The 144,179-nt window shown below is 44.5% G+C and overlaps 1 protein-coding gene across 2 annotated transcripts; it reads left to right on the top strand.

The window, feature by feature from the left end:
* The first annotated feature begins 41,403 nt into the window (after positions 1–41,403).
* Positions 41,404–134,023, top strand: LOC124037698 (zinc finger protein ZFPM1-like). Of its 2 annotated transcripts, XM_046352671.1 has the most exons (9): positions 41,404–41,818; positions 85,498–85,635; positions 90,323–90,445; positions 111,202–111,335; positions 123,745–123,847; positions 124,114–124,338; positions 125,360–125,590; positions 127,993–128,235; positions 130,139–134,023. In XM_046352671.1, exons 1-9 carry the CDS (start codon positions 41,779–41,781, stop codon positions 132,526–132,528), a joined length of 3,627 nt encoding a protein of 1,208 aa, XP_046208627.1. In that variant the 5' UTR covers positions 41,404–41,778; the 3' UTR covers positions 132,529–134,023. The 2 variants fall into 2 exon arrangements, with proteins under 2 accessions (XP_046208627.1, XP_046208636.1); XM_046352680.1 differs by lacking the exons at positions 41,404–41,818; positions 85,498–85,635 and adding an exon at positions 87,412–87,540.
* Positions 134,024–144,179: the final 10,156 nt, after the last annotated feature.

Raw genomic sequence — 144,179 nt, 5'->3', positions numbered from 1 at the left:
CTAGACTCGGCTGGGGTGAAAGTCCCAGCCGCGCTGGTCGTAAGGCCGTAGAGTGTGTGTGTGTGTATGGTTCAATTGTTATGCTTGCATACCAGTATGGTAGGTTCTTAAATTAAGAATAGGTCCCGAGTGGAGGTGTCTTGTCTTTGGCATCATTAAACTGAAGATGAATCTTTATCAAATGACTCTGTAATTATTTTTACGCGATTAAACTGATCAATCATGTAACTGTAATTAACTAGGAAGTCAGGGCACCAAGGAAAATATTCAGATTACAAAGTTATAATTTTCCTAATATAATTTTTCAGATATTTTCATATCTGATCAATAGTCTTCTGATTAATGAATTATTCGTTACCTCACGTTAGTCTCATTCCAAACGTCGTAAATTGTTGGTTATCTGCACAAACCCAGTCTTCACTATGAGTCATCCATACATCAATTGTCTTAAATCCTTTATTTACTAACTAAGTAATTCACAGAAATGCATAAACAAACAGTAGATAGTTACAAGGAAATGATAACAGAGTTTCCCTAGTGGGATAAACCGGCATTGCGGCTTGGTGGACAAAAAGGGAAGTGGGGTTCAACTGAGATGAGACACTACAAGGTTGATAATTATTACAATTGAAATGCTAATCCTTTGCACATGAACGCTCACTCATTCGGAAATCATTGCAATCAATATATATATTTTTACGCTCAGTGTGTCGTGGGGATCTCTGTTGAAAGTTAGTTTCTGTTGGAGAGTCTGTCCTCTCTCTCTCTTGGTTAGAATGGATAGTTCAGAGTGACATTCATTCATGTCGTTATAGATAGATGTTTCGGCGGTTTTCGGTCTTCGCGTTCAATGATACCGAATTCCTAGCTGCAGACTAGTAATTAATATCAAAGACTTGTTCTTATTCTGTCAGTATCGATAGTCTAAGAGTTTAACCATGTGGGATGGTTAAAAGATTCAGAAGTGCGGTCTCAAACCTTGGCCCTCTCGTTATCGAGGTAAGCTGGTCTGGAACCTTTGTCCTCTCGTAATTGAGAGAAACATGGTCTGTTGAGAAATTCTCAAGGTGGGGTTTTTATTTGGAAGAGCAGAAAAAGGCTGTCTCATGACGCCACGTCCTGGCTGTGTTCATGGGGGCGTGCCAGTGACTTAAGTGAAACTTTACACAGAAATACACATCTCTCACATTACATCATTACATAGCATCCCATCATTTCACAAATAGTTTAATCTTTCCTCATTCATCCTGTACAACAATTAGATGTAAGCCTCATATCTGAGGCTATTGTAACACTATTATGGTAATGTGGCCGTACGGTCTCCTATGAATTTGACGAAATTGTACCAAATGGACCGGTTTGTAGCTTGATTCTTCACCGATCTTTTATACCTACTCCAGAACATAAATGTTGTTCGGTTCTCCAGTTCTGTGAGGTGGAAGAAATTCCTTTGTTCTCTCTATGAAACTTTACTCTCTCTATATACTGTGGCCTTGAGGAGATAATCTCCTCCAGGAATTTACGACCTCTCTGACCACAGCAGCCTGGGTATAGGACACAGGGGGGTAGGGGGATGGTGCATAGAAAAGGGCTGGTGCAGAGGGAGGGGTGCTCGCTGTACCCAAAGAGGGCAACGTCATGACATTCCCCCATGGTGGTTTGGATCTTGTTTGTCCTACAAGTCACAAATCAACATAAAATCATGACCATGTAATGTCCGGTTGGTGATCGCCGTTGCGATCCCCTCTAGCGTTTTACCTTGGTAGGTTCCCTGGAAGCTGCAAAGTACCCCAGGAAGAGCCATGTCCTGGTTTGTGATAGCCGTTGCAGTCCCCCCCTCTGGTGGTTTACCTTGGTAGGCTCTCTGACAGCAGGGCATGCCGCCACAAGGATGGGCCGTGGGTGTCCGGATTTCGGGTCGCCGTTCCGGACCCATCGTCTGGTTGTCGTCCAGACTGGAACATCTGGGCAGTAACTTAGGCAGATGTTAACAACGCACACACACTCATGAAATATATATAATTACATTCATTCCCCAATGAGCGTCGTTGTGGCACTAAGTGATGGTTGTATGGGGACTTTGTTTATGGCTCTTTCACTTCCTAAGTGTCAAAGGAACTGAACCGAAATGGAATGAAACCATAAACAAAAGATATACAAAATATAGTTCTCACACAAAAATCATCTAATTGGACTGTATTCTATATACGTCCAATGTTCTGGCAAAATTACTATCATGGCATTGTCTCTAATGCCATATCTAGGGTTTTCCTACTTGGTGTGTTGCTTAGGCACATTCCTAAGTTGATAACTGTATGATAAGTCTACAGCTGTAAGGCACTAGTTTTGGGCAGTCTGCTTGGACCCTTATGTGATCCTAGCATAAATCCTACTTGGATGTTCCGTTGTGCATGTGTGTTTATGCTTACACAAGCGTGCATGTAAAGGGAAGAAAACCAAGTATCCTGGCAGATTACAACTTGTTCAGACTGAGTCTGACGTAGTCAGGTAATTTTCAGGTCAATGCCTGTAAGTCAGTCAGAATTGGTGTCTAGGGAGTCTGTAGTAATTTTTACTACAGGTCACAGTGTCTTCCACTATTGAAGTGGTGATAGGTATGAAGTCTATTTCATAGCTATGTTATCCACGGAGGAGCTAACCTCACGACGGAAGTACTCTTTAAGTATTGGACCAGTCGTACGTGGTGTGATCATGGTTCATGACTTTTAATCATTTTCCTCCTGAATGGAGGATTCTATTTATTAGTGACATGTGTGTTAACCATTGGAAGAGTGCACTGGAGATTCCCTTCCACCTGTTGAACTCTGAGTGACTCCGATGTCGCTGTTGTCAAGGGTAATTTGATTGGTTAGGTCTCTAACCTTCTTACTGACTGTAGCTGGACTGACTGTTGCTGGTATTGGTAATATTTTGAAATATTATACTACCAGAACACATGATTGGAGCATTTTACTAGTTGTATTGTAGTTGAACCTACACATAATATAATATAATATAATATAATATAATAATAATATAATAATAATATAATAATATCGCAAGGAACGATTATTGTTGCCATTTGTTTTGGAGGTGGACAAGTCCACTGGACTTCCTTTACAACCAGTGTGGTACACCTCAAAACTATCTTAGATGTGTTCTAAGATAATCCCCGTTTAGGGGCCTGTCTGCTCCTCACTGTTCTCAAAGGGGTGTTTACAAGTAGATTTGATTTATGCTCCGGCGGCCTCGTACGGTGTTGTCTGTAGTTTCGACCCCCCCACCGGCCTTGATAAGGCTCATCATGGGTCTGGGCTATTATTCCCCCCCTTTGTGTCTCGGGACCCCCCCACCAGTGGGTGGTGTTGGTATCCAAGGCGCAAACGAAAAGTTCGGACCCTATGTACGAGTTGTCAGTGGCCGCATTATTATGAGAATGGCTGTTACCTTTCAACCAAATATCCTGGTGTTTGTGTTTCAACACCCTCAGTGGCTGTCGAGGTCTGTCAGTCACCACCTCTTCTGCGTGTGGCAACCTCTTCAGTACCTGCAAACTGAGACGAGGCTTTCGGTCTGTGATATCGCAAAGTGTTTCACCAGTGGGAGTCATCGGGTCAGTTGCTGGACTGACGTCATTAGTGTCATTGTAAGGGTTGACAGTCCCCCACAAAGCGGAAGGTGTATCATCGGAAGCAGTGTGTACTCTGCGCATCAATGTTTTTCTTGCTGAGATGGCTGCAGTACTTGCGGAAGTGTCCGAAGGACAGGAAAAGTTCATCTCACCTACCGTATTGCACGACTACAAGGAGGAGGGAAGTTGCTTATTAACAGAGAAAGCTGGCTCGAAATCATGAAAATAATTGTCATTCAGGTTGGCTGATGGAATGTGTTGCGATATCGTAATATCTCCCTGGATTGGATTCTGCACCCCTTGGGAAACGTCTTTTTCCCAAGGGGTGCTTTCGACAGATACCCTCGTCACTGATTGCGTTGCAGATAGCGTTAGGGGTAGACAGTGTGGTCGGTGGAGAAGGCACTGTGGCCTGTGACCATACCTGGTTGGTTTTCCAATCCATCAATGGGAGTAACTGATCCATCAAGTCTGCTCCAAGTAGCAGGGGTACATTTTCCTGGCTGGTAACAGCGATACGTCCTGGAAGTGTAGTTTCAGCATGACTCTCAATGTGAGAGGCGAGGTAGCCTGAGTGACCCCTCGAAGTTTAGTGTCACATCTTCCCACTTTTAACCAACGTTTAGTTGGCTTCAAATCCCTTTTGAGATCATCAAACAATGTTTGAATCATATTTTCGCACCCGAATCATTTAGCGCATGACAAGTGAAGCAGTCCCACAGGACTGTTTCCAGGTATGGCCGTTAAGATTCGTGGTTAGTGGACATATTCCCCACAAAGTGGAGTGGTCGTTAGTAACGACGTGATGTGCCATTTCTGTTCAAGGTTGAAACAAGGTGACTTTTCCGACTTTGAGTGGGCTTGGCTTTAACGTTTTACCTTCTTCTTCGCAGCCTTTGCATCAGAGTCTATAGACAAAGCCCGGGGGCTTGTTTCTTGATCAAGCGGGCCCTGGATAGGGTCTTGAATGAGAGCGGAGAAATTTGAACTTTAACGTCCTTGCTATGGGTGTTAAATCCTTGCGGACCTGGTGTACTGTAATTCCCCGTCTAGTCTTTGCGTCTTATCTTTTGCCCTTTTCGCAAATTGTTCTTGCTTTAGTTCTTCCCGTAGTGGAACTTCTGGAGAACATCGGTCTACATTTTGATCGTCCTTCAAACCTTTGTTACCCTTGTCCTCTGACACTTTTGTGGGTTGGGTGCAGGAACATAGCAAACAGGTCGATTGTAGAGGAGGTCATGTTGATGGCGACATACTTTACAGTTATTTAGACCGCTGAGGATATTGGAATCATGGTTTCGTGGTAGAAACTGTTGATGTGCGTCATCTCTCAACGCTCCAATACCTGATAATGCACCCTGTAACTGGAATGAGTGCTCCTGGTCAAACTTCAAAACCGAGTGCTCAGGGCTCTTAGCGTTGTGAACTTTTGATGCTTCAAAAGCTGTGCAAGCTCTCTGAGTTGTAAGATAGGCAAGCCAACGTGGGCGGCAGGGCACAAGTAGGTAATGAAGGTGGGATACATGTTCGACAGGAACATTTGTTTAAATGGTAACAGGTCTTCCATGACTGTTTCAGTGAGTAGGCCAAAGTAAGCTGAACGAAGCCTATGATAGTATCCCCTCTAGTGGCGGGTGTTCCGAGCTTGTCAGCTTGTCCGAGCTATCGTGTTTGCGAGTCGCAGAACCACTGAATTTCAAAGCTGTGGCAAGTTTAGCGTAGTCATTTAGCACGTTGTAAACGAATGAACCTTGCCACGTGTCTATTCGACGTTCGCTTCAACAGGTAAACCCTGTCAGATCCTGTAGCGTTCGGATAGCCGTCCAACGCGTCCTCTATGTCAGCTAGGAACATCCCAGTATCGTTTGGCTGACCTGGAACGGGGTCATGGGTGGGGAAATTCTTGACGAGTTTGTCAAGGTATTCCGCGCCAAGCGGGCGGAGAGGGTTGGCTTCGTGGAGAGATTGGGGCCGAAAGGCCAAGAGGAGAAGCCAAGCCCTGTTGTTGTTGGCCAAGAGGCGCAATATTACCAAATGGCCAAGAGGAGAAGACTGAGGGACACATGAGGGAGGCAAGGTCTGAAACCTATCGTCTTTACTCCTGTGAGTACAGTGCTCCGGTTGCTTGGATTGGTAGTCACGCTGTAGAGAATGACCATTCTGGACTTCGTCCAGATGGTACCAGATGGTACCAAATGCAGACACAGGAGGCAGATGGTTGAGATCTGATATTTATTATAACAAAAAGGGCAGGCAAAAGTCAGGTCAGAGACAGGCGAGAGTTCATAAACCAAACAGTCCAAACAGTACTTCTTACAAAATTAACAACATATAATATCTGAATGTCATGTTTTGTCATATATTGTCTTGTCATTATGCTTTCCCTTCTGTTCGTTTCCCCCTGCTGGTCTTATTAGGTTCGTTCCCTTTTTCTATCCCTCTCTCTCCCCCTCCCTCTCTCTCCTCTCTCTATCGTTCCGTTCCTGCTCCCAGCTGTTCCTCATTCTCCTAACTCACTCATTTAGTCTTTTCACACCTGTCCCCTATTTTGTCCTCTGATTAGAGTCCCTATTTCTCCCCTTGTTTTCCGCTTCTGTCCTTGTCGGATCCTTGTATGATGTTCGCTGTGCTGTGTCATTGTCTCGCCCTGTCGTGTCTTGTCTCCTTCAGATGCTGCGTGTGAGCAGGTGTCTTAGTCTGCTACGGTCGGTGCCTTCCCGAGGCAACCTGCAGTCAATGGTCGAGTCTCCAGTCTGTCCTCGTCACTACGAGTGGATTTAAGTTTTTTCATGTTTTGTTTTCTTCTTAAATTGTCCAGGAGTATTACTTTTGCCATTTACTGGAATAAAGACTCTGTTTTCGCTAAGTCGCTTTTGGGTCCTCATTCACCTGCATAACACTGAAACTGTAGCTAGATCCTTACCTGTATACATGAATGAAAGTGTCACCACAGACTGAAACCCCTTTAATTAAATATGACGTCCTGTTCCGTTTAGCTTGCACAGCTTGTTCGTCTGATTCATTTTCAGAGTCAGAGAGAGTCAGCATGGCACGATCGTCCTCCAGAAAATAGTATTTTTTCCCCCGCTGACCTTTGTTGATAATGCCTGATAAATTCAGGGCAGCAATGTTATTGAGAGCAGTAGCAACATATTTGCAGTTCTCCATGGCTAACGTTATATCTTTCGAAAAAACTGCAGTAGAAAGGATTATCTACGCATAACGAGCAGCTCATTTTATAGACAGAAGATGCTACACCAATCTGAAACTCATCTCTCGGCATGTCCAGCCCACTCATTATCTCAGCCAATCATGGCTAGCGGAAAGGTTCCTGACCTTTTCTTTGGTTAAACCAACTAGGCTTGTAATATTACAGACTGCATAAAAGTTTGTTATTAAGGCACAGGAAAGTTCACATATTCGAGAAGGCATGTTTTTATGTTCAAACAGCTCTCCTGTGATGTCTTGACTTGCGACATACGCCTAGTTTCCTAAATCGGGTCACATATATGGTGTTGGGTAGGTTCAATAAGCGTAGGTCCCAAGAACCATGTGTGACATTACAGTGTAGAGTAGGTTCTGTATAGGATAGGTCCATAGTGGGGGTATTCCCCTGCAAGATCTGCCACGGTGGCAGTGAGTGTCTGTGGATAGTGATAAAAGGTTGCCTATAAGTTCTGGAGGAGAGCCTCATCCATGGTTAGAAAATAAAAAAGATATTCAAACGTTGTTTGAACACGATTCAAGTGAATTAGCAGTAGGAATAAGGGGAGAGGTTGATTAATGCCCTATTGGTGCAGGGAACTGTGACAGGTTATGTGTAAATAGGAAGACAACAGTGAATAATTTTGGTTGTGTGTGTTGTCAACAAAATTGATATTTGAGCCGTAACACTGGAATAAGACATTAAGTCACCCGTATTCTCCAGTAATACATTTGCAGACGCTTTAGTATTGGATCTAATACAAGGTATCAAGTGCCGTGACCAATTAATAGGCACAAATAACTTAACTTCTCTCCCGGGAAGTGGGTATCGCAACCTTGGAAAATAGTTAATAGAAGGTGTGCATTAGAGTCGGAAGAGAGGAAATCTAAATACTCTGGACACCATTGGGAGAGGCTTCAGAATAATAACTATTGAAACGACGACCAGCAGCCCCGATTCCCACTATAAAGCGGGAGGAAGAAGAAGAGGAAGAAAAGTTTAATAAAGCCATAGAGGCGCTGAAAGAGGCACACGAGCATTCTACCAAATCGGCTCTAATATGGATGAAATAGAGCAGGATGCTTTGAGAGTGGAATCTAACTCCGCTTACTTCACAGTCGTTCAAGGGGTTAATACAGCCACAGAAATAGTCATAAAAGTGGTTTCAATGACCAAGGTAAGACAAAGAAACAGGGAGGGAAACGTAGTGAAAAAACATCAAAGCGTAGGTTGATAGATCTCTGTTTTAGATGTGGGAGGCTACGTCTCACACAACTTTCTAATAGATGCCTGGGATCAATTATCGCTGATTCCTTATGATGAGAAACATGCTAAATTTACGACAGGGAAATGTTTACATTTAGCAAGGTACTAGGGGCAGCATCAAAAGCGATACGATTACTACCCGTCTTTAACCATAGAACCAGTAACAAGACCCAGATCATTTTACATGGGAGGAAGTGGAGCCAATTTTGGGGTTGGATAATCCTTGCGAGAATGAAAGACAATGGAGTCTAAAAAAGGTAACAAAATTATCAGGCCAAACACTCCTTGCAAACTCCGAAAATCTTAGGGGGTTTTAATCTTGTGAGACATTTTATGTCGTTTTATGATTAAACAGATTTATAGAATGGACGAAAGGGAGGAGGGGTCACGAGAAATTAGAGCTTGGGTTACCAAACCTAAAGTAAACTTTTAAAATGTGGATTAAGATGTAGCATAGTGAATGCTAATACCATGTACACTTTCTCTTCCAGGAGAGGATGGGGTGTCAGTATCTCTATTTGAAATGTTTCACGAGACTGTTGTCTTGGGAGAGCAGTTAGTGAAATTCTGCAGTTTTGTAAGTATTAAGGTATCCAGATTCGGCCGTAAAGGGAGCTCCCAGATAAGTAAGGCCTGGCCATATTTGTGTTTTTGAACTACGGTTTACCACATACACCAGCACTCACACACAACTCACTGGTTATGAATATTTGTTAATGGTGTTGAATTACCGGTGTCTTGACTTTCTGGTGAGGCCTGATCAACCTCACTAGAAATTATCAAGACATTAGGTGAGATTTAAGTATAATATGAATGAGGGACAGCTGTCTCTACAATTATTTCCTGATGGAGTTATCAAGAGTTGTAATTCTAATTTGATTTGTAATTCTAATTTAGTAATATTTTATTGAGTGTTGTTATTTGTTTTTGAATCACGATGTGAATCATGTGTTCAAAGGGGAAAATACCAGTTCCATGGGGCCCTGGCCCTTTGGTAAATATGCAAATGTTTTTGTTCAGTCTGCATATAAAAGGATAAATATATGTTAATAATGATTGCCAGTTACTTCAAATGGATTCTCATATGTGTTGTGCTGTTGTTTTTATCTTGTTTTGTCTTTGTTTTCATATAAATCTCACCAGATTGGATCTGCTGTATTGTCTGGATTCCCCCTAAGGGTTAGCGCTTAACTCCCTGACCTGGTAACTCTACGGTGAGGTTGCCAGCATAAGGGAGTATAAGCCAAAAATGGTTTCAACAGTGTGTTGTTGTGCTCTTTGACATTTGTCTTTGAGATTTTGGTATTAATAAAATTGGGAATGTAATAATTTCTCATATTATGATAGATGGTCTGTATTTCCAGAATCAGAAATGTCTTAAACTGTTGTTTTGCTCTGTCCTCTCGAGTTATGGCAAAGATGGTGTCTTGATGCATGGAAGGGATCATTTGACCGAGAACAGTGTGTACATCTCAAAACCCCCCTAACCAGCCGAAGAATAGCGACAAAGGCGTTCACTATGACTATCTGTGACCTGATTACAAGCCATCAACTTGTAAAAGAGCGGCAGGGGTGCAGCATGAGTCCTGAGACCACGCATGTGGAGTGAGCATGGATTGAGATCACATTCAAACTCCTTTCATATTGCTGGTGGGAAAAAGGACCAGACAGAATGGACAGTACAGAACGGTGGTGAAGGCTCAGGTGAAAGACTTGTGTACTTGGAGAAAAACAGATGAATTTCCATCAGATATTGAAATCGGGACATTATTATGGTCCATCAACTGTGACAGGCATGAGTTACATATGTGCCTTTGGGAAGATGAACTGTAACGCTATCTGAAGAAGAACCAATGAAGATACCCACAAGACGAGTGCCGAGAGAAAGGGGTGGAGGTCAACCGTGCCTGTAATTTTTTAGTAGGGGTATCAGTGTAACACTTGTCGTCTGGGGAAGGAGAGGAGGACCAAGGTGCAGCGTGGTAGGTGTTCATATTTTAATGAACACTGAAAACCAAACAATAAACGAACAGTCCTGTAAGGTACAACACTAAACAGAAAATAACCACCCACAAAACACAATGGAAAACAGGCTACCTAAATATGGTTCTCAATCAGGGACAACGATTGACAGCTGCCTCTGATTGAGAAACATACTGGGCCAAACACAGAAATAGAAAATCATAGACAAACTAACATAGACAACCCAACCAACTCACGCCCTGACCATACTAAAACAAAAGACAAAACAAAGGAACTAAGGAACTAACGTGACAATCAGGTTGATTGTGGAGGTCTGCACACTGTGAAATCTATAGTAATTTAGACTAAGAATGCATTGAGATACCAATCTGTATTTACCATGACACTCACGACAGTGGAACAGCGACAAATGTGGGTTGTAATGACAAAAGTTAATTCCGGTAATATGTGGTCCCGTTTGTAAATGTACATATTAACAGTGATGATGTGTGCGAGGTTGAGGGGCTTTCATTTGAGTGATGGACTCAATGTAAAGCACTAAGAACTGTCATTCTAAATGTAGGTTGGATAATTGATCAAATGTTTTAATTATGATCCGGAAAGGAGATACGAGAGAACACTACACCCAGCTGTGAGGAGAGCTCAATGTGAGGGGAGGGTGCGCTGCTCGAATTTACTGGGTCTAGGGAGGGTTTTTCTCCCTAGAAACCTTATCTTTTAGAGTTCTCCAAGAAGGAGAGCCCACTATATGACAGCTTGGGTCAACCACGAAAGGGCTTTGTGTTACCATGTCATCAAAATCCTAATGTTAAAGCATATCAATACATATGGATTGCTGGATGATACAGTACAATTCATTACATACAAGGCTCATAGTCTGTGTCTTGCGTTAACACCCAAGGATGAGGTTAAAGGAGATTGGCATGAAGACTATCATCCCATGGGCATAGAACAGAACAGCTGGACGGTTCTTTCCCCAGTCGTAGTCGCATCAAGGGTGGTGTGAAATTACTAAACATGTATTTTCTCTCTTCCCTGTTCAAGTCAATATGTTTTTAGGTGTCGTGGGACATAAGTGATCATTGTTCCAGAGGAGGGATGGGTGGAAATTAACTAATTGATTTGAGAATGTTTTAGTACAGTATGTTTAAAACTATAGTAGTGAATAATGTGTTCTGGGTTAGATGGAAGGATTTATTGTAATGAAGTTTGTCTGCTGTTTGAAGAGAGTCAGACCGAAATGCAGCGTGTAGGTTACTCCTGACTTTTAATGAAGAATAATGCGGTACATGAAATAACTGAAAATACAAAAACAACAAACGAGTGAAACTAATACAGCCTATCTGGTGACTAACACTAAGACAGGTACAATCACCCACGAAATACAACGCGCACTCAGGCTGCCTAAATACGGTTCCCAATCCGAGACAACGAGAATCAGCTGACTCCAATTAGGAATCGCCTCAGGCAGCCAAGCCTAACTAGACACACCCCTACTAATACACACTCCTAATTAATACAAACCCCAATACGAAATACAACATATAAACCCATGTCACACCCTGGCCTACCCAAACATATAACAAAAACACAAGATACAATGACCAAGGCGTGACAGAACCCCCCCCCCTAAGGTGCGGACTCCGGGACGCACCTCAAGAGCATAGGGAGGGTCCGGGTGGGTGTCTGTCCATGGTGGCGGTTCTGGCTCGGGACGTGGACCCGACTCCATAAATGTCCTAGTTCCTCCCCTTCGCGTCCTAGGATAATCCACCTTCTCCGCCGACCATGGCCTAATAGTCCTCACCCTGATCCCCACATAACTGAGGGGCAGCTCGGGACCGAGGGGCAGCTCGGGACCGAGGGGCAGCTCGGGACCGAGGGGCAGCTCGGGACAGAGGGGCAGCTCGGGACAGAGGGGCAGCTCGGGACAGAGGGGCAGCTCTGGACAGAGGGGCAGCTCGGGACAGAGGGGCAGCTCGGGACAGAGGGGCAACTCGGGACAGCGGGGCAGCCCGGGACAGAGGGGCAGCCCGGGACAGAGGGGCAGCCCGGGACAGAGGGGCAGCCCGGGACCGAAGCAGCCCGGTACTGAGGGGAAGCCCGGTACTGAGGGGAAGCCCGGTACTGAGAGGGAGCCCAGTACTGAGAGGAAGCTCGGTACAGAGAGGAAGCTCGGTACAGAGAGGGAGCCCAGTACAGAGAGGGAGCCTAGTACTGAGAGGAAGCTCAGTACTGAGAGGAAGCTCAGGCAGGTAGTAGGCTCCGGTAAATCCTGGCTGGCTGGTGGACCTGGATGATTAAGGTTGTCTGGCCGGGGTGGCCGGGGTGGTGTCAGCGGGGTGGTGGCACCGGGATCCTCATCTCTCCCAAGTGGTCATTCTCTCTTTCTCCCCTTACCCATCTGTCTATCGCCTCCTTTGAATTCCATGCTGTCACAGTTACTAGCCCTTTCAAGCTTAACATCCTTATCATTTATCGCCCTCCAGGTTCCCTCGGAGAGTTCATCAATCAGCTTGATGCCTTGATAAGCTCCTTTCCTGAGGACGGCTCACCTCTCACAGTTCTGGGCGACTTTAACCTCCCCACGTCTACCTTTGACTCTTTCCTCTCTGCCTCCTTCTTTCCACTCCTCTCCTCTTTTGACCTCACCCTCTCACCTTCCCCCCCTACTCACAAGGCAGGCAATACGCTCGACCTCATCTTTACTAGATGCTGTTCTTCCACTAACCTCATTGCAACTCCCCTCCAAGTCTCCGACCACTGCCTTGTATCCTTTTCCCTCTCGCTCTCATCCAACACCTCCCACACTGCCCCTACTCGGATGGTATCGCGCCGTCCCAACCTTCGCTCTCTCTCCCCCGCTACTCTCTCCTCTTCCATCCTATCATCTCTTCCCTCCGCTCAAACCTTCTCCCACCTATCTCCTGATTCTGCATCCTCAACCCTCCTCTCCTCCCCCTCTGCATCCCTTGACTCTCTATGTCCCCTATCCTCCAGGCCGGCTCGGTCCTCCCCTCCCGCTCCGTGGCTCGATGACTCATTGCGAGCTCACAGAACAGGGCTCCGGGCAGCCGAGCGGAAATGGAGGAAAACTCGCCTCCCTGCGGACCTGGCATCCTTTCACTCCCTCCTCTCTACATTTTCCTCCTCTGTCTCTGCTGCTAAAGCCACTTTCTACCACGCTAAATTCCAAGCATCTGCCTCTAACCCTAGGAAGCTCTTTGCCACCTTCTCCTCCCTCCTGAATCCTCCGCCCCCTCAACCCCCCTCATCCCTCTCTGCAGATGACTTCGTCAACCATTTTGAAAAGAAGGTCGACGACATCCGATCCTCGTTTGCTAAGTCAAACGACACCGCTGGTTCTGCTCACACTGCCCTACCCTGTGCTCTGACCTCTTTCTCCCCTCTCTCTCCAGATGAAATCTCGCGTCTTGTGACGGCCGGCCGCCCAACAACCTGCCCGCTTGACCCTATCCCCTCCTCTCTTCTCCAGACCATTTCCGGAGACCTTCTCCCTTACCTCACCTCGCTCATCAACTCATCCCTGACCGTTGGCTACGTCCCTTCCGTCTTCAAGAGAGCGAGAGTTGCACCCCTTCTGAAAAAACCTACACTCGATCCCTCCGATGTCAACAATTACAGACCAGTATCCCTTCTTTCTTTTCTCTCCAAAACTCTTGAACGTGCCGTCCTTGGCCAGCTCTCCCGCTATCTCTCTCTGAATGACCTTCTTGATCCAAATCAGTCAGGTTTCAAGACTAGTCATTCAACTGAGACTGCTCTCCTCTGTATCACGGAGGCGCTCCGCACTGCTAAAGCTAACTCTCTCTCCTCTGCTCTCATCCTTCTAGATCTATCGGCTGCCTTCGATACTGTGAACCATCAGATCCTCCTCTCCACCCTCTCCGAGTTGGGCATCTCCGGCGCGGCCCACGCTTGGATTGCGTCCTACCTGACAGGTCGCTCCTACCAGGTGGCGTGGCGAGAATCTGTCTCCTCACCACGCGCTCTCACCACTGGTGTCCCCAGGGCTCTGTTCTTGGCCCTCTCCTATTCTCGCTATACACCAAGTCACTTGGCTCTGTCATAACCTCACATGGTCTCTCTTATCATTGCTATGCAGACGACACACAATTAATCTTCTCCTTTCCCCCTTCTGATGACCAGGTGGCGAATCGCATCTCTGCATGTCTGGCAGACATATCAGTGTGGATGACGGATCACCACCTCAAGCTGAACCTCGGCAAGACGGAGCTGCTCTTCCTCCCGGGAAGGACTGCCCGTTCCATGATCTCGCCATCACGGTTGACAACTCCATTGTGTCCTCCTCCCAGAGCGCCAAGAACCTTGGCGTGATCCTGGACAACACCCTGTCGTTCTCAACTAACATCAAGGCGGTGGCCCGTTCCTGTAGGTTCATGCTCTACAACATCCGCAGAGTACGACCCTGCCTCACACAGGAAGCGGCGCAGGTCCTAATCCAGGCACTTGTCATCTCCCGTCTGGATTACTGCAACTCGCTGTTGGCTGGGCTCCCTGCCTGTGCCATTAAACCCCTTCAACTCATCCAGAACGCCGCAGCCCGTCTGGTGTTCAACCTTCCCAAGTTCTCTCACGTCACCCCGCTCCTCCGTTCTCTCCACTGGCTTCCAGTTGAAGCTCGCATCCTCTACAAGACCATGGTGCTTGCCTACGGAGCTGTGAGGGGAACGGCACCTCAGTACCTCCAGGCTCTGATCAGGCCCTACACCCAAACAATGGCACTGCGTTCATCCACCTCTGGCCTGCTCGCCTCCCTACCACTGAGGAAGTACAGCTCCCGCTCAGCCCAGTCAAAACTGTTCGCTGCCCTGGCCCCCCCAATGGTGGAACAAACTCCCTCACGACGCCAGGACAGCGGAGTCAATCACCACCTTCCGGAGACACCTGAAACCCCACCTCTTTAAGGAATACCTAGGATAGGTTAAGTAATCCCTCTCACCCCACCCCCCTAAGTTTTAGATGCACTATTGTTAAGTGACTGTCCCACTGGATGTCATAAGGTGAATGCACCAATTTGTAAGTCGCTCTGGATAAGAGCGTCTGCTAAATGACTTAAATGTAATGTAAATGTAAAATCTTGGCAGACTGGCACTTCTGGCGGATCCTGGCAGACTGGCACTTCTGGTGGATCCTGGCAGACTGGTGACGCTGGGCCGACTGGCGGAGCTGGGCAGACAGGAGACTCCAACAGTGCAGGAGAGGAGAAAAGCTCTGGTTGCGCTGAACAGGCGAGGCGCACTGGACGCGCTGGGCCGACTGGTAGCACTGGTGGCACTGGACAGACAGGAGACTCCGGCAGCGCAAGAGAGGAGAAAGGCTCTGGCTGCGCTAAACAGGCGGGAGACTCCGATAGCGCAGGAGAAGAGAACAGCTCTGGTTGCGCTAAACAAGCGGGAGACTCCGGCAGCGCAGGAGGGGGAGAAAAGCACTGGCTGCGCTGAACAGGCGAGGCGCACTGGAGGCCTGGTGCGTGGTGCTGGAACTGGTGGTACTGGCGCGAGGACACGCACAGGAAGCCTGGTGCGGGGAGCTGCTATCGGAGGACTGGTGTGTAGAGGTGGCTCTGGATAGACCGGACCGTGCAGGCGCACTGGAGCTCTAGAGCACCGAGCCTGCCCAAGCTTACCTGGCTCGATGCCCACTCTAGCCCGGCCAATAGGAAGGGCTGGTATGTGTCGCAGCTGGCTCTGCACCCGCACTGGAAACACCGTGCGCTCCATAGCATAACACGGTGCCTGCCCAGTCTCTCTAGCCCAACGGTGAGCACAGGGAGTATGCACAGGTTTCCTACCTGGCATAACTATTCTCCCTTTTAGCCCCCCCCAATAAATTTTTTGGGGTGACTTTCCGGTTTCCAACCGCGTCGCAGTGCTGCCTCCTCATACTCGCGCCTCTCCGCTTTAGCTACTTCTATTTCCTCCTTGGGACGGCGATATTCTCCCGGCTGCGCCCAGGGTCCTTTTCCGTCTAATATCATCTCCCAAGACCAGAAGTCCTCATATTGCTGCTCCTCACAATTAACAGGGAGAGTAGGCTCAGGTCTGACTCCTGACTCTGCCACTCTCTCTCTGCGCTTACCCCCCTTACCTATGGTTTTCGCTCTGTATAGCCGTGCTTTCCTTTCCGATTCCATCCGTGTATAGCCCTCTTCGCATTGCTGTAGGGAATCCCAGGCGGGCTCCTGCACTCGCTCTGGGTCGGCCGCCCACCTGTCGATTTCTTCCCACGTCGTATAATCCCTGCTTCTGCCGTCCATATCGTCCTCCTTTAGCTCCTGCCAGTTCACACGCTGCTCGGTCTGTGAATGGTGGGTGATTCTGTAATGAAGTTCGTCTGCTGTTTGAAGAGAGTCAGACCGAAATGCAGCGTGTAGGTTACTCATGACTTTTAATGAAGAATAATGCGGTACATGAAATTGAAAATACAAAAACAACAAACGAGTGAAACTAATACAGCCTATCTGGTGACTAACACTAAGACAGGTACAATCACCCACGAAATACAACGCGCACTCAGGCTGCCTAAATACGGTTCCCAATCCGAGACAACGAGAATCAGCTGACTCCAATTAGGAATCGCCTCAGGCAGCCAAGCCTAACTAGACACACCCCTACTAATACACACTCCTAATTAATACAAACCCCAATACGAAATACAACATATAAACCCATGTCACACCCTGGCCTACCCAAACATATAACAAAAACACAAGATACAATGACCAAGGCGTGACATTTATGGGTTGTGGAGTCCCAAAACCAAGGCAATAATGTTATAGGGAATTGGGACAGCGGGATGGAATGTGACTGGGGTGGAGATCTGTGGGGCTCATAAATTAAGGAATGGGTGATAGTCTCTGGGGAATAATAACACTCCTCTATGTATACTGGTACAGGAGATAACTAGTATGAGAGGGAGGACAGCTAACTGTGCACAATATAGAGACTACTATGAAGTTAAACTAAATGTTACACATACCCAGATCATAGTCAGAGAAGCAGACGTAGTGGTGTCATTTCAGCCACTGTTGTCAAATTTCAGTGATGGGTTTGTCAAAGAAGGTATAACACTTGAAAGAATAGCCACAGATCCCTGTATACATGAGGCCACATCACCTGAAGGGAAGTTCGCTGTAATAATAGCATCACATCTCCTGCAGAGTGTGATGAAAAAACATGTGACTCAGAGTTTTGCTAGATTGGATTCTCTTCCGACGGCGCTAATCTCTTCCCCATTTCTAACAGCTAGCAAACACTTGACATATCTCCCAGAAGATTGGGACCGAGTGACGGTACACGGAAAGTGTCAGAAGGTGGCTTCTTATCAACTGTTGGGACACAAAGTTTACAGTATAATGAGGGTGTTCACAAAGGGGTGGGAGGTAGATCGGCCTTGGGATGAGAGATGTGTACACAAATTGAGCACAGGAAAGTATTACCCACAGACACCGACTGTAAAAGAACACAGGGGGTCATTGGAGATGTTGATGGCTGGGGGATCGGGTATGAGTTGGGAGACAGGTAGGGAGTATCTCAAAGGGTCAGTCTATCAGATCTATCAGTGAACCACAAAAACAATAGAAGAGCAGGAGACAGATTCCATGCAGTAGTTATTCTCACGGCAGTAGCTGTAGGGACGGACAGTAACTGAAGAGTAACTGAAGGATGCTATAGTAAAAGCATGGAATCTGACTATGGAGCAAATTCAAGATTTTGAGGTATGCATCATGGGCAGTGTTAGTAGTACTTTGGCAGCATTGTTGGGATATCATCTTCTGAGGGCATTGATGTTGAAACGGATGTACAGTGCTGAGTTACCTCAAGATGAGGTAAAGTTGACTAAGGCCAACGCACGGGTATACCGGGTGGCTACGGAGGAAGATGAGGAGCGAAGTGAAAATGACATAGCTTGGGAACACCTTTTGGAGCCTGTGTTCTGAAAGAGGAAGACTGGGGGAAAGCATGAGTTTTTTTTAGGTAATTTATTTTTGTGGAACCCAGCAGAAAGGGTGTTAGGTGGGTGTTAGGTGTTAAATGGTGTTATTTAATGGAAACCTCTCCAACATAATCCAGTTAGAATCAGGAATTCCCATTTACATTTACATTTAAGTCATTTAGCAGACGCTCTTATCCAGAGCGACTTACAAATTGGTGCATTCACCTTATGACATCCAGTGGAACAGTCACTTTCAATAGTGCATCTAAATCTTAAAGGGGGGGGGGGTGAGAGGGAATACTTATCCTATCCTAGGTATTCCTTAAAGAGGTGGGGTTTCAGGTGTCTCCGGAAGGTGGTGATTGACTCCGCTGTCCTGGCGTCGTGAGGGAGTTTGTTCCACCATTGGGGGGGCCAGAGCAGCGAACAGTTTTGACTGGGCTGAGCGGGAACTGTACTTCCTCAGTGGTAGGGAGGCGAGCAGGCCAGAGGTGGATGAACGCAGTGCCCTTGTTTGGGTGTAGGGCCTGATCAGAGCCTGGAGGTACTGAGGTGCCGTTCCCCTCACAGCTCCAGGGCAGCCCTTACTTTTTTCAATCTTTACTAACAACATGCCACTGGCTTTAAGTAAAACCAGTGTGTCTTTGTATGTGTATGACTCAACACTATACACATCAGCTACTACAGCGAGTGAAATGACAACAACAAAGAGCTGAAGTTAGATTCAGAATGTGTGGCAAGGAATAAGTTAGTCCTAAATATTTCAAAAACTAAAAGCAATGTATTTGGGACAAATTATTCTTGAAACCCTAAACCTCAAATACATTATGTATTGAACAATGTGGAAACTGAGGAGGTTCTGGTGAATAAACTGCTTGGAGTAACACTGGATTGTAAACTGTCATGGTCAAAATGCATCAATACAACAGTAGCAAAGATGGGGTGAAGTCTGTCCATAATAAAGTGCTGCTCTTCCTTCTTAACAGCACTATCAACAAGGCAGGTCCGACAGGCCTTAGTTTTGTCCCACCTTGACTACTGTTCAGTCATGTGGTCAGGTGCCACAAAGAGAGACTTAGGGATGGCTGGCCCTTGGATGTACACAGAGAGCTAACATTAATAATATGCATGTCAATCTCTCCTGGCTCAAAGTGGAGGAGAGATTGACTTCATCACTGCTTGCATTGGTGAGAGGTATTGACATGTTGAATGCACTATGGGAGGCTCACAGTACTACATAGAGCCATGACTACATGGAACTCTATTCCACATTAAGTAACTCATGCAAGCATTGAAATTAGATTTTAAAAATGCACCTCATGGAACAGCAGGGAATGTGAAGAGACACAAACACAGGCACAGACACATGCATACACACTATACACACATGTACACATGGATTGTGTGTTGTAGATACGTGGTAGTAGATTAGTGACCTGAGGGCACACACATAATGTGGTGTGAAATCTGTTGTGAATGTATTATAATGTTTTTAAAATTGTATAACTGCCTTAATGTTTCTGGAACCCAGGAAGAGCACATGTTGCCTTGGCAGCAGCTAATGGGGATCCATAAGCAATACATATACAAATCCCAGAACCTATTCCAGTCAGTGCTAGCAAAATAGCTCTGTTGCTTGGCGTATAGGTACTTTCTGTTTTAGTTTTGCTTGTAAACAGGAATTAGGAGAATAGAGTTATGGTTAGAGAGTTTAGGGCGAGGGGGAGCTTTGTATGCATTTCTGTGGGTGGAGTAAAGGTGATCTAGTTTTTTCACCTCTAGTTGCGCAGATGACATGCTGGTAGAAATGAGGTAAGATGGATTTCAGTTTTCCTGCATTAAAATCACTGGCCACCAGGAGTGCTGCCTCTGGATGTGCATTTTCTTGTTTTCTTATGGCCCTAAACAGCTTGTTGAGTGCGGTCTTAGTGCCAGCATCGGCTTGTGGCGGTAAATAAACAGCTACAAAAAACTAGATGAAAACTCTCTTGGTAAATAGTATGGTCTACAAGTTATCATGAGGTATTCTAACTCAGGCGAGTAGAACCTTGAAACTTCCTTAATATTAGAGATTATGCACCAGATGTTAACAAAGAAACACACACCTCCCCACATGACGTGACTACACAGCTAGCTGTGACCAAACATTATGGATATACTGACAAGTTACATACAATTCTCTTCGCCCAAACAATTGGAGTTGTTGACCACAAAGCGGCACGGCCGGCTGTCTAGCTCCCGCCTATATCCTTTCTTTGTAATACTTCTAAAAATATTTGATGAAGTTTGTTGACATCAACCGCCTGTATTCCATGGAGAGCGATGCTATGCTACTAACTTGATGGCATGAATATGCATAGCCATCTTGAGACAACTCTGATATAAAGTATTTTTTCTCAATTTTGCCTGGATATCCTATCCTAATTATATCAGTACTCTCTTAACAACTTATATTCAATCAAATGTTGCAAATAAGCCATACTTTTTTAGTTGACCAAATTCAACACTCTCTCACTGAGTAGTTTACATGCACAGGAATAATTCTATATTAAACTGATTATGGCAGTAGGCACATTATACAATAGTCATGTAAACACCTTACTCTGCTTATCTTAATCAGTGTAAGTGTAACGGATGTGAAACAGCTAGCTTAGTTAGCGGTGGTGCGCACTAAATAGAGTTTCAATCGGTGACGTCACTTGCTCTGAGACCTTGAAGTAGTAGTTCCTCTTGCTCTGCAAGAGCCGTGGCTTTTATGGAGCGATGGGTAACGTTGCTTCGTGGGTGACTGTTGTTGATGTGTGCAGAGGGTCCCTGGTTCGCGCCCGGGTATGGGCGAGGGGACGGTCTAAAGTTATACTGTTACATTGATGCTGTTGACCCGGATCAATGGTTGCTGCGGAAAAGGAGGAGGTCAAAAGGGGCGTGAGTGTAACGGATGTGAAACAGCTAGCTTAGTTAGCGGTGGTGCGCACTAAATAGAGTTTCAATTGGTGACGTCACTTGCTCTGAGACCTTGAAGTAGTAGTTCCCCTTGCTCTGCAAGAGCCGTGGCTTTTATGGAGCGATGGGTAACGTTGCTTCGTGGGTGACTGTTGTTGATGTGTGCAGAGGGTCCCTGGTTCGCGCCCGGGTATGGGCGAGGGGACGTTCTAAAGTTATACTGTTACATAAGGTCAAAATCTAAGTAAGTATATGCCGATTAAAACACCTGGATTTCCTAGTAATCTTTCAAATGATTAGGACATGTAAACAGCTTAATAGGCGTGTGTATTTGATCTGTGCATGTGCCAGCACTGGCAACGCAAGCCTCCCTCTTTTGTGCATATGAAGTGATTTCGGAACAACGGAATGTATGCGTTTTATAGTTTTCACTTACAAACTTTATATGTCCGAACTCAAATCAAATATACTTTCCAAAAATAACATGGTTGTTAATATAGAACATTTATTGACGATTTTCTGTATTTATCAACGTGCCATCAGGTAGCCTGATTTCAGATGTGTCCATGTAAACAGAATTATTAGGGAAACTGTTCTTCTTGCAAAGCATGTATGCATTTAAATAAATAAAATGTATTTCACCTTTATTTAACCAGGTAGGCCAGTTGAGAACAAGTTCTCATTTATAACTGCGACCTGGCCAAGATAAAGCAAAGCAGTGCGATAAAAACAATGACACAGAGTTACACATGGGATAAACAAACGTACAGTCAATAACGCAATGGAAAAATCTGTATACAGTGTGTGCAAATGAAGTAAGGAGGTAAGGCAATAAGTCGGCCAATTGTGGCGAAGAAATGACAATTTAGTGATTTACACTGGAGTGATATATGTGCAGATGAGGATGCGCAAGTACAAATACTAGTGTGCAAAAGAGCAGAAAAACAAAAACAAATATAGGGATGAGGTAGGTAGTTGGTTGGATGGGCTATTTACAGATGGGCTGTGTACAGCTGCAGCGATCAGTAAACTGCTCTGGCAGCTGCGCTTAAAGTTAGTGAGGGACATATAAGTCTCCAACTTCAGTGATTTTTGCCATTTGTTCCAGTCATTGGCAGCAGAGAACTGGAAGGAAAGGCAGCCAAAGTAGGTGTTGGCTTTGGGGATGACCAGTGAAATATACCTGCTAGAGCGCGTGCTACGGATGGGTTTTGCTATGGTGACCAGTGAGCTGAGATAAGGCGGAGCTATACCTAGCAAAGACTTATAGATGACCTGGAGCCAGTGGGTTTGGCGACGAATATGTAGAGAGGACCAGCCAACAAGAGCATACAGGTCGCAGTGGTGGGTAGTATATGGGGCTTTGGTGACAAAACAGATGGCACTGTGATAGACTGCATCCAATTTGCTGAGTATAGTGTTGGAGGCTATTTTGTGAATGACATCGCCAAAGTCAAGGATCGGTAGGATAGTCAGTTTTACGAGGGTAAGTTTGGCAGCATGAGTGAAGGTTGCTTTGTTGTGAAATAGGAAGCCCATTCGAGATTTAACTTTGGATTGGAGATGCTTAATGTGAGTCTGGAAGGAGAGTTTACAGTCTAGCCAGACACCTAGGTATTTGAAGTTGTCCACATATACTAATTCAGAACCTTCCAGAGTAGTGATGCTAGTCGGGCGGGCGGGTGCGGGCAGCGATCGGTTGAAGAGCATGCATTTAGTTTTACTTGTATTTAAGAGCAATTGGAGGCCACGGAAGGAGAGTTGTATGGCATTGAAGCTTGCCTGGAGGGTTGTTAACACAGTGTCCAAAGAAGGGCCAGTTGTACACAGAATGGTGTCATCTGCATAGAGGTGCATAAAAGAATCACCCACAGCAAGAGTGACATCATTGATATATACAGAGAAAAGAGTCAGCCCAAGAATTTAACCCTGTGGCACCCCCATAGAGACTGCCAGAGGTCCAAACAACAGGCCCTCCGATTTGACACACTTAACTCTATCTGAGAAGTAGTTAGTGAACCAGGCGAGGCAGTCATTAGAGAAACCAAGGCTGTTGAGTCTGCAGATAAGAACACGGTGATTGACAGAGTCAAAAGCCTTGGCCAGGTCGATGAAGACGGCTGGTCGATGAAGACCGATAGCAGTTATGATATCATTTAGGACCTTGAGCATGGCTGAGGTGCACCCGCCACCAGCTCGGAAACCAGATTGCATAGCGGAGAAGGTACAGAGGGATTGGAAATGGTCTGTGATCTCTTTGTTCACTTGGCTTCCGAAGACTTTAGAAAGGCAGGGCAGGATAGACATAGGTCTGTAACAGTGTTGGTCAAGGGCAGTCAAGTCTGGAATGAACCAAGGGCTATATCTGTTCTTAGTTCAACATTTTTGAAAGGAGCATACTTATTTAAGTTGGTGAGGAAGGCATTTCAAATAAATAACCAGGCATCCTCTACTGACAGGATGAGGTCAATACCCTTCCAGGATACCCGGACCAGATCGATTAGAAAGGCCTGCCCGCAGAAGTGTTTTAGGGAGCATTTGACAGTAATTGTCATGTTTGTCATTTATTATCATGTCTTGTCCCTGTGCTCCCCATTCTATTCGTTTCCCTCTGCTGGTCTTATTTGGTTCTTTCCCTCTTTCTATCCCTCTCTCTCCCCCTCCCTCTCTCACTCTCTCGCTCTCTCTTCTCTCTATCGTTCCGTTCCTGCTCCCAGCTGTTCCTATTCCCCTAATCATCATTTAGTCTTCCCACACCTGTTCCCGATCCTTTCCCCTGATTAGAGTCCCTATTTATTCCTTTGTGTTCCGTTCCTGTCCCGTCGGTTCCTTGTTTAGTATTCACCATGCTGTGATTGCGTTTCGCCCTGTCCTGTCGTGTTTTTGCTGTGATTGTGTATCGCCCTGTCCTGTCGTGTTTTTTGCCTTCATCAGATGCTGCGTGTGAGCAGGTGTCTCTGTCAACTACGGCCTGCGCCTACCCGAAGCGACCTGCAGTCTGTGGCCGCTTCTCCTGTTATTCCCCTCTACAGACTAGAGGATTTCTGTTATTCCCTGTTTGGACTTGAATAAACTCTGTTTCTGTTAAGTCGCTTTTGGGTCCTCTTTCACCTGCATGACAGAAGGAACCGACCAAGGAATGGACCCAGCGACTTCAGACGCTCGTTACACTGCCGTCGAGATCCAAGGAGCCATGCTCGGCAGACACGAGCAGGAATTGTCTGCTGCTCGCCATGCCGTGGAGAACCTGGCCGCTCAGGTTTCCGACCTCTCTGGACAGTTCCAGAGTCTCGTCTCGTGCCACCTGTTACTTCCTGGCCTGCCGAGCCTCCAGAACCTAGGGTTAATAACCCACCTTGCTACTCCGGGCAGCCCACTGAGTGCCGCTCCTTTCTCACGCAGTGTGAGATTGTGTTCTCTCTCCAACCCAACACATACTCTAGAGAGAGCTCGGGTTGCTTACGTCATTTCACTCCTTACTGGCCGGGCTCGAGAATGGGGCACAGCTATCTGGGAGGCAAGGGCTGATTGCTCTAACAAGTTCCAGAACTTTAAGAGGAGATGATTCGGGTTTTTGACCGTTCAGTTTTTGGTGGGGAGGCTTCTAGGGCCCTGGCTTCCTTATGCCAAGGTGAACGGTCCATAACGGATTATTCTATTGAGTTTCGCACTCTTGCTGCCTCTAGTGAGTGGAACGAGCCGGCGCTGCTCGCTCGTTTTCTGGAGGGACTCCACGCAGTGGTTAAGGATGAGATTCTCTCCCGGGAGGTTCCTTCAGATGTGGACTCTTTGATTGCTCTCGCCATCCGCATAGAACGACGGGTAGATCTTCGTCACCGGGCTCGTGGAAGAGAGCTCGCATCAACGGTGTTTCCCTGCTCCGCATCGCAACCATCTCCCTCCTCTGGCTTTGAGACTGAGCCCATGCAGCTGGGAGGGATTCGCATCTCGACTAAGGAGAGGGAACGGAGGATCACCAACCGCCTGTGCCTCTATTGCGGAGTTGCTGGACATTTTGTTAATTCATGTCCAGTAAAAGCCAGAGCTCATCTGTAAGCGGAGGGCTACAGGTGAGCGCAACTACTCAAGTCTCTCCATCAAAATCCTGTACTACTTTGTCGGTCCATCTACGCTGGACCGGTTCGGGTGCTACATGTAGTGCCTTGATAGACTCTGGGGCTGAGGGTTGTTTCATGGACGAAGCATGGGTTCGGAAACATGACATTCCTTTCAGAGAGTTAGAGAAGCCTACGCCCATGTTCGCCTTAGATGGTAGTCATCTTCCCAGTATCAGATTTGAGACACTACCTTTAACCCTCACAGTATCTGGTAACCACAGTGAGACTATTTCTTTTTTGATTTTCCGTTCACCGTTTACACCTGTTGTTTTGGGTCATCCCTGGCTAGTATGTCATAATCCTTCTATTAATTGGTCTAGTAATTCTATCCTATCCTGGAACGTTTCTTGTCATGTGAAGTGTTTAATGTCTGCCATCCCTCCCGTTTCTTCTGTCCCTACTTCTCAGGAGGAACCTGGCGATTTGACAGGAGTGCCGGAGGAATATCATGATCTGCGCACGGTCTTCAGTCGGTCCCGAGCCAACTCCCTTCCTCCTCACCGGTCGTATGATTGTAGTATTGATCTCCTTCCGGGGACCACTCCTCCTCGAGGTAGACTATACTCTCTGTCGGCTCCCGAACGTAAGGCTCTCGAGGATTATTTGTCTGTGTCTCTTGACGCCGGTACCATAGTGCCTTCTTCTTCTCCGGCCGGGGCGGGGTTCTTTTTGTTAAGAAGAAGGACGGTACTCTGCGCCCCTGCGTGGATTATCGAGGGCTGAATGACATAACGGTTAAGAATCGTTATCCGCTTCCCCTTATGTCATCAGCCTTCGAGATTCTGCAGGGAGCCAGGTGCTTTACTAAGTTGGACCTTCGTAACGCTTACCATCTCGTGCGCATCAGAGAGGGGACGATTGGAAAACGGCGTTTAACACTCCGTTAGGGCATTTTGAGTACCGGGTTCTGCCGTTCGGTCTCGCCAATGCGCCAGCTGTTTTTCAGGCATTAGTTAATGATGTTCTGAGAGACATGCTGAACATTTTTGTTTTTGTCTATCTTGACGATATCCTGATTTTTCTCCGTCACTCGAGATTCATGTTCAGCACGTTCGACGTGTTCTACAGCGCCTTTTAGAGAATTGTCTCTACGTAAAGGCTGAGAAGTGCTCTTTTCATGTCTCCTCCGTTACTTTTCTCGGTTCCGTTATTTCCGCTGAAGGCATTCAGATGGATTCCGCTAAGGTCCAAGCTGTCAGTGATTGGCCCGTTCCAAGGTCACGTGTCGAGTTGCAGCGCTTTTTAGGTTTCGCTAATTTCTATCGGCGTTTCATTCGTAATTTCGGTCAAGTTGCTGCCCCTCTCACAGCTCTTACTTCTGTCAAGACGTGTTTTAAGTGGTCCGGTTCCGCCCAGGGAGCTTTTGATCTTCTAAAAGAACGTTTACGTCCGCTCCTATCCTCGTTACTCCTGACGTCACTAGACAATTCATTGTCGAGGTTGGCCCTTCAGAGGTAGGCGTGGGAGCCATTCTATCCCAGCGCTTCCAGTCTGACGATAAGGTTCATCCTTGCGCTTATTTTCTCATCGCCTGTCGCCATCTGAGCGCAACTATGATGTGGGTAACCGTGAACTGCTCGCCATCCGCTTAGCCCTAGGCGAATGGCGACAGTGGTTGGAGGGCGACCGTTCCTTTTGTCGTTTGGACAGACCATAAGAACCTTGAGTACATCCGTTCTGCCAAACGACTTAATGCCCGTCAAGCTCGTTGGGCGTTGTTTTTCGCTCGTTTCGAGTTTGTGATTTCTTACCGTCCGGGTAGCAAGAACACCAAGCCTGATGCCTTATCCCGTCTGTTTAGTTCTTCTGTGGCTTCTACTGATCCCGAGGGGATTCTTCCTTATGGGCGTGTTGTCGGGTTAACAGTCTGGGGAATTGAAAGACAGGTTAAGCAAGCACTCACGCACACTGCGTCGCCGCGCTTGTCCTAGTAACCTCCTTTTCGTTCCTGTTTCCACTCGTCTGGCTGTTCTTCAGTGGGCTCACTCTGCCAAGTTAGCTGGTCATCCCGGTGTTCGAGGCACTCTTGCGTCTATTCGCCAGCGCTTTTGGTGGCCGACTCAGGAGCGTGACACGCGCCGTTTCGTGGCTGCTTGTTCGGACTGCGCGCAGACTAAGTCGGGTAACTCTCCTCCTGCCGGTCGTCTCAGACCGCTCCCCATTCCTTCTCGACCATGGTCTCACATTGCCTTAGACTTCATTACCGGTCTGCCTTTGTCTGCGGGAAGACTGTGATTCTGACGGTTGTCGATAGGTTCTCTAAGGCGGCACATTTCATTCCCCTCGCTAAACTTCCTTCCGCTAAGGAGACGGCACAAATCATTATTGAGAATGTATTCAGAATTCATGGCCTCCCGTTAGACGCCGTTTCAGACAGAGGCCCGCAATTCACGTCACAGTTTTGGAGGGAGTTCTGTCGTTTGATTGGTGCGTCCGTCAGTCTCTCTTCCGGGTTTCATCCCCAGTCTAACGGTCAAGCAGAGGGCCAATCAGACGATTGGTCGCATACTACGCAGCCTTTCTTTCAGAAACCCTGCGTCTTGGGCAGAACAGCTCCCCTGGGCAGAATACGCTCACAATTCGCTTCCTTCGTCTGCTACCGGGTTATCTCCGTTTCAGAGTAGTCTGGGTTACCAGCCTCCTCTGTTCTCATCCCAGCTTGCCGAGTCCAGCGTTCCCTCCGCTCAAGCGTTTGTCCAACGTTGTGAGCGCACCTGGAGGAGGGTGAGGTCTGCACTTTGCCGTTACAGGGCACAGACGGTGAGAGCCGCCAATAAACGCAGGATTAAGAGTCCAAGGTATTGTTGCGGCCAGAGAGTGTGGCTTTCCACTCGCAACCTTCCTCTTACGACAGCTTCTCGTAAGTTGACTCCGCGGTTCATTGGTCCGTTCCGTGTCTCCCAGGTCGTCAATCCTGTCGCTGTGCGACTGCTTCTTCCGCGACATCTTCGTCGCGTCCATCCTGTCTTCCATGTCTCCTGTGTTAAGCCCTTTCTTCGCACCCCCGTTCGTCTTCCCTCCCCCCTCCCGTCCTTGTCGAGAGCGCACCTATTTACAAGGTACATAAGATCATGGACATGCGTTCCGGGGGACGGGGTCACCAATACTTAGTGGATTGGGAGGGTTACGGTCCTGAGGAGAGGAGTTGGGTTCCGTCTCGGGACGTGCTGGACCGTTCACTCATCGATGATTTCCTCCGTTGCCGCCAGGATTCCTCCTCGAGTGCGCCAGGAGGCGCTCGGTGAGTGGGGGGTACTGTCATGTTTGTCATTTATTATCATGTCTTGTCCCTGTGCTCCCCATTCTATTCGTTTCCCTCTGCTGGTCTTATTTGGTTCTTTCCCTCTTTCTATCCCTCTCTCTCCCCCTCCCTCTCTCACTCTCTCGCTCTCTCTTCTCTCTATCGTTCCGTTCCTGCTCCCAGCTGTTCCTATTCCCCTAATCATCATTTAGTCTTCCCACACCTGTTCCCGATCCTTTCCCCTGATTAGAGTCCCTATTTATTCCTTTGTGTTCCGTTCCTGTCCCGTCGGTTCCTTGTTTAGTATTCACCATGCTGTGATTGCGTTTCGCCCTGTCCTGTCGTGTTTTTGCTGTGATTGTGTATCGCCCTGTCCTGTCGTGTTTTTTTGCCTTCATCAGATGCTGCGTGTGAGCAGGTGTCTCTGTCAACTACGGCCTGCGCCTACCCGAAGCGACCTGCAGTCTGTGGCCGCTTCTCCTGTTATTCCCCTCTACAGACTAGAGGATTTCTGTTATTCCCTGTTTGGACTTGAATAAACTCTGTTTCTGTTAAGTCGCTTTTGGGTCCTCTTTCACCTGCATGACAGTAATGAGGGGTGGTTGTTTGACCGCGGACTCATAACAGATGCAGGCAATAAGGTAGTGATCGCTGAGATCCTGGTTGAAAACAGCAGAGGTGTATTTAGAGGGCAAGTTCGTCAGGATGATATCTATGAAGGTGCCATGTTTACAGATTTGGGGTTATACCTGATAGGTACTTTGATCATTTATGTGTGATTGAGGGCATCTAGCTTGGATTGTAGGACAGCCAGGGTGTTAAGCATATCCCAATTTAGGTCACCTAGCAGTATGAACTCTGACGATAGATGGGGGGGCAATCAATTCACATATGATATCCAGGGCACAGCTGGGAGCTGAGGGGGTCTATAACAAGCGGCAACAGTGAGGGACTTATTTCTGGAGAAATGGACCTTTAAGAGTAGAAGCTTGAATTGTTTGGGCATAGACCTGGATAATATGACAGAACTCTGCAGATTAACTGTATAGTAGATTGCATTTCCGCCCCCATTAGCAGTCCAGTCTTGACGGAAAATGTTGTAATTAGGGATGGAAATTTCAGGATTTTTGGAGGTCTTCCTAAACCAGGATTCAGACATGGCTAGGACATCAGGGTTGGCGGAGTGTGCTAAAGCAGTGAATAAAGCAAACTTAGGGATGTTAACAATCCTGAACCCAAGGCTTTTACGGTTGCAGAAGTCAGCAAATGAGAGTGCCTGTGGACACACAGGGCCTGGGATAACCTCTACATCACCAGAGGAACAGAGGAGGAGTAGGATAAGGGTTCGGCTATAAGGCTATAAGAACTGGTTTGGGAACAGAGAATTAAAGGTGCAGATTCCTAGGCATGGTAGGATAGTCTCAGGGCATAGTGCACTGTAAATTTCGGTGTTCGTCAAGGTTCCGTTTTAGGACCACTATTGTTTTCACTATATATTTTACCTCTTGGGGATGTCATTCGAAAACATAATGTTAACTTTCACTGCCATGCGGAAGACACAGAGCTGTCCATTTCAATGAAACGTGGGGAAGCCCCAAAATTGCCCTCGTTGGATGCCTGTGTTTCAGACATGAGGAAGTGGATGGCTGCAAACGTTCTACTTTTAAAATCAGACAAAACAGAGATGCTTGTCCTAGGTCCCAAGAAACAAAGAGATCTTCTGTTGAATCTGACAATTAATCTTGATGGTTGTACAGTCGTCTCAAATAAAACTGGCGTTACTCTAGACCCTGATCTCTCTTTTGACGAACATATCAAGATTGTTTCAAGGACAGCTTTTTTCCATCTGCGTAACATTGCAAAGATCAGACATTTTCTGTCCAAAATTGATGCAGAAAAATGTATCCATGCTTTTGTTACTTCTAGGTTAGACTACTGCAATGCTCTACTTTCCGGCTACCCGGATAAAGCAACAAATAAACTTCAGTTAGTGCTAAATACGGCTGCTAGAATCCTGACTAGAACCAAAGAAATGGATCATATTACTCCAGTATTAGCCTCCCTACACTGGCTTCCTGTTAAGGCAAGGGCTGATTTCAAGGTTTTACTGCTGACCTACTAGGCATTAAATGGGCTTGCACCTATCTTTCTAATTTAGTCCTGCCATACATACCGACACGTACGCTACGGTCACAAGACGCAGGCCTCCTAATTGTCCCTAGAATTTCTAAGCAAACAGCTGGAGGCAGGGCTTTCTCCTTTAGAGCTCCATTTTTTTGGAATGGTCTACCAATGTGAGAGATGCAGACTCGGTCTCAACCTTTAAGTCGTTATTGAAGACTCATCTCTTCAGTGGGTCATATGATTGAGTGTAGTCTGGCGCAGCAGTGTGAAGGTGAATGGAAAGGCATTGGAGCAACGAACCGCCCTTGCTGTCTCTGCCTAGCCGGTTCCCCTCTCTCCGCTGGGATTCTCTGCCTCTAACCCTATTACAGGGGCTCTGAGTCACTGGCTTACTGGTGCTCTTCCATGCCGTCCCTAGGAGGGGTGCGTAACTTGAGTGGGTTGAGTCACTGACGTGCTCTTCCTGTCTGGGTTGGCACCCCCCTTGGGTTGTGCCATGGCGGAGATGTTTGTGGGCTATACTGGGCCTTGTCTCAGGATAGTAAGTTGGTGGTTGAAGATATCCCTCTAGTGGTGTGGGGGCTGTGCTTTGGCAAAGTGGGTGGGGTTATATCCTTCCTGTTTGGCCCTGTCTGGAAGTATCATCGGATGAGGCCACAGTGTCTCCTGACCCCTCCTGTCAGTATTTATGCTGCAGTAGTTTATGTGTCGGGGGGCTAGGGTCAGTCTGTTGTATCTGGAGTATTTCTCCAGTGTCTTATGTGAATTTAAGTATGCTCTCTCTAATTCTCTCTGTCTTTCTTTCTCTCTCTCGGGGGACCTGAGCCCTAGGACCATGCCTCAGGACTACCTGGCATGATGACTTCTTGCTGTCCCCAGTCCACCTTGCCGTGCTGCTGCTCCAGTTTCAACTGTTCTGCCTGCGGCTATGGAACCCTGACCTGTTCACCGGATGTGCTACCTGTCCCAGACCTGCTGTTTTCAACTCTCTAGAGACAGCAGGAGCGGTAGAGATACTCTCAATGATCGGCTATGAAAAGGCAACTGACATTTACTCCTGAGGTGCTGACCTGTTGCACCCTCGACAACTACTGTGATTATTATTATTTGACCATGCTGGTCATTTATGAACATTTGAACATCTTGGCCATGTTCCTTTATAATCTCCACCCGGCACAGCCAGAAGAGGACTGGCCACCCCTCATAGCCTGGTTCATCTCTAGGTTTCTACCTAGGTTTTGGCCTTTCAAGGGAGTTTTTCCTAGCCACCATGCTTCCACACCTGTCTTGCTTGCTGTTTGGGGTTTTAGGCTTGGTTTCTGTACAACACTTTAAGATATCAGCTGATGTAAGAAGGGCTATATAAATACATTGATTTGATTTGTACAGACATGTGTATGGTAGGGTGCGAGTACAGTGGGGGTACACCTAGGGATTAAGTGACAATGAGAGAGTTTGCATCTCTGGAGGCGCTAGTTAAGCTAGGTGCGGTCTCCGCATGTGTGGGGGGTGGGACAAGGGGACTCTCTGAGGCAGGACTAGGGGCTCCTCAGTAACATAAAACAATGAGATCTGCCCTAAACAACAGTATACAAGGCATATTGACATTAGAGCGAGGCATAAAGCAATCACAGGTGTTGATTGGAAGAGCTAAGACAACAACGGGTGAGACAACAACGGGTAAACAACTAAGACAACAACAACGAGTAAATGGCGATAAATGGGCAGAGTGGGTCCGTTAGCAACACACATGGCCTGAGTTCGAGGCTGGGGTCGACAGATAAACAAAATGAAGTACCGTGTTAATGTACAGTCCAGCAGGCATCAGCTGTGTGGCCGAGTGATTATAGGGTCCAATGAGCAACAATAGATGAAACAGGGAGCATTCGGTAATCAATTACCATGCTAGGCGAGAGGGAGAAGCTAGTGGGCTGGCGCTAGCAGATGGATCTTCAGCACATCCACGCAGCTGAGGCCGGTTGAGAGCATATCCGCCAAATTATGTCAGCAGATCAGCAGTGTCGACAAAGGGTACAGGCCAAATTGGCAAGAGAGGTATTGTAGTTGGTGTACTTCGTTTGCTAGCCGGGAGATGGGCCTAGCTCAAGGCTAGCTTGAGGCTAACTGGTGCATGCTTCTGGACAAGGGCATTAGCCACAATAGCCACTCGGTAGCAGCTAGCTAGCTGTGAAGAATCGGTGTAATGGTCCAGATTTTGCGGCAGTGGGAAAAAAAGCAGTCCAACATGCCCAGGGCTGATATCGCACTGTGCAGACTGGCAGGTATTATCCGGCATATCTGGGCTAAAGTGACTGGTGTCCGTGCTCAAGGAAAAGATCGCTAGTAGTGGCTAACAATGACTAAATAGCTAGTAGCTAGTTTGCTGGCTAGCTTCTGATGGAGGTTCCAGTTTTAAGGTCTAAAAAATAGCAGATCTATACCACATTGGGTGAGACAGGTTGCAGGAAGGTGTATTTAATTTGAAAATGGAAAAAAGAGTGAAATATAATGAGATGTATACAAAAAACAACAAAAAAGACTGAATATTTATATGGGACAAAAACAATTACGTCTTACTGCTGCGCCATCTTGGAAATCAAACTATTATATTAATATGACTATTCACAATAATCGCATTAATGTGTGCATGTAACTGTACTCATTGACCTCCATACAAAAACTAATTGCCTTCTTCCTCTCTGATGTGACTCACTGGTCTGGTATCTCTGGCCAATGGGCCAGTCCAGCTTTTCTCAAATGAACATAAAAAGTGGATTTTTTTCTTCATTTTAGCTAACCCTAATGCAGTTCAAAACAACTGGGAACTCGGGAAAAATATGAGGTCAAATCATGACGTCAGAGATCTTTAGGTTGATCTTTAGTGATCTTTAGGTTGATCTTTAGGTTGATCTTTAGTGATCTTTAGGTTGATCTTTAGTGATCTTTAGGTTGATCTTTAGGTCGGCCTGAATTCCGGAGTTGGAATTGCGAGTTGGATGACCGTTCAAATCGATTTTTCTCAGTCAGAGTTCCCACTTGATTTGAACGCATTGAAGTCAGAAGTTAGAGATTTCCGAGTTCCCAGTTGTATTGAACGCAGCAGGTTAGGAGAATTAACGTAACAGGATAGGAAAATTAGGTTAAGGTTAGGAAAAGGGTTAGGATTAGCTAAAACGCAAAAATATATATGACTTTTGACTTTAATTTGACAAAAATGTGATCCCTTCTAGCCATGACCACATATCAGGCTTGTAAACTTGAAGGTTGTGGGCCTCCTGAGTGGCGCAGCGGTCTAAGGCACTGCATCGCATGACTAGAGGCATCACTACAGACCTGGGTTCAATCCCAGTCTGTGTTGCAACCAGTATACCCATGAGCTAACACATAAAAAATTGTAAAAGACTCGAGACACCCAAGTCATACACTGTTCTCTCTGATACCGCACGGCAAGCAATACCAGAGTGGCAAGTCTAGGACCAAAAGGCTCCTTAATAGCTTCTACCCCCAAGCCATAAGACTGCGGAAAAATTAATCAAATGGCCACCTGGTCTATTTACATTGACTCTCCCCCATTTTGTTTTTACACTGATGCTACTCGCTGATTATTATCTATGCATTCACTTTACAAATGACCTCGGCTAACCTGTACCCTGCACATTTACTCAGTACCGGTACCCCATGCATATAGCCTAATTATTGTCATGTAATTTTCTTGTGTTACTTTTAGATTTTTGTTTTGTTTAACATTAGTTTATTTGGTAAATATTTTCTTAACTCTATTTCTTGAACTGCATTGTTGGTTAAGGGCTTGTAAGTAAGCATTTCACAGTAAGGTCTATACATGATGTATTTAGTGCATGTGACAAATAACATCAAATTGGATTTGTTTCTATAATTGGCCCAGTGTTGTCCAGGTTAGGGGAGGGTTTGGCCTGCTGGGATGTCCTTGTCCCGTCGCGCTCTAGCGAATCTTTGTTGCGGGCCTGGCGCTTGTGAAGAAACCTGGCATTTGGGGGCTATGCATGGTTGTCCGAGCTGTGTGCTAGCAGTTTAAATAGACACCTCGGTTCATTCAGCATGTCAACACTTACAAAAACAAAGTCCTCCACTTTGAGCCATGAGAGATTTACATACATATTATGCATATTATTCATGTTAGCTCTCCATGTACATTTAAGGGCCAGCCGTGCTGCCATGTTCTGAGCCAATTGTAATTTTTCAAGGTCCCTCTTTGTGGCACCTGACCACATGACTGAATCTAGGTGCGATTAAACTAGAGTCTGTAGGAACTGCCTTGTTGATAGTGTTGTTAAAAAGTCAGAGCAATGCTTTATTATGGACAGACTTCTCCCCATCTTAGCTACTGTTGTATCAACATGTTTTGACCATGACAGTTTACAATCCAGGGTTACTCCAAGCAGTTTAGTCACCTCAACTTGCTGAATTTCCACATGATTCATTACAAGATTTAGATGAGGTTTAGGGTTTAGTGAATGATTTGTCCCAAATACAATTGTGTTTCGTTTTTGCCACCCATTCTGAAACTAACTGCAGCTCTTTCATAAGTGTTGCAGTGATTTAACTTTCTGTAGTAGCTTATGTGTAGTGTTGAGTCATCCGGATACATAGACACACTGGCTTTATTCAAGGCCAGTGGCATGTCATTAGTAAAGATTGAAAAATGTAAGGGGCCTAGACAGCTGCCCTGGGGAATTCCGAATTCTACCTGGATTATGTTGGAGATGCTTCCATTAAAGAACACACTATGTGTTCTGTTAGACAGGTAACTCTATATCCAGAATATAGCAGGGGGTGTAAAGCCATAACACATATGTTTTTCCATCAGCAGACTATGATCGATAATGTCAAAAGCTGTGCTGAAGTCTAACAAAAGAGCTCCCACAATTTTTTTATCATCAATTTCTCTCAGTTAATCATCAGTTATTTGTGTAAGTGCTGTGCTTGTTGAATGTCCTTCCCTATAAGCGTGCTGAAAGTCTGGTGTCTATTTGTTTATAGTAAAATAGCATTGTATCTGGTCAAACACAATTTTTTCAAAAAGTTTACGTAGAGTTTGTAACCGCCTGATTGGTCGGCTATTTATCGTCATCCAGGTTAGGGAGGGTTTGGCCGGTAGGGATATCCTTGTCTCAGCACGGTGTTTCCTCCGACACATTGGTGCGGCTGGCTTCCGGGTTGGAAGCGCACTGTGTTAAGAAGCAGTGTGGCTTGGTTGGGTTGTGTTTTGGAGGACACATGGCTTTCGACCTTCGTCTCTCCCGAGCTCGTACATTGTAGCGATGAGACAAGATAGTACTAACAATTGGATACCACGAAAAGGGGGTAAAATTAAATAAAAAAATTAATAATGATAAAAAATGCCTATGTACCTTGTTCCATCTGACTGCCAATCCACTGTCTCATCAGCCCAGCCAGGGAATTTATAAATTTGATTTCCACTATAAAAACATTTAGACATTATTTCACATTTCTTTTAGACTAACATTTCGTTTTCAACAGCGGATATTTTAATAAACCTTGCTGTCTGTCTCTCCGACATTTCCAACATTGTTTCAATATTCAAATTCGATCTCCAGCTATAACATATTGAGAGTCGGGATGAGACAGACAGGCAAGAAGCTTTTCTCAGCAAGTCAAAATCATGAATCCACATAATGGTTATGGATATACAAAGAAATATCAATAGAAAACAGGTCAAATGAAACAAAGTGCAGCTAGTTTCAGTATTTCCATGTTCAGTTTGAAGTGATTGTGTTAACTGTGTTGTTGGCTATAAGATGGGAAAGTATTCTTATAACCTGTGTTTGCATGCTCATTGAAATGTGTGTATTGATTATATATAGCATACAGTACATGATGAATGCTGATCACTGCAATCAACAGCTGCAGTGTTGCTGATTGGATTACCCCATACCATAGAATAGGCTATGTGAAAGGTTACGAAGACAGAAGGCAGACACATGGAATTATTTGATTTGGCTGGATCATGGATGGTTGGCATGACAGAAAAGTAGGCAGATATTTTTTAATCTAAAATGTGGGTGAATCTTTGCTTCAGTATAGGCTATATTTCTCGAGCTCATTATTGTGTTTTTTCACGCACGGGACTCAAGCCTGGATGGATATTGCATATTGCACACTATATTACAAAATTCTAAAAAAATACACCAGCGACATCATTTAGGAGATAAAGGTTGTGAGCACAGTTTTTCTGATCAGATTGACAATTATTTTCTAATATATTTGTGTGGCAATACCATGCTATCTTTAGAGCATATTCCGCTTTGTTTCCAGAGCGAAAGAGAAATTAGGCTACTAGGCTACTATCGGTAACAACCAAAATAAGATGGTCATACCATGTAACCCAATTGGTTTCGACGCTACAGACAAAAGTTTGCACATCAGCGTTTCCAATTTCACCAAGTCCACCATCAAACGGAGAAGACCATTGTGTTCGTGAGAGTCCCCCCCTTTCCATAGAGTAGTCATAACAGACGTTTTCGTGAGAACGGTTTTCTTTCGAGATGCCTCCTGGTGCAGATGTGGAAGGTCGATGTAGGCAAATGCGGTGGATTAAGACTCAGCCCATGCAAAAAAAGATATCTCTAGTTTAAACTGACGAATATTAACTCAGCCCATGCAAAAAAAAAAGATATCTCTAGTTTAAACTGACGAATATTAACGGGGATTTTTTTATTATGTTACTTACGCATGTGTGCGTCAATAGACTCTTTAAAAGTGTTTAATCCTTATAAGTACTAAACACATACTATCATTAGCAAAGCTGATGCCACACCCACCTGTGTATTTCTATCATACTCACACACAAACAAACACACACATGCATACACACACACAAACACACAAAACAGGAGTAACGTTATTACACAGTAATTAACATATGATATGACAAGATAACATTGTTTCAATAACAGCATTACTACACAAGTAGAAGAGCAATGTAATGTGAAGTGTTACCGACCGGTCTTGCCAGTACCATAAGGAATCAACAGATTCTCATGACTGTGGTAAATCCAAAAGGTAATGTTTGATCTTGTGTGTTCTGTATCTGTGAAAAACAATGACAAGATATTTAAAGATTAGCATGATTAGTGAGTATCAGATTATCTGATGTAACACTAGTCTCAATTTCTGTACATCATCAAGACAAACTCACATGTTGATACAACATAACAGCTATCCTGCTGTTAGACACCAGACTTTTTCTACTTGACAAGATTTTCACATTGTCACTAGATGGCAGCAGTGAATACGGCTTAAAAACTTGTCTTGAAAGCTATTGTTTTGGTTGTTGATTTGTACCCTCAATTTATGCCTTCTGGAGAAGTATTTTGTTACATATTCCTGAATGGTTTGTCAAATGTAAAACTCGGAGTGTGGTGTCAGGAAAATAACCTCACACTCAACGTCAACAAAACTAAGGAGATGATTGTGGACTTCAGGAAACAGCAGAGGAAACACCCCCCTATCCACATCGATGGAACAGTAGTGGAAAGGGTAGTAAGTTTTAAGTTCTTCGGCGTACACATCACAGATAAACTGAATTGGTCCACCCACACAGACAGCATCGTGAAGAAGGCGCAGCAGCGCCTCTTCAACCTCAGGAGGTTGAAGAAATTTGGCTTGTCACCAAAAGCACTCACAAACTTCTACAGATGCATCCTGTCGGGCTGTATCACCGCCTGGTATGGCAACTGCTCCGCCCGCAACCGTAAGGCTCTCCAGAGGGTAGTGAGGTCTGCACAACGCATTACCAGGGGCAAACTACCTGCCCTCCAGGACACCTACACCACCCGATGTCACAGGAAGGCCATAAAGATCATCAAGGACAACAACCACCCGAGGCACTGCCTGTTCACCCCGCAATCATCCAGAAGGCGAGGTCAGTACAGGTGCATCAAAGCTGGGACCGAGAGACTGAAAAACAGCTTCTATCTCAAGGCCATCAGACTGTTAAACAGCCACCACTAACATTGAGTGGCTGCTGCCAACACACTGACTCAACTCCAGCCACTTTAATAATGGGAATTGATGGGAAATGATGTAAAATATATCACTAGCCACTTTAAACAATGCTACCTAATAAAATGTTTACATACCCTACATTATTCATATCATATGTATATACTGTACTCTATATCATCTACTGCATCTTTATGTAATACATGTATCACTAGCCACTTTAACTATGCCACTTTGTTTACATGCTCATCTCATATGTATATACTGCACTCAATACCATCTACTGTATCTTGCCCATGCCGCTCTGTACCATCACTCATTCATATATCTTTATGTACATATTCTTTATCCCCTTACACTTGTGTCTATAAGGTAGTAGTTTTGGAATTGTTAGCTAGATTACTCGTTGGTTATTACTGCATTGTCGGAACTAGAAGCACAAGCATTTCGCTACACTCGCATTAACATCTGCTAACCATGTGTATGTGACAAATACAATTTGATTTGATTTAATTGGATTTGATTTAGAAAAACAGATAAAATCCATACAAACTGCCTTTTTAAGTATTGAGAATACATATTGCACACTTGAGACTTTATGTTGCTAACAATATATCACTTGGTTTTTACTTTGGTAGCATAAAAAGCGATGGGACTATTAAAGCCACACTCCTTAACATGTGCAAACCCTCAAAGAGTATGCAACAAAAATGTAAACAATGGAGAAAATGCATCCCATGACATTTTCACATACAAATAGTACTTGATATATATGATACGTCTGCAGTTCTCAATGAATGGTTTTTCAGGATCGAGCCACATACATTATTTGTAGCTAATAATTCCTTATTTGAAATTATACAGTGGCTTTATTCAGATATTTCCATGTAAAGCATGGAAAATCCTCTAAGAATTACATGAAAACTACAGCATGCTTGGCACCCATCAGTTACCTAAAAAGAAATAAATACATTTGTCTTGAATTGCTTAAGTTTGTAGTAAAAATGTGGTGTTCCACATCACCTATGACATTGCATTTACATTGCACTAAACACATGGTAAGCAAAATGCTTGTGCTTCTAGTTCTGACAGTGCTGTAATATCTAACAAGTAATCTAACAATTTCACAACAACTACCTAATACACACAAGTCTTGAGGCGTGAAAAATAATGTACACATAAATATATGGATGAGTGATGACTGAGCAGCATAGGCAAGATGCAATAGATGGTATAAAATGTACTGTACTGACCTCGCCTTCTGGATGTTAACAGGGTGAACAGGCAGTGGCTCGGATGGTTGTTGTCCTTGATGATCTTTTTGGCCTTCCTGTGAAATCGGGTGCTGTAGGAGTCCTGGAGGGCAGGTAGTTTTCCACTAGTTATGCGTTGTGCAGACCTCACTACCCTCTGGAGAGCCTTGCGGTTGAGGGCGGTGCAGTTGCCGTACCAGGCGGTGATACACCCTGCCAGGATGCTCTCAATTGTGCATCTGTAAAAGTTGCATCTATGAGGGGTTCAGGTGAAAAGCCAAAATTCTTCTGCCTCCTGAGGTTGAAGAGGTGTGTACATTTGTGATGTGTACGCAGAGGAAATTAAAACATTCCACCTTCTCCACTACTGTCCCGTCGATGTGGATAGGGGGGTGCTCCCTCTGCTGTTTCTTGAAGTTCACGATCATCTCCTTTGTTTTTGTTTTTACATTGAGTGAGAGGTTGTTTTCCTGACATCACACTGCCCTGTCTTGTCGTTGTTGGTAATCAAGCCCACTACTGTTGTGTCACCTGCAAACTTGATTGAGTTGGAGACCTGTATGGCCACGTAGTCATGGGTGAACAGGGAGTACAGGAGGGGGCTGAGCATGCACCCTTGTGGGGCCCCAGTGTTGAGCATCAGCGAAGTGGAGATGTTGTTTCCTATCTTCACCACCTGGAGGCGGCCCGATCAGAAAGTCCAGGACCCAAATGCACAGGGCGGGGTTGAGACCCAGGGCCTCAAGCTTAATGATGAGCTTGAAGGGTACTATGGTGTTGAATGCTGAGCTGTAGTCAATGAACAGCATTCTTACATAGGTATTCCTCTTGTCCAGATGGGATAGGGCAGTGTGCAGTGTGATGGCAATTGCATCGTCTGTGTACATGTTGGGGTGGTATGCAAACTGAAGTGGGTCTAAGGTGGCAGGTCGTGGAAGTGGAGGTGATACGATCCTTGACTAGTTTCTCAAAGAACTTTATGATGACAGAAGTGAGCTTTACGGGGTGATAGTAATTTAGTTCAGTTATCTTTGCCTTCTTGGGTACAGGAACAATGGTGGAAGCACGTGGGGACAGCAGACTGGGATAGGTAGAGATTGAATATGCTCGTAAACACACCAACCAGCGGGTCTGCTCATGTTCTGAGTACGAAACTAGGGACGCCGTCTGGGCCAGCAGCCTTGCGAGGGTCAACACGTTTAAATGTCTTACTCAGGTAGGCCTAAAATACTTTCCTTATGCAAGGTTTCCCATGTCTTCCTTTCTCATCAACTTCAATATTATCATAACTGACTTTTATCTTGTAGGCAAATTACAAGGGATGGACTATTAGCCTTTTAGTTTGTACATTATAAAGATAGGCTACAGATTTGCAGTGAATCATAGGCTACTATTGCCAGATTATGCAATTATAAATGCCAGAATAATTTCAGTTTTTGATAAAACTTCCAGATAAACCTAGATAAGTTTTGATAAACAGTCAAAATAAACGTAATAAATGGATAAAATCTAAGTAGGTATACAATCAAGGATTTGGGGGCCAACTGTTGACGCCCATCATCGAGACGCTATATCTACGTCAGACGCAGGTGGCGTTAGAGGGGTGTGTCATGTCTCCATATCAGCTGTACTGTTTAGTGTCATGCTCGCGCTCCATTGATACTGGCTGCCTGTACTAGAGCGTGGAACGGACTAGAGAAAAATATAAAGGAAAAACGAAAACAATCAAGCGGCAACATTTAATACAATAATGATAGCGACACAACTGCAGGCACTGGCATCCCTTCGGTGACAGTCAAGACATCACAAGGAAGAGGAGGAAGAGCTAGGAGAAGACCGCACATCTGGGAAGACATGTAAAAGTAACTAAAGCTTACTTGACCACAGGTAGTTATCGCGCGTCAAAGAATATCAAAGTGCAGGTCATGCGGATATCTCCGGGTGGAGATCGAGCTGTGTTTCATTGCTAGTAGAGTTCTTCTTGGGAAGAAGATCACTTCTTTTCAGCTGAACAAGAACAGGATAAAGCCATGTCCCGAAGAAAGCAGAGCAAACCCCGGCAGATCAAACGTAAGAACAAATAAGTTCACATTTATCTTTAAAGCGGCAATCAGCTGTTGAAACAATAACAAAGCGAGATCCCCGCTACTGTTTCGCTAAACAACAGGGATGGGGCTGGATAAATGTAACCACTCTCAAAGAGCTATGGATGCAAGGAGGGATCATTAGAGTTGTAACCATGTTTTGAGGCTATACAGCATTTGTTTACAAGTACTTTGTTTACAAACATTGGAATATCTCAAAACCATCTTATATTTTGGGTTCTGATCAAATCAAATTTTATTTGTCACATACACATGGTTAGCAGCTGTTCATGCCAGTGTGGCGAAATGCTTGTGTTTCTAGTTCCGACAATGATGTGATAACCAACGAGTAATCTAACATAACAATTTCACAACAACTACCTTATACACACAAGTGTAAAGGGATGAAGAATATGTACATAACGATATATGAATGAATGATGGTACAGAACGGCATAGGCAAGATGCAGTAGACGGTATAGAGTACAGTATATACATATGAGATGAGTAATGTAGGGTATGTAAACATATACAAGTGGCTAGAGATACATGTATTACATAAAGATGGCAAGATGCAGTAGATGGTATCGAGTATAGTATATACATATGAGATGAGTAATGTAGGGTATGTACAGTGATGGTATGTACAGTGATGGGGTACAAGAGTTGAACTAATCTCATGAGGCATGTATAAGTTATATTCTTCAAGAATCAATGGGTAAATATAGATTTTTAAGTCAACAAAATGTATGTAGCTACTGCAGATTTCCCCTTTAAGTGTCATTGTGCAGTTGTGAGTGTGAAATATACACTTTGACAGGTGTTGACAGGTTTGTGAAATTCAGCAGTGACCAAAATAATATTTCTAGCATTTACCTGCAAACCTAATTTTAAAATGTTATTATGTAACAATATATTTTTTAAGGATTTTGTGAAAATGTGCTTATTTTTTTTCCATTTTGTGTAGGGTAGCCAACAGTTTTACTGATAGCCTAGGCTACTGACACAAACCAATTTAAAATATAGTCAGCTAGCATAACATTGAGCTCGTAGGCTAGCCTACTATTATAAATGCTAAATAGGCGCTACTATAGCATATATATTCAAAATGATTTCAAAATAATGTCATGTTTTATTTTAAATGTGATGTAAAGCACATCTCACTCAGTGGCAAGCAACATCTGCAGGCTCTCCAGCTCAACTCTCCACAGTGAGTGTGCAATAAATTATTAAACAATGTGAAACATCATAGAGGGAAAGCTATTATTCATTTAGATCTAGGCAAGGTTACATTTGAAAAATGGTTAATGAGGTCTATCGCAGGAGGTTTAAACGTTGTTACCTAATTAGTTAGGACCATTTAGCCTAACTTGCAGTCTCTCTTTACTTTATTTACAGTTGCTATAGGCTTAATAAAAAGTTGAATTTGCTCTTTTAAAAACTTTTTGTCCATTGGCAACTGAACTGATACAGTGGTTTCCTGTTTAATTCTGTTGTGGAAACGTCACTGTTCTCTGAAAAAGGCGATGTGAACACAGATATACAGCGATCCGATCTCAGACGAGATAAAGATTAAAATTGGATCTTTTTTTATTTGTTTTCTGTCTGAGGTTGCACTGAGGCTGACGTTGCATTTTCCCCAGGCTTTACTGTTCTTTTTCCAGAGATGGGACACCAGATAGCACGCCTAGCTGATCTTGCCTATTGATAGTGGGTTACAATAGGATATTTTTTCATCTATCCTTTTAACTCCATAATGCATAGGCTTCCATTTAAAATGGTTTTTATTTTGGTCTGGTGCTTGGTCTCCTTGCTTGACAAGTTCTTCCTGTTTACAAATTGTGTGAAGGTTTGCATGATTATGCAGTTAATGAAAATATTAATAATATTTACTCTCTCTCTCACACACACCCTCACTTACTGACTACTGCTGAGAATTTGTTTTGCTCTGTTGCCATGCGCTGTTTCAGTTCTTCATCCAGAAGAGATGCCTTGGTCTGATAAACACAGTAGCAATATCTTGGAGGTTGAGTTTGGAAGGGCTGCTCAAAAATAAAGCAGAAAGCGACTCTTGAAAAGGAAAGAGAAATCACATAAGGTAACATTAGTATATGTTAGGAACTGTGTTTAAAGTGCTCATAAAAAAGCTTATAGTAAAAGGCACACCATTGGGTGTTCATGCCAATGGCCCAAATCTACTCCAAATAGGATCTGCAACATGCCATCATCAAAGCAGCCACTGGAAAAGGCTACATGATAGTGAGAGGTTTTAAAGTCTTTGACTATAAGTCAAATCCTCTTCATGTTATGTTGTTGATGTTCTGTAGGCTAGCTAGTTGTAATTTAAATAATACAAAAAAAACTATTTGTTATTTCCTTTTCAAAGTGGTCTATCAATAGTGTTCTATCAACTGATCACACCAGTCTCGCGTGGAATGTGGATATAGTCCAGACCCTGGAAAGGATGTATGCGTCTCAGGGTTGTCATAGACTTTGTCTTTATCAGTTCTTACACCATCATGCTTCCCCGGCCTCTTGATGGTGCACAGAGAAACAAGTCCCGTGATTCTCTTGTGCCTTGGCAGACATTCTAATGGAGGAGGAGTGGTGATAAAGACTTGGGGTTGGATTACGTCCACAATATTGTTCCATAAGCATCACAAGCTTGCTTCTTCGTACCAGCCTGTATTTTATGATATGGTTAAAGCACATTTGCTGGAATGATGCTAACAGCATTTGGAATGATGGTCCAACAACAAATGTTGTGTCCAGCATTACGGAAGCTGAAAGCCTAAATTCAGGTTAGATATTTGTCTGCTTCTTTTGTGTGTCATTTTCCCAACGGTGAAGATCTCTCAAACTGATTATCCATCCCTCCTTGATGGAAAGATATGCATGCAACCCACTGCATCCGGATCCCAGGGGTTTTATTTTGGCGGTTGAGATGGGAGACAGGATAAGCAGGGCGGCGATCGCTCTCCGATATTATGAGCATGAGACAGATCAAGGCGATTGGGATGGAGCTTGCATTATAATTACATTCGGCTGCTGCATTCTCATCTTTGTTGTGTTTGTGTTGTTGTTTGGGACTAGCTGGGTGTATCTCTAGATACTTTAAAAAGTGGGAGAAGAGGATAAGACCAGAAACAGGGATGGCAGGGCTGATAAGGCAACAACAAAAAGAGTCTGGAATACAGACATGGTAGATGGATATATTGTAGGTTTAAAAGCAGGCAGCTTCCCCTCTGAGATGTGCAGGGCTGATAAGGCCGCCTGCTGATCACTGGTAGATAAGCTCAGGCAGATCCACAGATCACAAATTTGATTTGATTTGAGATACAGCTGCAACTCTTTCTGCAGCTCTGCCCTCATGACATCACGGATAAAGCTCAGAGGTCACCATGAATAATGCATGGCCTCCTATAGAAACCATGATGTCATGTCTATAGGTTCAGCCACCTCTGAATTACCCATTGACCTTACCTCTTCAGACCATGGAAGTTTATTTATGCATCAATTTTGTAATTTAGATTTTATATTTGTATGGATGATTGTAACCCTTTTCTATATTATCTGACATATACTTTTAATTTTCTGGTTCACATGACAGTTTCATAGTTATACAATTGAAACATTGATCCAATCTTCCCAAGCCAGTACCAAAGAAAACCACTGTGTCAGACAAACACACACACTCATAAACCCATATGCCCATATATACACACAGCGCCTTGGTGGCTTTCTCTTGTGTGTTTTTCCTTATTTGTTCTGCTTTTAGCTCGATGTGAACTTTTGATAAGCCCTGGGGGCCGATCTCCGGTGCAGATAGAGATTGCCAAGTATGATTAGAGTTGTTATCAGCACAGAGCAGGCAGGAGCTAAGACTCCACTGCAATAGCAAAGCGACACATAGGAGCAGCAAGGCCTGGACCCTGGCAATCAGTTCCACCGTTAATGTGATTAATGTTGTTGTATAATTAGATGATAGGTGTGAATGCATTTCTCTCCCTCCCTCTTTCAGCCCCATCTTTTTCCCCGCCCCATTTTTTCCTAACAAGCATTGTAGTTGATTAATTTAATTAAAACTAATACCACATATTACTCAGTGTAGATTCCATGTAAGATACCATTGAGATGCAGGGAAATTTGTGTTCATTGATGATTATCTTGAATGTGTTTTTTTGGGGGCGAAAAATGAAGAGCATAACTTGATACTGCTAAAAGAGTGGGGGGGGGGGGGGGGGGGGGGGGGAGGAATGAGTGAAAAGTACAGCATCAGCATAATGCTTAAAGTGGTTGATTTTTCTACATATTAGATGACAGATTAAGTTGGAATTGAGATGGTTTTAAATAGTCTTCAGTTTGAGAACATTATATTTAGGGATTTGCTCATTTTGTTGGTGGAGTGTTGTGTGTATCAGTTTATTTTTGCACTTACGTTATGGTCTATAGAGCTGATGACTGTGAACAGTGTTATTGGAATGGGTGAGTGGCCTGTTAGTGGAGGGAAGTTGGCAGGGTTACAGAGGAAATGTTGCCTGTTTGGTGTGTGGATGAGTTATTACACCTTCCTGCTATTTACTCTGGGGACCGTGTAGCATGAATTGTGATGCTCTGCTCTTTGGCCCCCCTGGAGCCATTGTAAACGGTTTCACCTCTGACCTCTGAGGCAAGAACCGCCTATAAAGAGAGAATACTTACTTAAAGGCCCAGTGCAGTCAAAAACTAGATTTTTCTGTGTTTTTATATAAAATATATATATATATTACATACAGTACCAGTCAAAGGTTTGGACACACCTACTCATTCAAGGGTTTTTCTTTATTTGTACTATTTTCTACATTGTAAAATAACAGTAAAGACATCAAAACTATGAAATAACACATATGGAATCATGTAGTAACCAGAAAAGTGTTAAATTAATGAAAATATATTTTTGATTCTTTAAGGTACCCACCATTTGCCTTGATGATAGCTTTGCACACTCTTGGCATTCTTTAAACCAGCTTCATGAGGTAGTCATCTGGAATGCATTTTAATTAACAGCTTTCTTGAAAAGTTAATTTGTGGAATTTCTTTCCTCCTTAATGCGATTGAGCCAATCAATTGTGTTGTGACAAAGTAGGGGTGGAATACAGAAGATGGTCTTTTACCAGATAAGGCTAAGTCCATATTATGGTTAGAACAGCTCAAAAAAGCAAAGAGAAGCGACAGTCCTTCATTACTTTAAGACATGAAGATCAGGCAATCAGGAAAACCATCCCAAACCATCTCAATTGGGTTGAGCTCGTCCAGGTCATCTGATGCAGCACTACATCACTCTCCTTCTTGTTCAAATAGCCCTTACACAGTCTGGAGGTGTGTTGTGTCATTGTCCTGTTGAAAAACAAAAGATAGTCCCGCTAAGCGCAAACCAAATGGGATGGCGTATCGCTGAAGAATGCTGTGGTTGTGATGCACGATATATCGGTGAACATATGGGAATCAAATGATTATTAGCTAAAAATGCCAACATCGGTATCGGCCCGATGTCTAGTTTAATGCCGATGTCAAAACTGACGTGCATACCTATATAATGTAGATACATGACGTAATGACTCCACATAAAATTTTGCGCTACACGTGCAACACAGCATTCCTAACCTAGCCCACAATATCTTCTGTGTGGATCGAGCAGTGAGCAGTCATTTGAAAGAGTAAGAACATTTCAGTGAGACAATTCAACATCCATTAAAGCAAAGATAATAGAATTCATTGCCCTTGACAATCAACCTTTCTGTCGTGGGTGATGTTGGCTTTCGCCGACTGGTCAAGCACCGGTACAGACTACCAAGTGCGCTGTTTTTCAGATGTTGCCCTACCAGAGTTACTGCTATTAGCTTCACGACATGCATACTATAGAACGCCATTTGGGTCTTTGCGTTTCCAAAAATATACAGTAGCACTGTCAAAGCTGTACAAAAAGTTAGCAAACACCGGCCACGAATGATGTGTTTACAATACCGCATTGGTAATAAAGCATCATTTGTTCGACCGCAACTTCTGGGGTAGCTAGCTTTAGCTTCGTACCTAGCTAGCACCAATACAACCAGCCTGTAAACAGTAGAAACTGCAGTAATTTGAATTAATCCTCGCAATGATTTAGGAATCCTTGTGAGTAAGTATTAGCTAGGTTGCCAATTGAAATTAAACGTCAGATCATGAAAATAAATAGCTATCCAGCTAATTAACCCTGTTTCCCAAAGCTAACGTTATAAACAGCCAGCTAGCTTCAGCTGGCTAGTGAGGCTCGACCGGACCGGGTTATATGTTGTGAAGCAAGCAGTTTGCCTTCAAAATAAAAGTATGTAATTGACAGTGATGCAAATGAATACAAATAGTAGAATTATGCCAGACTTTTATTTTGAAGGCTAACCGCAAAGCCCACTATTATGGCTAATCCTTATTATGGCTAGCTTCACATAGATGGGTCCGACCACCATTAATTAAATAAGAACTGTCTTATAAATTAAGGTTATTTTAGACGATGACACCTAGCTATATAGTTGGCTAGCTAACTAGAGCTACTGAAACAGATTGTCATTTTGCTATGTTTTTGGGGAAGAACATTGTTTGCATCCATGAGCTCGCTAACTAGCTTTTTTTATGACCAACACTGTAGGTGCGCGAGACAACTTTACCAGCATCATAGCATACATATCGATTGATTGTTGTGACATATGAAATAGGAGTGATTGTGTAATAACTACGTAAAAAAAATGTGTGAATGCGTTAAATTATTGTGAGTCATATTTTGATCCTGATTGGTCAACAAGCTTATTTGACACGTCAAATAGTATTACTTGACGCATATATTTTTTGACACGCAAAGACCCAAGCGGTGTTCCATAGAAATCCTGGTTGAGAATGAAACGACTGAAGAAATTAACAATGAAACCGCATAGCAAGTAAGCGAAATAAATAGTTTTTGATTATGTTTTACTGTTAATGGGGACATAAGTAAATGCCAACCAAATTTTTTTTTGGGGGGGGGGGGTGTGTGTGTGTGTGTGTGTGTGTGTGTGTGTGTGTGTGTGTGTGTGTGTGAACTTTATTTAACTAGGCAAGTCCGTTGAGAACAAATTCTTATTTACAATTACGGCCTACCCCGGCCAAACCCAGACGACGCTGAGCCAATTGTGCGCCAATCACTGCCAGATGTGAGACAGCCTGGATTTGAACCAGGGACTGTAGTGAAACCTCTGCACTGAGATGCGGTGCCTTAGACCACTGTGTCCATGTGTGTTGATTATTTAACTGTACTAGAATGCTTCAAAGGCCACTAATATTTTCAACATTGCTTATCGGTATCGGTGTCTTTTTTTTGGCAAGGAAAATATCAAGTATCGGCCAAAAATGTCATATCGGTGCATCACTTGAGATGTCTGTTACAACAGTAACAGCATTTATTTGGGCCGCAATTTCTGAGGCTGGTAACTCTAATGAACTTATCTTCTGCAGCAGAGGTAACTCTTTGTCTTCCTTTCCTGTGGCGGTTCTCATGATAGCCAGTTTCAATTTATTTGCAAATTATGGTGGAAAATAAGTATTTGGTCAATAACAAAAGTTTATCTCAATACTTTGTTATATACCCTTTGTTGGCAATGACAGAGGTCAAACGTTTTCTATAAGTCTTCACAAGGTTTTCACACACTGTTGCTGGTATTTTGGCCCGTTCCTTCATGCAGATCTTCTCTAGAGCAGTGATGTTTTGGGGCTGTTGCTGGGCAACACGGACTTTCAACTCCCTCCAAAGATTTTCTATGGGGTTGAGATCTGGAGACTGGCTAGGCCACTCCAGGACCTTGAAATGCTTCTTACGAAGCCACTCCTTCGTTGTCCGGCGGTGTGTTTGGGATCATTGTCATGCTGAAAGACCCAGCCACGTTTTATCTTCAATGCCCTTGCTGATGGAAGGTTTTCACTCAAAATCTCACGATACATGGCCCCATTCATTCTTTCCTTTACACGGATCAGTTGTCCTGGTTCCTTTGCACCCCCATACTTCACAGTAGGTATGGTGTTCTTTGGATACAACTCAGCATTCTTTGTCCTCCAAACACGACGAGTTGAGTTTTTACCAAAAAGTTATATTTTGGTTTCATCTGACCATATGACATTCTCCCAAAGTTCTTCTGGATCATCCAAATGCTATCTAGCAAACTTCAGACGGGCCTGGACATGTACTGGCTTAAGCAGGGGGACACGTCTGGCACTGCAGGATTTGAGTCCCTGGCGGCGTAGTGTGTTACTGATGGTAGGCTTTGTTACTTTGGTCCCAGCATTCACTAGGACCCCCCCGCGTGGTTCTGGGATTTTTGCTCACCGTTCTTGTGATCATTTTGACTCCACGGGGTGAGATCTTGCGTGGAGCCCCAGATCGAGGGAGATTATCAGTGGTCTTGTATGTCTTCCATTTCCTAATAATTGCTCCCACAGTTGATTTATTCAAACCAAGCTGCTTACCTATTGCAGATTCAGTCTTCCCAGGCTGGTGCAGGTCTACAATTTTTTTTTCTGGTGTCCTTTGACAGCTCTTTGGTCTTGGCCATAGTGGAGTTTCGAGTGTGACTGTTTGATGTTGTGGACAGGTGTCTTTTATACTGATAACAAGTTCAAACAGGTGCCATTAATACAGGTAACAAGTGGAGGACAGAGGAGCCTCTTAAAGAAGAAGTTACAGGTCTGTGAGAGCCAGAAATCTTGCTTGTTTGTAGATGACCAAATACTTATTCTCCACCATAATTTGCAAATAAATTCATTAAAATTCATACAATGTGATTTTCTGGATTTCTTTTCTCATTTTGTCTGTCATAGTTGAAGTGTACCTATGATGATGGCCTCTCATCTTTTTAAATGGGAGAACTTGAACAATTGGTGGCTGACTAAATAATTTTTTGCCCAACTGTGTATATATGTATATATGTATATATATATATATATATGAGTTAAAGTTTTGAGCAATTACATTTCTTACACATTTGAGAGAGACAACCTTAGAGATTAATGCTATTTATGTTACACTGCAGCTCTTCCAAGTAAAAGTAAGCTTTCGGTTTTATTAAATTATTGCCACCGGTGTAAATGCTAAACTTGTTGCTGTACACTGTACTGTGTGATTATACACATGGATTGTCGGTTTACTTACTCCCTTTTAATTCTAGTAGCTATCTTGACTATGGCATTGGCTAATATGGTTTCAATGATGTAAGCTGTGTAGTGGTTAATGTTTGCAGTTATGGTATGAAGGTTTGGCTTGGAGAGGTTATCAGGGGTGTATGAATTCCGCCGATTCTGTTGCAAAACTTTTTTTTAAACGGAATGAAACGGGGATGGACCTACCTGAATTTGTCCTATAGAAACTGTAGTTTTTGTTCAATTTTGCAACTGTTTGGACTAATAACTACACCCGATATCACCTTGATGCAGCAAGAGTGTGCAAGCCAGCAGCATACCACCCTGCATCCCACTGCTGGCTTACTTCTGAAGCTAAGCAGGGTTGGTCCTGGTCAGTCCCTAGATGGGAGAACAGATGCTGCTGGAAGTGATGTTGGAGAGACAGTAAGAGGCACCCTTTCCTCAAATTATATCCCAATGCTTCAGGGCAGAGATTGGAGACGTTGCCCTCTAGGGTGCCGTCTTTCAGATGGGACGTTAATCGGGTGTCCTGACTCTCTGTGGTCACTAAAGATCCCATGGCACTTATCGTAAGAATAGGGCTGTTAACCCTGTTGTCCTGGCTAAATTCCCAATCATGGCCACCTAATCATCCCCAACTTACAATTGGCTCATTCACCCCCCTCCTCCTGTCTCCTGTAACTATTCCCCAGGTCGTTGCTGTAAATGAGAATGTGTTCTCAGTCAAATTACCTGGTAAATGCATTATTGAATGTGTCGCTATCCATGTTTCCATCCAACATGCGGATGAATTACCTCTTGCATGTAAAAAGTCAAGACCGGGTTGATGGAAATATGAAATGCCAGCAGACAATTTGTTGGTTCAACATTGTGGGATCTTTTTATGTCGGTAAAATGAATTATGTGAGAAATGGTTAGGTGATTGATTGAAGTACTATGTACATGAAGTTAAGGGGTGAAAAGCAGAAAGTCCAGGTAGCTGTTTAATTAACTGTTAAGAAGTCTTATGGCTTTGGGGTAGAAGCTGGTCTCAGACTTGGTGGTCCGGTACTGCTTGTCATGTGGTAGCAGAGACAATAGACTGACTTGGGTGGTTGGAGTCTGACAATTCTTAGGGCCTTCCTCTGATATGGCCTGGTATAGAGGTCCTGAATGGCAGGGAGCTTGGCCCCAGTGATGTACTGAGCCGTATGCAAGATGTTCTCAATGGTGCAACTGTATAACTTTTTGAGGATCTGAGGGCCCATGCCAAATCATTGTTGAGCCCTCTTCACAACTGTGTTGGTGTGTTTGGACCATGATAGGTCCTTAGTGATTGGACACTGAGGAACTTGAACCTCCCGACCGTCTCCACAAAAGCCCCCTCAATATGAATGGGGGCGTGCGCCACAATCAGCTCCTTTGTCTTGCCTACTTTGAGGGAGAGGTTGTCCTGGCAATGCACTGCCAGGTCTCTGACCTCCTCGCTGTAGGCTCTCTCCTCGTCGTCGGTGATCAGGCCTTCCACCATTGTGTTGTGAGCTAACTTAATGATGTTGTTGGAGTCGTGTGCAGCAACGCAGTCGTGGAGGAACAGGCAGTACAGGAGGGGGCTAAGCACAGACCCCTGAGGGGCTCCTGTGTTGAGGGTCAGCGTGGCAGACGTGTTGTTGTCTACCCTCACAACCTGGGGGCGTCCCATCAAAGTCCAGTATACAATTGCAGAGGGAGGTGTTTAATCCCAGGGTCCTTAATTTAGTGATGAGCTTGGAGGGCAGTATGGTGTTGAACGCTGAGCTGTAGTCAACAGCATTCTCACGCAGGTGTTCCTTTTGTCCAGGTGGGAAAGGGCAATGTGGTGCGCAATAGAGATTGCGTGATCTGTTGGAGTTGGTCCAGGGTGTCGGAATGATGGTGTTGATGTGAGCCATTGTGAGCCTTTCAAAGCATTTCATGGCTACAGATGTGAGTGATAAAATAGTCATTTAGAAAGGTTACCTTGTCGTTCTTGGGCACAGGGTGTTCTGCTTGAAACTTGGGTATTACAGACAGGGTCAGGAAGAGGTTAATGTCAGTGAAGACACTTGCTAACTGGTAAGCGCATGCTCCGAGTACGCATCCTGGTATTTCGTCTGGCCCTGCGTCCTTGTGAATGTTGCCCTGTTTAAAGTTCTTACTCGCATCAGCTACCGAGAGCGTGATCACACCGTCGTCCGGTACAGCTGGTGCTCTCATGCATACTTCGGTGTTGCTAGCCTCGAAGCGAGCATAGAAGGTGTTATGTAGCTTGTCTGGTAGGCTCGCGCCACTGGACAGCTCGGCTGGGTTTTCCTTTGTATTCCGTGATAGTTTGCAAGTTCTGCAACATTTGACGACCGTCAGTGCCAGTGTAGTAGCATTCAATTTAGGTCCTGTCTTGACACTTTGCCTGTTTGATGGTTCATTGGAGGGTGTAGCGGTATTTCTTAAAACGTCACACACGCATACATTTACATTCCTTCACACTCTTCACATAAGCTGCTGCTACTCTGTTTATCTATGCATAGTCACTTTACCTCTACCTGCATGTTAATAATACCTAAATTACCTCGACTAACCTGTACCCCGGCACATTGACTCTGTACCCCTTGTATATAGCCTCTTTATTTACATTTTATTGTGTTACTGTTTTTCTTTAGTTTATTTAGCACATTTCTTACTTACATTTTAAAACACTGTGTTGTTGGTCAACTTCTTCGGGATTGATGTCCCATCCAGCATCTTCACAAGGTACTTTGCTGTTGTTCTGGGATTGATTTGCACTTTTCGCACCAAAGTACGTTAATCTCTAGGAAATAGAACGCGTCTCCTTCCTAAGCGGTATGACAGCTGCGTGGTCCCATGGTGTTTATACTTGTGTACTATTGTTTGTACAGATGAATGTGGTACCTTCAGGCATTTGGAAATTGCTCCCAAGGATGAAGCACACTTGTGGAAGTCTACAATTTTTTTCTGAGGTCTTGGCTGATTTCTTTAGATTTTTCCCATGATGTCAAGCAAAGAGGCACTGAGTTTGAAGGTGAGCCTTGAAATACATCCACAGGTACACCTCCAATTGACTCAAATTATGTCAATTAGCCTATCAGAAGCTTCTAAAGCCATGACATCCCTTTTCTGGAATTTTTCAAGATGTTTAAAGGCACAGTCAACTTAGTGTATGTAAACTTCTGACCCACTGGAATTGTGATACAGTGAATTATAAGTAATCTGTCTGTAAACAGTTGTTGGACAAATGACTTGTGTCATGCACAAAGTAGATGTAACCGACTTGCCAAACCTATAGTTTGTAAACAAGAAATTTGTGGAGTGGTTGAAAAACGAGTTTTAATGACTCCAACCTAAGTGTATGTAAACTTCCGACTTCAACTGTATATCCACAGTAAAACGAGTCCTATATCGACATAACCTGAAAGGCCTCCCAGCAAGGAAGAAGCCACTGCTCCAAAACTGCCATAGAAAAGCCAGACTACGGTTTGCAACTGCACATGGGGACAAGGATCGTATGTTTTGGAGAAATGTCATCTGGTCTGATGAAACAAAATAGAATCGTTATGTTTGGAGAACAAAGGGGGAGGCTTGTAAGCCGAAGAACACCATCTCAATCGTGGAGCACGGCGGTGGCTGCATCATGTTGTGGGGGTGGTTTGCTGCAAGATGGACTGGTGTACTTCACAAAATAGATGGCATCATGAGGTAGGAAAATTATGTGTAATTAAAATTACAACTCAAGATTTTTTTTTTTTTTTTTAACTAGGCAAGTCAGTTAAGAACAAATTCTTATTTTCAATGATGGCCTAGGAACAGTGGGTTAACTGCCTGTTCAGGGGCAGAACGATAGATTTGTACCTTGTCAGCTCGGGGATTTGAACTTGCAACCTTCCGGTTACTAGTCCAACGCTCTAACCACTAGGCTACCCTGCCGCCATCCTGACATTAGTCAGGAAGTTAAAGCTTGGTCGCAAATGGGCCTTTCAAATGGACAATGACCCCAAGCATACTTCCAAAGTTGTGGTAAAATGGCTTACGGACACCAAAGTCAATGTATTTGAGTGGCCATCACAAAGCCCTGACCTCATCCTATTTGTGGGCAGAACTGAAAAGCGTGTGGGAGCAAGGAGGCCTACAAACCTGACTCAGTTACACCAGCCCTGTCAGGAGGAATGGGCCAAAATTCACCCAACTTATTGTGGGTGAATTTACCCAAAAAGTTTGACTGAAGTTAAACAATTGAAAGGCAATGCTACCAAATACTAATTGAGTGTATGTACACTTCTGACCCACTGGGAATGTAATGAAAGAAATAAAAGCTGAAATAAATCATTCTCTCCTATTATTCTGACATTTAACATTCTTAAAATAAAGTGGTGATCCTAACTGACCAAAGACAGTGGATTTTCACTTGGATTAAATGTCAGTAATTGTGAAAAACTGAGTTTTTAAATGTATTTGGCTAAGGTGTATGTACAATTCCGACTTCAACTGTATATGTTGACTCGGAGAGCGAGATTGTAAGGAAGCGTATAGGAAATGTTGTACCCACTGTGACTTACAACCTTCCCTAACCAGAAACCATGGATTGATGGCAGCATTCGTGCATTCGTCAACTGTGAAAAACTGACCTTAAATGTATTTGGCTAATGTGTATGTAAACTTACGACTTCAACTGTCACTGTGGGGACTACGTCATCAATGCTCTTATTAATGAAGCCATTGACTGAAGTGGTAAACTCCTCAATGCCATCGGATGAATGCCGCAACATACAGGGCATTCGGAAAGTATTCGAAGCCCTTGACTTTTTTCACATTTTGTTACAGCCTTATTCTAAAATGTATTAAAAATATATATCTCTCATCAATCTACACACAATTCCCCATAAGTTTCTAGAAATTTTTGCTAATTTATAAAAAATGTTTTTGTTGTTGAAATATCACATTTACTTAAGTATTCAGACCCTGTACTCAGTACTTTGTTGAAGCACCATCGGCAGTGGTTACAGCCTCAAGTCTGCATTGGTATGAAGCTACAAGCTTGGCACACCTGTATTTGGGGGGTTTCTTCCATTCTCTGCAGATCCTCTGAAGCTCTGTCAGGTTGGATGGGGCGCGTCACTGCACAGCTATTTTCAGGCCTCCAGAGATGTTCGATTGGGTTCAAGTCCGGGCTCTGGCTGGTCCACTCAAGGACATTCAGAGACTTTTTCCGAAGACACTCCTGCGTTGTCTTGGCTGTGTGTTTAGGGTCAATTGTCCTGTTGGAAGGTGAACCTTCGCCCCATTCTGAGGTCTGCTTAGCATCCGCTTCATCGCATCCGTACGTCCTGTTGGAGTTTTTCTTGAAAGCAGGAATTAAGAGGATGGAATTATGGTCAGATTTGCTAAATAGATGGCGAGTGTTGTATGCGTAGAGGTGATCTAGAGTTTGATTTTTTTTGCCTCTATTTGCACAGGAGACATGTTGGTAGAAATTAGGTTGCCCTGCGTTAAAACCCTCAGCCATTAGGAGCGCCGCATCTAGTTGAGCATTTTCTTGTTTGCTGATGGCCTTTTACAGCTTGTTGAGTGTGGTCTTAGTGCGAGCATCAGTTTGTGGTGGTAAATAGACGGCTACAAAGAATGTTGATGGAAAGTCTCTTGGTAGATAGTGTGGTCTACACCAGGCCATTCTATTTTCGGTGTGCAGATCCTTGAGGCTTCCTTAATATTCATGATCATCGTAGTGAGGAGACCAAAGCACAGCGTGATGTGAATACATATTTTTATTGTAAGACGAATGAACACGAAGTACACTAAACAAACGAACAAACAAAATAACAAAACAAATGTGACCACTATCAACACTGAGTGCAAACATGCAACATCGCATAGACAATCACCCAGAAATTACCCAAGGAATATGGCTGCCTAAATATGGTTCCCAATCAGAAACAACGATAAACAGCTGCCTCTAATTGAAAACCAATCGAGGCAACCATAGACATACAAAACACCTAGACTAGTAACAACCCCATAAACATACAAAAACCCTAGACAGGACAAAAACACAACAAACCACCCCAGACAGGACAAAAACACAACAAACCACCCCTTGTCACACCCTGACCTAACCAAAATAATAAAGAAAACAAAGATAACTAAGGTCAGGGCGTGATATTAATATTACAGATTGTGCACCAATTGTTGTCGACCAAGTGACACACCACCTCTCCTCAGATTATCGGACGCAGCTGTTCTGTCCTGACAATTTATAGAAAATATATTGTATTTTCCATGTCATTGTTCAGCCACAACTCAGTGAAACAGAGTATATTGCAGTTCTTCTGATCACGTTGACAGGATAGTCTTGAACGGAGCTCATCCAGTTTATTTTCCAGTGCATGCATGTTTCTCAATACAACGGAGAGTAATGGCCACTTATGTACTCGCCGTCGCAGTCTTGTTACATATCTCTCATGCCGACTTCTATAGCTCCGCCTCCCCCGAGTGACAGGGATTTGGGCCTGGTCTGGGATGAGCATTATGTCCTTAGCCTTCAATTTGTTGAAGTAGAAGTCCTCATCCAACTCAAGGTCAGTAATGGCTGTTTTGATGTCCAGAAGCTCTTTTCGGTCATATGAAACGATGGCCAAAACATTATGTACAGCATTGGTTTTGGATCAGAGCACAAAAAAAACACACAATATAGCACAATTGGTCAGGAGGTCGTAAAATGGCGCCCATCCTCTCCGGCGCCACTATTTCCAATTATATCCATAATCATTTCATGTAGGTAGCCTACACGCACTGTATCTGTGAGCTCTTGGCTAGATTGCCAATGCCTAGGCCAGAGTGGGCACATTTGTTGTATACCGCAACAGTTTTTGTGACAAAACCATCAGTAGGGTTGAAAATGCAATGGAAACCTATTTAACCTGTGTTTTTCATTCTGTACATGGGAATTCAGTGGCAAAATATATTTTTTATGTGCACTACGTCATCACGCACAGCCTTTTATCTGCAAAATGTCAGTTTGATGTAAACACACCTCTGGTGGGAAAATGTGCATAATGTTTTATTCAGATTTTAGAATATTCACATGAAAATCTGTTGCAAATTAAATGGAAACCTGGCTACTGTCTGTCACCTTGATTACACCAATTAGCAACCTCATGATGGGTATAGAGCAAATATGTGTATAATGTAGTAGCCTAAACCTATTTATGTTACATTGAGCTGAGTGAATGGAATATGAATGACAGTCATCCAATATGCTGTAATGGAAATAAAGCCATGCCATAAACCTAAACGGCACCGACCACCACTGATTACCACACTATGAGGTTGGAATAATACTATGACATTGTGAAAGGGATGGTAATGCTGATTGAAAATACGAGCTGAAATGTTATCCTTTTTCATTGGGATGGAGTTTTGGCCTGCCTGGTGACATCACTAAGTGGTAAATTAGTTAATAGACCAATAAGAAAGAGTTCCAAACTTCTCTGCTAAAACATAGTGTCTTAATAGGGTGTTAGGCCACCATGAGCAAGAACAGCTTCAATGTATCTTGGCATAGATTCTCCAAGGGTCTGGAACTCTATTGGAGGGATGCAACACCATTCTTCTAAGAGAAATTCCATAATTTGGTGTTTTGTTGAAGGTGGTGGGAAATGCTGTCTCAGACACTGCTCCCATAATTGTTCAATTGGGTTGAGATCTGGTGACTGAGACTGCTATGGCATATGGTTTATTGTTTTCACGCTCATCAAAGCATTCAGTGACCACTCGTGCCCTGTGGATTGGGGCATTGCCAGGAGGTGTAGCCAAAATAAAGGCCTGCGCAGCATTTTTATACATGACCCTATTCACAATATAATGTTAATTGCTTAATTAACTCAGGAAACACATGGAACCACACCTGTGTGGAAGCACCTGCTTTCAATATACTTTATATCCCTCATTTACCCAAGTGTTTCCATTATTTTGGCAGTTACCTGTACTTACAGTAGCCTAATCTTTGTCAAACTATTTACTTTTGCAGTAACTGCTGCTGTGTTTTGTCTTCGGTGTGGTCATATGCCTTCCTGTAGTACAGGTGGACTTTTACCTCCACAACATTAAAGCAAAGAGCCCTTTCCTCAAGTACATAACAGCTGTGTCCCACCTTCCATTCTAAACACTGCTGGTGCTGCTGTTTGTTGTAAGGACTTTTTAATAATGTGTACCTAAACTGTAATTACACTGTACCTGCCTATGTAACAACCAAATTAATACATAGGCGTTAGGGACACATTGCAAAATGAGACCAACAATTCTTTAGTTTTGTGTCCGTTATTCAGTTGATGAGTGATATTTATGTGGGGTATGGTTTGATGCGATGACACATTTTATTCAGGATATGATTGATGGAGTAAGTTTTTGTGGGTGTTGTATGTTAGATCTTTACATTGATATATTGCCTTGATGCAGAGGTCTGGATAGAGATGGTGTTTCTATGTGTGTCCTGGGTAGCCGTTGGCCACATGGCCATACTCAGGCTGAGTCGGCAGGCAGGCCGCTGGCTGGGGGGTAGTGTGTGACGCTGTTATGACAAGTTCCCCCTAGCGAAGACGATAAGAGAGGCCATTTACTCCTACTGTGTTCAGCGCTCTTTTCGATTCCGGGGTATAAAAATGCTTGGGCAAACAATCCAGCCTGACCTGCTTTTTATAGCTGGCAGGCAGGTGGAGGGATCGGAGTACAACAGGAACACAACGGTCCTGCCCCCAACCGCTACTGTGATACGGGATGTACACAGAAGTGTGTCTTCTTGACCTGTAGAATATGATATATGTACAGTATGTTGCATGGACTTATGACTCTGCACCCCCACTCAGATCACCCATAACGATCTATATTACACACACACACACACACACACACACACACACACACACACACACACACACACACACACACACACACACACACACACACACACACACAGTGTGTGTATGAGGAGGAAAATAGACGATAAGAACTGCAGGGCGTCAGGGACAAAGGCCAAGAAAGAGGAGATGCTAGACTGCCCCAGGGACCCACCTTAACAGAGGTGGTCTAGACCAGCGGCTCCTCTCACTGTCTGCTCTCATACACTACACTATGGCCAGATAGGATGTGTCCCATATGGCACCCTTTCCCTGTATAGTGCTCTAGTGGTCAAAAGTAGTGCATTATGTAGGGAAATGGATGCTGTTTGGGATGCAGATACACCACACTCCCTGGCCAGTAACTCTCCCTGTCCAGTTGAACTGAGGCAGGAACCAGGGATCAGTAACTCTTCTCTCTCTCATGTGTACAGTATGACTCATTCAGGCCAACCCTGTTATTTGTGAGTGGTCTTAGCCTGGTTTGCTTTGCTCTCGTGTAAACCATGTGTGTTCTTGCTCTGTGGCTGATAAGTAACCTGTCAGTCAAAGACAGTTCTCTCGGCGGAGGGGATTTAGATAGTTGCGGGGCCACAGGTAGTATATCACACGTCATTAAGGAGTACTTTTCACTGTACAGTATGAAATGGGGATGGTTAATTGACCTAAGATATGCTCTGGAGTACTCAGTAAAACCATAGGGGAATAGGGATCCAATCAGACCCATATATGGGTTAGGTGGTGTCTTTGTCCGCCCCACTTACTACTAGCCCTCTCCAAGTCCAGTGACTCTTCACCCCTTCACATTTAGAAGTCTGTCTGTTGTGAGGAGAGATGACGTAGTCCAGACATCATGTTACTAACCACTCCCTTTGTTTTCTTCCAATGCCATGCCAAACTATATCTTATATTTTCCCTTTCTTAGTATCTTATTGATACGTGCACGTAATTAAATACCTTATTGTGCTCAGACGAGATGACGGAATAACATGGCAGATTGAGTCAGACAGTATGACCACAGCTGAAACTCATTTCCTTTATATAGTGTGTAAATGAAGAAGTTGCCTTCTTGACCATCAATGAACAACAAGAGAGTAAAAATGGGGAAGAGGAAGAGCAATCGGTTGGTTTAACGACTTCCGTTGGCAATCAGATGCCGAACATCATTTTCATCCTTTTAGTACGTGAACCCACCTACAGTGTCTGTTCGTAGCCAGTGCAACCTGTGTAGACTATATTGATAAGCTAGGGGATTAGGATTGTGCACTTTATCTCATGGTTATGTTTCTACTTGTTTTTCCTGGTATATACAAGGACATTTTGTGATGCCAGTGGGTACTTTCTAAAATAATTTAAAACAATTGGAAAAGGTGCCTAGTGGTTCTTTGTTTTATTGAATCCCAAATAAACAAACACACTTAATTATTAATAGATTATTGTTGTGGAATTACCATGTAAAATACTAAGTAAATACCTGGTTGTTACTGTAAATTTATGATAATTATTATAATTCCTGTAATTAGTGTGACCTTGGGCTCCCGAGTGGTACAGCGGTCTAAGGCATTGCATCTCAGTCACTACAGACCCTGATTCGATTCCAGGCTTGCCTAGTTAAATAAAAATGATCTATCTGTTTTCCAAAACCCTTTATTCTCCTCATTGCTCTCTTTTTCTTCTCTATCTACCAGTCCTACTTTTTTATTCACTCTATCTTTATCCTTCATTCTCTTGCAGAAGTCTCTCTCTCTCTCTAGTCAGACCTATAGCCTCACTGAACCAGGTCTTGGCGGTATGATAATGTGGAAAGTTGAACTGGCCCCATTACAGCTTGGCTGATGGCAGTGCCGATAAGGCTGTTGATAATGGGTGCAGATAGGGCTGACACAGCGGTCCAATAGCCAGCCCTCTCTCCCCCATTATCATTCCTGCCCACCGATGGGCTCCCAGAGCGCTATCTGCTCTCCATTTCCACTCCTGCGACAGATAAGAATGGAAATACTGACTTCATAGCTGACTGATTAAAGTGTCTGCCTTTCTTGATAATACACAGATAAATTATGATTTTTTTTCTCTCTTTCTCTTCCTCCCTATCACTCTCTCTCTCTCTCTCTCTCTCTTTCTCCCTCTATCTAGAAAGGATGGGGTGCGTCAGGGTGAAAAACCTCTCTTTTTAATTTCTCTTTCTTTGTAGGCCTTTTGGAGAGGGAGCAGGGTCGTAGGGAGAGGGGAGGTATAGGGATGGAGTGTATGATGGTAGAATAATTGGGAAAGTTTGAGGGTAGTGTAGTGTGGAGGTCTATTATACATCTAGGTTGCATATGTATACATAATAGGGTCGTGCTGTTTTGGTTGTCTGTGCCATCTATTAGCAGCGAGGCCAGAGGAAACAGTACAGAGCGTGGGCAGCAGCCCTATCTACAGCCCAATGAACTCCCATCGGAGTTACAGGCTTTTCCAGGTTGACTTTTTATCACTGATTGCACCAGTGAGATACCAGGATGATCAGTGATGGATAGACTCCAGCATCCAAATCCTGTAACCCATTTGCTTTTTATCCACATTCCCTATCTTTCCTCTTATTCTTCTCTCTCCCCTTACTCTCTTTCCATCGTTACTCCTGTCGTCTCTCCTCCACTCACCCCTCTCTCCTCTCCTCTGCTCTCCTTCCCTCTATTTAATAGTGTTCCATTAGGAGTGGAATTCCTCCATGCCTCCTCTTCCCATATTGTAATATGATGTCACTCTTCCTGTCTACTGTCTCTTTGTTGTATGTCATAGCTTTGAGTCAGATGAGCTGTTCACATAGCCTGTAGCACACATAGACACGAGCTAGACAAGAGCTGATTGCTCATGGCAACAACTCACTGGCCTATCCCAGTAGTAAAATGTCCCACCCCTCTCTCTCTCACAGTGGAATCTGTCCCCACAAGCTTGGGCCCTGTTAGAGCCTCGGAACAGGAAGTGGGTGGTTGTCCCCTTTAGAGGTGCAGAGGAACACCTCCCCAAAAGGCCCCCTCCTGACAGAGACAGACCTGTAGCCATTGTGAGAACAGCGGCCTGTAACAACGTGCTGTTTGTTCGGGGCACAGTAACTGACCTTGATACACTACAGATGTTTTTTTTTTCTGTGAGTGAGATAAATGATAAGTCTCGTCTGAAATATTTTTTTACTCTTCTTTGAAACATGACTTTAGGATAGGGTGAGTCTGTGTCTGCTTCCAAGTGTGTGCTACTCTCCCACTGGTTCAAATGAACTGTCTTTGACTTTTTCCCATACTCCCCTGTGACCATTTCACCACAGATATCCCTGCTGCTGAATTATACACATTAACAGGCCTGTTAAAATGTGTACATAAGGTTAATTTGATACTAAAACCTGACTTCATTTTTAAGGGTAATAGTCCTTCTTTCAGGCCATAAAGAATAGAGAGTGGAAGCAGGGTGGGGGGAGGGGGGATGTGATAAAAAGCCTAGATAAGGGAATGACTGTGTTGTGTAGGAGTTGATATCAATGTTATCTATCTCTCTTTTTCACTCTCCTAGCCCTTCTGTTGTTTTTTTACCCCTTATCTCGCTCCACCAAAATGCCAGGAACAAAAAGGGAGAAAGAAAGAAATTACCGCATGGATTATTCATGGGGAGGCTGATAAAATGTTGACGCAAAAATTAAGAATATATGTTTTTCTTCCTCTCAGTTATTTTGTGTTTTTTAAAAACGTTTTAAAATAAAGGGTTAGTGTTGTGTGGTTGTTTTTGTGTTAGGAGATTGGACCTTGTTTAACCCTTTTCCCCCGCTACGTCTTTCTGCTCAGACCAAAGCCCCCGTCCTCATGATCCACACAGACACATAGAGCGCTGCTTGGCTTAGATAAGGCAGACCTCAATCTGACACTAATAGAGAGGCAGGAACACAGTGGACAGGCCTGTGTTGTCGTAGATGACAGCAGGTCTGGTTATTGTTAGGTTTCTGCTGAGGAGCTCTCCCCTCACAACGAAGAGGGGCAGGCCGTCCCTTTGACCCTGCTTTACATCCTAATCATTAATTGCACCTGTTCTAATACAATAGCTTTAATTCTCAGTACTCTGGTATTTAACTAGTCTACTCTGGTTTCCCTTCTGGTCTCAAAATGGCACCATGTAATACTGATGCAAACCTGAAAAATCTGGTAAGATCCATCCAGAAGGGGAATAAATAAATATACTGCACAAAAATATAAACACAACATTTAAAGTGTTGGTTCCATGTTTCATAAGCTGCATAAAAGATCCTAGAAATATTAGATAGGCACGAAAAGCTTATTTTTCTCAAATTTTGTGCACAAATTTTTTGCATCCCTGTTAGTGAGCGTTTCTCCTTTGCTGAGATAATCCATCCACCTGACAGGTGTGGCACATCAAGAAGCTGATTAAACAGCAGGATAATTACACAGGTGCACCTTGTGCTGGGGACAATAAATGGCCTCTGAAATGTGCCGTTTTGTCACACAATACAATTTTAAGGGAGCATGCAATTGACATGCTGACTGCAGGAATGTCCACCAGAGCTGTTGCCAAAGAATTGAATGTTAATTTCTCTACCATAAGCCACCTCCAACGTCGTTTTAGAGAATTTGGTATTCTGTCCAACTGGCCTCACAACCGCAGACCACGTGTAATGACGGCGGCCCGTGACCTCCACATCCAGCTTCTTCACCTGCGGGCTCGTCTGAGACCAGCCTCCCGGACAGCTGATGAAACTGTGGGTTTGCACAACCGAAGAATTTCTGCCCAATCTGTCAGAAACGGTCCCAAGGAAACTTGCTTGTCGTCCTCACCAGGTTCTTGACCTGACTGCAGTTTGGCGTCGTAACTGATTTCAGTAGGCAAATGCTCACCTTCTATGGGCACTGGCACGCTGGAGAAGTTTGCTCTTCACGGATTCCCAGTTTCAACTGTACGGGTTGGATGGCAGACAGCATGTATGGTGTTGTGTGGGCAAGCGATTTGCTGAAGTCAATGTTGTGAACAGAATCCCCCATGGTGACCGCGAGATTATGGTATGGGCAGGCATAAGCTACAGACAACGAACACAATTGCATGTTATCGATGGCAATTTGAATGCGCAGAGATACCATGACGAGATCTTGAGGCTCATTGTATTACCATTAATCTGTCGCCATCACCTCATGTTTCAGCATGATAATGCACGGCCCCATGTCACAAGGATCTCTACACAACTCCTGGAAGCTGAAAATGTCCCAGTTCTTCCATGGCCTGCATACTTACCAGACATGCCACCAATTGAGCATGTTTGGGATGCTCTGGATCAGCGTGTATTACTGTATGTTCCATTCCCTGCCAATATCCAGCAACTTCGCACAGCCAAAGAGGAGTGGGACACCATTCCACAGGCCACAATCAGCAGCCTGATCAACTCTATGCGAAGCAGATGTGTCGCGCTGCCTGAGGCAAATGGTGGTCACACCAGACACTGACTGTTTTTCTGACCCACGCCTATACTTTATTTTTTTAAAGGTATCTGTGACCGACCAATGCATATCTGTCATGTGAAATCCATAGATTAGGGCCAAATGAATTTATTTAAATTGACTGATTTCCTTACATGAACTCTAACTCAGTAGTATTGCATGTTGTGTTTTAGATTTTTGTTCAGTGTAGAAAAATGTCAAATGAATTTCAACAGATAACTAAATGGAAGAGCTGTCTCTATCTTGGCTTATCTCAATCTGTTCTCTCTGGTTTGTTATAGAGTGCTACTGTAGCGAGAAACTAGTCTTTGTGTGGTGTCCTTGTGCATCACACTTGACCCTGTTTTAAACCGGAGGTCACCTGACGCGCCATCCCCTGCAGGGTAAGGTTTCCGCTGCTCTTTGTGCCTCTGGTCCGTGTGTGGCTGTGTGTGTGCGCATCTGTGCATCAGTGTGAGTCCTGGGGTAGAGGGGCTCTGTTTCAGGCCTAGTCGGGGAGGCAGGAGGTGGGGTGGAGGTGCCCTCTGTCCCTGGCTCCTGATGCATGCTAGAGATTAGCTGCAATGGACCAGGAGAACAAGGTAACAGTGGATGGATGGTTGTCGCCATCCCAGCAATGAGATCTAGCTAATGTCCTCTAGTCAACCATCCGCTCTCTACTTTCCCCTCATCCTTTCTCGTCTTTTATCTCTTGTACCTATTCGTTCATGGAATGAGATATTTCAGGGTAAGATACACTTCCTTATTCCTTGCCTTTTTCTTTCTTTCTTTCTCCATCATCAATACAAAGAACGTCACACAGACACGGACGGACAGACACACACTTTCCCTTTCTCCAACTAATTTAGTGTCTTTTCCCTTTCCTCTTTGTGCTCTTGCCCCTCCTCCCCTCACCAGTGAGTCTTGTCAAATTATTAGTATTAGCAGCAGCAGTGTCCCCTGAAGTAAAACAATCAGCTGTAATCTATCAGTGTGTTATCAGGCCTATCTGAGAGCTGAGAAAGCCGGGGCCGTGTCCGTGGCGCCGAGCTCCGGAGCTGATAAAGTTTCAGAGTTCAGCGATGATGAATGTTAAGAAACTACGCCCTCGTTAGAGAGGATGTGGACTTGGCAGAGGGAGTAAAGGGCCTGGGCTGAAAAACAAAAAGCCTCGGCACCAGCCACGGGTCGTGGGTCAAGCCCTTGTTTTTACAGACACACTCTCTGTCCTGACCCTCTACCTCATTTACTAACTGTTTTTTTTACACAGGGTTCACTTTCCCCTCCCTCCCTCCCTCCTTAAATCTCTCCTTTGACCTTTGGGCCTGTTGCCTAGTGTTCTTATTCTGTTGCATCTGTATCAAAGTTCTCATCTCATGTGTCTCAGACTTGTTTTTACCCTCTATCCCCTGATCCCTTTGTCCTCTCTGTCCACCTGAGCTCATCAGAAGCTTCTATCTATCACCTGAGCCATCGCGTCATGCATCAAAGTCCCCCGATTACGATGCAATTGATAAGGAGGCTGGAGACTCAAAAGTGCACAGTACAAATTTCCGATAAAGCATTAGTTCCTTTATAGATATTAGCTTCTGGGTATTCAAATGGTTCCTATTCTTTAACTTTGAATTCCAAGAGCTGTGATGTTTGATAAGGATATGTGTGGAACCAGCACAATTGGTGTCCCCTCAGTCTTCTGACATGTTGTTCTCTGATGGTTCGAAGACATCTTTTTACCTTCATCTGCCTATAACAAGTGGCACAAAAAGAGAAGTGGTTGGAGTTGTTAAGAGCATAAAAGAGGGAACCATTATGATTTTGACAAAGTTCATGAGTGTATAATAGCAGTTAATGCAATGCAAGGCGCAGGCAGCTTTGTTCGCCAAAGTGTTGAGCGTTTAATAGAATCTGATAGACACGAGTCCTCGGGCCCAGAGGACGAAGGGGGGACTATGTGCTCATCAAGGAACTCTGTGCTCATCAAGGGAGCCGGGTGCGCTCTAAAGGAATCATTTGTCAATAATTGGCCGTGTCAGTCTCGTTAGACGTTTGATAATGCTGCGGTTCTTTGGGGCCGGCCCGTGAATATCTCAAATGAAACCGCCAGGCAGCGTGTGGCAGCAGATCTGGGCTCTCGATAGCACCATTAAGTGCCTTAGAAGTATTTTTGCTGAATTCACACAAAGCAAAAATAGATAAATAAATAATGAAAAAGAAAGTGGAACATCAACTGTCAGGGAAGTGATACAGACTATAAGAAATCATTTGTGAGGGTCTCCTCAGCCATCACTGTGGTTAATTCGCTTACTCAAGCAATCGTGCGGACATGCCCTGTGTGTGTGTGTGTGTGTGTGTGTGTGTGTGTGTGTGTGTGTGTGTGTGTGTGTGTGTGTGTGTGTGTGTGTGTGTGTGTGTGTGTGTGTGTGTGTGTGTGTGTGTGTGTGTGTGTGTGTGTATGCGTGTGTGTCCAACAGCCCCTTGGCCTTGTAAGTGCTACTCTAAGTGCTTATCCCAGCACTGTGTTATCCGAAAAAATGGTTTTCAAAATGGTGTGTGTAGACTGTTCAGTAGGTGTGTCTCTGATCCCCTCTGTGAGCACATCACTCAGCACTATGAGATTCATTATCTCTTCCACTGAAAGGCCTGGAATGGTTCTAGAGATATTGTGGAATGGTTTATCTCAGAAATATCTCAGAATGGCTGACGTTTATCTGATTGGCTAAATCCTTCATGGCACCACATTCCACTGACCCTCCTTCCCAATTTCCCAAAAGCTGCAAAATGGAGACTACACGAAATGTGCATATTCTCAAACACTACTGTATATCAAAGTACACTGTGGTGTGGACCAAGGTTACAGCACCAAGCTTACGGCTCTTTAGTTGTGCCTTACCTACATTCTGAGTAATAAGGGCGCAATATAAAACCCCAGTAGAGATGCATGGAGATCTCCCCTTAGTTTAGGGAAAGATTCTCTCCTTGTATCAGCGCAGCGATCTAACCGATTAACACTGTCAGGGCCCAGGCTTGTTTGTCCTCATGCTGTACAAAGCCACTGTGACCTTTCAGTCAACTGGTCAGACTTTGCATTTATTCCTGCTATTTCCTTTTTATGCAAATGCAGACTGATCTGTTCCAGGGAGTGGGATTTTGGGCCTCACTGGTATTAATAAAGGGAGATTTTGGGGCCCAGGTGAAGATTATGGGAGTTTGGTCTGGTTAGTGATATTAGAGGATGGGGCTGGTTAATATTTCAGATGTACTGGGCTGGCTGTGGAGGGGTCATTATATTACATCTCTGGGTTACTTTTAATCTTCAGTCCTGTTTAGATGAAATCCTTCTCGACTATATGGCACATGCAGGAAGGTCCATGTATAAGAAGACTCTCCATGACTATACTCTTGGGGCTGTATCCTGGTTGAAACAGTGTAATAGCAGTATGAATGGTTACATTTATAAGCAAGCTTCACCATCTGAATTTCCAGCAGCTTCTCTGAGTAAGGTATTTTTCCACACTCTAAAACCACACGGTTTAAGTGAGTGTAATACTGGAATCCAGCATTTATTATTAATCTAAAGATAACACTTCCAGTGCTGAACCTCAAGAGTGGTGGGCAATGGGCTAGGCTGAGAGGGGGAAGGGGGAGGTAACGTTAATATTCCCTTTCCTCTGAGAGTGCCTCTCAAAAAGGAGACATCTATCGCTCTCATCCCCCTGCTTTTATTTCCCTTTCAGCTCATCTTAAATTTCCATTATTCACCACAAAAAGCCTACCCGAGCCTATTCATATGGCTCTGTGACACTGACGGCCCTTCTACACACTCATACACACACACACTTCAACCAACACTGTTATTAATCATCCCTATCAGTTTCTCACATCTCCCTGCTATTGGCTGTTTAATCACTAAATCACTAAAATAATATAGGGGGTAGAGTGCCTGTTGCCATGGCGACCAAAATTTAAAAGGTCAGGGTGAGTTTATCTTATCAGTGATAGAGAATGGTTACTAATTACAGATAGGTACTACCAGCTTTCAGTCCACTGGGCCCTGCCTTAAAACACTATCAGCAATCCACACCGGCCTGATATTAAAATTATCTACAGTCATCCACACAGACACACCTCGCCCTGGCACTGCACACCACGGCAGACCAGACAAGACAGGACCAGACTTTATCAGAGCTAACTAATACTCCAAACTAATGAAACAACCCTGTTTTAATGAGAGCTGTGGTATGTACTCAGCTCAGCTAGTGACTGATGAATTGTGGCTTTTATCTAGGTTATTCCCTCAGCTAAGGGTGATGTATATCCTACTAAAATGTATAAGTATATTTATGACTAATTGCAACTATAGAGGAACCATAGTGCTCATAGTTAATGATGAGACCTAGCTTTCGTGAAAGATCACCAATCATATGGCTTTATTAGGAAGTGATTTATATAGACAACATAACACTGTAATAATATTTTTGTTGAAGTTATAAACTAATACCTAACCTGTCGTATTATTTTAAAATATGTAATATAATTGATATCAGTGAAATCGCTATAGCTAATTGGTAGGTCTACCATTACTTGTTACTTAGAGGGAGAGATTACAAAATATGTGATTTGTTTGTAACCAAATTACAAGGCAATATTTCTTAAACTTACAGAAGGTAATCAATTTCACCAAAATGAAATGTACGTTAACATGTATTGTGTTCTGATGTATTTCTAATACCTTTTAAAGACTTTTTCTGGTAGATGTTTTCTAAGACCTTTTCCATCTGTTTATCCAGAAATCAAAGCCATGCCTCATTTTTAAGATGGAATATGGTTGAAAAATGGTATCTAGGCCTTAATTTCCCCAAAATATAGGTTCTTAGTTTTCATTTGACACCCAATTTGATATGCTCCAATGCTCACATATTGGTGCTCTTTTCTTTTTGTTTTCAATGGAAATACCCAGCATTTAGCTTTATTGCATTTTGTACCAATAATAACTATGTTTGTAATCAAGACATTTTTGTTTTAATAATCGTGTGTGGGAACTACAAGGTTTGAGCCTATTATACAGCTACTTTTTACAACTAGTTATCCATTGTGGTTATTTTAGTAAATCATATACCATATATTCAAATGGTATGTGTTTCTGTGTTTATGTATGTATGTGCATTCAATTGTGTGTGTGTGTGTGTGTGGGTGTGTACTGTGTATGTTCACTTGTTTCTCTACACTCTTACAGTTATCATCTTTGACATTTGGCTGTACTCCCCCGTATCGTCCCATCATCTGAGAAGAACACATTTTTCCCATCAGAAATCCCGTTGTGACTTTTTGCGTTCGAGGGGTGCTGATACTTCCTTTTGCAACCAGGGAAGATGCATAGATGTGAGTGCATCTTTTCTGGGCTGCGTTCCCTCTCCCCCTTCTGGATGTTATCAGAGCAGTGAGGGCTACAGTGATGCCCTGCCTCTTGAAAATACCCCCTTTCTTTGCTGCTGCCAGCCATGCAGTGGGTTATATTTAACAAGCTAACCCCATGCTATCTCCTCTACATCCCCTCTACATGCTCCACAGAGTTATCACACTCACATTCCCAGGATCTTTATTTTTATTTTTTAAAGCCATGTGACAGGAGGGACAGATAACATTTCAACTGCCATCCGCTCCTCTGCCCCTTTTATTTATTTTTACTCTCCGTGTCCCTTTTTTCCGCTCTCTGCCCACTTTTTTTTTTGGCCTTTCAATTTCTTTTTCTTGATCTCTAAATCTGAAATTTGTTGTTAGACCGATATAAACTGACATGGTCCTATGGTCATATGATCATGCAATGCCTCGGTAAGTTACAGTTGGATGTAGTGATGTGGAAGACTAGTGTTATTGTATATCCTGGCTCTGTGCAGCTCCTCCTAATCCAGGGTTTCTCTTCAGGGGGTAGTAGCAGTAACCACTGTGTTGAGTGTTTTTATGTTCTTTTAGGATGTATAATTAAGTCATAACAATTACTGGAGAGCCATAAAATAGTATTGTGGTTTAACAGGTTATGTGCAGATATTACACATCTTAGAAATGCACAGTTGTGACTTCCACAGGGCAGCCGGTATACTGAGTGGTTTAAAGAGCAGGTGCGGTGCGTACTCACTAAGCAGTACTAAGAGAACAGTAGGCTATGATACTGCCGTTCTTAGTAAGCAAATACATTGTGTAGTTAACACCATTTTAAAGGTACTCAAACACTAGATACAAGCCAGAACAATTTGGATATCAAAGCATAGAGAGATCACAGTGATCCAATAGCTTGCATAAAGCAGCGTTAAGCGGATAAAAGCAGCTAGGCCATGAGTCGAGGCCTCTAATAGTCTCCTATCAGGGCTATATCAGTCTAGTCTAAACCCTAACCCCCAACACGTTCACTGGGGGTCACTTTCGCTACAGCTTCCCAGCAGCCTCTGCACTTTGAGCACTGTTTTGTTGATCCAAATCTGGGCAGTTTTTTTATTCTTCTCTGGCTCTGGGATGTGTTTAGTCTCTCGTGCAAGCAGAAACACCTGTGTAAGTGTTTGTCTGTTGGAGCAGTGGCAACGGTTGTAGGCCCCTCTGGTTGGAGAGTTAAGCTAAGGCCTCAGGGTCAACACTCAGATAAGACGGCCAACCGAAGGCCGCGGCACTTCAGACAAAAAGAGAGGAGGAGATAGAACAAGGCTCAGGAGGAGGAGGTGCTTAGATCTCCTGCTGGTTTCTGTCAGCGCTTTGAGAGCGTTAGTGGAGGAGAAATGGCAGTGGGTTGAGGCTTCTCTCTTCTTCTTCTCTCCTCTGCATACCATCATAATCATTCCCCCTCCCATCTTCATTCAGGGTTAAGATCAAGGAGGAGAGCGGTGGAGGGATTGCAATCATCCTCCTCTTATGAGATCTCTTACATATTCCCTCCCACATAAGTAATTACCAAGATTCTAACTTGACTCACTCAGATGTCTTTCTTTATTTGCACGTCCAGTTCCATTCTTGTAGTGGTGTTGCTCTGAAAATGGATGGCACAGAGAAAAACTGGCACCAAACTAAAAGTTAGGATATGAACTACTCAGACCTGTGTAGATTTACTTAAGCGTGCGTGTAATTGGCGTAAAAGGCCATGTTAGGATCCAAGCCAAGTTATGAGTTTGGCCCTAAGTTCTTACACACACTTGACACAAAATTACCTAAATTCTATGAGAATGTGTGGAAATTCTCATCGGTGCTCAAGGACACTTCCTATATAGCATGTGAGAGTCTGATAAAGAATATGCAACAATATCACTGTTATTTATCCTTCCAGACTAGAGTGTGGAGAGATTGTTCTACTGTGGTTTCTGTTTGGGAAAATAACAGTCAAACTTAAGATCGTGTGTGTGTGTGTGTGTGTGTGTGTGTGTGTGTGTGTGTGTGTGTGTGTGTGTGTGTGTGTGTGTGTGTGTGTGTGTGTGTGTGTGTGTGTGTGTGTGTGTGTGTGTGTGTGTGTGTGTGTGTGTGTGTGTGTGTGTGTGTGGAAGGGGGGGTATAGTGACCCCTTTACGACCCCCTAGTGATGCGTATAATATTGCCCATTTTGATTCTAATAGGTGCATCTCTTTTCAATTTGCTCAGCAAGCTATTTACTTGGTTTCAGTGAACAGACCCACAGCTGGACGCTATAGTCCCCAGAATCACTACCTATTTATGGCTCCTATACTAAGGAGAAGGATACATTTTCAAACCTCTTGTACCTTATTTGTGTATTTTGGAAGTCCAGGGCATTAGATTTATGTGAAATGGGTATGTATTAGGATCAAAAGATGGAGGAAGATGTTATTGCAAAAGGTCCCTCTATCCAGTTTCCATACACAGACACGCACACACTAGTCAAAAATTTGAATTGGAGGGGTGTGTGTCTGAGTGCGTCAGTATACCCACTCAGTGGCCTTGCTGGTTGTTCAGGATAGATAGGGAGCAGTGCAATAAGTAGTTGTTTCAAACCCCCCCCTACCCCCCGCCCCTCTCCCCATGGATCTTGGGAACGGTGGGAAAGTTAAAATCTGCTGCTATTTTCAATCTTTTATCAGGGCGCTTATCGCCTGGCTCTTGTCTGCATGCCTGGCTTCAATAGTCCAGGGTCTCGGCTCAAGCCGCCTGGCAACTCAACTCCCCCTGGTTCTCCCCTCGTGCTCTGCTCTCGCTGTACTCTCTGCCCAAGAGCAAATATGACCATGGAGATGGGATCGAGTAGGACAGTGTCGTTTTTTCTTATTTAGGGAAATTTTTTGTCAATGTTTTTCATGGTGGTTGTTTTTGTGTCTGTGTGTGTCTTGTTTTTGGAGGTTGTGTCTGTGTGTGAGTGAGAAATGTATTCATAATAACCCTCCTACGTACAGGCAGCGTGATGCAAAACCTTATCTTAAAATGAAATTACATTTTAAACACAAGAAAACGGGTGCACATACAGTACACCATTTTCCCTTTAGACAACACAACACACACATCCTTACGCACAGTACATCCTATAATGAGTGGATCGTAGGTCCTGCCCTCCTATATAACCTCTGTGGGATAGTATCATGGTCTTGATAATAATGACCATCTTTCACCGGGAGAGTGTTTGATGAGGTGCCAAGTAGGAACCGTTGTGATGTGTGTCTAGGGAGGGAGGGGACATCATTCCACATACTGTATCCTAGAGAGGGAACATATACCACACTGGTCATATAAGAACCTCATTATGATTATAAAGTGTCATATATATATATATATATATATATATATATATATATATATATATATATATATATATATATATATACACATTTTAAACCTGTTGAACATTACTGTTAGATGTTACTATTTTGCTAACTGTTAATGCTTTAACAGTTGCTGTAATTACAAGTAGATGAACAAGGACAGTGACGTTTATAGTCAAATAACTAAAATGGTTGAGAGGTCACCAGGTCACTAGGTCACACAGCTAGACGTTGCTGTGCTCTTGAATGTTCCATACCAGAAGCCTGTTGATTTTTAAGCTGTGTGAAATGTATTGACAAATGCAAATTCGCTGATAATAATCTGTATTCTGCACCCAAACAAAGGTGATGAAATCTTGTAAAATGTCCTTGCAATTACAGATATTGTTTTATACGTCACCATTCACCATGTACCTTGGTGCACACAATGCTGATGCCATTGATGTGGGGAATATACTGTATCTCAAGGTATAAGGTGTGGTTGGTATAACGAGTGTCTTAAACAACCTGCATTCCCACCCTGCTGCCCATGAAGTGTCACAGAATCTGGACTCATCTGAAAATTCTGTGTTAGTAGGTATTGTAGCTAGTGGAGTTAGATGAAAAAGTAAGAATGCCATTGTGAATGTAATGCTGTTAGTGTGTATGAGGCTCAAAGACGCTTGGACCCTATCAGGGGCTAAAAACACCATGTTCCAACATGGAAAACAAGAGGAAGATTTATTTTAGCCCAGCAGAAATGTCCTCTTGAGAGGTGGTGCTATCTGATAGATTGGTGTGAAGAGGTTTGTTGATCTCCCCTTGCAGGGGTAGTTTTTCTCTCATTGGGGCATGAAGTATACCCCTGTACTGGACAATCCATCACTGGCGATGCTGGGCAGTGGGTAACCTTGGTGCTATCTACCATCACACCTGCCCTCTCAGGGCCCACAGAGTGATATCCAGGCAGAAGGAAGCTGGTTTCCCTCCATGTTACTAACTCCTTCCTGTTTTCCTTCCCTAGTCCCGTTCTCTTTCTGTGGGTTCATTCACCCCGTCGTCTCCCCTGGACCATTATCAGGGAGAAGAGCTCCTGCTCATTAAGGAGTTAATTTTCTCCTTCCTATCTCTGATTTGTATAGTGAACCTAAAGCACTGTGAATTCTTTAAATGTATTTCGTGTTATCAAAAGGAGAAAAAGGGGAAATGGGGGATATTTAATCGTTTAAGTAGTCTTCCTGGGGAACTATGCTTTTTTTCCTCTCTCTTCCCAGCAATGTAAAGAAATCCTGCTGAAGCTGCCCAGCTCAGTAATTCAGTTTTTAAAGCAATGAAGAAGAAAAAATAGAACGACTTGATGAAATTCCACTATCAGCTCCGAACCAATATGCAAAATATCTCGCTGGAAATCAAATAGCTATTATGTTTTCATTTCCACGTCGGCGTATTTGCTTAATGAAGAGGAGACAGATCAGACCAGCAGAGAGAGTCTGCAGGAGCCGATAACCGAGAACGGCTCCCAGCTATCCGCACAGAGTGACGCTCCCAGTCACAGTGTTTTTTTCTGAGCGCGAGGGAGGGGTGGTGGGGGGTAGAGAGGAAGAAAGCAGGAGAGCAAGAATATAAAAGAGAGATGGCAGGGTGGAAAGGGGAGAAATGGGGGGGGTGATTATATACTGTAGGATGGAGTGAGGGATGTAGTAAAGGGAAAAGAGAGATTTAATTTGGGGAGATGTAACGGAAAGGGGGGGGGTGTTTGTCAAAGCTTCTGTACCTCAGTGCTCTGTCCGGGGATTTAACTGTTTGATGTTTGACGTCCTGCTGTCACGTGGTCCACATTCGGGATCAGGCGGGCCCTGTTTGAAGTGCTCCAATGCCCTGTGCACATGAATATCATTGCCACACATTATCATCATATTATAATCACACTCATTATCATAAGTATTATAATCAGTCATTCGTATGATTTCACTGATGGCGTTGAGACATTTTATGCAGATATATTTTTCTATTCAGTTACAGGCTATAGCTCTCACATATTTTCTGACTGTGTTTAGTCTGGCTGCGGTTTGACAGACAGTTCTGCTCACAGGAATGCTACTTATATATAAAGTGATGGAATGACATGAGATGCAGCCACTAAAATATGGAAGACTTATTTTCTCTTCCACAACCCCAACATTCTACATACAACCTGTGTTTTATGGGAAGAAAAGTATGTAGTGTACCAACTATACTAATTTCCCTTTCATCCCCATATACAGGCATTATAGTGTGTGTGACTGCCCTCTCTATAGCCTCTATGTGGGCCTGGGTCTTCACTGAGGGCTGGTGAGGCAGCTAGGGAGTGGTATGGTAATTCTAAACCCAGGTAGATAGGTGTGACGGGCCCCAGCCTGTTTCAGAGCCTCCATCTCCCTGACTCTACACCTGTCTGTCTGCAGTCGGTCCAGAGTGAGTCCCTGCCACTCGTCTGCTGTCAGGGCAGTAAGAGCGCAGAGCAGTGTAGCCCAGAGGCCCTCGGGCTTATCTGCGATGTCAGGGATTGTGGTCACCTGTGGCACCCATCACCCTACTGCACTCTGGTCCTTCATCTGTCTGCTGAGTACTCAACCATCATCGCAGGAGATTTGGAGGTCTTTAGAGCGATCAATGTCACCAAGATTTCATATCAAATCAAATGTTTTTAGTCACATGCGCCGAATACAACAGCCTTACAGTGAAATACTTACTTACGAGCTCTTAACCAACAATGCAGTTTAAAAAATAAGAAATTAAAAGTAACAAGTAATTAAAGAGCTGCAGTAAAATAACAATAGCGAGACTATACAGGGAGTTACCGGTATAGAGTCAATGTGCGGGGGCACTGGTTAGTCGGTAATTGAGGTAATATGTACATGTACACTTCCTTTCAAAAGTTCGGGGTCACTTAGGCATTTCCTTGTTTTTTAAAAAGAAAATCACATTTTTTTGTCCATTAAAATAACATCAAATTTATCAGAAATACAGTGTAAACATTGTTAATGTTGTAAATGACTATTGTAGCTAGAAACGTCTGTTTAATTGTTTTTGAATATCTACATAGGCGTACAGAGGCCCATTATCGCAAAACACCAGTCTCAACGGCAACAGTGAAGAGGCAACTTTGTGATGCTGGCCTTCTAGGCAGAGGGGCAAAGAAAAAGCCATATCTCAGACTGGCCAATAAAAATAAAAGTTTAAGATGGGCAAAAGAATACAGTCACTGGACAGAGGAACTCTGCACCCCGGAGTCGCCTGTTCACTGTTGACGTTGAGACTGGTGTTTTGCGGGTACTATTTAATGAATCTACCAGTTGAGGACTTGTGAGGTGTCTGTTTGTCAAACTAGACACTCTAATGTACTTGTCCTCTTGCAGTGTTGTGCACCGGGGCCTCCCACTCCTCTTTGTATTCTGGTTAGAGCCAGTTTGCGATGTTCTGTGAAGGGAGTAGTACAGAGCGTTGTACTAGATCTTCAGTTTCTTGATATTTCTCGCATGGAATAGCCTTAATTTCTGAGAACAAGAATAGCCTGTAGTCGAACCCACAAATGCTGATGCTTCAGATACTCAACTAGTCAAAAGAAGTCCAGTTTTATTGCTTCTTTAATCAGGACAACAGTTTTCAGCTGTGCTAACATTGCAAAAGGGTTTTCTAATGATCAATTAGCCTTTTAAAATTATAAACTTGGATTAGCTAAAACAAAGTGCCATTGGAACACAGGAGTGATGGTTGCTGATTATGGGCCTATATACGCCTATGTAGATATTCCATTAAAAGTCAGATGTTTCAGTTACAACATTAACAATGTCTGATCAATGTGATGTTATTTTAGTAGCCAAAAAATGTGCTTTTCTTTCAAAAACAAGGACATTTCTAAGTGACCCTAATTTTTTTTGCATAGATGATAACAACAGAGAAGAGCAGCAGTGTAAAAGAAGGGTGGAGCGGGGCGGGGCAATGCAAATAGTCTGGGTAGCCATTACATGTTCAGGAGTCTTATGGCTTGGGGGTAGAAGCTGTTTAGAAGCCTCTTGGACCTAGACTTGGTGCTCCGGTACTGCTTGCTGTGCAGTAGCAGAGAGAACAATCTATGACTAGGATGGCTGGAGTCTTTGATACATTTTTAGGGCCTTCCTCTGACACCGCCTGGTATAAAAGGATGGCATGAAGCTTGGCCCCAGTGATGTACTGGGCCGTACGCACTACCCTCTGTAGTGCCTTGCGGTCAGAGGCCGAGCAGTTGCCATACCAGGAAGTGATGCAACCAGGGTACTCTCGATGGTGCAGCTGTAGAACGTTTTGAGGATTTGAGGACCCATGCCAAATCTTTTCAGTCTCCTGAGGGGGAATAGGTTTTGTCATGCCCTCTTCATGACTGTCTTGGTGTGCTTGGACCATGTTAGTTTGTTGGTGATGTGGACAGCAAGGAACTTGAAACTCTCAACTTGCTCCACTACAGCCCTGTCGATGAGAATGGGGGCGTGCTCGGTCCTCTTTTTCATTTGTATTGATCACGTTGAGGGAGAGGTTGTTGTCCTGGTACCACACGGCCAGGTCTCTGACCTCCTCCCTCTAGGCTGTCTCGTCATTGTTAGTAATCAGGCCTACCACTGTTGTGTCATCGGCAAACTTAATGATTGTGTTGTAGTCGTGCCTGACCGTGCAGTCATGAGTGAACAGGGAGTACAGGAGGGGACTGAGCATGCATCCCTGAGGGGCCCCTGTGTTGAGGATTGGTGTGGCGGATGTGTTGTTACCTACCCTTACCACCTGGGGGCGGCCCATCAGGAAGTCCAGGTTCCAGTTGCAGAGGGAGGTGCTTAGTCCCAGGGTCCTTAGCTTAGTGATGAGCTTTGAGGGAATTATGGTGTTGAACGCTGAGCTGTAGTCAATGAATAGCATTCTTTTTTCCTTTTGTCCAGGTGGGAAAGGGCAGTGTGGACTGCAATAGAGATTGCATCCTCTGTGGATCTGTCAGGGCGGTATGAAAATTGGGGTTGATCTTGGGTTTCTGGGATAATGGTGTTGATGTGAGCCTTGACCAGCCTTTGAAAGTACATCATGGTTACAGACATGAGTGCTACGGGTCGGTAGTCATTTAGGCAGGTTACTTTAGTGTTCTTGGGCACAGGCACTGTGGTGGTCTGTTTAAAACATGTTGGTATTACAGACTCGGACAGGGAGAGGTTGAAAATGTTGGTGAAGACACTTGCCAGTTGGTCAGCGCATGCCCGCAGTACACATCCTGGTAATCCGTCTGGCCCTGCGGCCTTGTGAATTTTGACCTGTTTAAAGGTCTTACTCACATGGGCTGCAGAAAGCATGATCACACAGTCTTCCAGAACAGCTGGTGCTCTCATGCATGTTTCAGTGTTATTTGCCTCGAAGCGAGCATAGAAGTAGTTTTGCTCGTCTGGTAGGCTTGTCAGTGAGCAGCTTGTGGCTGTGCTTCCCTTTAGTTTGTAATGGTTTGCAAGCCTTACCACATCCAACTAGCGTCAGAGCCAGTGTAGTGCGATTTGATCTTAGTCCTGTATTGATGCTTTGCCTGTTCGAGGTTAGAGTCCTGCTCCCTGAAAGCAGCTCTAGCATTTAGCTCAGTGAGGATGTTGTCTGTAGACCATGGCTCCTGGTTTGGGAATGTACGTTCGGTCGCTGTGGGGACGATGTCATCGATGCACTTATTGATGAACCAATTACTGTGGTGTACTCCTCAATGACATTGGAAGAATCCTGGAACATATTCCAGTCTGTGCTAGCAAAACAGTCCTGTAGCTTAGCATCTGCTTCATCTGACCACTTTTTTTTAGCAGGAGGCACCTGCTTCTTGCTTTAATTTTTGCTTGTAAGCAAGAATCAGGAGGATAGAATTATGGTCAGATTTGCCAAATGGAGGGCGAGGGAGAGTTTTGTATGCGTCTCTGTGTTTGGAGTAAATGTGGTCCACAGTTTTTTTTTCTCTGGTTGCAGAGGAAGGTGTGTAATATGCTGATGGAAATTAAGTTAGACAGATTTAAATTTCCCTGTAATAAAGTCCCTCGGCCACTAGGAGCGCTGCCTCTGGCCGAGCTTTTTCCTGTTTGCTTATGGCGGAATACAGCTCATTGAGTGCAAGCATTTGTCTGTGGTGGTATGTAGACTGCTATGAAAAATACAGATAAACTCTTTAGGTATGTAGTGTGGTCTACAGCTTATCATGAGACACTCTACCTCAGGCAAGCAAAACCTTGAGACTTCCTTAGATATTGTGCACCAGCTGTTATTTACAAAAATACATAGTTCGCCACCCCTTGTCTTACCAGATGCCGCTGTTCTATCCCACCGATACAGTGTATAACCAGCCAGCTGTCGTTGTTCAGCCACGACTCCGTGAAGCATAAGATTTTACAGTTTTTAATGTCCCGTTTGTAGTTTAGTCTTCCGCGTAGGTCATCGATTTTATTTTCCAAAGATTGTACGTTTGCAAGCAGAACGGAAGGCAGTGGGGGTTTAATCGATCGCCTACGAATTCTCAGAAGGCAGCCCACCCTCCGGACCCTTTTTCTCCGCCTTCTCTTCATGCAAATGACGGGGATTTTGGCCTGTTCCCGGGAAAGCAGTATGTCATTCACGTCGGACTCGTCAGACTCGTTAAAAGAAAAATACACTGCTCAAAAAAATAAAGGGAACACTTAAACAACACAATGTCCAAGTCAATCACACATCTGTGAAATCAAACTGTCCACTTAGGAAGCAACACTGATTGACAATAAATGTCACATGCTGTTGTGCAAATGGAATAGACAACAGGTGGAAATTATAGGCAATTAGCAAGAGCCCCCAATAAAGGAGTGATTGTGCAGGTGGTGACCACAGACCACTTCTCAGTTCCTATGCTTCCTGGCTGATGTTTTGGTCACTTTTGAATGCTGGCGGTGCTTGCACTCTAGTGGTAGCATGAGACGGAGTCTACAACCCACACAAGTGGCTCAGGTAGTGCAGCTCATCCAGGATGGCACATCAATGCGAGCTGTGGCAAGAAGGTTTGCTGTGTCTGTCAGCGTAGTGTCCAGAGCATGGAGGCGCTACCAGGAGACAGGCCAGTACATCAGGAGACGTGGAGGAGGCCGTAGGAGGGCAACAACCCAGCAGCAGGACCGCTACCTCCGCCTTTGTGCAAGGAGGAGCAGGAGGAGCACTGCCAGAGCCCTGCAAAATGACCTCCAGCAGGCCACAAATGTGCATGTGTCTGCTCAAACGGTCAGAAACAGACTCCATGAGGGTGGTATGAGGGCCCGATGTCCACAGGTGGGGGTTGTGCTTACAGCCCAACACCGTGCAGGACGTTTGGCATTTGCCAGAGAACACCAAGATTGGAAAATTCGCCACTGGCGCCCTGTGCTCTTCACAGATGAAAGCAGGTTCACACTGAGCACGTGACAGACATGACAGAGTCTGGAGACGCCGTGGAGAACGTTCTGCTGCCTGCAACATCCTCCAGCATGACCGGTTTGGCAGTGGGCCAGTCATGGTGTCGGGTGGCATTTCTTTGGGGGGCCACACAGCCCTCCATGTGCTTGCCAGAGGTAGCCTGACTGCCATTAGGTACCAAGATGAGATCCTCAGACCCCTTGTGAGACCATATGCTGGTGCGGGTGGCCCTGGGTTCCTCCTAATGCAAGACAATGCTAGACCTCATGTGGCTGGAGTGTGTCAGCAGTTCCTACAAGAGGAGAGCATTGATGCAATTGATCCAATTGAGCACATCTGGGACATCATGTCTCGCTCCATCCACCAACGCCACGTTGCACCACAGACACGTTGCATCCAGGAGTTGGCGGATGCTTTAGTCCAGGTCTGGGAAGAGATCCCTCAGGAGACCATCCGCCACCTCATCAGGAGCATGCCCAGGCGTTGTAGGGAGGTCATACAGACACGTGGAGGCCACACACACTACTGAGCCTCATTTTGACTTGTTTTAAGGACATTACATCAAAGTTGGATCAGCCTGTAGTGTGGTTTTTCACTTTAATTTTGAGTGTGACTCCAAATCCAGACCTTCATGGGTTGATAAATTTGATTTCCATTGATAACTTTTGTGTGATTTTGTTGTCAGCACATTCAACTATGTAAAGAAAAAAATATTTCATAAGAATATTTCATTCATTCAGATCTAGGATGTGTTATTTTAGTGTTCCTTTTATTTTTTTGAGCAGTGTAGTTTTCTGCCAGTTCGTGGTGAGTAATCGCTGTTCTGATGTCCAGAAGTTATTTTCGGTCATAAGAGACGGTAGCAGCAATATTATGTACAAAATACGTTTTTTTTAAAAAGTTACAAATAATGCAAAGAAACAAACTAAAATCTATTAAAATTCAAATCTATACATTTTGCTAGATTTGTTTAATTTACGGCGTAATCAATGAAGTCATTCATCATTACTTTCCTCGGATCAAATGAAATATATGTTTTATTTCACCTAGATATCAAATTAGAGAAATCATTCCGATCGCATGGACTACATTTTTTGCAAAGTATAACAAAAGCTTAATTCTGATAATTGAAGTGGGCTTTAAACCCTCTTGGGGGTTCAAGCTTGAAAGACCTGATAGAACTGAAGTTAAAATAATATTTACTCAATCCTTCGTCATTCCTTTAAGTCTGAACAATAAGAGGCTCCTCTTCAGCATGTGACTCTGTCAGGTAACCCAGTTCCCTCTTCAAGAGTACATACGAAGGGGCCTCTCTCACTTTCTCTAAATATCCTCCTCTTAAGATTTTCTTCTTTCTCACAAGTGTCTGATTGTCTGATACAAGTAGCGCTTCTCTTCTTGTTCTGCTGTTTTGTAAGATGAGTATTAGTGTAAGAGCTGGCCAGGCGTCGGTAACTGTTTAATCAGTCTTGTTGAGCATGCAGGTTTGATGTGTTGTCTCTGTGTTTAATCACCGCTGCTGAGCACACAGGTTTGATGTGTTGTCTCTGTGTTTAATCACCGCTGCTGAGCACACAGGTTTGATGTGTTGTCTCTGTGTTTAATCCCCGCTGCTGAGCACACAGGTTTGATGTGGACGGCGAGTTAATAAAGCAGTATCTCCTCTGCCTTCATCAGCTTTACACTTTGTTCTGTGCTGTATTAGAGTGGCAGATGGAGTTGGAGGCTGCTCTGAGTTCCCCCCAACCCGCTCTCTTTCTTTTTCACTGTCTTTATGATGAAAAGTCTGTGTCACAGATGCATGCAGATTAGTGTGTGTGTGTGTGTGTGTCTGTGTGAGTGCACGCACATGAATGACTTGAGACTTATTTCAGAATTTGGCTAATGGTATCAGTTCAGGTTATATACTACATGTTTCAATACTTGATTGACAGTCCAGACATTTGCTCCTCAAATTATACTCGGCGACATCTCCATTGTGTGGCATATTTCTGTGTTGTTTTCAGTTACTTAATATACCTAATATGATTGGTTAACAAATTCATACATTTTTTTAATAAGTCTAATTCTGAATTGTTTAACCGTCAATTTATTCAGTGAGTTTTAAACAATTTGTGGTTATAACTTTTGTAAAGTTTAGATGATGTAGGATGGTACAATGCTTATCAAGTAACCCGTACTATCCTTTCTTCCAACTATCCTGAAGAGGGAAAAATATTATATATTTTTTTGTGGATAAATGAGGCAAAAGTTTCAACTTATTCCCCACAATTTGATGTCTGAAAGCAGTGGTGCGGCGATTGATTCATTAAACCAGAACAGTAATGAGGAAAGAAATGATAATTCAAACTTACATTTTTAACAAGAAATATAATTGGAATTTTATACAGAGAAGTCCCTTTGTACAATTATGATTAAAGGAAAATTAATTGTATGAAAATGTCCTCACACAGATATACTGTAAATTTGATCTACCAAAGCTCAAGCCACATAATTCTAAAATATTGTGTTCGGGATCGATCTTTTTTCTTTCATCTTTTTTTATTTAGTATTAAGGTCCAAATCTAACTGTTAATTTTATCTGAAACAGTGAACCATGCAGGCGTGGAAGTCAAAATTAGCCTAAAGATGTTTCATTTACAAAGACCGAAACACTTTGTCAGGCAGCGATTGTTTCCAAGCATTATCTCTGCCTCGTTTTAATTGCTTGGAAGTGAAATTAACAGAATTAGAAAAATTGCCTTTCTCTTTTTCTACAAGACTCTTTATTCACGGGTATTGTTGTGTGCTTTGTATAGATTATAGGCCTTTTTGTTCTAGGAGTGTAAATATATACGCCCCCCAGTCACGGCTTTAGCTTGGAACAATCCCACTTCGCTCATCACAACCTCATGGGAATTCATTTACAAACTATGGGGTAAAATCCCATTTTAATATCCAGTATTAATTTGACAAAAATGTACTTGTTTAAAATTGTGTTGTGCCCCAAGACTTACTTGCAATGCCTTTGTTTGCATTTGTCGTTTATTTTCTCCCATGGTAATCAGTAGAATAACCATTTACACCGATTTGACGGTTCCTAATCGTCTTTATGGAATAGGGCCGGAGATTAATTAATAATCTATGTGCTCTCCTGGGAATAGGCTGTAACGTTATGTCTACAGAGAGTTGTGGCATCCAATCCGATTTTAAATACTGGTGGGCTTTCATAATTAGAGTGGTCTCATGTAGAACCTTTTCTATGTGTGACAGTAGAGTGAAAGCATGTGAGGAGAGAGCTGTTCCCGACCTGCACCAATAGAATGAGACCGTGATGATGGGGATTGGGTCTGACGAAAACAAGGAAAGGTTTTGTGTTCTGATCCTTGGTTTTACTTAGTCTGGATTATAATTATTAGGAGAATACATATCAATTCATTTTTATTATTTTAAAACATTATTATTATTATTATTAAAGCATGATATTGTTTTGCTTTAATTTAGGCTATCCTCACCGGCCTAAAATAGCTCAGCAACAAAATCAGCAGGTAGTCAGCAGGGATTATAGAAATACAATATCAGGTTTGAGTTAATTATCTTATTATGACATTAGTAAAAACGCTTTAGTGTACCAAATATAAAATGTATTAAAAATGTTGCATTCGGGGAATAGCACTTATTTTTTCACACATTACGGAATCTGTTGTGCAGAATTTGATATCCTTAATTTTTTGGGGCACTCCTAATTCCATGAGATCAATTTTACAAGGGACATGAAATGAAAAATGTAATCACTTAAGAGCTTTCTGTTCAGTAATCTCTACTGAAGAGTGACAGCATAATATTCTAGTTTCACTGTATTTAAATGGCTAAATATATAGTCATGAATTGGGGTATGGATTCCTTCACCTGATGTTATTGTGCTGTGGGTTATAGGTTAATGTCTTCATATAAATGAGTGAAGATTTTCAATTCAATTAAATGTTCCCTCTTTTTTTCCTCTGTAAGGTTCTATTGGCGACCTGGAGGGTGGCGAGGACAACACACCTGAGGATGTCAGCCTATCGGGCGATGAGGGCGGAGCCTCAGACTCAGCAGAATGTGACAGCTCCAGTCCACCACCATATACCCCCCTGTACAATGAAGGTGAGCTCTCCCACCTCTGTTCACCCCCCTGTACAATGAAGGTGAGCTCTCTCAGCCTGGGGTAGCACTGAGAAACATACAGCTATCCTCTTATAACCATGCAACACAACTCAGTGAGTACCTGGTGGCATCTGAGCAGATCCACTGCTTCTCACAATGTCTTAGCTCATGACTGGTGCTGTAGCTTGCTGAGATGCTGTGAGTGACCTGACTCTCTGCCACTATTGCCAAATGGCTCATATGCCACTCAAATACTGCTGCCAGTGGTAGTTCCCGGGTTTTTCTCACTGAACCATTGCTTTTAATTCTGCCCCAGGTTATGAACAATTCTTGGCAAGTGCCCTGTTTCATTCTGTGGAACTATCTGTGGTGAGCTCATCATTTCAGTTGATTCATAAAACAGTTGTCTTCTGTGATGGCACCAGGCTCTTGGAGATATATTGATAGTGTCGTCTCAGTCTTTTGTCTCGGTCTCAGTCATATGTTTTCTAGTAATTATTTATCTATTCGGCTGTCTTCACTACAATAGGTATGACTGCGGCTGTTATGTTGACTCTATTATTCAATATTTGCATTGATGATTTGATTGATTCCCCCTACTCATTATGACTTCTTTATTAATTGTAAGTTAAAATATACGTTATGTGGTTCCTGGATAATAAGTTCTATACTCTCTCAAATCAACTGCCAGTGCTATGTAACCACTAATTCCCATAAACTCATCATATCCCAATATCCCACTACTTGATAATTGTTAACCAAAACTATGCAGAATAGGGGCACACCATCAATGAATGTTGAAAAGATAATTTCACATGTGCATACAGTACCAGCCAAAAGTTTGGACACCTACTCATTCAAGGGTTTTTCTTTCTTTTACTATTTTATGCATTGTAGAATAATAGTGAAGGCAAGCTATGAAATAACACACACGGAATCATGTAATAACCAAAAAAGTGTTAAACAAATCAAAATATATTTTAGATTCTTCAAAGTATCCACCCTTTGCTATGATGACAGCTTTGCACACTCTTGGCATTCTCTCAAGCAGCTTCACCTTGAATGCTTTTCCAACAGTCTTGAAGGAGTTCCCACATATGCCTAGCACTTGTTGGCTGCTTTTCCTTCACTTTGCGGTCCAACCCATCCAAAACCATCTCAATTAGGTTGAGATTTGGTGAGTGTGGAGGCCAGGTCATCTGATGCAGCACTCCATCACTCTCTTTCTTGGTCAAATAGCCCTTACACAGCCTGGTGGTGTGTTGTGTCATTGTCCTGTTGAAAAACAAATGATAGTCACACTAAGCGCAAGCCAGATGGGATGGCATATTGCGCAGAATGTTGTGGTAGCCATGCTGGTTAAGTGTGCCTTGAATTCTAAATAAATCACAGACAGTGTCACCAGCAAAGCACCATCTAACCACCTCCTCCATGCTTCATGGTGGGAACCACACATGCGGAAATTATTCGTTCACCTACTCTGCATCTCACAAAGATGGTTAGAACCAAAAATCTCAAATTTGGACACATCAGACCAAAGGACAGATTTCCACCGGTCTAATGTCCATTGCTCGTGTTTCTTGGCCCACGCAAGTCTCTTCTTCTTATTGGTGTCCTTAAGTAGTGGTTTCTTTGCAGAAATGCGACCATGATGTCCTGATTCACACAGTCTCCTCTGAACAGTTGATGTTGAGATGTGTCTGTTACTTGAACTCTGAAGCATTTATTTGGGCTGCAATTTCTGAGGCTAGTAACTTTAATAAACTTATCCCCTACAGCCGAGGTATCGCTGGGTCTTCCTTTCCCTTGGTGGTCCTAATGAGAGCCAGTTCCATCATGGTTTTTGCAACTGCACTTGAAGAAACTTTTGAAATGTTCCGAATTGACTGAGCTTCATGTCTTAAGGTAATGAAGGACTGTTGTTTCTCTTTGCTTATTTGAGCTGTTCTTGCCATAATATGGACTTTGTCTTTTACCAAATAGGGTTATCTTCGAATCATATTATTTTGAGTTATTACAGAGTTCTGTATTTCTTTAAAAAAAAGACAAAGTCCTGCTCTTGTGAAATTTTGGGATGGAGTGTTAAGTGATAAGCTTCTGCTGGTTGGCTTGGTTTGATAAACCCATGGAAATTCTGTCAGGTGTTAATTGAGACTAGATTAAAGTTTACCCAGGGTTGTGTGTTGGTTTCAGCTTGTGTGCTGCAGGTGAGGATGAGAGAATTAAGTGTGTGCGTGCGTGCCCTCTCGCTCGCTCGCGATGGAGAAGAATAGAACGTCGATTACATTACAGAGACAAATAAAGCTTGTATTTTTGTGTTTTCTCTTGTGTCTTTGTCTCCCCCCCCCCCCCAAACTGAATGGAGAAAAGCGACACGTCACCTTGTTGATTTAGCTCTCTCTCTGGTTCCTCGGTTGCCCGGTCCTGCCATTATCAGCTCTCTGTAAATCAGCCGTGTTTGACGGACCTGCTCTTTCAACCTGGGATCAATACCAGGTCTTTATCGGGCCAGCGCTGGCTAATAAAGGCAAGGTCCCTTATCCACCATCTGGGAGAGAGAGAGACACAGGCGATAAGCTCTTGATAACTTAGAGAGAAAAACACATTCTACCAGTAACAGGACCCGCTCTGTGTTCATCTTCTAGACAGAAAACAAATATATTAATTTGCAATGAACAAACAATGCACCTTTGCACATGCACACACACATACGCTACTCATCTGCTCAATTCATCTGTCTCTGTCGTGGTGTGACTGCTTCCTTTCAATGTTCCTTCATTCTCAGTGTTTGATGACATCTATGGTCTGCAGGTGAATACAGGAACTCTTACTGAAACAAGGACCCTTGTCTGAGACCTTATTAGGATAATAAAAAATATGCTAGTCAAAACTAGCGAGTGAGAGAGACCAACACTGCTGGTCCAAATAACTATTTCTCTTCACAGGGCCTTTGCGCTCAAGTAGCATCCCTGTTTTTGTTTCTGTGGGAACCAGTGGAGTTCACTAGTCAGTCAACATGCAGAGAGCAGAGGTCAACAATGCAGTAGGGGGAGGACACACAGTGAGTTGGGGATGAGAAAGAGGAGTCTGGGTTTAGAAGTTCAGGTTGTTGGGTGACTTTGCCCTGCAGGTGTGACAGGGGAAGTTCTGCTTATCAGATTGATAGAGGCTTTCTCGGTTGGGGGGGTGGGGGGAGGGAGGCATAGAAGGAGGGGAGGAGGTAGAGAGGGGGGGAGGAGGGGGCGGCAGAAAAGTCTCTGTCATCGACTCCTGATACCTGCCTCCTCGGCTCAGATGATATGGGAGATAATATTGATAATATTAAACGCAATAACTGTGGTTCCAGCTCCACTCCCCCAGCTGAGCGCATGATAAAATCAATATGCCATTCAATGTGATTTATAGCTGAAAATAATGGGACTGTTTAGGCAGGGAGGGAGGGTTAGTAGTGTCGGGGCTGATGTGCCGGGACAGGCTGAGTGTGTATGGGGTGGGATGGAGAGTTGGACGGGGTGGGTGTATTTTTAGGGAGGAGGGGGCGGGCAATGGTTGATTTTTTTTTTGACGATACAGATCTAATCTTCAACTGTTACATTAATAACAGCACCTCTCTGAGGGCGTCACGTTGGCGGACGTTTATGGCTGGGTATCGATCGAGCGCTATCGCTGTTTATCTGAGCGAGAATGCAATGGTAAACATGCCCTTTGTGCACAAGGCCGAGGTGTTATCGGGGTGGGTTGATGGGAAGGGATTTGGGGAAGGGGAGAAGGTGAGTGGGGCAGGGGCGGGAGAGTCCCTCTGATTAAGCTAATGGCTGATAATCAGCCCATTCTGCTATGTAGGAACACAGTGGAAGTAAAGTGTATGATACCAAAGTCAAAGAGGAGGTTCAGAGTTCTCCCTACACAGTGAACACTGATCAGAGAGAGAGATTCAGTAATCACCTTCATCAAAGACAGACAGGGATATTGATGACAGTGATTAGAGTGTATACTCCGTCTGTGTCTTTGTTGGAGGTGGTTTGCCTTTATGCGACAGAGGCAGAGAGGGAGAGATCACTAGACATCGTCTCTAATGAGGATTTCTGTCTGTGGTGTCGCTTGGAGAATCAAAGGGTCCATCTCCGTGCTGAGGTGTTGTGTTACACAGCTATGGAAGCTTTATTCTGAGGGCTTTGATCAACAGACAGGAACCGCCAATGATGAGGAAAGTATGTGTGGAGTAGACTCATTGTACACACATACACACTCAAGTGTGACGAATTGCGAGCACCACACACACATACACACACATACACACACACACACACAGTGTCCTGTCCTCTGGATGGATGGCGCTGATAGACATGGCAGCTCTGCTTCTAGCTCCTAAACCACTTTGCAATTTTTATTTATTTATTTCTTACGTTATTAGCCCAGAACGTTTTTTGTGTTATTACATACACCTGGAAAGAACTTTTGGATATTAGAGCAGTGGTTACTATGATACACACTCACACAGGTTGAATAAGACAAAAGTGGATAAATAGCCACTGGATGGCCATCGATCCTCTTCTGAATAGTGTTTATTTTCATGTCTCGGTGTAACGTCATATTATTATAATATGATACGTATATAATGTATAATGCACCAACCCTGTTGTTTGAATAGATGTCTCATTGTTCTGATGCCCTCTTCTTTCAACAGAGCCAAGGACACATGAATCCCTTTGTGCACCTGATGATGAGGAAGAGGAGGAGGAGAAAGGTCCAACACACACTAAGGAGGAGATGGAAGAGGAGGAAGACTGTCTACATTGGAGGGGTCCAGGTGAGTCAGTTTGTCTGTCTGTCCGTCTAGTCAGAGACTGTGAATCCATGTCTAGTTTGTCTTGTTTATTGTGTGGTGCGTGTGTAATGTGTTTGTTTTTGTGTCATAGCAGTCTTGACTGAGGGCTGTGTATTTGTTTTGTAAAGTAAGTGTGAGTGTGTTTAAGTTGCGGTGTTATTGTGTAGATGGTGTGATGTGCCCAGGCTGTTGTTTGGGAGAGGCAGCCTTTAATGTGACCAATGGGAATTTATTCAACTTGTAACAAAAACCCATCTGAGAACACAAACATGTCACAGAGGATTTAACAAGCAATTGCCATCATATTCTTTTCCATCCCTCTTGTCATAGCTGTTTTATTTTTCTTCTGTTCACTTAAATAATGTAAGGAGATTACTATAGGATCTATCTTTCATATTTATTTTCAAACTGTGTGTGTGAGTGTGTATGTGCCCATCAGTGAGTATGTCAGTGTTTTTTAATTATTTTAGTTGAGGATGTTTTCATTATCGTCATGTCCCAGCCTGTCCCTTTAACAGTAATTGGAGCGATATTAATTGCTGTGTGGTTGCTGGTTGATGGCAGCACAGTGATGTTAGTGTGATAGGCTTTTTTTCCTCACAAACTAACTGCCGGGAGAGCAAGAGAGAGGGGGAACGAGCGAGAGATAGCCCTTCTATCAGTACTGGAGCAGGCGCTGTCTTTATCAGGAGCACGATTGGCAAAAGGGAAACTTTGACCGGTCTGAATTTTTCCCTTATCGTCAAGCCCCCCCCCCCCCACAATCCCCCATCACCACTAACAACCCCCCCAAACCCAGACATGCACTTCCCTCTTGTTATTTCTTCCTCTGAATGTTAGGAATGGAGACATGGTGAACATGGTCTTGTTCATACATTCGTTTAGTCTCCATCAGCGATTTCTCACAAGTCTCTGGGAGAGGAACATTTTCTCATATGGAAAAGGCTTTAATCTCTTTCTTCTTTGTGTTAGCGTTCTGCTCATTTCTCACTGTCACTTAGTTTACCCCTGTTTTCGGATCAGGCTGAAGATACAGAACTTTCTAGCTGCATATCTGTTTTTGTCTCTACCTCCTGTCTGTCTGGCTGTCCGTCTGGGTACAGGGATTTGGGGGTGGTTTACACTAGAGAGCAGGGTCTGGTCAGGTCCTCACCACAGACCTCTCCCCCTCCTTCTTACTCTCTCTTTCCCTCTCCCTCTCTCCGTCTCTCTCTGTCGCTCTCACAAGCTGTCTAACTTAACTATTTTCCTCCTCACAAATGCAGACTGTCATGCTCCTGTCTGCCAGAGATTGGTGCTTGCCCTCAATTTCTGTGCTTTCTAGATGTTCATGTCATGGCAGCCACGCTTCATGTGAGAAATTTGATATATTCTGTCTCCATGACTGATGTCTTCAGGCCCTCGCAGTCTTCTCGCTCTCTCTCTATGCCATAATGAGTCAATGATGACCACAATCATGAATATTTGTCGTTCATTTACAGTGTAGAAATATTTTTCATGTCATTTCCAATTCTGTGCAAAAATCCCATTTTTACAATATAATGGTAATGATTATTACGTTAGCAATTCTTTATAGAATTGATTTTTATATATTTTTAAAATCTATTTCGTTCCTGTAAATTATATTGCATTGTGTCTGTGTCATTACCACTGCTCAGACATTACATTTCACACGAACAGCAGGAAGACTCATATTGTAATTGCTCAAAATAAGGATTTTCATTCTTCCCATGCCTATATTTGTCGACCACATTAGTTTCCTGTTTATTAGAAAATAAAATGTGACACTTCCCATCAGAAAGGCATTATACTATCTTCCTGTAAAGTGTCATTAGTGTGTTATTTTCCCTGGTAGGACCATATGATAAGTGGTTATCATATGGTGTAGCCTACACTTTCAATCAAGTGAGTGATATGACTATAGACATTACATTACATTTACATTTAAGTCATTTAGCAGACGCTCTTATCCAGAGCGACTTACAAATTGGTGCATTCACCTTATGACATCCAGTGGGACAGTCACTTAACAATAGTGCATCTAAAACTTAGGGGGGGGGTGAGAGGGATTACTTATCCTATCCTAGGTATTCCTTAAAGAGGTGGGGTTTCAGGTGTCTCCGGAAGGTGGTGATTGACTCCGCTGTCCTGGCGTCGTGAGGGAGTTTGTTCCACCATTGGGGGGCCAGGGCAGCGAACAGTTTTGACTGGGCTGAGCGGGAGCTGTACTTCCTCAGTGGTAGGGAGGCGAGCAGGCCAGAGGTGGATGAACGCAGTGCCCTTGTTTGGGTGTAGGGCCTGATCAGAGCCTGGAGGTACTGAGGTGCCGTTCCCCTCACAGCCCCGTAGGCAAGCACCATGGTCTTGTAGCGGATGCGAGCTTCAACTGGAAGCCAGTGGAGAGAACGGAGGAGCGGGGTGACGTGAGAGAACTTGGGAAGGTTGAACACCAGACAGGCTGCGGCGTTCTGGATGAGTTGAAGGGGTTTAATGGCACAGGCAGGGAGCCCAGCCAACAGCGAGTTGCAGTAATCCAGACGGGAGATGACAAGTGCCTGGATTAGGACCTGCGCCGCTTCCTGTGTGAGGCAGGGTCGTACTCTGCGGATGTTGTAGAGCATGAACCTACAGGAACGGGCCACCGCCTTGATGTTGGTTGAGAACGACAGGGTGTTGTCCAGGATCACGCCAAGGTTCTTGGCGCTCTGGGAGGAGGACACAATGGAGTTGTCAACCGTGATGGCGAGATCATGGAACGGGCAGTCCTTCCCCGGGAGGAAGAGCAGCTCCGTCTTGCCGAGGTTCAGCTTGAGGTGGTGATCCGTCATCCACACTGATATGTCTGCCAGACATGCAGAGATGCGATTCGCCACCTGGTCATCAGAAGGGGGAAAGGAGAAGATTAATTGTGTGTCGTCTGCATAGCAATGATAAGAGAGACCATGTGAGGTTATGACAGAGCCAAGTGACTTGGTGTATAGCGAGAATAGGAGAGGGCCAAGAACAGAGCCCTGGGGACACCAGTGGTGAGAGCGCGTGGTGAGGAGACAGATTCTCGCCACGCCACCTGGTAGGAGCGACCTGTCAGGTAGGACGCAATCCAAGAGTGGGCCGCGCCGGAGATGCCCAACTCGGAGAGGGTGGAGAGGAGGATCTGATGGTTCACAGTATCGAAGGCAGCCGATAGATCTAGAAGGATGAGAGCAGAGGAGAGAGAGTTAGCTTTAGCAGTGCGGAGCGCCTCCGTGATACAGAGGAGAGCAGTCTCAGTTGAATGACTAGTCTTGAAACCTGACTGATTTGGATCAAGAAGGTCATTCAGAGAGAGATAGCGGGAGAGCTGGCCAAGGACGGCACGTTCAAGAGTTTTGGAGAGAAAAGAAAGAAGGGATACTGGTCTGTAATTGTTGACATCGGAGGGATCGAGTGTAGGTTTTTTCAGAAGGGGTGCAACTCTCGCTCTCTTGAAGACGGAAGGGACGTAGCCAGCGGTCAGGGATGAGTTGATGAGCGAGGTGAGGTAAGGGAGAAGGTCTCCGGAAATGGTCTGGAGAAGAGAGGAGGGGATAGGGTCAAGCGGGCAGGTTGTTGGGCGGCCGGCCGTCACAAGACGCGAGATTTCATCTGGAGAGAGAGGGGAGAAAGAGGTCAGAGCACAGGGTAGGGCAGTGTGAGCAGAACCAGTGGTGTCGTTTGACTTAGCAAACGAGGATCGGATGTCGTCGACCTTCTTTTCAAAATGGTTGACGAAGTCATCTGCAGAGAGGGAGGAGGGGGGGGGGCGGAGGATTCAGGAGGGAGGAGAAGGTGGCAAAGAGCTTCCTAGGGTTAGAGGCAGATGCTTGGAATTTAGCGTGGTAGAAAGTGGCTTTAGCAGCAGAGACAGAGGAGGAAAATGTAGAGAGGAGGGAGTGAAAGGATGCCAGGTCCGCAGGGGGAGGCGAGTTTTCCTCCATTTCCGCTCGGCTGCCCGGAGCCCTGTTCTGTGAGCTCGCAATGAGTCATCGAGCCACGGAGCGGGAGGGGAGGACCGAGCCGGCCTGGAGGATAGGGGACATAGAGAGTCAAGGGATGCAGAGAGGGAGGAGAGGAGGGTTGAGGAGGCAGAATCAGGAGATAGGTGGGAGAAGGTTTGAGCGGAGGGAAGAGATGATAGGATGGAAGAGGAGAGAGTAGCGGGGGAGAGAGAGCGAAGGTTGGGACGGCGCGATACCATCCGAGTAGGGGCAGTGTGGGAGGTGTTGGATGAGAGCGAGAGGGAAAAGGATACAAGGCAGTGGTCGGAGACTTGGAGGGGAGTTGCAATGAGGTTAGTGGAAGAACAGCATCTAGTAAAGATGAGGTCGAGCGTATTGCCTGCCTTGTGAGTAGGGGGAAGGTGAGAGGGTGAGGTCAAAGAGGAGAGGAGTGGAAAGAAGGAGGCAGAGAGGAAAGAGTCAAAGGTAGACGTGGGGAGGTTAAAGTCGCCCAGAACTGTGAGAGGTGAGCCGTCCTCAGGAAAGGAGCTTATCAAGGCATCAAGCTCATTGATGAACTCTCCGAGGGAACCTGGAGGGCGATAAATGATAAGGATGTTAAGCTTGAAAGGGCTAGTAACTGTGACAGCATGGAATTCAAAGGAGGCGATAGACAGATGGGTAAGGGAGAAAGAGAGAATGACCACTTGGGAGAGATGAGGATCCCGGTGCCACCACCCCGCTGACCAGACGCTCTCGGGGTGTGCGAGAACACGTGGGCGGACGAAGAGAGAGCAGTAGGAGTAGCAGTGTTGTCTGTGGTGATCCATGTTTCCGTCAGTGCCAAGAAGTCGAGGGACTGGAGGGAGGCATAGGCTGAGATGAACTCTGCCTTGTTGACCGCAGATTGGCAGTTCCAGAGGCTACCGGAGACCTGGAACTCCACGTGGGTCGTGCGCGCTGGGACCACCAGAGTAGGGTGGCCGCGGCCACGCGGTGAGGAGCGTTTGTATGGTCTGTGCAGAGAGGAGAGAACAGGGATAAACAGACACATAGTTGACAGGCTACAGAAGAGGCTACGCTAATGCAAAGGAGATTGGAATGACAAGTGGACTACACGTCTCGAATGTTCAGAAAGTTAAGCTACGTAGCAAGAATCTTATTGACTAAAATTATTAAAATGATACAGTACTGCTGAAGTAGGCCAGCTGGCAGTGGGTGCGTTGTTGACACTACACTAATCAAGTCGTTCCGTTGAGTGTAATAGTTTCTGCAGTGTTGCTATTCGGGGCTAGCTGGCTAGCTAGCAGTGTTGTTTACGTTACGTTGCGTTAAAAGAACGACAATAGCTGGCTAGCGAACCTAGAAAATCGCTCTAGACTACACAATTATCTTTGATACAAAGACGGCTATGTAGCTAGCTAAGTAGCTAGCTACGATCAAACAAATCAAACCGTTGTACTGTAATGAAATGAAGTGAAAATGTGATACTACCTGTGAATGCGACCGGGTAGTTGAGTTCTATACAGAAGACGTTGGCTAGCGTTGGCTAGCTAGCAGAGTCACCTACGTTAAGGACGACAAATAGCTGGCTAGCTAACCTCGGTAAATTAAGATAAACACTCTAAGACTACACACTCTAAACCTAAACAACACAATTATCTTGGATAGACGATCGTTATCGAGCAGTATAAAAAATGTAATAATTATATTTACTGTCAATAACTATCGATACATTGCCTTTGTGACATGAATTGATAGTGAAAACCATGAACATTAAAATATGCCTTGATTATAAGCAATATCTAAAGAAGTTGGATGCTGTAGGAAAAGGCTTACACTAGCTCAAATATTTATTTAACAAATGATATTCTTGCTATATTTTTCAGGCCACCTAGAAGATGAGGTGTGTGTCTTTGGTTGTATTTCTCTGTAATGGTGTTGGTGTGTGTAATATAGAGTTTGATGAGGGTGTGGTGTTTTAGAATGGAAGGCGGTGGCTGGGACCAAGTGTCTGGCAGGGATTGTATGATACGGTAAAGAGGCTTTTTAATCTAGGATGTGTCCTGCTGCATGATATGCAAAATAAATTATGAAGAGAAAAAAATGTGTCTCTTGAATGACCTTGCTGGCTGGAAGGTTTGATATTTTCCTCTGCTTAAAATTCTTGATATGCAAATAGCCATCACAGTAATCCCTCGTGGCTCACGGACTGTCACTCCTGGCTCTCTCTCCTCCACATACAGAACAGAACAGTGTCACTGAGCTGCGCAATCGGAACTGGAGAAACCCAGCAGACCTGCCTTGCTAGCATTTTCCTCTATCCTTATCCTCCAAATTACCCGCAATAATAAATTATTATGGCAACGTAATAATAATTATTATTATTATTTACCAGGCGTGGTGGATTTTTATAATTCTTAATTATGAAGGACCATGGAGTGACATAGTAATATGCATATTATCAATGGCATATAAATTATGATAATTTATTTTGGGCAGCGGTGGTGGTGGGTGAGAGGCAGGGAGGGAGTGGTCCTGATATGAAGGTGTGTATAGATGGTTAGGTTGTCTCTGTCAGCAGAGAGTGACTGAATCTGCATATCCCTCTATAGGAGAGCTCCGTAGAGGGAATTGGAGGGCGAGCAGGGGGATGAGGGATGAGCAGAACTAAAGTGGAAAAGGCAGAGGTAGAACTGACATGGCTCCTTACAGGTATACCAAGATTAAAGTATTAAATACAAGTAGTTTTAATCATAACTATAAAAAATTATGATTATTATGATGTCTGTTTCTAAATCTGCGTATGATATATGGTTTTATGTGAATTTATAAAGAAAATGAATGTACCTAACAGCAAGGTTTTGAACATTCCTTATACTGTATTTATCAGTTTTGGAGACCGTAATCTCCTGTGTAATCTCCTATCACTATGCATAATATTAAAGGCAGTAATGTTATCTGGAAAATGTTCCTTGTGTGCTTGCTTTTTTAGTATTGCTTTTTTATTATTTTGCAAGTTGCTTTATTTCTCTGTCAAGATATCCATCAAATGAGAAGTTATACAAGTTTAGTTGTGTGTATCAGGTTGCGATATAGCGGTTTTACTTTTGAGGTTTTATTTCAGCCTATTCCTTGTGTGACACGAAAGGCAGAAGGCAGTGGAGGTATCAAGTGCAGTAATAACACATTTGCATAATTTTGTGTAGCTATTTTCTCTTAATATTAGAAATAAACAAAAATACCAATCCCAAAATCTGTAATTTTTTTAGGACATTACTTTTCTACAGAAAGTATCCGTTTGTACCTAGATGATAATTCTAAGGACAAGAACACTTGTTTGCTGTGACCACCAATCAAAGTGATTCTTTCATGGATGAAGTGTACTGATTGTGGTGATACAGTTTTCATTTCTATGCATTTCTGCAAAGGTTGTGGGTGTATATCTACAGCATGTCTTGGTTAAAGAAGGTACATTTTTCTAGAATGGCAATGCCAGGGTAAAGCAGCTCATTTGTGATTCGGTTGGCAGTGACTGTGGCTGTGTGAAGACATCCTGTTATCTGGGGGGGGTAAACAGTTGGTCTATTGACATTTATGTAGTCCGTTGTCTCAGTCACATCATAAACATTTGACTGTGGTCTGACATCACTTTTGAGGGGTAGGGATTGAGGAGTCGGAGTACGGGGATCGGGTGAGGGAGTGTGTTTCGCCCTCTGGTGTGAGGCCGAGAATGTGTGTCTAAGGGAAATATTGGTCTCTTGATATGTTCTTATAATGAGCACACAGCATACTGGTGTATAGTAAGCCAACCACTCATTACTAGACCTTTTTCTCATGGCTTCTCTGTAACCTGTCTATTACAGCAGGTTATATTTATAATTCAGAGGCTATTTCTTACTCATTCCAGGAGGTTTGTTTGCCTTTTAGATACTCTATGCCCATTGGACACATTGATTCAGGGCATTTCCATCGAAAAGGACCCATGAGCACCTACATGCGGTGCATGGGTAAAATCACTGAGCAAGCCAAGCCAGTCAAAAATGCCACCTATGTTGTGATAATTGCGTTGTTTGCTCGCTAACCCATTCGTTCGTACACCACTGTGATACACAATAAGGCCGTGACAACAGAAAGACAACAGTTACACAGTGGCAGAATAAATTCATCTACAAATACGTTTGTTTCATTAAAAAAAAGGAAAGCAACATCTGTCCGGTGAAGTCCACAAAGCAAATGTTGCATACAGACAGTTATATCTCCTGCAGCATGGTCAAGCAAGTTAATGTTTTCAACAGTTTACTAAACAACACCTGATTGAGAACCACAGAGTTCCTGCACATCAGCACAAAGACAACAGGAGCACTGCCTCTGCTATTCCATCACCATTTCAACTTAAACATTTAAACATCAAATCAACAAGGCTGTATATGCTTAGTTTAATACTGAAAACAAATGTAAATATACCAAAAACGATTTAGTCCAATCAATGTTGCTAAATATCTTGTGGCTGTCCATGGTACTGATTTCTGTGTGTGCGTGCGCGCTTAAACAAAAATGTTGACTCACCCTACTTGTAGACTAGTTGAATGCCAATGGCATCCTCTTTTTCATGTTGGCAAACCGGTCTATGGCTCTGTCATACAGTAGACTTTTATTTTTTTGTTGTCATAGGCTACATGCTTGTATGAGCAACAATTAACCAGCCAAGCTTGCTAGTTATCTAGTTAATGTGAGCCTACTAAGCTACATCTAGGCTGCATATTGAACTTGTCTCAGGCCAGTGGCACAACATATTCATTTATGGTTAGATCAGAATCGCTGGCATAATCATAACCACAAGTCTAAATCCCCATCTCCATCCATGGCTTAGGAAAGGGACTATTTAGAAGCTAGCTACTACAGGACATCAACACAAGCAGACCAGGAACAGATACGTGATTTCATTGGTCTGAAGCCAAATCCAAACTGGCGTCCCTTGGGGGGGTGTTTTGCTGCACTGGAACATCCCACAGTTGAGCTCAGCTCAATGCTGATTGGCAAAAAAAAGAAATGATCAAGGGAGGCCAAATTCTTGCTGGCATCAGTCAATCAATCAAATGCTACGTCGGCAACATGTTATACTCTTTTGGTCCAGAGAGAATCAGGTACATGGGCTACACATACTGAGACAGAGGGGCATTGTTTCCCTTGCTCCGATGATTTCTCCCGTGAGATTCAGCCACTTGCAAATTTACAGAAAATTAGAAAACACAGAGACGAAATATAAATTATTTTATTTACCTATTTATTGGTCAAATATTTGTTGAAGCCTGGCTTCCCTTGGCATCCATGAATACACGCCACTGCCTACATGTGAAGTTCATAGGAGAATATCAAATTGGGTGTCAAATGAACGCTAAGAGCCTATATTATTAAGTGATTAAAACTTGTAATTCGTTACCAAATTGGTAATGGAATAACCAAGAAATCGGTCACGGAATTAGTGCAACTGAATTTACATACTGTTATGTTCAGCTCATAGCTGCTTTCTTTCTGTCGTCGGGGGGTCAAACCAAGAGTTATAAAACTGTCTGAGTGGACAACGCTCTCTCGCTCTCTCGCTCTCTCGCTCTCTCGCTCTCTCTCTCTCTCCAGTTAATGTGACCTCTTCCAGCTCTTACTGACACCTACCCATGAGCCTCCTCTCTTTCCATCTACTGTAACCAGCATCCTCACCCACTGAGCACCGGACGTTGAAAAGTATTTGAAATTTGGTCAGTCCACCTTGGCCTGGCTGGACTGGACCAAATCTGAAACTGTTGTAGATGTATGTTTCACAAGTTTGCATAGCACAGTAGAGTAAAGTACTGAGTATAGTACAGTAAATAAAAGTAGTGTACTGAACTCTACTCTACCCTACTCTGCTGTGCTACATTGTACTGTGCTCTACTATGCTGCGTTGGGATGTCCAAACTACTTGTGAAACATGAGGAGAATGACATTCATATCCATAATTATGCATTTCTATGTAGTACATATCAGGGACCCATGTTGTAATTCCGTTACCATAATTATGTTTAAATAAACTTGACTTGCCTTAGTTCAATAACCAAAATATATATTTTGCAAATTCAAGGTGCCATGCCATAGCTGACACCCCGTTCTTTCTGCAAACATGTTTGAATCTTTTTTGGAAAAAGTGGTTGCATAAAAATCTAAGGTCGAAGACAAAATGTACTCCTGGGAATAGAGACAGAAATAAAGAATGCTGACATTCACATGCAAAACTTCATTTGTAGTTCAAAGCCCAGTGGTTGAATGTGTTTACTTCCATGTGAATGTGATCTGTTCCTGTGAATAAATATGGCAGCCATTACATGTCTGTTTCAATGTGGTAAAATAATAAGCTCACTGTTTAATGATGGAGCTGCTTTGGTGTATTTTATCTAGAATGAAGGAGCAACTGTAATTAAGCCTTAACAACCCCCTCTATCTCCGTTCCTCTTGAACCCCACCCCTGTCCACCCCTGTCCTCTCACTCTCGCTCTCTCTCAACTGGCCCTGTCTCTGTGTCACTCTGTTCCCCTTGTGATGATTGATAGGCGAGGGGTATAATCTAAAGGAACATTTCTCAGTGCTGTCCAGGCCCTATCAGCCCAGCTGCTCCCATCGCCGATGTGTTAGCGCCTGTTGCCGGGACAGAGCCATGGTGATTACAACCCTATCAGATGCCTGGCTTCTCTGCAGTGCTAGCCCACATCCTGTCCTTCCTACCCTGCGTTTCAGTTGGTTCTTTCCCCCTCCTGTCCTCTATCTCTCCACTGCCAGACTCACACCAACTTCCCACTCCAGCTCACTGCTCCACTATACTGAATGTTTTTTTATGGTTTAGATCTGATGTGTGTGATGAGATTTCATGCAGGGGGAAGAGCATTGTCACATGTACTGTGCTGTGGTGAACTTGGAGAGGGTGATGCAATTTCTGAAATGCATCGTTGGCTTGGTGTGCCCAAATGGAAGTATCGCTGGAATGATTGAATGTCAATACAGTAGTTACCACCTCCAGCCTGATTCAATGAATTAACACCAGGAAATGGGAATTTCTGGCACTTTTTCTGACACACTCCTCTAACAAAATCTGCTGTTAAAACTGTAGGAAAAAAGTAGCCATTTTAGGAAGTGGAACAAGAGCACACTCAATTGTCTCTCCTCTGTTAGCCCATTAATACTTCCCTCTTCTTACCCGTCATCAGTAATGTAGTGGTCAACAAATAGGTGGGTAACTCTGCTCACCGGTCGCAGTGACAAAAATAACGCTTCCTGTTCTTTTAATGCATTTTTCTGCAAAAGGTGGGTAAACTGTTGGGAGATGGGGGAAATAGGTGGGTAAACTGTTGGGAGATGGGGGAAAAAGGTGGGTAAACTGTTGGGAGATGGGGGGAAAAAGGTGGGTAAACTGTTGGGAGATGGGGGAAAAAGGTGGGTAAACTGTTGGGAGATGGGGGAAAAAGGTGGGTAAACTGTTGGGAGATGGGGGGAAAAAGGTGGGTAAACTGTTGGGAGATGGGGGAAAAGGTGGGTAAAACTGTTGGGAGATGGGGGAAAAAGGTGGGTAAACTGTTGGGAGATGGGGGGAAAAGGTGGGTAAACTGTTGGGCGATTGGGGGGGGGGGTAAAACTGTTGGGAGATGGGGGGAAAAAGGTGGGTAAAACTGCGTTTACTTGCATTTACCCTCCACCACACTGCCTGTGATTTCTATATAGATTTATTACAGGAAGCAGCATTATGTTTAACACGGTTTGCTCTTTTAAAGTACAGACACAGACCAGAGTGTAAGAAAAGGACTCATATTTTATGGCACGTTGTTTCACATCCTTGTGCGCTATTATTATAGCGCCTTAGGCCTTCTAACTTCTAGCTAGTGGATTTGTACATGGCCCTGACCGTTTACAGTAGCTTCATTCTACACTCACTTTCCAAGTCTACATCCTGATACAGCTATGATTGAAATGTCCTTCATGAAGCCAGAAGGAGTTGTTAAAGAAGACATGAATTAATGATTGAATTAATTATCGAAGTCACATACCGTACAATTAATTTTGTGGCTTTGCCTGAGTCTTTTTCCCTCCATCTATGCGGAGAGAATGTCAAGAAACATTTTCTAATTAATTTATGTGTGATTATCAGGGAGAGTTTCTGGAAGGTCTCTACTTTCAATTTCTAAAAGGGTAGCAGTGGAGGAAGGGGAGGCTGTAAGAGATGGAGGCAAAGAATGAATAGAGATTGAGCTCACACGCACATATACACACACAAGCGCACGCACACACACACTGTCTCTGTATGTGTGTGGGTGGGTGGGGGGAGATCAGGGGTAGTATTGGTGTCTTGATCGGATCTAACCATTCTCCCCTGTCTGTGACCCTCCAGTCCTACTGCTGACCCTAATGAGGCTGCTCTCTGTTTTACAGTGCCCCCTGTTGGTACAGCCTCCCGGAGACACAGGAAGTACATTGCACATAGCCACTATTAATGATGACATTCAGTGCTTGTCCTTTTTGTATGTTTCTTTTTGACCTAACCTTGGACTCCCAGCTGGCTGTGTTTTTAGAGTGATAAAGTATACTTGAAGCATAAACTCAGACAAGGGTGTTACTAGTCATGTATCTCAATCACAGGCTCTTATTGCAAGTAAACACATTCAGCCACTGGGCTTTGAACTCAAAATGAAGTTTTGCATGTGAATGTCAGCATTCTTCATTTCTGTCTGTATTCCCAGGAATGCATATTGTCAACACTGTCTTGCCACCCTGGCTTACAGTAATGTTCCCCATTTTGTTTTAAGTTATTTTATCTTATTTCACATATTTGTAATTTGCATGTTTGGCATCTGCTCTTTCCTAGGGTATGTATTTTGCTGATAAAAGTTCAGCAGTGCAGTTAAAAGAAATTAGTTGGGTAAACAGTCGTAAATGTCAATGATAAAGTTCTGTTGAAGCTCATCTGATTAGCGTGGCGATGCAGGTGTCTTATCTTTGCTGTGCAATAGAGGGTAAAATGGAAATGATTGCGTCCTGAGCATGAGGTGCATATCCCAGAAATGTGTATATTTTCAACTGAACCGCTACTGGACCCGAAGGGACTCTGGGTCTGCTTGGATGATCATGGAAATGTTTCTTGTTAGAGAGTGTAGGTGGAACTCCATTTGGCAAAATCAGACCATAACTCTATCCTCCTGCTTGCTGCTTTACAAGCAATAACTCAAACAGGAAGTACTAGTGACACGCTCAATACAGAAATGATCCATTGAAGTGGATGCTAAACTACAGGACTAGCACAGATTGGAATATGTTCCGGGACACATCTGATTGAGGAGTTTACCACATCAGTCACCGGCCTAATTAAGTTCATCAATGACGTCGTCCCCACAGTGACCGTATGTTTATAACCCAACCAGTCATGGATTACAGGCAACATCTGCACTGAGCTAAAGGCTAGTGCTGCCGCTTTCAAGGAGTGGGACACTAATCTGGACACTTTTAAGAAATCCTGCTTCGACCTTCGAGCCATCAAAAACGCAAAGCGTCTAAGACTGCATCCTAAGCACGAATCCTACTACACCAGCTCTGATGTTCAGCGGTTGTGGCAGGGATTGCAAACTACCACGGATTACAAATGGAAACCCAGCTGTGAGCTGCCCAGCGACACGACCTTAACAGATGAGATAAATGCCTTCTATGCTCACTTCCAGATAAGAAACATAGAACCATGCATGAGAGCACCAGTTGTTCCGGACACCTGTGTGATCTCGCTCTCCGTAGCCGATATGAGTAAGAGTTAACATTCACAAGGCCACGGGGCCAGGACATGAGGCGTACTCAGAGCATGTGCTGACCAGCTGGCAAGTGTCTTCACTGACATTTTTATCCTATCCTTAACCCTTCATGGCTGCGCACAGCTCCAACACCATCTTTAAGTTTGCTGATGGCCAGATGGTGATAGGATTGATCACAGACGACGATGAGCCAGCCTGTAAGCAGGAGGTCAGTGACCTGGCAATGTGGTGTCAGGAATACGGCCTCTCCCTCAACATCGGCAAGACCAAGAAACTGTTTATGAGGGCTGTAGTGGAGCGGGTCGAGAACTTCAACTTCCTCTTTGTTCACATCACTAAGGAATTAACATGGTTCAGACACACCCACACAGTTGTAAAGACGGCACAACAGCGCCTCCTCCCCCTCAGGAGGCTGAAATGATTTGGCATTCCTTTATTCCTCAGTCTTATCTATCGTGTTGCCTTGTCACTTTATACTTACCTATACAGTAGCTACCTCCAATTACCTTGTACCCCTGTTCAGCGACTCTGTACTAGTACTCCATGTATATAGATGGCCATGTTATTTTTACTCCTTATTGTTATTTATTATTCACTGTGTATTTATTCCTCGTGTCACCATCTATTTTTATTTTACCTTTTTTATTTTAATCTTCGACATTGTTGGAAAAGGACCCGTAAGTAAGCATGTGACAAATAACATTTGATTTTGATTTACCGATGGGGCCCATCTTTCCTCAGTTGGGCGTTACAGGGCAGAGCAGAGAGGGAGTCCCCATGCTGAGTGAGTGGGGAAGAAAGCTCAGGGATTTGTCATTCGGCAGAGGTTAAACCCCACCTATTAGCGCGGGGTCGTAGTACGGCCCTGATAAAGATTTCCTGTTGTACTGTGTCAAAAAAATCAATGGTTCCGCAGCGATGTGCTCATTTGATATCAACAATTGTTTTTTAAAATCAATTAGCCTTGATCGAGGAGACTATGGTGTTGGAGTAGGGGAGCACCTGTTACTTAGGGTTGTATAACTGCTTTTTGTTAGTCATTGGTCATGCATTTTGTTTTGCATACGTGACAACCAACAGAACGCTAGGTTAGGTTGGCTGATGTAATGTTGGTCATTGTCGTTGAGTAATGCTGGTGATGTTGTCATTCATTGCTCAATAACTCAAAGTTCTTGTCCATTAGACCATGAATTGCTGTCCAAGAGTCCCATGAATTGTTGAGAATAACTAGATAAATGTACGCTGTGTATTTGACCTGTACCAGGAAGTGCTACTGTATGTCTGTCTCAAAACATTGTTTGGGTAATCTAGTCTGAACTCTGGTCCCCCTACAGTACTATACCATAAACTACAGTCATTGGTAGTACTTTAAAATGATATAATTTATAACCCATTTGGTGATGTTGGGTTACTCATAGGGCCATGTAAAGGCAGGACATCAATGTTCACTGAGGTCATGGCAATTTGACAGACTTGTCAAACTACTTTCTGGTGTCTGTTAACAAGTATGTTTTTTTTTCTCAGCTTAGATGTGATGTTTCCTTTGTTCCTCTTGAAGGGTTCAGAGAGGAAGGGAATTTGCGTGAGTCGGTCTGTGGATACGTGCCACAACAGGTCACAAACATACCAGGTCTCTATAAAATAAAAGTGGTTATGTGATTGTTGGCTTCATCCAGGTCAATGATGCATTTGAAATATTGTACATATATATCACCCATGTATTTTTGTTACTAATTTATGACCTCATTGTTGCATTATTCACCCTCCTGTCCTTCCTCTCCGTCCTACCCTCCCTCTATCTCCATCTTTCTACTCATCGGGTAATTGCATTAGTCATTTCATTAATGATAGAGTGATTGTTTGTTTTATTGTCTGCTGTTGTAAACGGACAGGGCGCCCCAGTGGCTGGTGAAGCAGCCGTATTGATGAGGCTTTGTGTGGACACTGCCAGAGTGGAGCTATATTGATAAGGCTGGCCGCTCGGTCTACGTGGACTCTGTCGTGCAAGATCCCTATTGATAAGGCCTGTGTTTTTGTGGCCACTGGTCACGCAGCAGCGTAGATGATGTCTGTGGTCCAGGCCGGGCATATTGTTGAGGGCTGTGAGGGTATAGATATGGCGTAGAGGCGAGGAGAGGGGCCAGGGTATCAGGCGGAGTGGGCAAGTTGCAGGGCATTGAACAGGGCCGTGGGGGTGCAGAGCCTCTACAGAGGGGCCAGTATCAGGCCGAGAGGCGAGCGGCAGGGCATTGAGCAGTATTGATAAGAGCCCCAGGCCATTATGGGGTTTTGTGGTGGGTGGTAGTGGTAATTAGCAGTGATTAGGACTGGAGGAGGCCCTGCGTAGAGTAGCGCCATGCTAACCTGCAGAGATTACAGATGTGCAGTGATTAAAAGGGGCCTCGTGATCACTCCCTCCGCCTCAGTGGGAGGATGAAACTGGTCTCTTATTTAAAGCCGCCGGTTGCATGGTGTGCCCGGGCGGCTGGCCGTGGGCACCTCAGAGCTGGACCCTGCCATCCAGGAGGTGACGCCGCCTTCCTGTGCTACAGATGATGGAGGGGGAGAAGACTGGGCAGCAGGATCAAATATTTGTAGCTTCTATATCAAATCAAATGTTATTTGTCACATGCACCGAATACAGCAGGGGTAGTAGACCTTACAGTGAAATGCTTCCTTATAAGCCCTTCACCAGCAATGCACTTTTAAGAAAAATAGGTATTTACTCAAACTGAAGTTGAAAAAAAAAACATAAACATATATATTATTTGAAAAGCAACAAATAATTAAGAGCAACAATAAAATAACAGTAACGAGGTTATATACAGGGTGTACTGGTACAGCGTCAATGTGCGGGGGCACAGGTTAGTCGGGGTAATTAATATGTACATGTAGGAAGAGGTAAAGTGTCTATGCATAGATAATAAACAGAGAGTAGCAGTAGTGTAAAAGATGTATGTGTGTGTGTGTGTGTGGGGGGGGGGGGGGGGGGGGTCAATGCACATAGTCCGGGTAGCCATTTAATTAGCTGTTCAGGAGTCTAATGGCTTGGGGGTAGAAGCTGTTAAGAAGCCTTTTGGACCTAGACTTGGCACTCCGGTACCTCTTGCCATGCGGTAGTAGAGAGAACAGTCTATGACTAGGGTGGCTGGAGTCTTTGGCAAATTTTAGGGCCTTCTCCTTACACCACCTGGTATAGAGGTCCTGGATAGCAGGAAGCTTGGTCCCAGTGATGTAGTGCCTTGCGGCCGGAGGCTGAGCAGTTGCCATACCAGGCGGTGATGCAACCAGTCAGGATGCTCTCGATGGTGCAGCTGTAGAACTTTTTGAATAACTGGCCAAATCTTTTCAGTCTCCTGAGGGGGAATAGGCGTTCTAAACACTAACTCTCAGTGTGCTCTCTTTGTATTTCCTCACAAAGGTAACATCTCAGCAGACAATTTCACAATTAGGTTAATAGTGGTGGTCACGTTGATAAGGCATCATGTGACCGAGACCAGCCAGGGACAGGGCAGCAGACTGGACAATGATGGAGTGTTGAGATTAGGGGGTTACAGTGTGATCTGACCAGGGGGTGATGGGAGATAGGCCAAGCCTAGACACTGGACTTCAGCCTCACTGATGTGGACAGAAGACTGACACGGACTAATAGCTAATAGAGACATGGGCCTATTGCCTGTATAGTCTTCAACATTTTATGGGAAACAAATACATTTTAGCTTCAGAGATTTTCAATGGAGTTTGTTTAATTATGAGTTTGTTAGCCCAGTGCAGTTTCATACAGTAGCTTACAATGTGTTCAAATATAGTAGTATGAGCTCCATTTATGACAACCGGAGTCAAACAGTGGTCACATTAACACAGTAACACACTCAAAAACACATTCACAAGCTTGATTCGTTCCCATCTCCTTCTCACTACTGCGTCTGAATTTTTTTCTTCCTTTCCTTCACTCCTCTCTCTCCCTGCCACCCCCATTTCTCCATCCCTCTCTCTCCCAGCCACCCCCCTTTCTCCATCCCTCTCTCTCCCTGCCACCCCCATTTCTCCCAGCCACCCCCCTTTCTCCATCCCTATCTCTCCCTGCCACCCCCCATTTCTCCATCCCTCTCTCTCCCTGCCACCCCCCATTTCTCCCTGCCACCCCCATTTCTCCATCCCTCTCTCTCCCTGCCACCCCCCTTTCTTCATCCCTCTCTCTCCCTGCCATCCCCCTTTCTCCATCCCTCTTTCTCCCTGCCACCCCCATTTCTCCATCCCTCTCTCTCCCTGCCACCCCACCTTTCTTCATCCCTCTCTCTCCCTGCCATCCCCCTTTCTCCATCCCTCTCTCTCCCTGCCACCCCCCTTTCTCCATCCCTCTTTTTCCCTGCCACCCCCCTTTCTCCATCCCTCTTTTTCCCTGCCACCCCCTTTCTCCATCCCTCTCTCTCCCTGCCACCCCCCTTTCTCCACCCCTCTTTCTCCCTGCCACCCCCCTTTCTCCATCCCTCTTTCTCCCTGCCACCCCCCTTTCTTCATCCCTCTCTCTCCCTGCCACCCCCTTTTTCCATCCCTCTCTCTCCCTGCCACCCCCATTTCTCCCTGCCACCCCCATTTCTCCATCCCTCTCTCTCCCTGCCACCCCCCTTTCTCCCTGCCACCCCCATTTCTCCATCCCTCTCTCTCCCTGCCACCCCCATTTCTCCCTGCCACCCCCCATTTCTCCATCCCTCTCTCTCCCTGCCACCCCCTTTCTCCATCCCTCTTTCTCCCTGCCACCCCCCTTTCTCCATCCCTCTCTCTCCCTGCCACCCCCCATTTCTCCCTGCCACCCCCCATTTCTCCATCCCTCTCTCTCCCTGCCACCCGCCCTTTCTTCATCCCTCTCTCTCCCTGCCACCCCCCTTTCTCCATCCCTCTTTCTCCCTGCCACCCCCCCTTTCTCCATCCCTCTTTCTCCCACTCTAGGCTTGTGGGAAAGCCATTTTATCAGCGTCTGTCTGTTGTTCTCTGGTGGGGATAGATACAGAGAAGATAGATGAGTGTTTTGACATGGAGAGTGTTAGACAAACACTCTTATCGCCTCGGCACTTTAGCCCGAGCCCCGAAAGTGAAGCTGAACCATGTGGGGGGGGGGGCTGCACTGTAGAGCACCAATGCTATGGGGGCTGAACTGTAGAGCACCATTGCTATGGGGGCTGTGTCATATGACGACTTACTGTATGTACTGGACTCGGTGGATTTCTACATGTCTTTCTCAATCATCCCTTTGTGAGAGACGTCTGTTTTTGTTGAAGCCTTTGAGATCCTACTTGGTTGATCCTCTGTGTTGTTGTAAGGGGTGTCAGTTTGTTAGTGAAGCGTTCTCCTCCTCAATGGCCTGAGTCTCCTCCTGTTCTAGTAGTCTAGTAAACCCCCCCCCCCCTCCTCCAGAAAATTGGATAGTAGCAGTCTTACCAGCTTTTTTAAAGCTGATCTTAACTTCTTTTGTACATAATGTCTCCTATAGACTATCAAAATAAATCATAAAGATAGTCGCACATTCCATATATCAACTCCAAGTAATTTATTGGGTGATTAACCCAATAGTGTGCAAATTTCTGTATTATTTATTTTTATAGTTTATATTCGTCGTTAGTCAGCACCTCCACACAAACATATTTTTTCTGTGTGTGCACCAGCTCACATAATGTCTCCGCCATAATTTCCTATGACTGAAAAAACAGCTTCTGGACATCTTAACAGTGATCATTAACCTCGATTTGGAGGGAAATTTCTATTTCAACGAGTTGGCAGCTCTTTACATTCTGCTTACTCCATACCAGGCCTTAAATACCCAGGTCTCGAAAGAGGAAGCGGCTGCAAAAGAGCTGCAAGCAAGGGGGCATACTGACGCGACCACGTCGGTGAACCACCGTTGCCCTCTGTTGTATTGGAGTGCAGTCCCTGGAGAACAAACTGGATGAACTCTGTACAAGATCCGTTCAAGACTATCCTATCAACGGCACCTGCATAACCACTTGGTTCGGCAACCGCAAGGCACCCGACCGTAAGTCGCTATAGAGAGTGGTGAGTACAGCCCAGTACATCACTGGGGCGGAACTCCCTGCCATCCAGGACCTCTATACCAGGCGGTGTCAGAGGAAGGCCCAAATAATTTTCAGACTCCAGCCACCCAAGCCATAGAATGTTCTTTCTCCTATCGCACGGCTAGTGGTACAAGTGCACTAAGTCTAGAACCAACAAGACCCTGAAGAGCTTCTACCTCCAAGCCATAGGACATCGAAACAAGACTGCTAAATAGCTAATCAAATGGCTACCTGGACTACCTGCATTGACCCTTTTTTGCGCTAACTCTCTTGCACTGACTCCATGCACACACACTGGACTCTACCCACACACTCACACACATTTACACTGAAACCCCAACACACACGCGTACACATGCATACCGACGACACACACTTTCACACTCATCACATAGCTGCTGCTACTGTTTTATCTATCCTGTTGCATAGTTTCATTACCCCTACCCACAGTATATGTACATGGCTACCTCCATTACCCATCGAGTCGGTACTGGTACTCCCTGTATATAGCCATGATATTTTTGACTTGTTATTGTTTTTCGTTATTCACAGTGCATTTATTCCTCGTCTCACTAATGACATTTTTGTTAGATGTTTTATCTTTTTTAACTGTGCATTGTTGAAGGATCTGTAAGTAAGCATTTCACTATTAGTCTACACCGGTTGTTTACAAAAAGCCTGGACTCCCATGTCTGTTCCTCAGTTATCTCCAGGGCTCTGGCCTTTACATGACGTAGATCATTGTAGTTGTGTTTTGAGACCATATTTTTACCTGGATTTGATTTCATTTTGTTTGACTGTGTATCTTGTTTGCTTGTGGGACCTTAGTGAATTAATATCTCTCTCTATCTCCTATCTCTCTCTTCCCGTTCTCTTCTCTCCCTTTCTATCTGTAGATGATCTGGAGCTGAGTGATGATGCTGCTTACCCCAAGGTCCTGGCCTGCAGGGACCTCACCACCGACACACTATGGGGGCCATACGCTGGGATCGTCCAAACAGAAGATGCGGGAGATGACCAGGAGTCAGAGGTGAAGGTTCAAAGTGCATGGAGGGAGATGTTAGAGGTCATGTAGAGGGTTGGGTTCTGTCAATGGGAAAGGATCATTAAAAAGTGACTTATCACCCATTAATCTGTCAGTGGTGGGAAATGGAAATATCTTTGTGTGCGTGTGCGCACGCTCCTATTACCCCATGGCCAATCGCTATGTGCATTTCCTTGGGAAATGTTAGAGACAGGATGTTCCTCTTGCTGGAGTTGTCTCTTATTCATCATGTGCTGAAAGTCCGTCTAATCATGTGATTCTGAGCTGGAAGAGTTTTCCTGGCACTGACCAGATGCAGATACCAGAACATTGCACACTCTCATACACAAAAACACATACACACACACTTTCTCTGGACTGGATCAAATACTTTTTAAAGATTTGTAATCCATGCTCTATTTAAGCAATAAGGCTTGAGGGGGTGTGGTATATGGCCTTCGGAAAGTATTCAGACCCCTTGACTTTTTCCACATTTTGTTATGTTACAGCCTTATTCTAAAATTGGTTAAATTGGTGTTTTCCCTCATCAATCTACACACAATAACACATCAATCTACACACAATAACACATCCACGATGACAAAGAAAACACAGGCTTTTAGAAATGTTTGCTAATTTATATAAAAACATATTTTTTTAAATAACACATTTACATAAGTATTCAGACCCTTTACTCAATACTTTGTTGAAGCACTTTTGGAAGCGATTTCAGCATAGAGTCTTCTTGTGTATGACCCTACAAGCTTGGCACATCTATATTTGGGGAGTTTCTCCCACTCTTCTTTGCAGATTCTCTCAAGCTCTGTCAGGTTGGATGAGGAGCGTCGCTGCACAGCTATTTTCAGGTCTCTAGAGATGTTTGATCAGTTCAACTCCATGCTCAATACTGAATACTCGGAGCTCTATGGACAATTCCTTCGACATCATTGCTTGGTTTTTGCTCTGACAGGCACTGTCAACCGTGGGACCTTATGTAGACAGGTGTATGTCTTTCCAAATAATGTCCAATCAATTGAATTTACCACAGGTGGACTCCAATCAAGTTGTAGAAACATCTGAAGGATGATCAATGGAAACAGGATGCAGCTGAGCTCAAATTCACATCTCATAGCAAAGGGTCTGAATACTTATGTAAATAAGGCTTTTCTGTTTTTTATTTTTAATACATTTTCAAACATATCTCAAAACCTGTTTTCATTTTGTCATTATGGGATATTGTGTGTAGATTGCTGAGGGAAAAAAAATCTGTAATACATTTTAGAATAAGGCTGTAGCGTTACAAAATGTGGAAAAAGTCAAAGGGTCTGAATACTTTCCGAAGGCAATATACCACGGCTAAGGGCTGTTCTTAGCATGACACAATGCGGAGTGTCTGGATACAGCCATTAGCCATGGTACAGTGCCTTGCGAAAGTATTCTGCCCCCTTGAACTTTGCAACCTTTTGCCACATTTCAGGCTTCAAACATAAAGATATAAACTGTATTTTTTTGTGAAGAATCAACAACAAGTGGGACACAATCATGAAGTGAAACGACATTTATTGGATATTTCAAACTTTTTTTACCAAATCCAAAACTGAAAAATTGGGCGTGCAAAATTATTCAGCCCCCTTAAGTTAATACTTTGTAGCGCCACATTTTGCTGCGATTACAGCTGTAAGTCGCTTGGAGTATGTCTCTATCAGTTTTGCACATAGAGAGAATTAATTTTTTTCCCATTCCTCCTTGCAAAACAGCTCGAGCTCAGTGAGGTTGGATGGAGAGCATTTGTGAACAGCAGTTTTCAGTTCTTTCCACAGATTCTCGATTGGATTCAGGTCTGGACTTTGACTTGGCCATTCTAACACCTGGATATGTTTATTTTTGAACCATTCCATTGCAGATTTTGCTTTATGTTTTGGATCATTGTCTTGTTGGAAGACAAATCTCCGTCCCAGTCTCAGGTCTTTTGCAGACTCCATCCGGTTTTCTTCCAGAATGGTCCTGTATTTGGCTCCATCCATCTTCCCATCAATTTTAACCATCTTCCCTGTCCCTGCTGAAGAAAAGCAGGCCCAAACCATGATGCTGCCACCACCATGTTTGACAGTGGGGATGGTGTGTTCAGGGTGATGAGCTGTGTTGCTTTTATGCCAAACATAACGTTTTGCATTGTTGCCAAAAAGTTCAATTTTGGTTTCATCTGACCAGAGCACCTTCTTCCACATGTTTGGTGTGTCTCCCAGGTGGCTTGTGGCAAACTTTAAACGACACTTTTTATGGATATCTATAAGAAATGGCTTTCTTCTTGCCACTCTTTCATAAAGGCCAGATTTGTGCAATATACGACTGATTGTTGTCCTATGGACAGAGTCTCCCACCTCAGCTGTAGATCTCTGCAGTTCATCCAGAGTGATCATGGGCCTCTTGGCTGCATCTCTGATCAGTCTTCTCCTTGTATGAGTTGAAAGTTTAGAGGGACGGCCAGGTCTTGGTAGATTTGCAGTGGTCTGATACTCCTTCCATTTCAATATTATCGCTTGCACAGTGCTCATTGGGATGTTTAAAGCTTGGGAAATCGTTTTTTATCCTAATCCGGCTTTAAACTTCTTCACAACAGTATCTCGGACCTGCCTAGTGTGTTCCTTGTTCTTCATGATGCGCTTTTAACGGACCTCTGAGACTATCACAGTGCAGGTGCATTTATACGGAGACTTGATTACACAGGTGGATTGTATTTATCATCATTAGTCATTTAGGTCAACATTGGATCATTCAGAGATCCTCACTGAACTTTTGGAGAGAGTTTGCTGCACTGAAAGTAAAGGGGGTGAATAATTTTGCACGCCCAAGTGTCCCACTTTTTGTCGATTCTTCACAAAAAAATACAGTTTTATATCTTTATGTTTGAAGCCTGAAATGTGGCAAAAGGTCGCAAAGTTCAAGGGGGCCGAATACTTTCGCAAGGCACTGTATATTGGCCATATACCACGAAACCCCCGAGGTTCCTTATTGCTATTATAAACTGGTTGCCAGCAGAATTAGAACAGCAAAAAGTACTTTTTTGTCATACCCGTGGTATACGGTCTGATATACTTTACCACAGCTTTCAACCAATCAGCATTCAGGGCTCAAACCTCTCAGTTTATAATCCAAAATGTATAGCGGCCTTTTGCGATGTTGTTCTTAAATGACGGTATATGCCGTATGTATTCCCCAAAGGGTTAATAAATATATGAAGACATTATACTTGAATGACCATGAATGTTTCTCTGAAAGACTGCTCATCTACGTTTTGTCTCATGCTGATGCATCCATGAGCTTGACTGACTCACTGGTCCTGCAGCCTTTCCTCTCCCAGCTGCAGCCCAGCAAACCCAGACCAGCCCACCCCTCTCCTCTACCCTCTGCTCCCCAGACGTCCGCCTGTATTTTATCTCTGCGTGGCGCCATCCTCCTGGACAACAAATCCCAATGATTGATTTCTGGTTGATAGGCTCTCATTTCTAAGATTTAGTTTATTATCAGAATTTCTGAGTCCACACACCCATCACCCATCTTTCGTTTCCTCCCTTCTACTGCTCATCTCCTTTTCTCACTCTTCCCTTTCTGTCATGTTCAAGAAGACTATGTCTCAATGCAGTTTTTAGTAGATTTTCGGCGTTGACCATCTCTTTTGAATTCTCTCTCCCTTCTCTCTAACCTCACCCTCTATCTCTGTCTCTCTCTCCCTCTCTCTCTCTCTCTCCCTCTGCTATCTGCGGGCTGAAAGAGTGAAGACTGACCCTCAGTCAGGAGGAGATAGTGGGTTTAATCTCACATTCCTCCTGTGTCTCCCACTGTCACTCCGCATCCTCCTCCCACAGTTCCCCGCCAGCCAGGCCGCCAGCCCAGGGGTCAGCAGGGGTCAGGGTTACCCTCAATAGAGTAGATCCACCACTACGCAGCCCTTCATCTCTATCTCTGCTTAGCTAAGATTGCTTTCTGCTGCGTTCTCTCCCACTATAAAGAGACCAATTATTATTAATAAACTACTGGTGCTTACAATGGATGTGCAATTCATTTGGCTTTGCATGATTGTTGCCATCGTGTACTGTGTAAAGATTCAACATTGACAGTCTAAACAATTCCAAATACCCAATTTACACAGCTAACTTTTGTTTATTTTGCTGTGATTGAGTTACACTACCAACCTTACCAACCTTTCTGCTTGATTGGCCTCAGTAGGGAATATTATGTGTAGGGGATTGGACAAAGGGTTACCTGATTCAGCTACAAGATTATGTTTTTGTAACAGAAAAGAGACATTCAGTGTTAGTTTCATGGCAGTATGCCATGTGCTGTCCTGTTAGTGTGACCTCCTCCCTGTCCCTTTCCACCTCAGACCTGTCCCAGTGGTGGTGTCATGCAGCCTTCAGTGGCGTCTGGAGCCCTGGGGTTCTGCCCCTCATCACATCACATGGTGACTTGGCACCACCCGCCTCGCCTGGCAGACCTGCAGATCCATGCCAAACCTGCCTGCTGTGCTCTGCCTTCTCTGAGCAAATGTGCTTCTTATTTGATCTTGCCAGATAAGCTATCAGTTTAATACGGGCCTACCCTGTAACACAACAAGACAAGCGTTCACTTTGAACACCCACACACACTGCACACTAGTGCACTCTCACACAACAAGCATAGATCCTAGCTAATATAAGACCTGTTCTTTTTTGATCTGATTTACAGGTAACTGCCAAAATAAAGGAAACACCAACATAAAGTGTCTTAATAGGGTGTTAGGCCCCCACAGGTCAGAACAAATTCAATGCACCTTGGCATAGAACCTACATGTATCTATTGGAGTGAAACCATTTTTCTACAAGAAATGTGTGTGTTCGCTCGCGCATATGTTTGTTGCTTTGTGTGGGTGGGGATCATGAGCGGCAGTCAGTTCTAAGGAAACGGGGTGGATAGTGAGTTGATATCCATGACAGGTCTCTCTTAAAGAGATCTCACTCATTAGATTATCAATGTCACTGGGCTGTGTGTGTGTCATATGGAAATCCTGTAATTTGCATCTCTTGAGAAAGAGGCATTAAAATCTATTTAAATCTATTCTGTCTGATATGGATGTTGGACTTTGGTACACAGTGTAATAATGTTTACTGATGAGCTGACCAGGTTTCCTTAGATTTCTGGGAGTTTGTCGTTCAGTGAACATGTCCTCGTCTCATGGCAACTGAGGTGTGTATTTTCTGATTGGATCAGACTCATCTGATATAGTTCCCCTCGTTTTGATTACATCACAAATTGATCAAATCTTGGTCAAAAGAGTCTTAAGATTAGTAGGTTACACCTGATATGTAGTGATGATTTGGTGGTATCAACCAAGTTAGTATAACTTCATAATGGCAATGCTTCAACAAGGAAAAGAGCACCATGCCTTATAGTTTCACCGTAGTTTGAGTGATACTCCTCCAAACCATCTTCTGCCGAGCACACACCACTGCAGAAGTAACTCAATTTACACATCACTTTTGTTCCCTCTCTTCACCCTCCTGTCTTTCGCCGAAACGAAGCCTAGAGGCATGATCCTAGAAGGAGCGGAGTGTGGAGTTCAAAGCGTTATCACGTGCGGAACGTCTTTTCATCATGTTTTAGAAACAAGCGTTAGCACTAATCCCCCAATAATCTCTCCAGGAGAACTCAAATGATAAGGTCTGCCACCCACGGCTTGCAAACACACTTTTGGGGAGTCTCTCCCCCCTCACTGCTCTGTCGTTCCCTACGAAGGACGAGTGAAGGTGAGAACCTTCTCACTCTCTCTCATTCTCTATCTAGCAGTGTTTGTTTACCTCCTGGTAAATCTCTCCAGTTGATCTGAAATTATCAGCAGAGACTGTCTTTGGCAGCCTTCTGCACCCTGCCCTCTCAAATTAGATCTTAATTAAAACAGTCGCTCCAGAAGACCCCAAATCTGTAATTTAGCACTTGTCACCCTCTTGATCGCTCCTGAATGTCTATAATAATAAAGTGCACTAAACTAGCTTAATCTTGATGGCAGATATGTTGAGAGCACGTCCATGTATACGTTCATTGGCAACACGGACCTGAGGTTGTGCTACAGAGTTTAGAGCTCACAAGAGGACCAGAGGCCTAAATTCTTCCTCAGACACTTCCACAATGGCATCTCTCCCTCTTTCTGCCCCTGCCAGACACTGAGAAGATGTTGACTACCGAAAGGGAATGGACCAAATAGGTGGACTATGGTAGGGGCAAGTAGAGAGGCAAAAGGGAGAAAAAAAGAAATGATGGGAAAGTGCAATGGCAAAAGCCAACAAAAGGATGAAGGCAGTGCCAGAGAGGAAGGGAGATGGAATGGAAAGAGGTGGGGTTGGAGAGATGGAGTTGATGGGGAGGGGGTGCTTATTCTCATCACTCAGTCCCTGTGACTGGGCTGGTATCTGCAGCTCGCTGTCATCTGTGCCTGCTTCTGCGGGGCGGAGAGTAAAGGAGAGAGGGAAAACCTATCTCCGAGGCTCATCTCCGGCAGTTCTGGAGCCCGCTTTCCAGGAGTGCCTCATTTTCAAATCTCTTATCTTGCCTGTTTTAAGTATCGCAGTTTTATATTTTTACATGTCATTTGCATGCAGCTCATCAAACCTGGATTATTTTTTCTTGGAGGCACACTACATGACTAAAAGTATGTGGACACCTGCTCGTTGAACAGGTCATTTCAAAATCATGGGCATTAATATGGAGTTGGTCCCCCTTTGCTGCTATAACAGCAAACTCTTCTGGGAAGGCTTTCCACTAGATGTTGGAACATTGCTGCGGGGACTTGCTTCTATTCAGCCACGAGCATTAGTGAGGTCAGGCGCTGATGACCTAGTTCACAGTCGGCATTCCAATTAATCCCAAAGGTGTTCGAAGGTTGAGGTCAGGGCTCTGTGCAGGCCAGTCAAGATCTTCCACACTGATCTCGACAAACCATTTCTGTCTGAACCTCGGTTTGTGCACGGGGGCATTGTCATGCTGAAACAAGAAAAGGGCCTTCCCGAAATTGTGGCAGACATTTGGAGGCACATAATCGTTTAGAATGTAATTTGTACAGTGCATTCTGAAAATATTCAGACCCCTTTACTTTTCCCACATTTTTTCCCACATCAATCTACACACAATACCCCATAATGACAAAGCAAACAGATTTTTAGAAATGTTTGCATATTTATAAAACATGTACTGAACTATAACATTTACGTAAGTATTCAGACCATTTACTCAGTACGTTGTTGAAGCACCTTTGGCATAGATTACAGCCTCAAATCTTCTTGGATATGACACTACAAACTGGGCACAGCTGTATTTGGGGAGTTTCTCACATTCCTCTCTGCAGATCCTCTCAAGCTCTTTTTTAGGTCTCTCCAGATATGTTTGATCGAGTTCAAGTCTGGGCTCTGGCTGGGCCACTCAAGGACATTTTGCTCTGACATGCATTGTCAACTGTGGGACCTTGTATAGACAGGTGTGTGCCTTTCCAAATCATGTCCAATCAATTGAATTTACCACAGGTGGACTTCAGTCAAGTTGTAAAAACATCTTAAAGATGATCAATGGAAACAGGATGCACCTGAGCTCAATTTCAAATCTTATCGCAAAGGGTCTGAATACTTATCTAAATGAGTTATTTCTGTTTTTATTTTCAGTAAATGTGCCAATAAAATGCTTTGCTTTGTTGTTATGGGGTATTGTGTAGATTGAGGATTTTTATTTATTCAATCAATTTTAGAATAAGGCTGTAACATAACAAAATGTGGAAAAGGGCAAGGGGTCTGAATACTTCCCGAATGCGCTGTAGCATTATAATTTCCCTTCACTGGAACTAAGGGGCCCGAACCATGAAAAACAGTCCCACACCATTATTCCTCCTCTACCAAACTTTGCAGTTGGCACTATGCATTCGGCAGGTAGCGTTCTCCTAACATCCACCAAACCCAGATTTGTCCGTTGGTGAAGAGCGAATCGTCACTCCAGAGACCACGTTTTCACTGATCCAGAGTCCAATGGCGGCGAGTTTTACACCACTCCAGCTGACGCTTGGCATTGCGCATGGTGATCTTAGGCTTGTGTGCTGCTGCTTGGAAACAGGTATTGTGTTGACGTTGCTTCCAGAGGAAGTTTGGAACTCGGTAGTGAGTGTTGCAACTGGAGACAGGCGATTTTTACGAGCTTCAGTACTCGGCAGTCCCGTTCTGTGAGCGTGTGTGGCCTACCACTTCACATCTGATCCTAGACATTTCCACTTCACAATAACAGCACTCACAGTTGACTGGGGCAGCTCTAGCAGGGCAGAAATTTGATGAACTGACTTGTTGGAAAGGTGGCGTCCTATGACGGTGCCACGTTGAAAGTTACTGAGCTCTTCAGTATAGGCCATTCTGCTGCCATGTTTGTCTATGGAGATTGCATGGCTGTGTGCTCGATTGTATACACCTGTCAGCAACGGGGCTGAAGTAGCAAAATCCACTATTTTGAAGGAGTGTCTACATACTTTTGTATATATAGTGTATATGCAGATGTGTGGCTGTGCATGAGCAGACCAGTATAAGGGAATGGGTTTCAGTGTGTTTGTACAGTAAGCCCATGTATTAGTGTATTAATGTGCGTATTTATTTGTGTTAAAGAAATGTGTGTGTGTGTGTGTGTGTGTGTGTGTGTGTGTGTGTGTGTGTGTGTGTGTGTGTGTGTGTGTGTGTGTTGAGAGAGAATGTGTGTGTGAGAGGCGGATGTTGAGTAGGTTTCTGATGTTTATCTTCCTTCCTTTTCTTCTCTGTATTTTTGGAGGATTCACACAGTGACCTCTTTGTTTGGGACAGTGAGTACCCCCTTCATTCCCCTTTTGGGAAAGAAACCATTTCCTGAAGGGGAGAGATAGAGATAGAAGGGCAGACAGAGGGGTAGGAATGAGAGAGGGAGGTTGAGGAATGGGAAAGAGAGAGGGATGAGAGAGGGCATGATTAGCCATACAGTACTGTAGAGCGGGTAGGATGGGAAGATTAAGCGAAGGGGAAGAGGTAAATGGTAGGAGGGGGTGAAAGAGAGAGTGAGAGGGAAAACGAGTATGAATTAAGCCCAGGCCAGCCCCAATAGTCAGGAGGTCCATGGTGGAATTCGGTGGAAGTCAGCTGCACTGGCCAGGAAAGGAGAGACTATTCTACCTTCCTGTTCTTTTCTTCTCTGTCTGTCCAGCTGTGTCCGCTTCATAGAGTACATTCAAACACACTTGGATGATATCATTATCCAGGATGCACACATTGAAAAAGAAGTTCATTATTGACCAATCATTTCATTGTGTTTCTCATGGTTCCACAGAGAACAGGATTCTATAATTGCTTTAATCACCAGGGAATATTCAGCAAATTATGGTAGCAATGATGTGTATGCAAATTCAAATATATGTGGAGAGTTGACAGTGGTATGAAGGCTTAATCTTCTAATCTACTGGAGGATGGGGGAGGCGTTGTCTTATTTCCTCTACTTTAATTGAACCGTATATTAAGCTGAATTGATCTGAGTTGAGGTTAGACTTGGGGTTAGTTCAGGGAAAGGTTTCTCCCTTAATTTCCAACCCCCAGACAAGAGCATCTGGGGAGAATTCTATGTTCCTTTTTATACACCGCAACGACAGGGCTACAGAATGAACGAATACAGAAATGAAATCAGCCGAGCATCATTTGCATTCAAGTTTTATCGGTGTGAGAAGAGGGCGTTTTTGGGAGTGATAAGGAGAGGGCGTCGTGGGCTGCGGTGAGGTGCGTGCGCACTGAGGCTGTGTCTGTGCGTGTTTGGGAGTTGAAGGTGGCTATGATGAGGCTGTATGGTGTAGGGAGGGGGCTAGTGGTGGTTAATATCAGAATACCAAATAATTAGATTTGCTATCGTCACGGCGGCAGCAGTGCGGGGATCAGGCAGATTAAAGCCCGGCTGAGCTGATTAATATTCATGAGAGACGAGGGTCCAGAAGAGGGGGCTTAGACTGCACCTCAAAGACTCCCTCACTGAGGGACTTGAAGCGCTCTCAAAGTTCCTGGATCCTAGGGAGACCACCAGGGTGAACACAGGCAGCGCTAAGCAACATTCACTTCTCCTCTTAGTCTTTTAGTCCTCCTCTGGCTCCCCCTTCCTTGTTCTCTCCCTCCTCATTAGAAAGTATTTCAGTTAGGGATGTTGGACACTGCATTGTGGGATAGTTTACATCACTAGTGGTGGAGTGTGTGTGCGTGTGCGTGTGTGCGTGTGTGTGTGCGTGCGTGTGCGCGTGCGTGCGCGTGTGTGCGTGTGTGTGTGCGTGTGTGCGTGCGCGTGTGTGTGTGCGCGTGTGTGTGTGTGCGCGTGCGCGTGTGTGTGTGCGCGTGTGTGTGTGTGTGTGTGTGTGTGTGTGTGTGTGTGTGTGTGTGTGTGTGTGTGTGTGTGTGTGTGTGTGTGTGTTCACAGGCAGGGACTTGCCATTTGATTATATGTTTAATTTGATACTGTGATTGTTGATTATGTCCTCCAGGCTATAGGGAGATGTGATACTAGAGGCTTCTCTGCTCCTCTTAACTTAACAATCTTTGGCGGCCACAGCCTCTATTGGCTTTGTTAATTACACATCCTATCAAACTGCAATCTTGCCCCATGTCTTTTAGTTCATATTATCTCACTGTGTGTTGGTTCCAGCCGTCTTTCAAGCCCTAGTGCAGTCAGGGCCCAAAGCCAGATCAGAGCCAGCTAAACCACCATATCCACCTCATCTTCTCTCTGCTAGTCTCAGTAGAGTCTCTCAGAGAGTATTTTGCATTTGTTCAAACTGTCCAAAACTCCCAACTAATTCTGTTGTAAGGTTTTATTTTTCTGTCCTATATACAGTAGTCTTGTGTGAAATGTTCCTGTGAAATTTTCTCAAGTCGGACCACACTGGCCTTTTCTTCAGTGAATACCAAAGCATTGTGATAGATTTCTGATAAATTAGTCTGAAACAAATTAGCAGCACTTATAGCACAGACGGCTCCAGCATTGGGTTACAAACTAAAACAAAAGAAGCCATATCTCCACATCAGCGCAAGTTCTCCATGAAATACAATACGCAGCGTCTTCAGGCTAGAACAGACCGATTCAGAAATAAATCCTTCCACTGTCCTCCCTTGCTTCCCAACTCACCCCATATACCCCCAGTCCTTGTACACACGTCAGTTTAAACTCATACCTAATATTCTCTCAAAAAGTTTCAGTCCATGTGGTGCCATGTTGGAATATGTGTACCAAGGTATCCCCTGTAGCAAGCAGACTGAGTGAACTGTGGTTCCCCTGAAGCGGTGTGTCTGTCAGGGCTGTTGCTGCTGAATGACTGCTGCCACCTAGTGGAGACAGTGTTCTAGAATCTATATGTCCTCAGGCCTCCATACAGGTGTAGCACTACTATAGGCCTTGTGCACTATACTATACGGTAGTTGTGGAGCTCCACCTAATGTGACTGTGTTTATGGTTTTACTACACACTCTCATGAATGTATCATTGAACCTCACCAAGAAGACAACATTTTACTGGGACTGCTATAAGATATTTGGTTACGAACGCACTCTGCTTAACTGTGCCGTAACACACAGAGGTACGTAGATGAGTGTGTGTCTTATGCAGACACACGATAAGCCTGTGGGAGTGATTGTCAGGTGGAATGCTCTGTGAGCCTCCACTGAACAAAGACAAGATTGTGCGGAGGACGGCACAGGTGTGTGTTTCTCTCTGGCCTGCCCTGCCCTGGCTTCAGCAGCACTCACACATGTGCAGACACTGACACACATTCTTCAACACACACAGCGAGATTATGACTACCCTCCACTCACACACCTTTTGTCCCATCGTGTATTGAGAGAAGCTCCTGAGAGGGCGTCCGGGTGAATAGGAGCACTACGACGTCATCGGATCTCCTTTCTTACCTTTCCTTTTCCTCTCTCCTGGGGTCTCTCTGTTCCTTCCCTCTCTCCATGCCCTGTCTATAGCTCTTTTCAGCAAGTCTTTGTTCAGCCTGTGCCCCCTTCCTCTCCCTCTATGCTTCTGATTGCCCATGTTACAGGCCTGCCCCTTACTGCTGGAAAAGATCAGTCCCTTTATTGTAGTGTATATTCGATGTGCTTTAATTATTGAACAGTTTATTCAGAGGACATTGTCAGGATTAATTCATTGTTAAACCTCACTTTTCAGTAGGTCTTTGTCTGTATAATGTTCTGTATCAAAATCGGTTTGTCTGAAAAGACTTGGAAAAGTGTGTGAGAATCAGAGGATACGTGATGATGGCTTATGATAATTATTTGCCGCACCTCATTCTGTATTAAAAATGTGACCCTGTGTGTCCAGAGCGAGTCTGACGGTCTCTGTTTGTTTATTTGTGTATCTACAGATCTCCAGGTTGAGCCTGGTGTGTGAGGACACAGACTGCTGGCTCCGTAGAGTCCTGTTAACCTCTGATTCAACAGATACCAACTGTACCATCTACAGCCAAGGTTCTACAAACTGCCCAAACAATCAACACAGCACTCATGCAGATAATGCGCCATTTTCATTGTTACATTTTTAGTTCTGGTGCTCTTATCCTGGTTTACAATCAGGGGTCTCTTATTAGAGTGAGACCAGAACGGAGATCTTTTGACGTACTATAGATTACTATACATTCCATAGATAACATACTGTACAATACCATCTATGTTTCACTACATGCCCCTGGTGTGACGTGTGTTGTTGTGTGTGTGACTCTATCTCTTCTCCCTAGGTGAGGAGCTGTATTGTAAGGTAACCCAGGACATCTCCACAGGGGACGGTCTGCTGGCTACGCTGTCTAGACCCTCTATGGAGCAGCGGTCCCCCTCTAAGACCCAGGGTGTAGCGGTGAAGGAGGAGCCTACAGGTGTCTACCCAGCATCCCTCCACTCTGAGATACAGCTCCTCCCCCAGCAGGCTGGGATGGCAGCCATCTTGGCCACGGCAGTTGTCAACAGTGAGTTTCAGATTGCTCAGGATAATAATGTGTTCTTTTTATAAGTGTGTCTTGTGTGCTTTCGTACATGTGTCTGTGTAAGCACCCAAGCCCCCTAGTTACGGCCACTTTCACTATGATCTTTAGCTATTTTCTGGTGCTATTCAGCCCCATTCAGCAACATGGCGCTAAAAATGAAAATACTTCATGCTCCATCTAGAGTTTCCATAGGAATGTCAGCGATAACACCATCTACTGGTTTTAATGTCTATGGTGAGCACATGCATAGCACAAAGCATTGGCAGTTACTGTACTGTGTATATACTGTCAATGTGAACAACATTGAGGGACTCAATGTTGGGATCTAGATAAATGCAAGTGCAAAGGTTCACCGTGCCACATTTTCTCATTCACCCAGTACACCACAAGGTGGCAATGTAACTCCTCTGTACCGCCTGGTCTCAGAGGTAGACTGCTTTGTAATTGCCTTCACGCTTTTTCATAAAGTCCCCTATTGGCAGTGTAGTCAGCAGCGGGAGCAGGCATGGACATGCTGTGATGAGTGCATGATTAATCACTACAAATCAAGCTAAAGGGTAAAACATGATCAGCCGTATCCCGGTTCCTGCTGTAGAAGCTCTGTGCTGAGGACTGTGGGTAATTACGGACGTTATCAAAAATAGCCTGTTTAACATGAGCCCTGACACCAGATCAGTACGATTACCCCGCGCGGGCGGGCGGGCGCTCGCTCCCACAACCTCTGTGCTCTTGTTGCCTTGGAGACCCCGGAGCAATATCAAGTGTTTTTTCTCGCTCCGCAATTGAATGGATCATGTGACGCAGCTGAATGCGTGTGTGGTGATGTGTGTACACATCAATGAACATGATGTTAACATGAAAGTGTCTATGTAACGTTTTAATGTGTAAGCAGATCACATGGAATCATTTTAAAAAAATGATAATGAAGGAATGAACATGCACTGCTCATGTACTACTCTACTCATTTGATAAGTGATAACAATTGTTTGTTTGCTTGGTCCAGAGGACATCTTTCCGTGTAAGGACTGTGGGATCTGGTACCGCAGTGAGAGGAACCTCCAGGCCCACCTCATGTACTACTGTGCCAGCCGGCAGAAGCAGCAGTCCTCCTGCTCCCCTCCACAGGACAAGCCCAAGGACTCCTACCCCAATGAGCGTGTCTGCCCCTTCCCACAATGTAACAAGAGCTGCCCCAGCGCCAGCTCCCTGGAGATCCACATGCGGACACACAGTGGTGAGAACTGTATTCTCTCTAACAAAACATTACTTTAGCTCTCTCTCTCAAAGCAGATTCCCTAAGTGTGAATATTTGTGTAAGTATTGCACTTTTAATAGCCAGTTATAACAGTAGGACCTTTTCTCTCTTTTTGTATTATTAGGTTAAGCAAGTCTACTGGTGGTCATTGTGTGTTAAAAGACCTACACTGAATGTTCAAAACATGCTCTTTCCATGGCATAGACTGATCAGGTGAATCCAGGTGAAAGCTATGATCCCATCAGACTGCTAAACAGCAATCACTAACTCAGAGAGGCTGCTGTCTACATTGAGACCCACAGGCTGCTTTAATAAATGGATCACTAGTCACTTTAAATAATGCCACTTTTAAGAATGTTTACATATCTTACATTACTCATATCACATGTATATACTGTATTTTATACCATCTATTGCACCTTGCCTATGCCGCTCGGCCATTGCTCATCCATACGCTTTATCTTGGCCAGGTCGCAGATGCAAATGAGAACTTGTTCTCAACTAGCCTACCTGGTTAAATAAAGGTGAAATAAAATAAATAAAAATGTACATCTACATATTCTCATTCACCCCTTTAGATTTGTGTTTATATGGTAGTTGTTGGGGAATTGTAAGATTACTTTTTAGACATTGCTGCACTGTCGGAACTAGAAGCACAAGCATTTCGCTACACTTGCATTAACATGTGTACGTGACAAATAAAATGTTACTTGCTTTATTGATGTCACTTGTTAAATCCATTTCAGTCAGTGTAGATGAAGGGGGGGGAGACAAGTTAAAGAAGGATTTTTAAGCCTTGAGACAATTGAGACATGGATTGTGTATGTGTGCCATTCAGAGGGTGAATGGGCAAGACAAAATATTTAAGTGCCTTTGAAATGAGTATCAAATCAAATGTATTTATATAGCCCTTCGTACATCAGCTGATATCTCAAAGTGCTGTACAGAAACCCAGCCTTAACCCGAAACAGCAAGCAATGCAGGTGTAGAAGCACGGTGGCTAGGAAAAACTCCCAAGAAAGGACAAAATCTAGGAAGAAACCTAGAGAGGAACCAGGCTATGTGGAGTGGCCAGTCCTCTTCTGGCTGTGCCGGGTGGAGATTATAACAGAACATAGCCAAGATGTTCAAATGTTCATAAATGACCAGTATGGTCCAATAATAATAATTACAGGCAGAACAGTTGAAACTGGAGCAGCAGCACGGCCAGGTGGACTGGGGACAGCAAGGAGTCATCATGTCAGGTAGTCCTGAGGCATGGTCCTAGGGCTCAAGTCCTCCGAGAGAGAGAAAGAAAGAGAATTAGAGAGAGCATACTTAAATTCACACAGGACACCGACTAGGACAGGAGAAGTACTCCAGATATAACAAACTGACCCTACTGCAGCATAAATACTGGAGGCTGAGACAGGAGGGGACAGGAGACACTGTGGCCCCATCCGATGACACCCCCGGACAGGGCCAAACAGGAAGGATATAACACCACCCACTCTGCCAAAAAACAGCCGCCACACCACTAGAGGGATATCTTCAACCACCAACTTATCATCCTGAGACAAGGCTGAGTATAGCCCACAAAGATCTCCGCCATGGCACAACCCAAGGGGGGGGGCGCCAACCCAGACAGGAAGATCACATCAGTGACTCAACCCACTCAAGTGACGCACCCCTCCTAGGGACGGTATGAAAGAGCCCTAGTAAGCCAGTGACTCAGCCCCTGTAATAGGGTTAGAGGCAGAGAATCCCAGTGGAAAGAGGGGAACCGGCCAGGCAGAGACAGCAAAGGCGGTTTGTTGCTCCAGAGACTTTCCGTTCACCTTCACACTCCTGGGTCAGACTACACTCAATCATATGACCCACTGAAGAGATGAGTCTTCAGTAAAGACTTAAAGTTTGAGACCGAGTTTGCGTCTCTCACATGGTAGGCAGACCGTTCCATAAAAATTGAGCTCTATAGGAGAAAGCCCTGCCTCCAGCTGTTTGCTTAGAAATTCTAGGGACAATTAGGAGGCCTGCGTCTTGTGACCGTAGTATGGTAGTAGATGCCAGCCACACAGGTTTGACTATGTCAAGAACTGCAACGCTGCTGGGTTTTTCACGCCTAACAGTTTCCCGTGTATATCAAGATTGGTCCACCACCCAAAGGACATCCAGCCGACTTGACACAACTGTGGGAAGTATTCGAGTCAACATGGGCCAGCATCCCTGTGGAATGCTTTCGACAACTTGTAGAGCATGCCCAGACAAATTGAGGCTGTTCTGAGGGAGAAGGGGGTGCAACTCCATATTAGGAAGGTGTTCCTAATGTTTTGTACACTCAGTGTATGTTAGCGTTAGACACTTTTGTTGAGCTGTGTGTGTTGTATCCTGTGTGTCTGTAGGTGAGCGTCCCTTTGTGTGTCTGATCTGCCTGTCGGCCTTCACCACTAAAGCCAACTGTGAGCGTCACCTGAAGGTGCACACGGACACGCAAAACGGAGTGTGTCACGGCTGTGGCTTCATCTCCACCACGAGGGACATCCTCTATAGCCACCTGGTTACCAGTCACATGGTTTGTCAGCCCGGCTCGCACAGTGAAGTGTACTCCCCAGGTCCTGGCCTGCCCAAACTGCCTCTGTCCACAGGTAAATACATGAACAGACTACATGTTTTTGTTTACAATTGCAGTGAGAGGATACAGAACTGCCTCTACTTCAGAACAGCAACTATGCAGAGATTCCATGTTTCCTATGGGTATATTAATATAGGTTAACCCAGAACTAAAATATTGTGAAATTTGGTCAGATGCTTGATTAAGTTTTGGGGGAGACGTGATAGAAATTGTGATAATGTGATTTGTAAAGTCTCCACCCTCGCAAAAAAAACTCTCAGCCTCCCCCTTCCTTTTGCATTTATCATCCATGTTGACACACGAAAGCAGTGTAAGACTCACCATGGATATGTGAGGCTGTTTTCAACACTATTTTGAATTAACAGTGTCCATTTCATCACTTCGTTTTAAGCCACTGCAACAGTTGTGCTTAAAAATGCTAACAGGGAAAAGAGACGTTTTTGCATACTTGCCAACTGGCTACGGCAAAAATGTGATATATCAAGCATGGCCAGGTTCTCGTAGTCTGCAATCGAAGGAAGAACCTCGCAGCGTATTCCTGCCCCAAGTTTAAGCACCTCCCTCGCCCTGGTACACCCAAATATGGAAAACTCAAGCCCCGGAACTACTACTGCTGCTATCCGATGCTTCCCATTGTCTCTAGACAGATTCTACAGTACCCTTTATGTTTACATAGTGTCAGGGCGGCAGGTAGCCTTGACAGATTCTACAGTACCCTTTATGTTTACATAGTGTAAGGGCGGCAGGTAGCCTTGACAGATTCTACAGTACCCTTTATGTTTACATAGTGTAAGGGCGGCAGGTAGCCTTGACAGATTCTACAGTACCCTTTATGTTTACATAGTGTAAGGGCGGCAGGTAGCCTTGACAGATTCTACAGTACCCTTTATGTTTACATAGTGTAAGGGCGGGAGGTAGCCTTGACAGATTCTACAGTACCCTTTATGTTTACATAGTGTAACGGCGGGAGGTAGCCTTGACAGATTCTACAGTACCCTTTATGTTTACATAGTGTAAGGGCGGCAGGTAGCCTTGACAGATTCTACAGTACCCGTTATGTTTACATAGTGTAAGGGCGGCAGGTAGCCTTGACAGATTCTACAGTACCCTTTATGTTTACATAGTGTAAGGGCGGCAGGTAGCCTTGACAGATTCTACAGTACCCTTTATGTTTACATAGTGTAAGGGCGGCAGGTAGCCTTGACAGATTCTACAGTACCCGTTATGTTTACATAGTGTAGGTAGCCTTGACAGATTCTACAGTACCCTTTATGTTTACAGTGTAGCCTTGACAGATTCTACAGTACCCTTTATGTTTACATAGTGTAAGGGCGGCAGGTAGCCTTGACAGATTCTACAGTACCCGTTATGTTTACATAGTGTAAGGGGCAGGTAGCCTTGACAGATTCTACAGGTAGCCTTGACAGATTCTACAGTACCCTTTATGTTTACATAGTGTAAGGGCGGCAGGTAGCCTTGACAGATTCTACAGTACCCGTTATGTTTACATAGTGTAAGGGCGGCAGGTAGCCTTGACAGATTCTACAGTACCCTTTATGTTTACATAGTGTAAGGGCGGCAGGTAGCCTTGCGGTTAGAGCGTTGGTCCAGTAACCGAAAGCTCGCTGGTTTGAAGAGCCGACAAGTTGAAAAATCTGTCAATGTGCCCTTGAGCAAGACACTTAACCCTACTTTGCTCCAGGGGTGCTGTTTTAATATGGCTGAAACTGCACCTATTCAGGGTATGTGACAATATAACGTGTGTTTTTTGGAGGGTCTCTCCATGAGAGATTATGGGTATATTGATGATGATTTGGTCCTATAGGCTATGAAGCATAATCACCAGTGATCTAATGTTATGTTTAATAGTAAGAAACCAATTTATAATAGTGTGTGTCTCTGTCTCTCTGTGGCAGGTCTAAGTCCAGGAGACTCTGGTGTTGTGTTGAAATGTCAGATATGTGGCCACGTCACAGACTCTCCCGGCCAGCTCCAGCAGCATGTTCGCACACACCTGGAGGTGAGAGTTCCGGCAGAGAGGAGCCCCTCACCCCGCCAGAGCACCCCCTCCTCAGCTGACCACCCTGAGCCCCCTGCCTGCGTACCCCACCCTGACTCCTCCAGCCCTGGGGCCAATGGGAGCTCAGCCACCCCGCGAGGCTGCAGCCCACCTGACCACCTCCCCACAGACCTGAGGATCAAAGAGGAACTGCGCTCGGACTCTGAGAATGAGGGGCAGGAGGAGGAGGACCGGGAGGGGAAGTGCCATGGACACACAGGGGTAGGGTGCTCTCAGACCTCCACCTCCCCCAGGAGTCCCTTTGCTGTGGCCGTGAAGGCAGAGCCAACCAGCCCCACCCCTGGCTCCAGCCCTGCCCACCTGGGAGGAGCTGGCTCAGTGCTGCCTGGAGGAGCTGTATTCCTGCCACAGTACATGTTCAGCCCAGAGGCAGCCATCCTGCCCCAGGCCTCAGAGATCCTGGCCAAGATGTCTGAGATGGTCCACAGCCGGCTCAAGCAGGGCCAGGTGTCCCCTGGGGCAGCACCAGCCTTCTATCCCGCAGGCACTTCTGCCACTGTCCACAAGGGGGCCACCTGCTTAGAGTGTGACATCACCTTCAACAACATCAACAACTTTTACGTTCACAAGAAGCTCTACTGCTCCAGCAGGCATCAACAGGGAGACGCGGCTGGCTCAGTGAAGGAGGGGGCCTCAGGGGTCACTGTCCCCTCTGTCGGACACGGTTCATCCCCTCAGGCTGCCACAGCCTCCCACAGTGACTCAGACCCTGTTCCAGGCAGCACCGGCACAGAGGGCAAGCTGGTGGAGGTGAAAAGTGAGAACCCTGGAGTGAAGGAGGCTGTGTCCTCCTCTTCCTCTGAGGGGGAAGGTGGTGGAGGAGGACGAGACCTGGCCAGTGAGGGCAGCCAGAGCCCCAGCGGCTCAGCAGAGGACCAGGAAGAAGACCCCACCAGGACCTTCTGTCAGGCCTGCAACATTCACTTCAGTCGCCATGAGAACTACACGGTCCACAAGCGCTTCTATTGTGCCTCGCGCCACGATCCGTCCAACCAGCGGTCAAGCGCTGGCAAAGCCACCTTCCTGCCTCAGCCCATCCGCACGCGCAAGAGGAAGAAGATGTATGAGATCCACATGGCTCGGACTGAGGCCCTAGCCAACGCTGCTGCTATTGCCTTTCCCTCTGCTCCAGGGCTGGGCCCGGCTGTGAAGCAGGAGGCTGCTGCCTCATTAGGGAAGGTCCTGGAGGCCCCTGTTCCAGTCATGGCCTTGGGCCTGTGTCCAGCCACTTCCAGTAGCACCAGCCCTGATGGAGACGGTCCAATCGACCTGAGTAAGAGGCCCCGTCTGAGGGACACACCACGGGGCAGCAGCAGTATCTCTGCTCTGCCCCTCACTGACTACCATAAGTGCACCGCCTGCAGCATCAGCTTCAACAGCATTGAAAACTACCTGGCCCACAAGACCTACTACTGCCCAGCAACCACCTTGCAGGCCAACACCCTGAAGACGCTCCACAGGCTGAAGAGACCAGCCTCCACTTCCCCAGAGGGCAATGGGCTCCCCACAGAGAAGGCTCCTCAGGGGGCCTCGCCCAGCCCTCACTCCTCAGCTTTGCCAGGCTCTGAGGCTACATCTCTTCACAGCTGTCCTGCAGCCAAAGGCCCAGGCTCTCCTCCTGTGGTCTGCCCCTACTGCCCTCCCAATAGGGTGGTGACCTGTGACCTGGTGGAGCACTTCAGATCCATGCATGGCCTGGTCTTGAACCTGGAGGGCCAGCCAGCTGTCATCAGCCCCAGCCTGAGCCCCAGGGATGAGACTCCAGTTACCCCGCCCAAACAGGGCCTCCAGCCCCGCAGGGACAGCATCAACATTCGGGTCAGAATGGACACTGTATCCCCCTCCTCTCCCCTGGTGAACATTAGCCCCCTGGGTCCCCATGCTGGGGGTGGCAGCTCCCCCAAAGCAGCTCCTCCTGCTGTGTCTCCCACCAGGTCCCTCCCCCTGACTGTGTCCCCTGTGCCTGAGGTCCTGAGGGAGGTTGGGGTTATGAACCAGCAGGCTGCTGTTGCTCTGCTTCCAGACAGGGCAGCCCTCACCCTGGGTCTCCCACTCCCTGTTGCTGTCCCGGCACCTACCACACCCAAGACCCTCCTGGTCTCCCCTTTGCAGAACGGTAACATCCGCTTCTGCCGGCTGTGCAATATCAAGTTCAGCAGCCTGTCCACGTTCATAGCCCACAAAAAGTACTACTGTTCCTCCCACAGCGCTGAGCACGTCAAGTGAACATGCCTGTCTCTGCACAGTGTCCCCTCACAGCCTAGCCCCAGCTTTTCACCTGTGTCAGTGCCACCATGGCATAGCACCACGTCTGGACAGTCTGAAGTAAATGTGACTGTTACTCGCCAGGCACTGGTTAGCTGCTCGGACGCTGACGCTCCCGGTATTGTTACTATGGTAACTTATTTCTTCTTATGGGTCAAAGTTCGTATTACACTAAGAGCAGAGATACGCTACCTGCACACACATTTGTGCCCACCTTCCCTTCCCCACCACCTCAATACCAGTCCCCTAGCCCTCTCACCTCCAAGGTTCACAGAATGTTGATAATGGGACTTTTAGATCCAACATTTAATCTACTGAGCAAGCTTAATTTAACTGTTTATATCACAGTTATCTTGATTTGATTGTGATTGTTTGAAGCATTTCTTGCTCATGACGAAACTTGCTTTTCCTGAGCCATTGATGCTCATGACCTGTCATTGATTGGGGGCAACTGTTGTCCCTCAGGGCTCTCTTGTGGAGCTGACCATCTCCACCATTTTATTTCTACCTACCTGTGCATAGTGTATGATGCTTTAAAATAATGATATGCTTTTGTTTGAACACTGGCTCTTTTGTTAACTAGAAAGCATTTTAGCTGAATTACAGGAATGGGTGTCACAAGGTTATCAATTACAGATGATTTTCGTTTTTCCAAAACCACAATTGTAATTTCTCTTAATGCAAGGGAAAGCATGGGAAATATTTATCTCTGATTTCATGTCAACAGAAAACTACCTAGCGTCTGAAAATATTTGTATTTTTTATTTGTATTGTTTTCATACTTTTCGAAGGAACTGTTTCAATCTTGGTGTGTAAAGGTGTTTTTGTAAGTGTAGATATATAATATCTTTCACAGTAATCACTGGGATGACACTGAATCTTATTTTCATTATTGTCAGCATTTTTCTTTAATGCTGGTGTTTTAATTTTGGGTAGAACGAAGATGACTGGACCTGAGTATCAGGATGAAGACACTTCACTTCCTGTTCCTAGAATGCCCTTCACAACACCGCCCATCTCCCAAATTAAACCTGACCTTTAACCACAAACCTCCTACTGTACCAACATATTACATCCGCCAATCTGCAGCTGCTGATACACCACCATCTTGCTATGTGATGCTTGAATAAGACATGGGATCCATTTAAATCTATGTTGATTAATTGACACCTGTTAGTGTGTGCTTGCTCTATTGTGTTTTTCCGGTAATGAAGTAAAAGAAGAAAAAAAAATGTGAGACGGTGTAAGAGACAGGCAAGGACAGCAGATGTATTTCACAGATTGTAGAGAGACACACGGTAGATACTGTAGCTCCTAAAACTGTCATGTCTAAAACACAAACACACAGTTGAAGTCGTACATTGTTTTTCAACCACTCCACAAATTTCTTGTTAACAAACTATAGTTTTGGCAAGTTGGTTAGGACATCTAATTTGTGAATGACACAAGTAATTTTACCAACAATTGTTTACAGACAGATTATTTCACGTATACTTCACTGTATCACAATTCCAGTGGGTCAGAAGTTAACATACACTAAGTTGACTGTGCCTTTAAATAGCTTGGAAAATTCCAGAAAATGATGTCATGGCTTTAGAAGCTTCTGATAGGCTAATTGACATAATTTGAGTCAATTGAAGGTGTACCTGTGGATGTATTTCAAAGCCTAACTTCAAACTCAGTTCCTCTTTGCTTGACATACTGGGAAAATCAAAAGAAATCAGTCAAGACCTCAGACCTCCACAAGTCTGGTTCATCCTTGGGAGCAATTTGCAAACGTCTGATGAACGGTACCACGTTCATTTGTACAAACAATAGTACGCAAGTATAAACACCATGGGACCACGCAGCCATCATACTGCTCAGGAAGAAGATGTGTTCTGTCTCCTAGAGATGAACGTACTTTGCTGCGAGAAGTGCAAATCAATCCCAGAACAACAGCAAAGGACCTTGTGAAGATGCTGGAGGAAACAGGTACAAAAGTATCGCTATCCACAGTAAAACGAGTCCTATATCGACATAACCTGAAAGGCGTCTCAGCAAGGAAGAAGCCACTGCTCCAAAACCGCCAGACTACGGTTTGCAACTGCACATGGGGACAAATATCCTACATTTTGGAGCAGTAGCTGAAGAACACCATCCCAACCGTGAAGCACGGGGGTGGCAGCATCATCTTGTGGGGGTGCTTTGCTGCAGGAAGGACTTGTGCACTTCACAATATAGATGGCATCATGAGGATGGAAAACTATGTACCATAATTTCCGGACTATAAGCTGCTACTTTATTCCCACGCTTTGAACCTCGCGGTTTATACAATGACGTGGCTAAGTTATGGATTTTTCCCGCTTTCACAAGATTCATGCCGCCAAAAACTGAGCACCGTCACATAATGTGACGTAAATCGAGCGTGCTCAAACTTCCCATCATTCTGATTACGGTAATAATTTTGTCACCCTCATCATGGCAAAGACACGTTGAAGGCGATCGATCTGGCTGTTGGAAAAGGAAATAGAGCTGCTGCACGGGAGCTTGGCCTTAATGAGTCGATGATAAGACGTTGGAAAGCAGCGTGAGGAACTGACTCAGTGCAAAAAGACAACAAACCTTTCAGAGGGAAGAAAAGCAGATGGTCCAAAGTATTTGCAGCCACTCGACATCAGTGTAAATCGTGCATTTAAGGTGGCGCTCCTTGTTCAGTGGGAGGCTTGGATGACAAGTGGGGAGAAATCCTTCACTAAAACGGGCCGCATGCAAAGAGCAACTTATGGTCAAGTCTGCCAGTGGGTCCTGACAGCGTGGAGCATTGTCAAAAAATCCACTATCATCAACGGGTTTTGAAAGGCTGGACTGCTGCGTGTTGAAGGGGCAGCATGAGTTCAGCGGGGTATTTGCCTCTGGATGAAAGTGACGAGAGCGACAATGAAAACGATCCAACATCGGATGAAGCAATTCTGAGGCTATTCAACTCTGACACAGAAGGAGATGGCTTCAGTGGTTTCAGTGCACAGGAGGAGGAAGATAGTGCCCAATTACTTTCTTGATAGGCCAATGTTTAATTTTTGTTACAAGCCGTGTTTCGTTTAAAGGCTGTGTAAAGTTCATTTGTTTCAATGTACCGGTAGGCACCTGCGGCTTATAGACATGTGCGGCTTATTTATGTACAAAATACATATTTTTTTAATAATTCAGTGGGTGCGGTTTATATTCAGGTATGCTTAATAGTCCAGCAATTACGGTAGATATATATTGAAGCAACATCTCAAAACATCAGTAAGGAAGTTAAGGCTTGGTCGCAAATGGGTCTTCCAAATGGACAATGACTCCAAGCATACTTCCAAAGTTGTGGAAAAAAGGACAACAAAGTCAAGGTATTGGAGTGGCCATCACAAAGCCCTGACCTCAATCCTATCGAACATTTGTGGGCAGAACTGAACAAGTGTGTGCGAGCAAGGAGGTCTACAAACCTGACTCAGTTACAGCAGCTCTGTCAGGAGGAATGGGACAGAATTCACCCAACTTATTGTGGGAAGCTTGTGGAAGGCTCCCCAAAACGTTTGACCCAACTTAAACAATTTAAAGGCAATGATACCAAATACTAATTGAGTGTATGTAAACTTCTGACCCACTGTGAATGTGATGAAAGAAATAAAAGCTGAAATAAATAATTCTCTTTACTATTATTCTGACATTTCACATTCTTAAAATAAGTTGGTGATCCTAACTGACCTAAGAGAGGGAGTTTAAATGTATTTGGCTAAGGTGTATGTAAACTTCCGACTTCAACTGTACATCCCTGGTTTACAGAGTGTTGTTGAATAGACCTGCGAAATGCAATCTTTCCTCAGTCAGAACTGGCTATACTGGCACAGCCTTACCGTAGAGTTGAGTTAGCTGGTCCTGTGCTCCACTATCCTTACCTCTCATGATGATCTACATGGATCGGTTTGTTACTTGTGCTGTTCTCTTTTCTGTGTTACACAGGCAGATGTTTCTCTGCACTAAAAACTGGAAAACAAAATGGCAGTGATAAGTTGAGAATTTTTGCTCAGTTGTGGTTTTGAACAGTGCTGTATCAGTCATATCTTACTCAATAATGTTTACAATTGCATTGCGTTCTCATTTCTAAAAGAGATTAGCAATTTCAACAAGTAACAAATCGAGGAGCTCAGTGCTGAGAACCATTTCGAATTTCCCCTTTATATTGCACTGTGTTGTACAAATGTGCTGAATGTTTTAGTTTTAGAGGCTTTTTTGTCATGTATTTATGTTTTTACAGCACTTTTCCTCGTCCAAACTCATCCCTTGAAAGAGTTGCTGATCAATTTCAACCTTTTCACATTAATTGAAAACATTTTGTGAATGATTCCTAATGGAAAAGTAATAATGAATGTCAGATCTTTTCTTTTTAAAATTTCAATCTCAAATTCCACTACACACTTGTCCAAACTATGCATGGGAAATAAACGTCCTGAGAGACATTAAAGAGTGTCAAACGTCTGTCTTCTTTCACATTTGATTGAACTGGTCCACCCACACACTAGACCTGCCGTTTTACCTCTTCTCCTAATTGTATGTCTCTTGGCTTTTATGATGCTTGCTTCAATAGATTTCAGGCCACACATCATTTCTCTTTTCATATAACTTATTTTGGTGAATGTGTGAGCCTCCATACATAAGAGAACTGAAAGAGTCATCTCCACAGTGCCGACATGCTTTAAAAAATATTTCCTGTTAAAGAAAAGCATTAACCCCCAAGTCTCAAGCCTATGCTGATTTAGTACTAACAGTACAGTCAGTCCTACACTTCTTATTTTATAACCAATATGATAGATGTTGTGACCTCATCATATTCCATTATACAGCAAGTTTGAATTGTGTTGACCACTGCTTAGCATAGCTAATTAGGGAAAAAATTATATTAACATCCTGAGCGGCATAATTTTTCAGAGACCCAGCTTGTCGATTGGTCAGGACTCGGGAGTACTACAGTCAGTATTTATAGCCAATCAACAAGCTCCAAAGCATCAAGATGGACTATTTTTTTCTAAACATAGTCAAATCAGATGTATAGATTATGTAATTCAATTGTTAGCAGCATGAGTTAACCATTGTTATTAGATGAGTGGTACTCTTTGTGTAAATTCAATGCTGTCTTAATGACATTTTAAAGCCAAATTATACATTCAGTGCCTGTATTATCATGGAAAACTCTTGTTTGACAGTTCCCAATAGCATGGAGTGAAGAAAAGTACTTTTATCACAGCACATCATATTGTTGGCTGATTCTAAACAATTGTATTGCTATCAAGCAGAGCATCGAGTGGTTCTATTTCTCTGAAATGGTCTATAACTAGGGTCCCCAACTAGATTCAGCTTGCGGCTGATTTTGTTCTTGAGCGGATGGTCGGGGGCCGGAACATAGTACCAGTCAAAAGTTTGGACACAACTGCTTATTACAGGGTTTTCTTCATTTTTTAAAACTATTTTCTACATTGTAGAATAAGATTTTAGATACTTCAAAGTAGCCACCCTTTGCCATTATGATAGCTTTGCTCACTCTTGGCGTTCTCTCAACCAGCTTCACCTGGAATGCTTTTCCAACAGTCTTGAAGCAGTTCCCACACATGCTGAGCACTTGTTGGCTGCTTCTCCTTCACTTTGTAGTCCATCTCATCCCAAACCATCTAAATTGGGTTGAGGTCGGGTGATTTTGGAGGCCAGGTCATCTAATGCAGCACTCCATCACTCTCCTTCTTGGTCAAATAGCCCTTACACAGCCTGGGGGTGTGTTGGGTCATTGTTCTGTTGAAAAACATGATAGTCCAACCACATGCAAACCAGATGGGAATGCATATTGCTGAAGAATAATGTAGTGGCCATGCTGGTTAAGTGTGCCTTGAATATGAAATAAATCACTAACAGTGTCACCAGCAAAGCACCCCGACACCATCACGCCTCCTCCTCCATGCATCATGGCGGGAACCAAACATGCAGAGATGATCCGTTCTCCAACTCTGCGTCTCACAAAGACACAGTCATTGGAACCAAAAATCTCAAGTTTGGACTCATTAGACCAAAGGACACATTTCCACCGGTCTAATGTCCATTGCTTGTATTTCTTGGCTCAAGCAAGTCTCTTCTTATTATTGGTGTCCTTTAGTAGTGGTTTCTTTGCAGCAATTTGACCATGAAGGCTTGATTCATATAGTTTATTCTGAAAAGTTGATGTTGAGATGTGTCTGTTACTTAAGCTCTTTGAAGCATTTATTTGGGCTGTGATCTGAGGTGCAGTTAACTCTAATGAATTTATCCTCTGCAGCAGAGGTAACTCTGGGTCTTACTTTCCTGTGGCAGTCCTCATGAGAGACAGTTTCATCATAGCGCTTGATGGTTTTTGCGACTGCGCTTGAAGAAACTTTCAATGTTCTTGACATTTTCTGTATGGACTGACCTTCTGTCACGCCTTGGTCATTGTATCTTGTGTTTTGTTAATTGTTTGGGTAGGCCAGGGTGTGACATGGGTTTATATGTTGTATTTCGTATTGGGGTTTGTATTAATTGGGAGTGTGTATTATTAGGGGTGTGTCTAGTTAGGCTTGGCTGCCTGAGGCGATTCCTAATTGGAGTCAGCTGATTGGGAACCGTATTTAGGCAGCCTGAGTGCGCGTTGTATTTCGTGGGTGATTGTACCTGTCTTAGTGTTAGTCACCAGATAGGCTGTATTAGTTTCACTCGTTTGTTGTTTTTGTATTTTCAGTTATTTCATGTACCGCATTATTCTTCATTAAAAGTCATGAGTAACCTACACGCTGCATTTCGGTCTGACTCTCTACAAACAACAGACGAAGTTCATTACAGAATCACCCACCATTCACAGACCGAGCAGCGTGTGAACTGGCAGGACCTAAAGGAGGACGTTATGGACAACAGAAGCAAGGAGTATACTACGTGGGAGGAAATCGACAGGTGGGCGGCCGACCCAGAGCGAGTGCAGGAGCCCGCCTGGGATTCCCTACAGCAATGCGAAGAGGGCTATACACGGATGGAATCGAAAAGGACCGTAGGTAACGGGGGAAAGCGCAGAGAGAGAGTGGCAGAGTCAGGAGTCAGACCTGAGCCTACTCTCCCTGTTAATTGTGAGGAGCAGCAATATGAGGACTTCTGGTCTTGGGAGATGATATTAGACGGAAAAGGACCCTGGGCGCAGCCGGGAGAATATCGCCGTCCCAAGGAGGAAATAGAAGTAGCTAAAGCGGAGAGGCGTGAGTATGAGGAGGCAGCACTGCGACGCAGTTGGAAACCGGAAAGTCACCCCAAAAAATTTATTGGGGGGGAGCTAAAAGGGAGAATAGTTATGCCAGGTAGGAAACCTGCACATACTCCCTGTGCTCACCGTTGGGCTAGAGAGACCAGGCAGGCACCGTGTTATGCTATGGAGCGCACAGTGTTTCCAGTGCGGGTGCAGAGCCAGCTGCGACTCATACCAGCCCTTCCTATTGGCCGGGCTAGAGTGGGCATCGAGCCAGGTAAGCTTGGGCAGGCTCGGTGCTCAAGAGCTCCAGTGCGCCTGCACGGTCCGGTCTATCCAGAGCCACCTATACACACCAGTCCTCCGCTAGCAGCTCCCCGCACCAGGCTTCCTGTGCGTGTCCTCGCGCCAGTACCACCAGTTCCAGCACCACGCACCAGGCCTCCAGTGCGCCTCGCCTGTTCAGCGCAGCCAGTGCTTTTCTCCCCTCCTGCGCTGCCGGAGTCTCCCGCTTGTTTAGCGCAACCAGAGCTGTTCTCTTCTCCTGCGCTATCGGAGTCTCCCGCCTGTTTAGCGCAGCCAGAGCCTTTCTCCTCTCCTGCGCTGCCGGAGTCTCCTGTCTGCCCAGCGCCGCCAGTCGGCCCAGCGTCACCAGTCTGCCAGGATCCGCCAGAAGTGCCAGTCTGCCAGGATCCGCCAGAAGTGCCAGTCTGCCAAGATCTTCTAGATCGGCCAGACAACCTGAATCATCCAGGTCCACCAGCCAGCCAGGATTTACCGGAGCCTACTACCTGCCTGAGCTTCCTCTCAGTACTGAGCTTCCTTTCAGTACTAGGCTTCCTCTCTGTACTGGGCTCCCTCTCAGTACCGGGCTTCCCCTCAGTACTGGGCTGCTTCGGTCCCGGGCTGCCCCTCTGTCCCGGGCTGCCCCTCTGTCCTGAGATGCCCCTCTGTCCTGAGATGCCCCTCTGTCCTGAGCTGCCCCTCTGTCCTGAGCTGCCCCTCTATCCTGAGCTGCCCCTCTGTGCCGAGCTGCCCCTCTGTCCCGAGCTGCCCTTCGGTCCCGAGCTGCCCCTCGGTCCCGAGCTGCCCCTCGGCCCCGAGCTGCCCCTCGGCCCCGAGCTGCCCCTCGGTCCCGAGCTGCCCCTCGGTCCCGAGCTGCCCCTCAGTTATGTGGGGATCAGGGTGAGGACTATTAGGCCATGGTCGGCGGAGAAGGTGGATTATCCTAGGACGCGAAGGGGAGGAACTAGGACATTGATGGAGTGGGGTCCACGTCCCGAGCCAGAACCGCCACCATGGACAGACGCCCACCCGGACCCTCCCTATGCTCTTGAGGTGCGTCCCGGAGTCCGCACCTTAGGGGGGGGTTCTGTCACGCCTTGGTCATTGTATCTTGTGTTTTGTTAATTGTTTGGGTAGGCCAGGGTGTGACATGGGTTTATATGTTGTATTTCGTATTGGGGTATGTATTAATTGGGAGTGTGTATTATTAGGGGTGTGTCTAGTTAGGCTTGGCTGCCTGAGGCGATTCCTAATTGGAGTCAGCTGATTCTCGTTGTCTCGGATTGGGAACCGTATTTAGGCAGCCTGAGTGCGCGTTGTATTTCGTGGGTGATTGTACCTGTCTTAGTGTTAGTCACCAGATAGGCTGTATTAGTTTCACTCGTTTGTTGTTTTTGTATTTTCAGTTATTTCATGTACCGCATTATTCTTCATTAAAAGTCATGAGTAACCTACACGCTGCATTTCGGTCTGACTCTCTACAAACAACAGACGAAGTTCATTACACCTTCATGTCTTAAAGTAATGATGGACTGTCTTTTCTCTTTGCTTATTTGAGCTGCTTTTGCCATAATATGGATTTGGTCTTTTACCAAATAGGGCTATCTTCTGTATACCACCCCTACCTTGTCACAACACAATTGATTGGCTCAAAAGCATTAAAAAGGGAAGAATTCCACAAATTCATTTTTAACAAGGCACACCTGTTAATTTTTTACTACATTATTCCAAATGTGTTATTTCATAGTTTTGATGTCATCACTATTATTCTACATTGTTCTAAATATTGTGTGTGTGTGTGTATACAGTGCCTTTGGAAAGAAATTCAGACCCCTTCTCTTATTGAAAATGTTGTTACATTACAGCCTTATTCTACAATTGATGAAAAAATTATATAATTTAATCCTATCTACACACAATATCAGCCCTGGTCTATAATCAAGCTCTTAGACAAAGCAATAATGACAAAGCAAGAACAGGTTTATAGATTTTTTTGTGCAAATAAATAAATAAAATATGTATATCAGATTTACATAAGTATTCAGACCCTTTATTATAATTTGTTGAAGCACCTTTGGCAGTGATTACAGCCTCGACTCTTCTTGGGTATGATGCAACAAGTTTGACACACCTGTATTTGGGGAGTTTCTCCCATTCTGCACTGCAGATCCTCTCGAGCTCTGTCAGATTGGATGGGGAGCGTCGCTGCACAGCTATTTTCAGGTCTCTCCAGACATGTTCAATTGTGTTCAAGTCCAGCTCTGGCTGGGCCTCTCAAGGACATTCAGAGACTTGTCCCGAAGCCACTCCTGCGTTGTCTTGGCTATGTGCTTAGGGTCGTTGTCCTGTTGGAAGGTGAAGGTTCTCATCAAGGATCTCTCTGTACTTTGCTCTTTCATCTTTCCCTCTTTTCCTCTATCCTGACCAGTCTCCCAGTCCCTGCTGATGAAAAACATCCCCACAGCATGATGCTTCACCACCATGCTTCACCGTAGGGATGGTGCCAGGTTTCCTCCAGACGTGACGCTTGGCATTCAGGCCAAAGAGTTCAATCTTGATTTCATCAAACCAGAGAATCTTGTTTCTTATGGTCTGAGAGTCATTTAGGTGCCTTTTGGCAAACTCCAAGCGGACCGTCATGTGCCTTTTACTGAGGAGTGGCTTCTGTCTGGCCTCTGAACCTTAAAGGCCTGATTGGTGGAGCACTGCAGAGATTGTTGTCCTTCTGGAAGGTTTCCCCATCTCCACATAGGCACTCTGGAGCTCTGTCTGAGTGACCATTGGGTTCTTGGTCACCTCCCTGACCAAGGCCCTTCTCCCCCAATTGCTGAGTTTGGCTGGGCGGCCAGCTCTCGGAAGAGCCTTGGTGGTTCCAAACTTCTTCCATTTAAGAATGATTGAGGCCACTATGTTCTTGGGGACCTTTAATGCTGCAGACATGTTTTGTTACCCATCCTCAGATCTGTGGCTTGACGCAATAATCATTTCTCAGGGGGTCTACAGACAATTCCCTCAACCTCTTGACTTGGTTCTTGCTCTGACATGCACTGTCAAATGTGGTACCTTTATACAGACAGGTGTGTGCATTTCTAAATCATGTCCAATCAATTGAATTTACCACAGGTGGACTCCTATCAAGTTGTAGAAACATCTCAAGGATGATCAATGGAAACAGGATGCACTTGAGCTCAATTTCGAGTCTCATAGCAAAGGGTCTGAATGCTTGCATAAGGCATTTCTGTTTTTTTATAAATTAGCAAGCATTTCTGAAATCCTGTTTTTGCTTTGTCATTATAGGAAATTGTGTGTACATTGATGAGGAAATGTTTAAATTGAATCAATTTTAGAATAAAGCTGTAACGTAACAGAATGTGGGAAAAGTGTAGGGCTCTGAATACTTTCCGAATGCACTGTGTGTTATACATTTTTAAAAATGGCTACCCCCTCTTTGGGTCTATAATCTGGTCTATAATCAAGCTCTTAGACTGAATGGTTACATATGTGCTCAATCCTTTGACAGTTCTTAACACACTGTCATGACTATTGCCATGGTAATTTCTGCATTTGGACGACTTGTTCTATTTTTGTTTTCATGGTGATGATAGATGACATTGTTCATTATCAGGAACAAATGTTTTATGTGTCTATGCATGTGTTTGTGTGGAATACCTGTCCGTTACTGTGTGCCTGTTGTTGTTTGTGGAAGGTGATTGTGTCTGTGTTTTGGAACTCAATGGAGAACAGTTGCCCTCTTCTCCTGCCCATTGGCTTTTATCATCCTGGGTGAGTGGTTTGGTGATGGGGTTACTGACCTCTATTTCCCAGAACACCCCACAGTACACATCTCAATGCCCCTCAGCCAGTGTTTCAACCAGTGTTTACATGTCACCTCCCCACAGCCCTGTTCTACACCCTCACCTCACTGTCTGACTAGCTCCACATCAAGATAGGACACATAAAAGAAAAACTGCTTGGTTGGGTCTGGTATGTGATTCATAAGTTCTATACTGCCCCCTTCTGGGGATAGATGACAGTTATTAGACACCCATTGTGGAGGTTTCTGTCGATGGATAGTTCT

This window comes from Oncorhynchus gorbuscha, linkage group LG01 (assembly GCF_021184085.1).
Source record: "Oncorhynchus gorbuscha isolate QuinsamMale2020 ecotype Even-year linkage group LG01, OgorEven_v1.0, whole genome shotgun sequence".
NCBI classification, from domain to species: domain Eukaryota; kingdom Metazoa; phylum Chordata; class Actinopteri; order Salmoniformes; family Salmonidae; genus Oncorhynchus; species Oncorhynchus gorbuscha.
The sequence above is the reverse complement of the archived record's forward strand: the minus strand, read 5'-3'. Positions and strand labels throughout refer to the sequence as shown.

Excerpts from the sequence above, each read along its gene's own strand:
- LOC124037698 (XM_046352671.1), top strand. The coding sequence starts at position 41,779 with ATGTCCCGAAGAAAGCAGAGCAAACCCCGGCAGATCAAAC. Across the intron at positions 85,636-90,322 it reads TACCCCCCTGTACAATGAAG|AGCCAAGGACACATGAATCC; the intron begins GTGAGCTCTCCC and ends TTCTTTCAACAG. Across the intron at positions 111,336-123,744 it reads GAGATGACCAGGAGTCAGAG|ATCTCCAGGTTGAGCCTGGT; the intron begins GTGAAGGTTCAA and ends GTGTATCTACAG.